The sequence below is a fragment of the Phyllobates terribilis genome, unplaced genomic scaffold (assembly GCF_046119375.1).
Source record: "Phyllobates terribilis strain yellow unplaced genomic scaffold, ASM4611937v1 Scaffold_231__1_contigs__length_3143052, whole genome shotgun sequence".
Taxonomy (NCBI): Eukaryota; Metazoa; Chordata; class Amphibia; order Anura; family Dendrobatidae; genus Phyllobates; species Phyllobates terribilis.
In genome coordinates this window covers 1,880,881-2,025,059 of record NW_027362991.1, presented here as the reverse complement: position 1 = coordinate 2,025,059, position 144,179 = coordinate 1,880,881, and the positions used below count along the sequence as shown (strand labels likewise).

Here is a 144,179-nt window from a genome sequence, read left to right as displayed (position 1 = left end):
TTGTGTTAGAGAAGTCTAAGCAGGACAATTGTATAGAAATAGTGTCAAATGGTGATACTGATTCTGACTGTAATGTGGAAATTGAGGAAGAAGTAAGACACGTGTCTGTAATTGAAGGTGACTTTGGGCCTGACGAAGAGACGGACATACAAAAAACTGACATGGGAGGAGACATGATTGACATACGAGAAACTGACATATTAGGTGATGTGGGCGGAGACATGAGTGACGTAGGAGGAGCTGATGTACAAGGGCGATTAAAAATAGCAGAAAAGTTAGTAGCTACAGAGGCCCAACTTCAAATTAAAGTGAGGAAAAATTTGCTAAAATTATACAAAATCATGCCAAAATATGATGTCAAAATCCATGTCTGTAGAAATTCAGAGACATTTGAGAGCTTTTCTGATAAGTTTGATTTATCCAATGAGGAGAGGAATCAATTATTTAAAATGTGGATTCCTGTCACATTTGTCAGACGTTTAATCTTAATGCCCTGTGAAAATGACTCTTTTAATGAATGGAAAAATGATTTGGACAGATTAAAATATTTGATTTATGATAGGGAGGGTGCAGGTGTGCTTGGGGAAAGAATGGCTACAGGTTTAAAGGAGTATATTTACACTCTAGGAGGTGGTGGTGTACACCATATGTTCTAAACCATATCAATGGTGCCCAACAAGAGAAAATAGGAATAAATTAATTAAAAATATATTCAGAAATAAAGTACAGGTTAAAAAGATGGTGATCCAAATCATAGGAAAAAAGAAAAATTATGAAACCATTGCTTCAAAGCTTTCACGTCAGCATTCTGGGGTAAAAGCTTTGAAAAGTCGCAAAATTTTGTCTCCACTCGGAGCTGCGTATAAACCTTGCAACTTCTTCTGGAGGCTTAAGCCTCTTCATGAATCAGGAGCGTCTGACTCCAGTACACCCCCACATCAAGACCGGCGTGAGAATTTTGACTTACTGGCTTTTTCCAGAAATTAGTGCATAGTGGATGTTGCAAAGTGAAAATTGCAAATATGCCATTTAAGTGCCCCATACATAGTGCCTGGCTTGTGCTTATAGAAACATCCGTCCATAAATGGTGTTGTTCAGGACCTAACAATTGAGTACTCATCTCAATATGAGATGGGTGAGAGTCCAACACTCCCACGTTCAGCCGAAAACTGCTCCAGCAGAGCTCTGAAATAAGCAATGTACGAACTGAATACAGCAGCCCTGAACATTGCATGGTGGCTTTTGCCGAATACTGCAGTACATTCACTTCAATGGGAAATAAAACGCAGTACTCGTCTGTGGCCACTAAGCAATGTGTGGGGCTACTGTGTTCTGATTGTACATCGCTTAGGTCCGAGCTATAACCTTGTTGTTTTTCCAATGAAAGAGCTGTGTGCGCGCACTGCACGCTGTGAGGATTCTCCGTTGATGGTGTCGGGAGTGGACAGTCATGTGACCGCAAGTATGCGAGAATTGCTAGACCTTCAGCCAAATTCCGACTAAATGTGCCCGGCCTCACTTAATACAAGTGGATTGAGCGAGAAAGCATGTATGCAAATCGCATACTTGCGGTCACATGACTGCTTGCTCCCAGTGCCAGAGAATATACTCACAGTGTGCACGATGTGAGGATTCAAAAGTCTGCAATCACATGTCGAATGCCTTAGCTTGACAACTTCTGTCCTTAGTAAAACCTTTCTGGTTATCACTTATGTTATTTTCTACTATATAGTCCTGTACATATTCCCTTCCAAGTCTCACAAACATTTTTCCCATAATGAACGTTAAGCATACAGGAAAAGACCTTGAACCCTTTTTGAGAATGGCAGCGAATAGAATATAATAGGACCTATAGAAGGTAGTTCGGTGTGCAATTCAGACTATTTACCACTTGTCCTTTTGGACACAAAGTACCTTACTTCCACCAACTGATAGTTGTATAAAATCTAAAACGTTTATTAAAGGGAATCAAAATTTATTTTTGTATTAATAAAATTATTGATTATATACCGTATTTTTCGGACTATAAGCCACACTTTTTCCTTCAAAATTTTGGAGGAAAGTGGGGGGTGCGTCTTATAGTGCAAATACTATATAAATGTATATACTGTATGGCTGTGCGTGGTGGTGGGTGTGGGGGAGCGGCAGCGGGGGATCAGCGTGGCACAGGAGGCAGCAGCCGCCTGCTGCAGCCTACGCTGGGCCCGCTACTAAAGGAAATGAATATTACCTGCTCCCCACGCCCATGGGCATCGAGAGCAATGAATATTCATTTTTCTTCATAGCCGGCACACTGTACCCGCAGCGCGGCTCCTGCTGTGCTCTGAACTACAATTTCCCCTTGTCAACACTCACACAGTGTTCTGTGGTGAGTGGTGACAGTGTAGTGCCGGCACGTACAGGTCGGATGTGTCTGGTGTGACAGACAGTCGTTCTGGATCCAACTGTAGTAGGTCATTGCGCTTGGCTCTGCAGGCACCTTCTTGATCTTTTCATCTCTGTAGTGTAGTGATATCCTTCTCTTTCTAGGACCTAGCAGTGACCTCCATCTTCTGCTGCTAATTGACACACCCTTGCTGGATGTTTAAATACCTTCATTCTCTCCAAAGAGTCACCAGTGATAGCTCTATTTTCCTTGGTCCAGGCTTGAAGTACTAGTAGTCGGCTAGTCCCTTCTTGGAGTTCCCTTAGAGGATAGTTGGCGTGATCTCTCTGGTGTCTTCTCAAGCTAAGTGTATTCCTTAGTCTGTTTACCTGTTTGTCTTTAGTTGCAGTGGGGGCTGACTAGTTAGTGCTCACCCAGCCCCCTTCCTATCTAGGGCCTATCACTAGGGGCAGTAAGGGATTAAGTGTCTTGCTTGTCGAAAGGTGCGGAACCTATCTAGTCAGGATGTTGTCAGTTCTGCCTAGAGGTCTCCACTCCCCTTTTCCCTAGTGTTTGGGCTTCCTCCTCCTCTTCCCGTTGTTGTGCACTTAGTCTTTCCCTCACCTTGCGTGACATTGGGCGCCTGGTATTGTATTACTACCAGGCTACTGAGCTGTTGTCACCGTTACAATAAGTTACCGTCGCAGGGCTGCTCTGAATGATGAGAGCTGTGCTGCAGCAGTAACTTCTTCCAGTGTTTTAAACAGCTCTGCAGCCTGGGATTATGAGTGCAATGTAAGGCTGCCGACTTGTTCTCACTGCCGCTGTCACCGCAGTGTACAGCGCACAGCAGTGTAATCATCACAGTGCTGTGCTCTGATCACTGACTCGGCTCTGTTCAATCAGTGTAAAGCCTCATGCAGATGTCTGTGTGTGCGGGTACGTCTGAATGAGGCTTTATTACTGCGACTGCAAAACATATCAGAAGTCCGTAGTGAAGCCTCATTCAGATGTCCCTAATGTGATACCAGGAGTGGGAAAGACTTAGTGCAACACAGAGGGAAGAGGGAAAGGGAGCCCAGACTCTAGGGAAAGGGGGAAGTGGAGACCTCCTAGTCTGGTGTAGCGTCACCCTGTCTCAACTACCGTCCCTATATTGCCTCTTCAGCAGTAGCCGTACACGTGCCTCGCCCTGTCTTTCCCTGGCATATGGCTAAGGCTAGGGATGGGAGGAGATGATGAGCACTAGTCGATCTCCACTAAACTCTATAGACATCAAGGGTAGACAAACAGGGGGAGAATGCTTAGCTTTATACATCTCCAGACAAATGTGAACTCGGCCTCAAGCTCCAGAGAGGATGAAGAACTGCTCTTGCTAAGCCTTCACAAGTAGAAATGAATATAGCCGGCACCTCCCTCTCAGACACACCAGGTATATATACACCCAGACCAGGGAGATAATTACCAGAGGGAGGTAGCCACTAGGTCCTAGAGACAGCCTCTCATCTAAGAAGATGTCTGTAATGCCAAACATAGAGATCTCCTGCAACCAACTGCAAGGCAACTGTCTGTCACCTCTGATACACCCGTGACACCTGCATTACAGGCATCTGAATGAGGCACTACACTAACTGAGCAGAGCCATGCATCTAATCCCATCATGTGTGACACGGTCTGCTGAGCTGTGCATTTTATCCCATCAAGTGTGATACGGTCTTCTGAGTCGTGCGTCTCATCCCATCCTCCGTTATACAGTCCGCAGATCTAATTCTTACGTGTGATACAGTCCACAGATCTAATTTCTGCGCGTGATACAGTCCGCTGAGCCATGTATCTAATTCCAGAGTGTGACGCTCGCAGCCCTGCCCTGGGAAGATGGGGTACTCGGAGCCGGGTCAGATGTTGAGGGGATGCAGCCGTGGCCTGGACCCGTCCCGTGCCCAGGGCCGTCACATTAAAAAGGATGTAAGGGCTTTCAGGGTTGAGTGGTGTTTATCGACTACGCCACCTGCGGTGTCTGATGATGCGCCACCAGCGCTGCTAGCAGTCCTCTGTGGCTGGATGTTACGGCAGCTTGAGGTGTTATAACTCCCCACAGGCGGAGCAGGGCCTCAGAGCAGATGTGACAGGAGGATGGGGAGAGTAGTCCTGGGTCACTCAGGTGCTGTGTGGTGCAGTGTGGAAATAAAGAGTCCGGAGGCCATAGGGATAGTCTTCCAGGTCTTTTACTCACAGTTCTCTTAAGCAGCGGCAAGGCTTCTCCCTGCTCCTCGCGGATCACTGCGGCCACCCGGGATGAGGGCTCAGCGCACCCAGGGTATTCAGGTACTTCAATCAGGACCCTCTGAGTGTTCCTAACAGTCCCTTTGAACCTCTCCTGTCAATGTGAGTGCAAAGGCTAGGTCTCCCTCTGGACTATGCACAAATATAGGGTAAGGCGGCAATTCCATTCCGCCCGTCACCCGACGGGATCCACTTTAGCCTACCGGGCTTCTCTGACAGAGACGTAAAGTGGCAAAGTCAGATATCGGGGGCCGGTACCCCTCTTGCAGCAGGAGTCCCTCTGGCTGGGCCAGAATGGAGAGTACAGGTGGCGTACGCCGCTCCGTCCGTGCTCCCTGGGATCCTTTTGCTGGTGGAGCTGTCACTATAGCTCCCGACCTTCTTAAGAAAGGGAACTTGACCTGGGTAGAGACTCTGTTAACTCGTCCCCGCTCCTCGTGTCGAGGTCAAAGCACGAGGACCGTGCATCTTCAGCACCCTGCAGGCTCCTACACAAGGCCACTGTCAGCTGTGAAGACCACAATCAAAGAACATTGTTCTAAGATGGCTGACTAATATATATGAAACTATGTGTGCAAACTAAAAGTGTGTTCTACACCCTCCACCCACTACATGGTTCCCCTATCTTTTGTTTCCCCCCACTCATGATCCTGCTGAGGCAGCACTATGGTGCATACTTGCCTCCCATAGGTCAGGAGTTTGTAGTGTTGAATGTAGATTCAGGGTCCTGACCAGTGCACCTTCCTTACCTGGGTGAGGAGACACTACACCTGCTGACAGGCTGCAGTATCCCCCCTTGTAGCGACCGAACCCTCAGGGGCGCCACAAGAGCGTGATACGGTTTGCAGACCTAATCCCAGAGCCTGATATGATCCATGGATTTAATCCCAGCACAGGATACAGCAAACAGCACCATCTAAAAGAATCTGTGCCACTGGACGTCCTCAGTAACACTGTCCACATCTCAGTATAACTTTGCAGTCACCAACAAAATGTCTCTGTACTGTGATCCGATTCCTAAACTCCATCCTCCCTTGTCCTTTTACAAATGCTCAGAAGGAAGGGGAGGAGAGGAGACATCACACACATGGCGCAGACCCCGCCCACATTCACAGCAGTTGTAATGTGAGCAACAGTACACTAGTTTTTCCTTGCAAATTTTAGCAGCTGCTCCCCCTAGTGTTTAAAACTAGAAAATCTCAAAACTGTTTAAGTTATTTTTCATATTTTATACCATTAAAAAAAGTAAAATATTTTTTAAATGAAAACATTAATAACGTACATTTTTTCAATTGTTTCCTTTTTTATGACACTTTCCCTTTAACCCCTTCGCGACCTTGGGATTTTCATTTTTTGCATTTTCGTTTTTTGCTCCCCTTGTTCCCAAAGCCATAGCGATTTTATTTTTTGTCAATATGGCCATGTGAGGGCTTATTTTTTGCGGGATGAGTTGTACTTTTCAACGCCATTACTAATTTTACCATATCATATACTGGAAAACGTGAAAAAAATTCCAAGTGCGGTGAAATTGCAAAAAAAATGCAATTCCAGAGTTCTTTTTTGATTTTTTTTCTTTCCACATTCACTGGATGCTAAAACTGACCTGCCATTATTATTCTCCAGGTCATTACGAGTTCGTAGACACCAAACATGTATAGGGTCTTTTTTACTTAAGTGGTGAAAAAAAAATCCAAACTTTGCTAAAAAAAAAAAAGTGACGCCATTTTCCGAGACCCATAGCGTCTCCATTTTTCGTGATCTGGGGCCAAGTGAGGGCTTATTTTTTGCGCGCCGGGCTGACATTTCTATTGATACCATTTTGGGATAAATCTGATGTTTTGATCGCCCGTTATTGCATTTTATTGCAGTGTTGCGGCGACCAAAAAAACGTAATTCTGGCATTTGGAATTTTTTTCTCGCTATGCTGTTTACCAATCGGATTAATTCATTTTTTATATTGATAGATCGGGCGATTCTGAACGCGGCGATACCAAATATGTGTATGTGGGGTTTATTTTTTATTATTTTATTTTGAATGGGGCAAAAGGGGGTGATTTAAACTTTTATATTATTTTAATATTTTTAAAAACATTTTTTTTTTACTTTTTGCATGCTTCAATAGACTCCATATGAGACTAGAAGCAGCAACTGTCCAATCGCCTCTGCTATATAGAGGTGATGAGCAGATCACCTCTATGTAGCAGAAATGCTCCAGTACTATGAGCGCTGACCACTAGGTGGCGCTCATAGTAATCTTTACATGACAACCACTGGAGTCTGCTGCAGACCCAGGGTTGTCATGACCACCCATCGGTGACCCGCGATGGGCGGGGTTAATGCCGCGCTTCCGGAGCGGCAATGTTAAATGCCACTGTCAGAGATTGACAGCGGCATTTAACATGTTAACAGCCGCGGGTGGATCGTGATTCCACCCGTGGCTGTTGCGGGCACATGTCAGCTGTAATAATCAGCTGACATGTGCCCGGTTCAGTGCGGGCTCAGCGCCGGAGCCCTCACTGGACCGGGGGTGATGGCCTTCGGAGTATTAATACGCCCCAGGCCAGTAAGGGGTTAAAGTGATAAATAAAACACCTAATACTATGGTAAATACACTTATAAAATAGCAAAACATACTGTATAAATTATTGAGGAACGCCAGGATCGACATAATTTTCTATCACCCTGACTAAGGACGCTGCCAGAAACGTGACCACGTTAGGCTTAGAGGGTTCCCCTCCATTTTTAAACTGTTCTAATAAGGCTGAGTTCACACGATGCGTTTTTTATGCGTTTCCGCGGCGTTTTTGCAGTTGCGTAAACGCCGCGGAAACGCATGAAAAACGCATGGTAGAAGGGCAGCAATGTTCCCCAATGGAAATCCGCATGTGCTGTGCCCATGATGCGGATTTTTCCGCAGCGTAAACGCTGCGGTCAAAAATCCGCAGCATGTCAATTAATTTTGCGGAAACGCTGCTCTTTTGCCGCCATTGACTTGCATTAGACCGCATGGAATCCGCATCACTGTATATGTTGATGCGCTTTTCATGCGGTCTAATGTGCGGATGGTACCCGGGTGTGGAGGAGAGGACTCTCATCCAGACCCAGGTACCATTAAAAAAAAAAGAATAAAATAAAAAATATATATATTCTCACCTTCTGACGGCCCGCGCTGCGTCCTGCCGGCTTCCCGCGCACTTCGGGGTTGAATGAAGGACCTTCGCTGACGTCAGAGTCATGTGACGGGTCACGTGACGCTGACGTCGGAAGGTCCTACAGTCTTCACTGCCGGCAGCCGGGACCGATGAAGCAGGACACCGGGGGCCATCAGAGGGTAAAGTATAGATTTATTTTTTATTTTTTGACATCACACACTATATAAATCCATGTCGGTTGCATGGATTTATATACTGTGAAGTTGACAAGCACTTTCCAAGTGATGCTAAAATCGCTTGGGAAGCGCTTGTCAACCCGCATGCAGAAATGAAAGTGAAGACCGCTTCATTTCCGCATGTCCCTGGCAGGAAAAACGCATGTACAATCCGCATGCGTTTTTTCCTGCCAGAGAGATGCAGAAACGCTCAGGAAAAAATCCTGAGCATTTCTGCATCGTGTGCACATACCCTAAAAGAAGATTTTATTCTACCAGAGTGGATCAGCTGGAATTACCCTTTTTTTTCATCTCTGCATAATTTTCTATCACGATTTGCACGATTCATCATTGTATTTCCTACAGATGATAAATTATTAATATAAATACTTAGTGAATATCACAAATAATGATAACCTACAAAGAATGGAATAACCACAAAAGCATAAATATAAATATATAATTTTATTGACTTTAGAAAAATTCATAAAATACTTTGGGGCAACGTGGAAATGAAATTCATTAAAAAAAAGCATCAGATAAGGGGTCAACATTCATGGCCAGTACAAAGTGTATGTGTAATAAAGGTTATACATTGAAAACCTAATGCCATACGAAACCTCTGCATAGAACAGGGATGTCAAACTCAGATACACAGAGGGCCAAAATTAAAAACTAGTATAATGGCCCCACATAGTGCTCCATACAGTATAATGGGCCCCACATAGTGCTCCATACAGAATAATGGGCTCCACATAGTCCTCCATACAGTATAATGGCCCCACATAGTGCTCCATACAGAATAATGGGCTCAACATAGTGCTCCATACAGTATAATGGGCCCCACATAGTCCTCCATACAGAAAAAAGGGCCCCACATAGTCCTCCATACAGAATAATGGGCCCCACATAGTCCTCCATACAGAATACTAGGCTGCACATAGTGCTCCATACAGAATAATGGGCCCCACCTAGTCCTCCATACAGAATAATGGGCTCCACATAGTCCTCCATAAAGTATAATGGGCATCACATAGTCCTCCATACAGAATAATGGGTCCCACATAGTCCTCCATACAGAATAATGGGCTGCACATAGTGCTCCATACAGAATAATGGGCCCACATAGTCCTCCATACAGAATAATGGGCTCCACATAGTCCTCCATACAGTATAATGGGCATCACATAGTCCTCCATACAGAATAATGGGCCCCACATAGTTCTCCATACATAATAATGGGCTGCACATAGTGCTCCATACAGAATAATGGCCCTACCTAGTCCTCCATACACTATAATAGCTCCACATAGTCCTCCATACAGAATAATGGGTCCCACAAAGTCCTCCATACGGTATAATGGCCCCACATAGTGCTCCATACAGTATAATGGACCCCACATAGTGCTCCATAGAGAATAATGGGCTCCACATAGTCCTCCATACAGAATAACGGGCCCCACATAGCCCTCCATACAGAATAATGAGCCCCACATAGTCCTCCATACAGAATAATGGGCTCCACATAGTCCTCCATACTGTATAATGGCCCCACATAGTGCTCCATACAGAATAATGGGCTCCACATAGTGCTCCATACAGTATAATGGGCCCCACATAGTCCTCCATACAGAATAATGGGCCCCACATAGTCCTCCATACAGAATAATGGGCCCCACAGAGTCCTCCATACAGAATAATGGGCCCCACATAGTACTCCATACAGAATAATGGGCTCCACATAGTCCTCCATACAGTATAATGGGCATCACATAGTCCTCCATACAGAATAATGAGCTCCACATAGTCCTCCATACAGAACAATGGGCTGCACATAGTGCTCCATACAGAATAATGGCCCCACATAGTCCGCCATACAGTATAATGGCCCCACATAGTCCTCTATACAGAATAATGGGTCCCACAAAGTCTTCCATACAGTATAATGGCCCCACATAGTGCTCTATACAGAATAATGGGCTCCACATAGTCCTCCATACAGTATAATGGCCCCACATAGTGCTCCATACAGTATAATGGGCCCCACATAGTGCTCCATACAGAATAATGGGCTCCACATAGTCCTCCATACAGTATAATGGCCCCACATAGTGCTCCATACAGAATAATGGGCTCCACATAGTGCTCCATACAGTATAATGGGCCCCACATAGTCCTCCATACAGAAAAAAGGGCCCCACATAGTCCTCCATACAGAATAATGGGCCCCACATAGTCCTCCATACAGAATACTGGGCTGCACATAGTGCTCCATACAGAATAATGGGCCCCACATAGTCCTCCATACAGAATAATGGGCTCCACATAGTCCTCCATAAAGTATAATGGGCATCACATAGTCCTCCATACAGAATAATGGGCCCCACATAGTCCTCCATACAGAATAATGGGCTGCACATAGTGCTCCATACAGAATAATGGGCCCACATAGTCCTCCATACAGAATAATGGGCTCCACATAGTCCTCCATACAGTATAATGGGCATCACATAGTCCTCCATACAGAATAATGGGCCCCACATAGTTCTCCATACATAATAATGGGCTGCACATAGTGCTCCATACAGAATAATGGCCCTACCTAGTCCTCCATACACTATAATGGCCCCACATAGTCCTCCATACAGAATAATGGGTCCCACAAAGTCCTCCATACGGTATAATGGCCCCACATAGTGCTCCATACAGTATAATGGACCCCAAATAGTGCTCCATAGAGAATAATGGGCTCCACATAGTCCTCCATACAGAATAACAGGCCCCACATAGCCCTCCATACAGAATAATGGGCCCCACATAGTCCTCCATACAGAATAATGGGCTGCACATAGTGCTCCATACAAAATAATGGGCCCCACATAGTCCTCCATACAGAATAATGGGCTTCACATAGTCCTCCATACAGAATAATGGGCCCCACATAGTCCTCCATACAGAATAATGGGCTGCACATAGTGCTCCATACAGAATAATGGCCCTACCTAGACCTCCATACACTATAATGGCCCCACATAGTTCTCCATACAGAATAATGGGTCCCACAAAGTCCTCCATACGGTATAATGGCCCTACATACTGCTCCATACAGTATAATGGGCCCCACATAGTGCTCCATACAGAATAATGGGCTCCACATAGTCCTCCATACAGTATAATGGGCCCCACATAGTCCGCCATACAGAATAATGGGCCCCACATTGTCCTCCATACAGAATAATGGGCCCCACATAGTCCTCCATACAGAATAACGCGCCCCACATAGTCCTCCATACAGAGTAACGGGCCCCACATAGTCCTCCATACAGAATAATGGGCCCCACATAGTCCTCCATACAGAATAATGGGCCCCACATAGTCCTCCATACAGAATAATGGGCCCCACATAGACCTCCATACAGTATAATTGGTCCCAAATAGTCCTCCATTCAGTATAATGGCCCCACATAGTGCTCCATACAGTATAATGGGTCCCACATAGTCCTCCATACAGTATAATGGGCCCCACGTCATCCTCCATACAGAATAATGGGCCCAACATAGTCCTCTATACAGTAAAATGGGCCCCACATCGTCCTCCATACAGTATAATGGGCCCCACATAGTCCTCCATACAGAATAACGGGCCCCACATAGTCCTCCATACAGAATAATGGGCCCCACATAGTCCTCCATACAGAATAATGGGCTGCACATAGTGCTCCATACAAAATAATGGGCCCCACGTAGTCCTCCATTTAGAATAATGGGCTTCACATAGTCCTCCATACAGTATAATGGGCATCACATAGTCCTCCATACAGAATAATGGGCCCCACATATTCCTCCATACATAATAATGGGCTGCACATAGTGCTCCATACAGAATAATGGCCCTACCTAGTCCTCCATACACTATAATGGCCCCACATAGTCCTCCATACAGAATAATGGGTCCCACAAAGTCCTCCATACGGTATAATGGCCCCACATAGTGCTCCATATAGTATAATGGACCCCACATAGTGCTCCATAGAGAATAATGGGCTCCACATAGTCCTCCATACAGAATAACGGGCCCCACATAGTCCTCCATACAGAATAATGGGCCCCACAGAGTCCTCCATATAGAATAATGGGCTGCACATAGTGCTCCATACAAAATAATGGGCCCCACATAGTCCTCCATACAGAATAATGGGCTTCACATAGTCCTCCATACAGTATAATGGGCATCACATAGACCTCCATACAGAATAATGGGCCCCACATAATCCTCCATACAGAATAATGAGCTGCACATAGTGTTCCATACAGAATAATGGCCCTACCTAGTCCCCCATACACTATAATGGCCCTACATAGTTCTCCATACAGAATAATGGGTCCCACAAAGTCCTCCATAAGGTATAATGGCCCCACATACTGCTCCATACAGTATAATGGGCCCCACATAGTGCTCCATACAGAATAATGGGCTCCACATAGTCCTCCATACAGTATAATGGGCCCCACATAGTCCTCCATACAGAATAATGGGCCCCACATAGTCCTCCATACAGAATAATGGGCCCCACATTGTCCTCCATACAGAATAATGGGCCCCACATAGTCCTCCATACAGAATAATGGGCCCCACATAGTCCTCCATACAGAGTAACGGGCCCCACATAGTCCTCCATACAGAATAATGGGCCCCACATAGACCTCCATACAGAATAATGGGCCCCACATAGTCCTCCATACAGAATAATGGGCCCCACATAGACCTCCATACAGTATAATTGGTCCCAAATAGTCATCCATTCAGTATAATGGCCCCACATAGTGCTCCATACAGTATAATGGGCCCCACATAGTCCTCCATACAGTATAATGGGCCCCACGTCATCCTCCATACAGAATAATGGGCCCAACATAGTCCTCCATACAGAATAATGGGCCGCACATTGTCCTCCATACAGAATAATGGGCCCCACATAGTCCTCCATACAGAATAATATGCCCCACATCGTCCTCCATACAGAATAATGGGCTCCACATAGTCCTCCATACAGTATAATGGGCATCACATAGTCCTCCATACAGAATAATGGGACCCACATAGTCCTCCATACAGAATAATGGGCCCCACATAGACCTCCATACAGTATAATTGGTCCCAAATAGTCCTCCATTCAGTATAATGGCCCCACATAGTGCTCCATACAGTATAATGGGCCCCACATAGTCCTCCATACAGTATAATGGGCCCCACGTCATCCTCCATACAGAATAATGGGCCCAACATAGTCCTCTATACAGTATAATGGGCCCCACATCGTCCTCCATACAGTATAATGGGCCCCACATAGTCCTCCATACAGAATAACGGGCCCCACATAGTCCTCCATACAGAATAATGGGCCCCACATACTCCTCCATACAGAATAATGGGCTGCACATAGTGCTCCATAAAAAATAATGGGCCCCACGTAGTCCTCCATACAGAATAATGGGCTTCACATAGTCCTCCATACAGTATAATGGGCATCACATAGTCCTCCATACAGAATAATGGGCCCCACATAGTCCTCCATACAGAATAATGGGCTGCACATAGTGTTCCATACAGAATAATGGCCCTACCTAGTCCTCCATACACTATAATGGCCCCACATAGCTCTCCATACAGAATAATGGGTCCCACAAAGTCCTCCATACGGTATAATGGCCCCACATACTGCTCCATACAGTATAATGGGCCCCACATAGTGCTCCATACAGAATAATGGGCTACACATAGTCCTCCATACAGTATAATGGGCCCCACATAGTCCTCCATACAGAATAATGGGCCCCACATAGTCCTCCATACAGAATAATGGGCCCCACATTGTCCTCCATACAGAATAATGGGCCCCACATAGTCCTCCATACAGAATAATGGGCCCCACATTGTCCTCCATACAGAATAATGGGCCCCACATAGTCCTCCATACAGAATAATGGGCCCCACATAGTCCTCCATACAGAGTAACGGGCCCCACATAGTCCTCCATACAGAATAATGGGCCCCACATAGACCTCCATACAGAATAATGGGCCCCACATAGTCCTCCATACAGAATAATGGGCCCCACATAGACCTCCATACAGTATAATTGGTCCCAAATAGTCCTCCATTCAGTATAATGGCCCCACATAGTGCTCCATACAGTATAATGGGCCCCACATAGTCCTCCATACAGTATAATGGGCCCCACGTCATCCTCCATACAGAATAATGGGCCCAACATAGTCCTCCATACAGAATAATGGGCCCCACATTGTCCTCCATACAGAATAATGGGCCCCACATAGTCCTCCATACAGAATAATATGCCCCACATCGTCCTCCATACAGAATAATGGGCTCCACATAGTCCTCCATACAGTATAATGGGCATCACATAGTCCTCCATACAGAATAATGGGACCCACATAGTCCTCCATACAGAATAATGGGCCCCACATAGACCTCCATACAGTATAATTGGTCCCAAATAGTCCTCCATTCAGTATAATGGCCCCCACATAGTGCTCCATACAGTATAATGGGCCCCACATAGTCCTCCATACAGTATAATGGGCCCCACGTCATCCTCCATACAGAATAATGGGCCCAACATAGTCCTCTATATAGTATAATGGGCCCCACATCGTCCTCCATACAGTATAATGGGCCCCACATAGTCCTCCATACAGAATAACGGGCCCCACATAGTCCTCCATACAGAATAATGGGCCCCACATACTCCTCCATACAGAATAATGGGCTGCACATAGTGCTCCATAAAAAATAATGGGCCCCACGTAGTCCTCCATACAGAATAATGGGCTTCACATAGTCCTCCATACAGTATAATGGGCATCACATAGTCCTTCATACAGAATAATGGGCCCCACATAGTCCTCCATACAGAATAATGGGCTGCACATAGTGTTCCATACAGAATGATGGCCCTACCTAGTCCTCCATACACTATAATGGCCCCATATAGCTCTCCATACAGAATAATGGGTCCCACAAAGTCCTCCATACGGTATAATGGCCCCACATACTGCTCCATACAGTATAATGGGCCCCACATAGTGCTCCATACAGAATAATGGGCTCCACATAGTCCTCCATACAGTATAATGGGCCCCACATAGTCCTCCATACAGAATAATGGGCCCCACATAGTCCTCCATACAGAATAATGGGCCCCACATTGTCCTCCATACAGAATAATGGGCCCCACATAGTCCTCCATACAGAATAACGGGCCCCACATAGTCCTCCATACAGAGTAACGGGCCCCACATAGTCCTCCATACAGAATAATGGGCCCCACATAGTCCTCCATACAGAATAATGGGCCCCACATAGTCCTCCATACAGAATAATGGGCCCCACATAGCCCTCCATACAGTATAATTGGTCCCAAATAGTCCTCCATTCAGTATAATGTCCCCACATAGTGCTCCATACAGTATAATGGGCCCCACATAGTCCTCCATACAGTATAATGGCCCCACATAGTCTTCCATACAGTATAATTACCCCACATAGTCCTCCATACAGTATAATGGCCCCACATAGTCTTCCATGCAGTATAATAGCCCCACATAGTCCTCCATACAGAATAATGGGCTCCACATAGTCTTCCATACAGTATAATGGCCCCACAAAACGCTCCATACAGAATGGGCCCCACATAGTCCTTCATACAATATAATGGCCCCACATAGTGCTCCATACAGAATAATGGGCTCCACATAGTCCTCCATGCAGTATAATGGCCCCACATAGTGCTCCATACAGAATAATGGGTCCCACAAAGTCCTCCATACGGTATAATGGCCCCACATAATGCTATATACAGAATAATGGGCTCCAAATAGTCCTCCATGCAGTATAATGGCCCCACATAGTGCTCCATACAGAATAATGGGTCCCACAAAGTCCTCCATACGGTATAATGGCCCCACATAATGCTCTATACAGAATAATGGGCTCCACATAGTCCTTCATACAGTATAATGGCCCCACATAGTGCTCCATAAAGAATAATGGGTCCCACATAGTCCTCCATATAGTATAATGGCCCCACATAGTGCTCCATACAGAATAATGGCTCCACATAGTGCTCCATACAGGATAATGGGCCCCACATAGTCCTCCGTACAGAATAATTGGCCCCATATAGTCCTCCATACAGAATAATGGGCCCCACATAGTCCTCCATACAGAATAATATGCCCCACATCGTCCTCCATACAGAATAATGGGCTCCACATAGTCCTCCATACAGTATAATGGGCATCACATAGTCCTCCATACAGAATAATGGGCCCCACATAGTCCTCCATACAGAATAATAGGCTCTACATAGTCCTCCATACAGTATAAAGGCCCCACATAGTCCTTCATACAGTATAATGGCCCCACATAGTGCTCCATACAGAATAATGGCCCCCACATAGTCCTCCATACAGAATAATAGGCTCCACATAGTGCTCCATACAGAATAATGGCCCCACATAGTCCTCGATACAGTATAATGGGCCCCACATAGTGCTCCATACAGAATAATGGGTCCCACATAGTCCTCCATACAGAATAATGGGCCCCACATAGTGCTCTATACAGAATAATGGGCCCCACATAGTCCTCCATACAGAATAATGGGCCCCACATAGTCCTCCATACATTAAATTTAGGAGAAAACATACGGAGCTTGGTTAACTAAAATCCAAATTTTATTCAAATCTATTAAAAAGGTATACAAAAATGCATAAGACATAGACCAAACAAACACTGGTACATAAAAATGTGTGTGCGAAGCTGCACGGAACCATACACTTGGACTAATACATCAAATCAGACCTAATGTCTGTATATAAGATACATAGATATTCACAGACGGTCATCAGTGAAACAAAAGGCAATGCTAATACGTGATAAGTCACTATATCAAGCAGTGTGTATTAAGTGCAAAAGGTGCAACCATAAGGGAGCACATTCATTAAACACACATATCATTGAGACAGAGATGCATAGAAAAGTCCTAGCTTACCCAATCAAATATATGATGGAAAGTGCAAGGGACTGCCACACATAGGGACCCCCAACCAAGACCCCTACGCGCGTTTCGCTGTTTGTTAGTATTGCTTCATCATGGGGGATAACACACAAAACCCAACCAGGACCTTTTATTTCCATGGTATCCTGTCACATGGTCTGAAAAGAGACAATAGTGAACAGTAAATCGCGCATGTGCATTAAGCATCATATCGGACAAGGACCTGAGTAATTGGTCACATTATGGCCATAATCCCACCCACGTGTTGCGCGTAACGGAAAATGCGCATTCGGAAACAAGGGGTCAGACAATCCACCAGCCACGTCACCGCTAATGCGCGTGCGCGGGAGCCAGGACGCCAAGCTATGGCAACCGCACACGAGCACAGCAGCACTGGACGCCCCAGGGATCCCGGACCACAGGAGCCGAACAGCGCATGCGCACCGCGCTCCCAAACACCAGATCAACATCCCAGACAGCAGGTACATAATAATACAATATAGATAAATGCATATTATCCCTCTTAAGATAAACAAAGAAAAGAAGAAACTTTACAACTATATATTAAATACAATGACAATACTGAATGATTTCATCTTGAGTTGTGTGCTTCACATAGGTAGTTTTTTCAGAGAAGAGGAATTCATATGTGCTGTCAAGAATGAAAGATCCATATCACAACGTGGCATAGAATAATGAATAGTCCAATTCCAATAGTCATGGGAACAGATCACTGGTGGGTGTGAAAAAAGGGAAAATAAATGAAGAAATAAAAAAAAAAAAAAAAAATTTGAAACACGAATAATAAAATCATAACATATTATACAAAAGGAGAAGAAGGGGAATACATATAAAGAGCCTAGTGTCAAAGAAAGGTCTACAGGAATGAAACGAAATTTACAGTCTCATTAAGACCATGCGGAGTAATGAATCCCAGCACCGTGATCCACCTCGCCTCTTTTTGTGCAAACATTTTCTTGAGGTTTCCACCCCTAATGCCTGCATGAACCACATCAATGCCTTTAATAGATAGTGATTTTGCAGAGCAATTATGAAATTGCCAAAAATAACGTGGTAATGTTTTTAAACTAGATATATCCAAAACAGTCCCAGCGGCTTCAATATCACAGACGTGCTCCCTGGTCCTGATCCGAAGTTCTCTTGACGTCAATCCAACATATACTTTTGGACATCCACATGTGGCATAATATACCACATGTGTCGTGCTACACGTAATATATTGTTGGATGTTAAAAGTTTGCGTACCATCAACAGAAGAGAACGTTGCAGATCAAGAGATGTTAGCACATGCGACACAATGGCCACACGGAAAAAAACGCCCACGAGGGGCCGTCGAGACCCAAAAAGTGCAGGGACAGGAGGAGCATAGTGGCTACGTGTCAAAAGATCTTTTACATTTTTACTACGTCTTGGGGTCATTGATGGCCTATCACCCAAACATTCAGCCAGGCATGGTTCAGTCTTAAGGATAGGCCAGTACTTCAACAAGGCCTGCCTCATGGTTTCCCATTCATGGTTGTATGTTGAAATTAATCTGATCATTTGGTCAGAAACACTTTCCTTAATCCTGGACTGAAGTAACTGACTACGGGGAGTTTGTTTAGCCCTTTTATAGCCTACCCTAATGCTTCTCCGACTATACCCCCTCTGAAAGAAGCGGTCCCTAAGATCATTTGCATGTGCCTGAAATCGCTTCTCAGTAGAGCATATCCGCCTCATCCTGAGAAATTGGCCAATCGGGACGGCCCGAACGGTGGACCGGTGATGGGCTGACGACGCATGAAGGAGGGAGTTGACAGTAGTAGTCTTCCTGTAGACGTCAGTCTGGAGAGCGACATCATCATCCACCTCCAGGCTGACATCAAGGAAATCAATACGGCGCCTGTCGCACCTGTAAGAAAGTTTAATGTTCATTGAATTCTGATTCAACTCCCCCATAAATGCGTCGAGCTCACCAGTCGTGCCCTGCCAAAAAAATAAAACATCATCTATATACCTCAACCAGCACTGCACATGGTCAGCGGCATGCGTGCCTCCATCGCCAAATATCCTCCTCTCCCATAACCCAATGAAGAGGTTGGCATAAGAAGGCGCACAGGCCGCACCCATGGCAGTGCCGCATTGCTGGAGGTAAAAGCAGTCCTTAAACACAAAAAAATTGTGCGTGAGCATGAACTGGAGGAGCTCCACCACTAAATCACATAAAGGGCCGTCCCGATCGGTCCCCCCCAGGAAGAAGCAGACCGCCTCCAACCCATCCCTGTGGTCAATACAGGTATATAACGACTCGACATCTGCCGTAACGATGATCCAATCAGAATCCACAAAGACCCCGTTTACCCTGTTCAGGACGTCAGTCGTGTCTTTTACATATGAAGGTAATGTTTAAGATACAATCACATAAACCATCGATTCCAAACACGATAGGACGTCCCGGAGGGGCAACGGGGTCCTTGTGGATTTTAGGCAGCAGGTGGAATGACGGTACCTTTGGGAAGGGTGTCAGAAGCCCATCAAAGACTTTTTTAGTAATAATACCATTGTCCAGTGCCCTAGACAATATATCAAGAAGAACACGAGAAAAAGATGGGAGGGGATTTTAGGGCAATTTTACGTATGTTTTTTTATCCCTTAGTTGACGGAAAGCTTCCCTCTCATATAACACATTTGGCCAAATCACCACATTCCCCCCCTTTATCTGCCGCCTTGATTACCACATCATCCAGGGCCTGAAGTTCAGTCAGGGCCTGCCTTTGGCGGTGTGTTAAATTATCATATCGTCTCTTGGTAGATATTTGTCTAAACTCCTCAGTCACCAACCTAGTAAAAATCTCTACAGGTTCACAAATAGACAAGGGGGGGAACTTAGTAGATCTGGGCAAAATACTGGTAGGGAACCTACCTTCCTGAACAGGCATCTGTTCCCTAAGAAGGTCCTCAAGAGCCCCGAGGGCTTCAAGTTCAGCTGGAGAGTCAAGGCCACAAATATTTGCTTGTCTATTATAATGTAGCCTCCTTAGGATCAATTTCCGTGAAAAAATATGTAAATCTTTCAATGCTGCAAAAAAATTAAAGGAATTAGTGGGTGCGAATGTCAGTCCTTTAGAAAGGACCTCATTCTGTGCTGCAGATAGTACATGATTGGAAAGATTAATTACCTGAAGCGCATTCTGATTGTTTTTCGTATTAGACGTATAGCGTGTTTTCGACTTTCCTTGATTCCTTGTGACTACCGTAGATGGCTCTGTCTCAACATTCCTGATCTTGGATGTGGCCCCCATACTACAATCCTCTACAGAGGAACTAGATCGTATCGATGCAGAGCGTGACCGTATACTCGAACCGGACCTCGAAGGGGCCCTAGAACGATTATGTGGGATTCGCCATTTATATATTATTTCCATCTGTAAGTCATTAATGTCTCTTTGGAATTTTTTACATTTTAATTCCCTCACATCCTTTTCCCATTTCAGGTAATCCTGATCTAGACCCTCATTAAATTTCTTTAATGCCTCCACTGAAAGTTCGTTCTTGATAGAGTTTTGTAAATCCTCCATCTCAGTCTCCATCTCAGTGAGTGATGAAGAATTCAATTCAGATAGCAACTTCATAAAACCGATGGAGCATGTGCTCGATAGTTCTTCCCATTTCTCCTTAAATTCTGAACTAGCAATGGGAAACGAGGGAAAAACTTGAATTCTGAGACCTCTTGGTATTAAACCTTTAGAAATATATTTCTCAAGAAAAGCCCTGTTCCACCATGTGCGCGTCCGTTTTTTGGTAAGTTCCTTATATCGAATTAGTTTCTCCTGTAAACCAAGACCATTGACACTAAGCTCTATGTTGTCACCATCTTTAAAAACATCATGTAGTTGAAGGGCCCACGCTTCATCGCGTGTCCTAAAGTCCATAATGACCCTGGGAAATACTGTGGATAATACAGAGAGACAGATTAATATATATAATCCCAGATACAGCATTATACATATAAATATTCGGGAGCAAGGCCGATTAGAATCGACTGTGCAACCCAATCGGACTCCATATATAGCATTCATTAAATTTAGGAGAAAACATATGGAGTTTGGTTAACTAAAATCCAAATTTTATTCAAATCTATTAAAAAGGTATACAAAAATGCATAGGACATAGACAAATAATGGGCCCCACATGGTCCTCCATACAGTATAATGGGCCCCACATGGTCCTTCATACAGAATAATTGGCTCCACATAGTGCTCTATACAGAATAATGGGCCCCACATTAAAAAAAACCTCTACCCTGGTTCCTCCCTGCCCCGGTCCCTGCAGCACCCAGCGGGTGCAAAATAGTGGCAACATCGCGCCCACTAGGCTGAGACGTCACACGCAGAGGGAGAATGATGGAGGAGGGAATGTCAGCTGACGGCCCCCTCTTCCATCATTTCTTCATCTGTATCGCCATCTACGATGCCGATACAGTTGAAGGTGTAAGTCCGGGGGGGAAGGAGTGCCAGCATCGTGGGCCAAATATAATCACCCACGGGCCAGAGTTTAACATGTGTGGCAAAGAAGGTATGTATAGCAAAGAGTAAAAAGTGCAAATGCAAAATGAGGTGAAGGTTAAAAAAAAACAACACACCATCTTATATTCGATAAATAATATCCTTAGCTTTTAGGAGTCCATATAAGTAGTGAGACTGTCCTAAAGACTCCAACACACATTTCACCTTGGCTTTCTCAAGTAGTGTATTTCCGACAGTTATTTGTCATAAATACCTCTAAATTAGTGACTTTTTGATTTGCAACAAATTAATCAAATGGTTTGCCTATTGTTTAAACTATGTTCCCATGATAAATAGTGTTGAGCGAGCACTAAAATGCTCGGGTGCTCGAAGCTCGGCCCGAGCTCGCCGTGATACTCGGGTGCTCGACCCGAGCAACGAGCCCAATGTTAGTCTATGGGAGACCCGAGCATTTTTGCGGCGGCAGTCTGTAGAAAGCCTAAAAAGTGCCCAAAACGATAGTGACAGTGCTCAAATGACATGGGGACAGCATGGGGATCGCCCCAGGAAGCATTTCTGACCCCCAGGTCACTGTTGTCAACAACGTGTTCAGAGGTATTAAGCCACTTTTACAGGCTCATAATAAAACGTTCAAAAACTAAAGTGAAACTTTTTTCCTGTGAAATATGTGAAGGAATTTCTTTTCCAGGGTAAAGACTTGTGTATAAGGCAAAATAAATAACCAAAAACAAAAATACTCCTCCACACCTTGGGCTATGTTCACAAGTAGCATTTCGTATGCATTTTTGCACTTTTGTATTGCTTTCAACTGTGACAAATGCATTCACCGGGAAATGTCATTTTAACATTTTACAACCTTATCTGGCCATGTGCTGTGTGACACATGCATACAGTGCTGAAAAGACAAGGGGACAGCATGGGGAAGACCCCTGGAAGCATCTCTGACTCCCAGGTCACTGCCTAAAAGTGTGCCCATCAGAAGTGATCCTTGCCGCATCAGAAGATGCAGACTTGCAACTATCCCCTTTCAAGTCCTTGTCCCAGGGCAGTGTTCAATTGTACCTCCCCCATTCCTTGCAATGCAAGCGCAAATATGCAGCCTGCCACCCACTCACCCCCAGGCTGCAATACCATACTGCTAGCTTGCACTTGAAATGGGGCCGTTTAGTTTTGAGGAGGAAGAAGCTGGCCACTAACTCATGGCTGCTTCGACAGTGAGGTATCCATACTCAGTCCCCAGTCGCCCGGCGGCCGGGTGTCCACGCTCGGTCCCCAGCCGCCAGGGGGCGGCCGGGTGTCCACACTCAGTCCCCAGCCGCCCCGCGGCCGGGTGTCCACACACGGTCCCCAGCCGCCTGGGGGCGGCCGGGTGTCCATAAACGGTCCCCAGCCCTCCCGATTTCTCCGCGGAACATCCACACAGACTTTTCTTAGACTGGTCTGCTTTAGGGCAGCATTGGACGAGCCCACCAGAGAACCCGACTCCTCCGGTGGGCCCTGGCTTCTCCATCAGGGGAGTTGTTTGTGCCAAGGTGAGGAGCATGATGATGATAGAAGTTAGCATATGCTTTGTTTTCTTGGAATGCAAGCGTAAGTGTGCAACCTGCCACCCACCCACCCCCAGGCTGCAATACCATACTGCTAGCTTGCTTGCACTTGAAATTGGGCCTTTTAGGCATGTGGAGGCAGACGCCGGCCACCATGTCATGGCTGCGTCGGCGGCCCTTTTATCCATACTCAGTCCCCAACCGCCCGGCGGCCTGGTGTCCACGCTCGGTCCCCAGCCGCCAGGGGGCGGCCGGGTGTCCACACTCGGTCCCCAGCCGCCCCGCAGCCGGGTGTCCACACACGGTCCCCAGCCGCCAGGGGGCGGCCGGGTGTCCACACTCGGTCCCCAGTCGCCCTGTGGCCGGGTGTCCACACACGGTCCCCAGCCGCCCCGATTTCTCCGCAGAACATCCCCACACACTTTTCTTAAACTGGCTTGCTTTTGGGCAGCATTGGAAGAGCCCACCAGAGAACCCGACTCCTCTGGTGGGCCCTGGCTTCTCCATCAGGGGAGTTGAGAGTGCCAAGGTGAGGAGCATGATGAGGATGATAGAAGTTAGCATCTGCTTTGTTTTCAAGGAAGGCAAGGTCATGTATGTAGTAGCGGCTAGGCCTGAGGTGGTCAGCATTTTGGCGCATATCCTACCTCCTCCGAGGATTGCTGGATGTTTTCCTGCTACTATCCAAGTTCTATGACTCCCCTTAAAACAAAGCTTCAGGTGATAAATGATGGATGTGTGACACCCAGCTGCGCTTGGTATCACAGATCCTGGAAGAGTGCATTGATGGATTCCTCCACAAGAGGCCCCCATAAACATTCACACATCTCCACCTTCCACCTCAGACCAGCAGAGGGAGCCCGTTAGGGATATAAGTAGGGAAGGTGGAGCCAGGCAGTTCAGTTCCTCTGGAGAGTTCAGCAAGTACAGACCTGAATACAGAGTCGAGCTCAGTCTAGTCAAGTCTGTTGAGAGAGTTCCTGCAGTGAGCGTGCCTGAGAGGAGTCAGCTGCAGTGGAGCACAGTCCAGACTCAATCATAGCTCAGAATAGTGAGCTTAAGGTGTGCCGGCGCCATAAGATCGGTGAAGCATGGCAAGCTGCCGTTAGTGAGTAGCCTAGTGAGGGCCCGAGTGTGGCCGAAGGCGAGTGGAAAGTTAGTAGCAGTGGGGGCAGAGGAGCTTACCCAGCTCACCCCGAAACATATACCGGACACGGGGTCCGAGCTTACCGGGATCTCTACGACCCAGTAAGGCATAACCGGAATCCCTGGAGAACTACAGGTCCCAGGTTCACCAGAGAGCTGATACGTAACAGAGCCAGGAGACACATAGGCCCCGTAAGCTGGGAGCGTGGACTCCAAGAAAAGGCCCTACCACAACGTCAGCCGGTGCAGGACAGAAACAGAGCTAGGCCTAGCTCCAGGCAGGTCAGAAACTTACTACGCAGAGGCAAGAAATAGGAGGCCCTACACCCGCTCATTGGGGAAGATCCTGATATGCACCCTTCACCCTACAGTGCTCCGGAATGTGCCTGAATTACCACCAGTAAAAGGTACTGAAGTGACTACTGTGTCCATCCCCGTTCTTGCTCTGACCCGGCTGGGTCTCACCTGTAATGCATCCCCCCTCTCCGTATGCTGCCCTGAGGCCTAGCTCTACCTGTGGGGAGCTATACCATCGAGCTGCCTTATCATCGGCCTCAGTGAACTGCGCAGCTCTGGTGATTCTCACCAGAAGCCACAGTTGGCGTCACGAACTTTCATAAACTTAACAAACCTATTATCCCAACATACAATCCCCTTTTAAAAGCTGACCCCAGGGTACGGGCCTGGGAGCCGACCACCGCGACATCCCTAAGGCCAGGCAAAAGGCCCGGGTACCGAGTCATCCTCATCCCCTGGGCTAGTCATCCTTTCCTGGCGTCACGAACAGGATCGCGTGCCCGCTGCAACGAGGGAGTGTTATGCCCGTTGCCACCGGGTACTGTGCGCCTTTATTCAGAACTGTGTGTTTCAACTGTGGTGAAGATTGCCGCCATTGTTGGGCCGCCGAGTGAGAAGAAGGGCGTAACCGCGGGAAACTGAGGGGCGTACCTGCAAAAGCACGCGAAGCCCGGACACGCCCCACGCTTTGACGTCAAACCAAGAAGCGCCAGGTCCTGGAAGGAGCGTCGCTGAACGCTCTGACGTAGGACGCAAGCGACGCAAGGTCCAGAAGACGACCGTCACCTGCGGAGCTGCGGCCTACCGGAAGAAAAGAAGGCCACGGTTCGCTAGGGGGGCGCCAGAATGTCCGACGAACAGCACAACGCCGGAATATCGGTTAACGGCCCTGATGTTCAACCCGCACCCGACGCCGAGCAGGCCGAAGCGGCCGCTCCACCAGCAGAGCCTGTAACCCCTGTCATTCCTATAACTTTACCGTACATTCCTGGAGCAAAGTGGCTCCCCCAGTACAACAGCAAACCAGATACCCTGTCTGGATTCAAAGGGAAGATATGCGGTATCTTGGACATGCACTCTATGACAGGCAAGCAGAGAGCCGCTGTTGTATTAGGACAACTGACTGGTGCTGCGGAACGGGAAGTGGAAACATGGTCGGCCGCAGACCAGGAGTCAGTGTTCGCAATCTTTCAAAAGCTACAAACTGTTTTTGAGGATCATACTGAGGCGGACTTCCGCATGAGGTTCTACAACTGTTCACAACAGCCGGAGGACAATGTTCGGGATTATGCCTGGCGTCTACAAGGGGCACTGCGGGCTCTGAAACAGGTTAGTCCGACCAGCATCGAAAATGAAAACAAAATGCTGAAGGAACAGTTTGTCCGGGGACTGAGGTCTCCAGAGGAGAGCAGGACTGTGCGTTGGTGGTCCTTAGATCATCCAGATGCTACCTTTGACAATCTTAAGGACATGGCTATAAAAGGACTGCAGCCCCTGGAAACAAATGCCATCCAATGTTACCAGGGTGGGGCTACCCCAGTGCCTGCTACACCCACCTTTTCTCCAGTGGCTGCTGAAGCCAAGGTTCCAGCAACGTCCCCTAGAGAGCAGGACAGTTTGCGCTCTGAAGTGCACCAGTTGAGCAAAACCCTGACCACTGTGCTGAGTGCTCTGAAGCTGCGGACGGAGCCCGAGGAAGGAGGGGAAATCCTGTTAGCCGATAGCCCTGAGGATGTCCCCTGGATGCGAAGGAGGAGGAGGACAACACCACCCCCTACAAGGATCAGTGACCAGCGCCGTTCACATAAGGACCTTACCTGCTACCGCAAGACCGGACATACCGCTCAGAATTGTCCTTTAAAAGAGAAAACCCTGGGGCCGAGGGCCGACACCCAGGAGTAAATTCCCCAGGCCCTTCAGACTGGTACAACAGGTTAGTCGGAGGAAGACCTTTCCTGTCCATTGTGCTGGACGGCATCCCGATGCACGCTCTGCTGGACACAGGATCTCAGGTAACCATAATGCCTGATGTCTGTAACGGGTCTGGGAGGTGGAACCTCTGAGCAACTATACAAAGGGGCAGTCCTTGTAAGGAAGCGGGTGGCTCCAAGGGAAGGCGGGCAGGTAGTCACGGCAAGTGACAGGGACAGTCTCTGGGTAGAAGGGCAGGAGGTCACGGCAAGTGACGGGGACAGTCTCTTGACAGGCGGATGGTCACGGCAAGTGACAGCAGGGTAAGAGTCTCTAGACGGGCAGGTGGTCACGGCAAGTGACAGCAGGGAAACAGTCTCTAGATAGGCTAGCAGGCAGGTAGCAGGTGAGCGCTCCCAGGTGAGCGGGCAAGAGTCTCTGGACAGGCAGGTGGTCACGGCAAGTGACGGCAGAGCCTCCAGGTAGGCTAGCAGGCAGGTAGCAGGTGAGCGCTCCCAGGTGAGCGGGCAAGAGTCTCTGGACAGGCAGGTGGTCACGGCAAGTGACGGCAGAGCCTCCAGGTAGGCTAGCAGGCAGGTAGCAAGTGAGTGCTCCCAGGTGAGCGGGCAAGAGTCTTTGGACAGGCAGGTGGTCACAGCAAGTGACGGCTAAGCCTCCAGGTAGGCTAGCAGGCAGGTAGCAGGTGAACGCTCCCAGGTGAGCGAGTAAGAGTCTCTGGACAGGCAGGCAGGTATCAGGCAGGTATCTGGCAGGTACTTCCTGGTCCGCAGGCGGACTGATCCATAGACAGACTGGCAGGTGCTGGTAGGCAGACTGTCGGACCACAGGATAGCAAGCAGGTAAGCAGATATCAGGCAGGTATCAGGCAGGTATCAAGCAGGACTCTGGCAGGTGACTGGCAGGTAACTGGTAACGGGACCTGAGGGCTGAAGCAGAGTTGAAAGGCTTTGCAACAACATTGCTCGGGCACCTCCATTTTGGAGGAGGTGCCTTATATATGGTGAGGTCCTCCGGCCATTGGCCGGGGACTCCTTAGGACGGCTCCTTTAAGAGAGGGGAAGCGCGCGTGCCCTAAGCACAGAGGCCGGGAAGCAGCGCACGCTGCCAGCAGAGCAGGAGGAAGACGCCGGGCACGGAGCGGAGAGGTGAGGGGAACGGCGTCCCTGCCTAGCAGGAGGCACGGACGCCGACGCTACAGTACCCCCCCCTTTAGGCCCCCCCTTTTTTAGGCCAGACAGAAATTTATCAAGGATGAGCGGGGCATGGATGTTCTCCCGGGGCTCCCATGTTCTCTCCTCAGGACCAAACCCCTTCCAATCCACTAGAAAAAAGGTCCTTCCTCTTACCCTTTTGGTGGCCAGAATGTTCTCTACCTCAAACTCGTTTTCAGCGGAAACCGGAGCAGGAGACGTACCTGTAGACTTGGAAAAAGAGTTAAGTATCACGGGTTTGAGTAGAGATACATGGAAGGAGTTAGGAATCCGCAAATTGGGCGGGAGTTTCAATTTATAGGCCACCGGGTTGATTTGTTTGATAACTTCCAGTGGGCCGATGAACCGAGGCCCTAACTTGTAGGAAGGAATCTTGAGCCGGACATATTTGGACGAGAGCCAGACCTTATCTCCAGGACGGAATTGTGGTGGATCCAGACGTCTCTTGTCAGCCTGTTTTTTCATCCGCTCGGATGACTGAAGAAGTGCGGATCTGGTACTTTCCCAAATGGAGGAAAATTCGTTAACGAGAGATTCCGCAGCCGGATTGTCCACCGAGGCGGAGACGGGAAACGGGATCCGAGGATGCTGACCGAAGACTACAAAAAACGGGGATTTGGAGGAAGATTCGCTCTCGTGATTATTGTAAGAAAATTCATCCCACGGTAAAAGATCCACCCAGTCGGAATGGTGAGCATTAACAAAGAGCCGGAGGTAACTGGTTAAAATTTGGTTGATCCGTTCTACTTGGCCATTGGACTGTGGGTGATAAGCAGAAGAAAAGTCCAAGGTGACCCCCAGCAGTTTACACATGGATCGCCAAAAACGAGAGGTGAACTGAACCCCTCGGTCAGATACGATGTGGAGAGGAAGACCATGAAGACGGAAGACATGATGGATAAAGTCTTTAGCTAACTCTGATGCAGACGGGAGACCCGGCAGGGGAATAAAGTGAGACATTTTGGAGAAGCGGTCAGCGACCACCCATATGACCGTAGAACCGGCAGAGACAGGGAGGTCCGTAATAAAGTCCATAGCTATATGCTGCCACGGGGCAGCAGGCACAGGAAGAGGAAGGAGACGGCCGGCTGGCAGATGTCTCGGAACCTTGTTGCGGGCACAGGACACACAGGCTGAAACAAAGTCTATTACGTCCTTGTGCAGGGTAGGCCACCAGTAATGCCGGGTAATAAGCTGGAGGGTCTTTTTCTGACCAGCGTGGCCAGCTAGCTTGGACGAGTGTCCCCAGTGTAGAACCTTCTCACGATCAGGAACAGTTACGAACGTCTTACCGGGTGGAAGACGATTTAGATTCACGGGGGCCATCTGCATTACTTTGGCAGGGTCGATGATGTGTTTAGGCTCCTCCTCAAGATCAGAGACCAAAAAGGATCGGGATAAGGCATCAGCTTTGATGTTTTTGTCAGCCGGGCGAAAATGAAGAATGAAATTAAAGCGGGCGAAGAACAAGGACCACCGGGCTTGGCGCGGGTTAAGTCTCTGGGCACTCTGGAGGTAAGTCAAGTTCTTGTGGTCCGTGTAAATTATTACCGGGTGAAGAGCCCCCTCGAGCAGGTAACGCCACTCCTCCAGTGCCAGCTTAATGGCCAACAATTCTCGGTCTCCTATAGAATAATTGCGCTCCGAAGAGGAGAAGAGTTTGGAGAAGAAGCCGCAAGTTACCATTCTTCCGGAAGACGACTTTTGGGTAAGTACTGCTCCGGCTCCGGAGGAGGAAACGTCAACTTCTAGAAAGAATTGTTTGTTGCCGTCCGGACGATGCAGCACAGGGGCGGAGGAAAAAGCTCGTTTTAAGGAAAGGAAGGCCTCCTCTGCTTCGGGCGGCCACTCTCTGGGATTAGCGCCCTTACGGGTGAGCGCTGAGATAGGGGCAGTCCGGGAAGAGAAGTGCGGAATGAAGAGGCGGTAGTAGTTGGCGAAGCCCAGGAACCGCTGAATAGCCTTCAACCCTTCTGGTCGGGGCCACTTCTCGATGGCAGACAGTTTCTCAGGGTCCATTTGTAGGCTGGTCTGAGAGATTATGTAGCCCAGAAACGGAAGCGAGGTCTGCTCAAAGAGGCACTTCTCATATTTAGCGTAGAGGTGGTTCTGCCTGAGCCTGAGCAGGACCTGACGAACGTCCCTCCGGTGAGTGAGATGATCCGGAGAGAAGACCAAGATGTCGTCCAGGTATACCACCACGCAGGAGTAGAGAAGGTCACGGAAGATGTCATTGACCAACTCTTGAAAGACGGCGGGAGCGTTACAGAGACCGAAGGGCATTACAAGATATTCATAGTGGCCATCCCGGGTGTTGAATGCCGTCTTCTATTCGTCCCCCTCACGGATACGGACCAGATTATATGCCCCACGGAGGTCCAGCTTGGTGAAGATTCTAGCCCCCCTCAGACGGTCAAATAATTCAGGAATGAGCGGAAGGGGGTATTTATTCTTCACTGTGATCTGATTAAGGCCTCTATAGTCTATACAGGGACGGAGTGAGCCGTCCTTCTTTTTGACGAAAAAGAAGCCTGCTCCCGCCGGGGAGGTAGATTTCCGGATAAATCCCCGGACCAGATTCTCCTCAATATATTCAGACATGGACCGGGTCTCAGCAGCGGACAAAGGGTAAATACGCCCACGGGGAGGAGTAGCGCCGGGCATCAGGTCAACTGGGCAGTCGTATGGTCTATGAGGGGGTAATGTCTCTGCCTCTCTTTTATTAAAGACGTCGGCAAAAGACCAATAGGGAGACGGTATGCCGGGTAGATTTGCTGGGGTAGGAGAAGGACGAGCAAGATGAACGGGAACTAAACAAGACTTATGGCAGTCCTGTCCCCAGCGAAGAACTTCTCCGGTCTGCCAATCAAGCACGGGTGCGTGTCTCTGGAGCCAAGGTAGGCCTAGCAAGAGGGCGTGAGAGAGTCCAGGCAGAACATGGAAGCACATGCTCTCAGAGTGCAGCATTCCCACCTGCAGAGTTATGGATTCGGTGATGAGTTGAATGGGAAGTGGTAAGAGGCCCCCATCCACGGCGGCGACAGATAAGGGTACAGCCAGAGGTTTGGTGGGAATGCGGTATTTCTCTACCAGGGACTGAGAAATGAGATTTCCGGCAGCTCCAGAGTCAAGTTGAGCCAGTTCAAAATAACGGTTCTCCCCGCAGATGATAGAGACCGACAGCATTAGAGATGGAGAGGGCTTATTTCTGTCTAGGGTGACCTCTCTGAGCGATCCTAGACACAGGCGTTTCCCGACCTCTCCGGGCAGGAACGGATCCCGTGCTCCTTACTGCCACAGTAGAAGCAGCTCCCCTCGGCACGACATAATTCATGACGGGTCTTGACCATCTTGGTCTGGTCGACCTGCATAGGCTCGGGTGAGTGCGCCGGAGGAGTAACGGAGGAAGTGACGGATCTCTGGAAGGTAGGGGCAAGGCGTGGAAACCTCCTCTCATGGGTGACCTCTTTGGTGCGCTCCTGGAACCGGATGTCAATTCGGGTGGCAAGTGTAATTAAGTCGTCGATGGTGGTAGGAATGTCCCGACCGGCGAGTTCATCTTTAATACGGCCGGACAGACCCTCCCAGAAGACGGACACCAGGGCGTCGTTATCCCAGGCAAGCTCCGAAGCAAGGGTACGGAACCGTATGGCATATTGGCCCACGGTGAGACTTCCTTGGCGGAGGCGTAGCAGAGATGAGGCGGATGAGGTCCTCCGTCCTGGTTCGTCGAAGACCTTCCGGAAAGCCGAGAGAAAGGCTGGCAGATTGGACACCAGGGGGTCTCCTCTCTCCCATAGAGGATTTAGCCAGGCCAGCGCCTCCCCCGTGAGATGGGACATGATGAATGCTACTTTGGCTCGGTCGGTGGAAAACTGGTGTGCCAACAGTTCGAAGTGCAGAGTGCACAGGTTAATGAAGCCCCGTGCCTGACCGGGATCTCCGCCAAAACCAGGCGGGGCGGTGAGGCGGGGACCGGGAAGAGATGCCATGGAATTGATGGGCAGCGGCGCTGCCGGGGTAGGAGTCGTGCGACTGGAAGCTGGTCCCGAAGATGTAGTCAGTGTGTCCAGACGGGAGTTAACACTACGCAGGTGGCTCAGGATGGACTCCTGTTGGGACCTCTGACGGGACAGTTCATGGCATAGGTCCGAGAGCGAGGGAGCTTGGGTGCCACCGGGTTCCATGGCCCGAGCAAACTGTAACGGGTCTGGGAGGTGGAACCTCTGAGCAACTATACAAAGGGGCAGTCCTTGTAAGGAAGCGGGTGGCTCCCAGGGAAGGCGGGCAGGTAGTCACGGCAAGTGACAGGGACAGTCTCTGGGTAGAAGGGCAGGAGGTCACGGCAAGTGACGGGGACAGTCTCTTGACAGGCGGATGGTCACGGCAAGTGACAGCAGGGTAAGAGTTTCTAGACGGGCAGGTGGTCACGGCAAGTGACAGCAGGGAAACAGTCTCTAGATAGGCTAGCAGGCAGGTAGCAGGTGAGCGCTCCCAGGTGAGCGGGCAAGAGTCTCTGGACAGGCAGGTGGTCACGGCAAGTGACGGCAGAGCCTCCAGGTAGGCTAGCAGGCAGGTAGCAGGTGAGCGCTCCCAGGTGAGCGGGCAAGAGTCTCTGGACAGGCAGGTGGTCACAGCAAGTGACGGCAGAGCCTCCAGGTAGGCTAGCAGGCAGGTAGCAGGTGAGCGCTCCCAGGTGAGCGGGCAAGAGTCTCTGGACAGGCAGGTGGTCACGGCAAGTGACGGCAGAGCCTCCAGGTAGGCTAGCAGGCAGGTAGCAGGTGAGCGCTCCCAGGTGAGCGGGCAAGAGTCTCTGGACAGGCAGGTGGTCACAGCAAGTGACGGCTAAGCCTCCAGGTAGGCTAGCAGGCAGGTAGCAGGTGAACGCTCCCAGGTGAGCGAGTAAGAGTCTCTGGACAGGCAGGCAGGTATCAGGCAGGTATCTGGCAGGTACTTCCTGGTCCGCAGGCGGACTGATCCATAGACAAACTGGCAGGTGCTGGTAGGCAGACTGTCGGACCACAGGATAGCAAGCAGGTAAGCAGATATCAGGCAGGTATCAGGCAGGTATCAAGCAGGACTCTGGCAGGTAACTGGCAGGTAACTGGTAACGGGACCTGAGGGCTGAAGCAGAGTTGAAAGGCTTTGCAACAACATTGCTCGGGCACCTCCATTTTGGAGGAGGTGCCTTATATATGGTGAGGTCCTCCGGCCATTGGCCGGGGACTCCTTAGGACGGCGCGCTCGGCTCCTTTAAGAGAGGGGAAGCGCGCGCGCCCTAAGCACAGAGGCCGGGAAGCAGCGCGCGCTGCCAGCAGAGCGGGAGGAAGACGCCGGGCACGGAGCGGAGAGGTGAGGGGAACGGCGTCCCTGCCTAGCAGGAGGCAGGGACGCCGACGCTACAATGTCCTCTACAAGAGGTTCTGGTCCATGGACGACCTAAGTCCGCCAGCTCCAAATCTTTCTGTTTATGCCTCAAATGGACTCCCCCTTAACCTAATCGGGGTTAAGAATGTGACTGTAAAAGTGGGGAGAGTGGAACTGAAAGACCAGGGGCTAATTGTAGTAGAGACTAATCCTGATGACACCAATCTGTATATGGTACTTGGCACTAACATTGTTGGTAACTGTTTGGGAGAAGTTGTGTTCTTGCTCCAACAGATAGCTGACACTGCCAGACCAAGACAGAGGAGGGCACTGCAGAAGGAGATCCGAGTCCTGATGTATCAACAGCAAGTAAGGTTAACAGACGGTGAAATCGGTAACGTGCGGGTGACGGACCCCATACCCATTGTCATCCCTCCAATGAGTGAAATGCTTATCTGGTGTAGAGCTGCTATAGGTCTTAGAGGACAGAGCTACCAGGTGGTAGTAGAACCCCTTTGCTCCGAGCACAGACCCACGCTCTTAACCGCCAGAGGAGTGGTAGATGTACGTAATGGGAGGGTGCCCGTCCGTCTTCTCAATTGTGGGGAAGATGAGGTCAGATTGCCACGTTATGCCACTGTTGCCAAATTGCATGCTGTAAATAACAACTGCATTCACAAGGCGGAGTCCTTAACCTCACCAAATGAAGTGGAGGATAATGACCCTGCAACCCAGGTGGAGGATTGGTGTCAACAGCTCCATGTTGGGACAGACACCACTCCTGCCCATCAAAAACAGGGTGTACACCGGGTGGTTCAAGAATACTCGCAGGTGTTCAGTAAACATCCACTTGACTTCGGGAGGATTAAGGGGGTTCAACACCATATCCCCACAGGTGACCATCCACACATCAAAGAACGATACAGGCCTATACCACCAGCACACTACCAGAAAGCTAAGGAAATGCTGCACGATATGAGAAAGGCGGGGGTGGTAAGGGATAGCTGTAGTCCCTGGGCAGCTCCCCTAGTGCTAGTTAGGAAAAAGGATGGGAGCATGAGAATGTGTGTAGACTACCGACAAGTAAATCGCATTACACATAAAGATGCATACCCTTTACCACACATAGAGGAGTCCCTAGCTGCCTTAAAGTCTGCAAATTATTTTCCACCCTTGACCTCACTAGTGGGTACTGGCAGGTAGCTGTGGCTGAGGAGGATCGGGAGAAGACGGCCTTCACTACCCCGATGGGACTCTGCGAGTTCAACAGTATGCCCTTTGGACTCTGCAATGCCCCTGGAACGTTCCAGAGATTGATGGAGTGCTGCCTGGGACACCGTAACTTCGAGACTGTGTTACTTTACCTGGATGACGTGATAGTGTACTCCAAAACGTATGAGGACCACTAGAAACACCTGGCAGAAGTATTTGAGTCACTGTCCCGGTACGGGATGAAGTTGATGCCCTCGAAGTGCTACCTACTCAAGAGAAAGGTACAGTACCTGGGGCACATTGTCAGTCCAGAAGGGGTAGCAGCAGACCCGGAGAAGGTCACTGCCATCCAGAAGTGGCCGGAGCCGAAGAACCTCAAGGAGGTGCGTCAGTTCTTGGGACTAGTAGGATACTACCGGAGGTTTGTAAAAGACTACACCAAGAAAGCAGCTCCTCTGCAAGACCTCATGGTAGGGCAGTCCCCCAAAGGCAGAAATCCCCCATTCCACTGGGGTAAGGAGCAAGCCGAGTCGTTTCAGGAGATGAAGGAGATCCTGACATGCGATGAGATCTTAGCCTACCCTGACTACAGCCAACCGTTCCTGCTGTATACAGATGCCAGCAACGAAGGATTGGGAGCTGTCTTAAGTCAGAAGCAGAATGGCCAAGAGAAAGTGATCGCATACGCAAGCAGGAAGCTCTGCCCGACCGAGAGGAACCCAGAGAACTATAGCAGCTTTAAGTTAGAGTTCCTGGCCTTGGTCTGGGCCATCACTGAAAGGTTCAAGCACTACCTGGCCTCCAGTAAGTTCACTGCCTTCACTGATAACAACCCCTTGACCCATCTTGAAACAGCTAAGCTGGGAGCACTGGAACAACGATGGATGGCTCGGCTGTCAAATTACCAATTCACAATTAAATATCGGGCGGGCCGCAAGAACTCCAACGCCGATGCCCTGTCCAGGATGCCGCACCAGTCAGACACAGAAGAAGAAGTGGATGACCTGGAAGAGATTGAGCTACCTGCCTTTCACCGGAATGGGATGATCCACGAGCAACGAGCCTCCAGGAGGCAGCGTGGAAAAACGTTAAACCCCCTGCCTCACCACGGCTGGAAAGAAACCCAGGACAGTGACCCGGTTGTCAGGCGCATCAAGGAGCTGATAACCCAAGAAGGTTCCTCCCTGGAAAAAGACAGCAAAGCAGCTGTGGAACGAGAGAAGCCGGCTGTTTATCTACCGCGAGAAGCTGTGCCGGAGGTACGTCAATCCAAAAACCCATGAGATGGTATGGCAGATAGCGGTCCCCAAGACAGACATCCAAATGGTGTTGGAGGCCTACCACGATCAGGCGGGGCACTTTGGCTGGAAAAAGCTAGAGACCCTGCTGAAGTGTCGATTCTACTGGGTAGGAATGCGCAGCTCCATTGAGCGGTGGTGCCGGGACTGTGGACCCTGTGGCCTAAGAGGAAAGGACTACAGTAGCCAGAAGGCACCCCGGCAACCCATCAAGATGACTCGACCCCTGGAGATCGTGGCCCTGGACCATGTCAAGCTGTCCCCCAGTAGGTCAGGGTACTCTTATGCTCTGACCATGGTGGATCACTACTCAATTTCCTGGTGGTCGCCCCCGTCAAAGACCTGACGGCAGAGACAGCAGCAAAGACATTCCAAGCATATTATTGTAAACCCCATGGTTATCCTGAGCAGGTGCTGACGGACCAAGGCCCGGCCTTTGAGGCTGAGTTGTTCAAGGAGTTCTGCCATCTATACGGGTGTAAGAAGATAAGAACTACACCTTACCACCCACAAACCAATGGTCTCTGTGAGAAGATGAATAACATCATCATCGACCTGCTTAAGACCATACCACTTGAGGAGAGAAATCAGTGGCCAGACCTACTACCTGACCTAGTAGATCTGTATAATCATATACCAGTAAGTTCCACCAATTGCACTCCGGCATATCTCATGCGGGCAAGGCCAGGAAAGCGGCCCATGGATCTGGAGCTTGGTGTTGTTGAGCCTGAAGCTGATATGACCACTGAGGACTGGGACACGACTAGACAAGAGCAGTACAGAAGAGTACAAGCCTGTGTTGAGGACAGTCTCACTCGGGTGAGAGAAAAGCAGGAGGCGCACTACAACAAAAACGTGCCCGCAGAACCCTTCACACCTGGTGAAGTAGTATTGAAAAGGAAGAGACGAAATCATAAACTTGATGACCAGTGGGAAAAAGAACCCTACACTGTGTTGAATTCAAGATCCGATAACAAGAAGACCTGTATAATCAGTCGAGATGGAGGAAGAATGTCTGCAAGTGTCCAGGGACCACCTAAAGTTGTGTCCAGACCTATTAAAACCCCAAGAAGAGGTGCCTCTCACCAAACCGGAGGAGCCTAAAGAAACAGTGATCCACAATGATTTAGGAGATTTCCCGGCAGATTGGCCTCAACTAGGAGGAGCAGTAGTCATCCCTATAATTATCTTCTACCCACAGCAAGAAGAACCTATAAGTGCTGCAGAAGAGCCTGCTCAAGCAGAATCCCCGGAAGAAGGATCCCCGGTTGGAAAAGAGCAAGAAGGCCCAGCCAATGGTATGCTTGCCAGTCCAGTAGAGAGGTCAATACAGTCAAGTAGCCCCTCCACACCTAGTACTGACACATTGGGAGGTAGTATACCTACTAGTACTTCACGCATCCCGGTACTACGCAGATCAACACGTAGCACGCGAGGTAAACCCCCTGTCAGATACACTCAGTAAAATAGTCAAATTTCTGAAAATGTAGATAGTTACCCCTTGGGTATTAAAATGTAAAGTACTGTATTAATTGTGTATTTTCATGCATATGTGTATTATTCTGTGCTTTGCTTTATTACTGAACAGTTCAAGTGACATGGACACTTTACCTTATTAATTCCTTTACTATTTGCCTAAGAACTGCGTGGCTGAGGACTATGTGCAGCCCAAAAACATATATTGTATATAATTGCGCTCCCTGGAGTGCCCCTTCTAGGTGAACTCAAAAGAAAAACCTGTCTGGAGTTGCTCTACTGGAGGTCCAACTCGGGATCTTCATGCCCTGCAGCCACCCCAGGGCCTACGTTGAGGGTGTGGGACAGGTCCCTCAAACCACCAAGTACTCTACCCTGTGAGATGGACATCCTGTCTGGGAACCTCATCACAAGAGACTTGAACTCTGAGGACGCTTTGTATTTGTTTATATCGTTATGCAACGTTTAAGCTTGGTGCCTCCCATAAAGGGAAGATTGTTAATGTTTCCTATTGTTGTTTTAAAATGTACTTCAGCCCGGGAGTGCTGAGCTTTGCTAGGGGGGAATGTGACGCCCAGCTGCGCTTGGTATCACAGATCCTGGAAGAGTGCATTGATGGATTCCTCCACAAGAGGCCCCCATAAACATTCACACATCTCCACTTTCCACCTCAGACCAGCAGAGGGAGCCCGTTAGGGATATAAGTAGGGAAGGTGGAGCCAGGCAGTTCAGTTCCTCTGGAGAGTTCAGGAAGTACAGACCTGAATACAGAGTCGATCTCAGTCTAGTCAAGTCTGTTGAGAGAGTTCCTGCAGTAAGCGTGCCTGAGAGGAGTCAGCTGCAGTGGAGCACAGTCCAGACTCAGTCATAGCTTAGAATAGTGAGCTTAAGGTGTGCCGGCGCCATAAGATCGGTGAAGCACGGCAAGCTGCCGTTAGTGTGAGTAGCCTAGTGAGGGTCCGAGCGTGGCCAAAGGCGAGTGGAAAGTTAGTAGCAGTGGGGGCAGAGGAGCTTACCCAGCTCACCCCGAAACATATACCGGACACCGGGTCCGAGCTTACCGGGATCTCTACGACCCAGTAAGGCATAACCGGAATCCCTGGAGAACTACAGGTCCCAGGTTCACCAGAGAGCTGATACGTAACAGAGCCAGAAGACACATAGGCCCCGTAAGCTGGGAGCGTGGACTCCAAGAAAAGGCCCTACCACAACGTCAGCCGGTGCAGGACAGAAACAGAGTTAGGCCTAGCTCCAGGCAGGTCAGAAACTTACTACGCAGAGTCAAGAAATAGGAGGCCCTACACCCGCTCATTGGGGAAGATCCTGATATTCACCCTTCATCCTACAGTGCTCCGGGATGTGCCTGAATTACCACCAGTAAAAGGTACTGAAGTGACTACTGTGTCCATCCCCGTTCTTGCTCTGACCCGGCAGGGGCTCACCTGTCCTGCATCCCCCCTCTCCGTACGCTGCCCTGAGGCCTTGCTCCACCTGTGGGGAGCTATACCATTGAGCTGCCTTATCATCGGCCTCAGTGGACTGCGCTGGGCTGGTGATTCTCACCAGAAGCCACAGGTGGCGTCACGAACTTTCATAAACTTAACAAACCAATTATCCCAACATACAATCCCCTTTTAAAAGCTGACCCCAGGGTACGGGCCCGGGAGCCGACCACCGCGACATCCCTAAGGCCAGGCAAAAGGCCCGGGTACCGAGTCATCCCCATCCCCTGGGCTAGTCAGATGAGGTAGTGGCAAAGGAGAAAGAGCAGGAGGAACAGGGACCATTCACATCAATATCAGGCCAGTCAACCACATATGTCTTGTAGGATATGTTTCTGTAACAAAAGGAGCGGTTCAGCTACACAGTTATAGGGCATACAGTGAGTGCAATGCCTACCAAAAATTTTTAGGCACTCCAATGCCCCTTGGAAATGACATGGAGGTCAGAGGGCCTTAACTAAACCTTTTTTTCCATTTATAGCAACTGGGTCTCCTGTGCGCTGTTGGCCTAAGCAGTGAATGGAAGGCTTTCCAAAAATTATGAGGAACTGCAATGCCCCTTGAAACAGACGTGGATTACAGCGTACTAAAAACCTTCTTCCCATTATTGGGTAGTGTGTCTCCCTTAGTTTTCACCTTTGCATTGAAAAGCAAAAGCTGACTAAAATTAGGAGGAAATGCAATGCCCGTTGGAAGAGTCGTGCAGATTAGAGGTAAGGTAATTAAAAACAACATTTCAATGCACCTTGGAAGAGACGCGGAGGTCACAGTAGCTTAACAAAACGGTTTTAATGCCCCTGGAAGAGTGGTGGAAGTTACAGTGGAATAAAAAGACAATATCAATGCCCCGTGGAATAGACGTTGAGGTCACAGTAGCTTAACAAGACGGTTTTAATGCCCCTCGGAAGAGTGGTGGAAGTTACAGTGGAATAAAAAGACAATATCAATGCCCCGTGGAATAGACGTTGAGGTCACAGTAGCTTAACAAGACGGTTTTAATGCCCCTTGGAAGAGTGGTGGAAGTTACAGTGGAATAAAAAGACAATATCAATGCCCCGTGGAATAGACGTTGAGGTCACAGTAGCTTAACAAGACGGTTTTAATGCCCCTCGGAAGAGACGTGGAGGTCACAGTAGCTTAACAAGACGTTTTTAATGCCCCTTACAAGAGCCATGCAGTACAGCATATTACAAACATAAGTCCCATTATTGGGGAGTGGGTCACCCATAGTATTTGCTTATGCCTTCCAAGCAAAAGCTTCCAAAAATTAGGACGGAGCAACTTGCAATGCCTCTTACAAGAGCCATGCAGTACAGCATATTACAAACATTAGTCCCATTATTGGGGAGTGGGTCTCCCATAATATTTGCTTATGCCTTCCAACCAAAAGCTTCCAAAAATTAGGACAGAGCAACTTGCAATGCCACTTACAAGAGCCATGCAGTACAGCATATTACAAGCATGAGTCCCATTATTGGGGAGTGGGTCTCCCATAGTAATTGCTTATGCCTTCCAAGCAAAAGCTTCCAAAAATTAGGACGGAGCAACTTGCAATGCCTCTTACAAGAGCCATGCAGTACAGCATATTACAAACATTAGTCCCATTATTGGGGAGTGGGTCTCCCATAGTATTTGCTTATGCCTTCCAAGAAAAAGCTTCCAAAAATTAGGACGGAGCAACTTGCAATGCCCCTTACAAGAGCCATGCAGTGCAGCATATTACAAACATTAGTCCCATTATTGTGGAGTGGGTCTCCCATAGTATTTGCTTATGCCTTCCAAGCAAAAGCTTCAAAAAATTAGGACGGAGCAACTTGCAATGCCTCTTACAAGAGCCAAGCAGTACAGTATATTACAAACATAAGTCCCATTATTGGGGAGTGGGTCTCCCATAGTATTTGCTTATGCCTTCCAAGCAAAAGCTTCCAAAAATTAGGATGGAGCAACTTGCAATGCCTCTTACAAGAGCCATGCAGTACAGCATATTACAAACATTAGTCCCATTATTGGGGAGTGGGTCTCCCATAATATTTGCTTATGCCTTCCAACCAAAAGCTTCCAAAAATTTTGAGGAAATGCAATGCCCGTTCGAAGAGTCGTGGAGGTCCCAGTAGCTTAACAAGACGCTTTTAATGCCCCTTACAAGAGACGTGGAGGTCAGAGTGGTATAACAAGATGCTTTTAATGCCCCTCAGAAGAGACGTGGAGGTCAGAGTGGTATAACAAGACGCTTTTAATGCCCCTCAGAAGAGATGTGGAGGTCAGAGTGGTATAACAAGACGCTTTTAAGGCCCCTTACAAGAGACGTGGAGGTCAGAGTGGTATAAGAAGATGCTTTTAATGCCCCTAACAAGAGACGTGGAGGTCATAGTGGTATAACAAGACGCTTTTAATGCCCCTTTACAAGAGACGTAGAGGTCAGAGTGGTATAACAAGACGCTTTTAATGCCCGTTAAAAGAGACGTGGAGGTCAGAGTGGTATAACAAGACGCTTTTAATGCCCCTCAGAAGAGACGTGGAGGTCAGAGTGGTATAACAAGAAGCTTTTAATGCCCTTACAAGAGACGTGGAGGTCAGAGTGGTATAACAAGACGCTTTTAATGCCCCTTACAAGAGACGTGGAGGACAGAGTGGTATAACAAGACGCTTTTAATGCCCCTTTACAAGAGACATGGAGGTCAGAGTGGTATAACAAGACGCTTTTAATGCCCCTTGCAAGAGACGTGGAGGTCAGAGTGGTATAACAAGACGCTTTTAATGCCCCTTACAAGAGACGTGGAGGTCAGAGTGGTATAACAAGACGCTTTTAATGCCCCTGTACAAGAGATGTAGAGATCAGAGTGGTATAACAAGACGCTTTTAATGCCCATTAAAAGAGACGTGGAGGTCAGAGTGGTATAACAAGACGCTTTTAATGCCCCTTACAAGAGACGTGGAGGTCAGAGTGTTATAACAAGACGCTTTTAATGCTCCTCAGAGGAGACGTGGAGGTCAGAGTGGTATAACAAGACGCTTTTAATGCCCCTCAGAAGAGACATGGAGGTCAGAGTGGTATAACAAGACGCTTTTAATGCCCCTTACAAGAGACGTGGAGGTCAGAGTGGTATAACAATATGCTTTTAATGCCCCTTACAAGAGACGTGGAGGTCAGAGTGGTATAACAATATGTTTTTAATGCCCCTTACAAGAGACGTGGAGGTCAGAGTGGTATAACAAGACGCTTTTAATGCCCCTTACAAGAGACGTGGAGGTCAGAGTGTTATAACAAGACGCTTTTAATGCCCCTTGGAAGAGAAGTGGAGGTCAGAGTGGTATAACCAGACGCTTTTAATGCCCCTTGGAAGAGCCATACAGTACAGCATCTTAAAAATATTATTCCCATTATTGGGGAGTGGGTCTCCCACAGTCTTTGCTTATGCCTTCCAAGCAAAAGCTGACAAAAATCAGGATGGAGGAACGTTCAATAATGGCAACACGGACCACGGTCACCCTGGTGCTATAGTGGTGGTGGAGGCTGAGGATAAGGAGAAGAGCATAAAACAGCCGAAATGAGGAAGCGTATACCCATGTGTTGGGTGTGAAGCGGTGCATGTGAACACACCTCCCGAAATAACACAGTGGATTTGACTTTAGGTTACTCTGCTGTCATTTGATGGTGATGAGAAGTCTGGCCCAATCCAGCCCTTGTTCATTTTGATAAGGGTCAGCTTGTCAGCATTGTCAATTGACAGGCGAGTGCGCTTATCAGTTATAATTCCCCCAGCGGCACTAAAAACACACTCCGATAACACGTTAGCGGCAGGGCAGGCCAGGACCTCCAAGGCATACAGAGCGAGTTCATTCCAAGTGTCCAGCTTGGATACCCAATAATTAAAAGGCACAGAGGAATCACGGAGGGCACTGGTAGGGTCGGCAAGGTACTCCCTCACCATCTTTTGAAACTTTCCACTCCTTGTGAGAGTACCCCGCGCCTCAGTGTCTGTTCGAAGGGAGGGTCTGAGAAAACTGTCCCAGAACATTGACAGTGTTCCCCTGCCTCTGCTGGATTGGAGTTGCGTCTCTCTCGCATGTACGCCTTGGTTGAGCAACAACGAACTGTGACCTCTGCCGCTAGCGTGTTCAGATGGGAATTTTTTTAACAGTTCTGCAGCAAGGGCCTTCTGGTACTGCCCCATTTTTGTAGACCTCTCCACCTCATGAATAAGAGAGTGAAAGTTCTCCTTGTAGCGGGGGTCTACGAGTGTCACCAGCCAGTAATGACTGTCACCCAACATTTTGACAACGCGAGGGTCACGGTTAAGGCAGCGTAACATAAAGTCAGCCAACCAAGATGACTACTGACCATGCTCTCCTCCTCCTCCTCTCCCCCCCCCCCCCGTCCTCAGGCCACCCACGCTGAACCGACGGTATGACAGTTGTACAGGTACTACCATCTACAGCGCATGATACCAGCTCCTGTTCTTCCTCCTCCTCCTCCTCCTCTTCCTCATTGTCCCCCAATGCACTCTGGGATGAGATAAGGCTGGGCGGTGTGTAATCGCCCGCTACGGCTTCTTGATCCATCTCATCATACTCTGTCTGCAATGCCTCCTCTTTAAATCTCTGCAGAGAGCGTTGCAAAAGACAGACAAGTGGGATGCTGACACTAATGATGGCGTCATCGCCACTCACCATCTTGGTGGCCTCCTCAAAGTTTGTCAGGATGGTACATATGTCAGACATCCAGGTCCACTCCTGAGGTCTTATGTGTGGAGTCTCACCTGAATATCGACGGCCTTGTTGCAGCTGGTACTCCACAACTGCTCTCTTTTGCTCACAAATCCTTAGCAACATGTGGAGGGTAGAGTTCCAACGTGTGGGAACATCACACACCAGTCGGTGTGCCAGAAGCTGCAAACGCTGCTGCAACACAGCAAGGGCGGCAGAAGCTGTAGCCGACTTGCGAAAATGAGCTGACAGGCGGCGTACTTTCACGAGCAGATCTGGCAACTCGGGGTACGATTTAAGAAACCGCTGAACCACGAGGTTAAGCACATGAGCCAGGCATGGTACGTGTGTGATCTCGCCTCGCCTCAGAGCCGCCACCAGGTTACGGCCATTGTCACACACGACCATGCCTGGATGGAGGCTCAGCGGTCTCAGCCACAGATCTGCCTGCTCTTTCACAGCTGTCCACAACTCACAAGCAGTGTGAGGTTTATCACCTAAGCTTATGAGTTTCAGCACAGCCTGTTGCCGCTTGGCGGAGGCAGTACTGCAGTGTTTCCAGCTTGTAACTGATGTGGTGATATCTAAGATGGAGGCTGAGCATGAGGAGGAGGAGGAGCATGATGCGCAGGAGCTGTACACTGTGGAGGCAACTCTGACTGACATAGGGCCTGCAATCCTCGGTGTGGGGAGGATGTGTTCCGTCCCAAGGTCCGACTGGGTCCCGGCTTCCACTATGTTTACCCAGTGTGCCGTCAGGAAGATGTACCGTCCCTGGCCACAAGCACTTGTCCACGTGTCCATTGTCAGGTGGACTCTCCCAGTAACTGCGTTGTTGAGGGCACGGCAGATGTTTTGGGACACGTGCTTGTGTAGTGCGGGGATGGCACATCGGGCAAAATAGTGTCGGCTGGGGACCGAGTACCGAGGGACGGCCACCGCCATAAGGTTGCGGAAGGATTCCGTCTCCACCAGCCTAAAAGGCAGCATTTCCAACGCAAGCAGTCGTGAAATGTGCGAATTTAGGACTGTGGTCTGTGGTGCGTTAGCTGCGAATTTCCGCTTTCGTTCAAAGGTCTGGGATATGGACAATTGAACGCTGCGATGGGACGTGGATGTGGACGTTGATGCTGTTTCTTGAGAAACTGCCATAACAAGTGAAGACTGAGAGGAGGGGGCATCTTTACATGCAGTATGGACAGGGGATTGCCTTGCACACACAAAAGGGGGTTCTATTGCACGCACAACAGCGGAATAAGCAGTGGTGACACCCGTTGACACTGGTCGTGGACCCTGGGGTTCGCCCCACAAAGTCGGGTGCTTTGCTGCCATGTGCCTGATCATGCTGGTGGTGGTCAGACTGGTAGTTTTGTCACCCCTGCTGATGCTGGCATGGCAGGTGGTACAAATGACCTTTTTGGGGTTATCAGCAGAGTCTTTAAAAAAATTCCAGACTCTGGAATGCCTACCGCTTGTACTGGCAACGTCCCTCGAGTTGGTGTTACGGGGAACGGTTTCCCGCCTTCTGTGTGCGGCCACCACACTGCTTCTTCCTGCCTGTTGGGGTACTCTGCCTCCCTCCCCCCTGTGTGCTGCTGGCCTCACTCTGCATGTCCTCCTGCCACGTTGGGTCAGTTACTAGATCATCCACCACCTCCTCCTCTTCCACTTGCGCACCACGATCCTCCTCCTCACTTCCTGGCAATTGTGTCTCGTCATCGTCCACCTCTTGTGACAAATTGCCAGCGTCTACTTCCTGTGGCCGTGGCTGTTCAAATATTTGAGCATCGCTACATGGGATCTCCTCTTCCACCACTTCAAGCGGAGCAGGCGAGGGGCACAAATATGGAAATGGACCAGTGAACAGCTCTTCAGAGTGTCCAAGTGTGGGATCAGTTGCTGTCTGACGACACTTGGCATGGTGGGAGGAAGGAGCATCAGGGTTAGGAGGAGTATGCGGTCGAGACTCACGGCTACTAACATTTGACCGTGTGGAAGACAGACCGGAGGTGGTGGTGCTCAGGTAACTGGAAGTATTATCTGCTATCCAATTAATAACCTGTTCATACTGATCAGATCGCAATACTGGTGTTGTTCTGTGCTTCCCTAGTAATTCGGTCAAGAAGTGGGAGCAAGAAGATGTGGCTGTTGGTTGTGGCACATTTTCACCTTGGCCACGGCCCCATCCTCTGCACGCACCATCACCAGAACGTCCACTTCCACGTCCCTTGCCACGCGCCTTGCCCATTGTAAAGGAAGTAAAATAGCTTACACTCGCACTATCAATGGAAAAAGGGTAATAAAAAGGAGATTAGAACAGTGGAAGAGGAAAACCACAGTTCTATTTCTCTGGCCTACACCCGACTCTTTTAAACAATCAGAACAATCAGGGAGAAACTATTACTGTTTTTCTTTACGGAAAAAATACCAAAACCTGAATAATAGAGATTTTTTACCGTGGAATTGCAAAACCACAGTTATTGTTTACTGCGGTATACCATAAAATTTTAAATATATAGATTTGCGGCTGAACAGTGAGCGACACACTCAAACTGTTTTTTTTAGATACAAAGGGCCCACAACTGGATACTACAGAAATTTGACCCGTGGAAATGCAAAACCACACAGGGATTTGTCGGGCCTACAACAGACTATTTTCAACAGATACATTTTTGTGTCAGAACAGTCAGGAGACACTACTGTTTTTCTTTAAGGCCAAAAAAGCGAAAAGCAGGATAATAGAGATTTTTAACCGTGGAACAGCAAAACTACAGTTATAATTTACTGGTGCATACCAGACTTTTTTAAATGTATATATTTGCGGCTGAACAGTGAGCAACACACTCAAACTGTTTTTTTCTCGATACAAAAGGCCCAAAAATGGATACTACAGAGATTTGACCCGTGGACATGCAAAACCACACTTCTGTTTCTGTGGCCTATACCAGACTCTTTTCAACAGATATATTTGTGTCTGAAAAATCAGAGACACGCTTTTTTTTTGGGGGGGGGCAAGCAATAGGTTAATAAGACGGGTATTTGTACAGTGTGAAGGAGGAAAAAAAAAAGAGGATTTAGATGAAAAAAAAAGGAAAGGATTTTTACTGGCCCCCGAGACCTGGATCTAAGTCCAGCAATTTCAGAAACAGGAGCACACAGGACTGTAATGCAGCGTTTGCTGGTATAACCACTGCGTCTCCTATACAGCCTGTCTGCCTGCCTGATATCTGGGATGGATATTAGTCCTGAGAAGGACTGTTTGTTTGATCTGGCAGCCTTTACAGACCCTACACTAACTATTTCGCAGGAAAAATCTCTCCCTAGCTCAGCAGCGCTGTCCCTACACTGTCTAATCCGGAGAGACTGTGTCCAAGATGGTGGCGTCCGGTTTTAAATACTCGAGGTGACGCTGTGCGGCCAGCCAATCACTGTAATGCCCACAAACAACATGGCTGCGGCATTACAGTGACTGGCTGGCAATCCCTGCATGTTCATTGGCTCTGTAAAGAGCGCCAAACATGCAGGGTGGAGACCCGAGCTCCCGCCCAAGTAACCCGGAAATGCTCGGTGCTCGCTGAACATCCCGAGTAGCGTGATGCTCGGGCGAGTACCGAGCAGTGTTGAGCATGCTCGCTCAACACTAATGATAAACTTTTGGTGAGTTTTTGAAGTTGCAGATTTTCTGCACCTATTAGTTCAATATTTGCAGAAAATTCTGCTGCAAATCCCGATGTGTTGGCAAGAACAACGCTGCAAAAAATAAGAACTTTTTGTGCTTTTGCTGCAGATTTTCCCCCACTCATTAGTATTGGTGAAATCTGCAGCAAATTTGAAAGAAAAAAATAAGCAAAATCTGCATGAGACCTCAGGAATCTCATTCACTTTGCTGGTACTAGAAAATCCTTCAGGTTTTCTGACAAAACTGTACAAAAAAAGTGATAAAAATGCAATGTGAGCACATAAGTAAATTAGGTTGTGTTTTTTCATTGCGTTTTTTAACACGATTTTGGTCCTGCGCTTCTTGTCTATTTTTGATATATCATGTTTTAAACAAAGCTGCTGGTTTTGATACTTCCTGATATTTGGCTTTGACAAAACTTTATTGATACAGTCATGTGAGGACTACATGCGTTTTTAACCTGCATATTTTCCACATCTAATGCAATTCTAGGGGGAATATCTGCACAGAAAGCTCAGCGCATCCACATGAGAAATTGACACTCTGCGGAATTGAAATGTGCACCGCAGGTCAGTTTACGCTGAGTAAAAAAAACACATAGGGTATGAGATTTCTATAAATCCCATCCACTTTGCTGGAACTGTAAGGCGCTGTGTTTTTGATGCAGCGTCAAAAACTCATCATCAGCGTGTCTGTAGTGTGACATGCACAAGTAGTGCTTTTGCAGAGTGTGACATGCAGAAGTAGTGCTGGTGCTTTAAAGCATCTAGCAACTACAGGGGTTAACACAGTCACAGGAGAAGGGGAGTGTTTTAGCAGAGCCCCAGGTGGATTGGGGGGGTTTGCTGTCTGTCTGGAGCCCAAGAGAAAGGTGGCGTGTGTGTTCAATATCTCACAGAAGCGCCCCTACAAGTGAAGAGGATTCAAGTCAGGAGTGAAGCTAAGCACAGGTCAGGTAGAGTTCCTGAACTAGCAGTGCAGAGTATTGTCAGGCATAAAGATAAGGACTGGAAGAAATGGTGTCAAGGGATCATCTCCCTCAGCAAACCCTCCCCCTCCTCCATTTCACTGTGCTGTAAAGAATGCTGTGTTCATTAATGTGCCTTTGCACTAGAACTGTGCTGTCCTGTACTACTGGGAAGACTGTGAACTGCTGTGCTGCTAAGGAAACTGTACTGTTTGTCACAGGAGCCTGTTGCTCATAAGACTTAACTTGCACTGCGGCTTCTTATTAAATGCTACTGTTCTACCGTTTATGAGGACTCTTGTCAAGTGTGTCTGGTCAGCAAGTGAAACAACCTACGTGTCTGTGCCTGAGAGAAGCTGAAGCACATGGTCTATGGTCGCCCTGAGTAACTGTTCCCCCAGGATTCCAAAGAATTCATGTAACCTGTCTCGCCCCTATCTGAACCTAGCGGCGTGCGTGTAACAGTAGTACAAACTGCTATAGGCCACGTTCACACGTTCAGTATTTGTGTTTCAATTTTTTTTATTTAAATTTTAAATATTTAGGGAAACAAACATTACATAAATAATATACACAAACATTTTACAAACAAAAATATGGGAAGGACAGTTGGGGAGGAAGTTGGAGGGAGGGAGGAAAGGAACAAATTTTTATTGGGAAAGAAATGAAATATAGGGATAGAAAATCCAAAACCAGGAATAGAACGATCAGAAGAAAAGTATAATAGGAACACGTCATTTTTCACCCACTCCTGGTTTTGGCTTACAAATACTGATGTAAAATGCTGACCAAATACAGAACGTGGCCTTAGGCTATATTCACACGTTGTGTTTTTGCAGGCAAAACCTGCTCTCTTGGCAGTAAAGAAGCAGCGTCAAAAAGCAGGTTTTGCTGCGTTTTTTTCCTGCGTCTTTGTCAGGGTACATTTGTCTCTTGTGCATGCTGATAAAAATTTAGTGCATAAAAAAAACATGATTCAACTTCCTCAAGCTTTTGCATCAAAACCTGCTAACTGCCTTTTTTGCTGCACTTTTGCACTATCCATTGCTTTCTATGCGTGAAAAACGCTGCAAAAAAGCTGAAAGAAGTGACATGCTGCATTTTGCAAAAACGTAGCAGTTTGACAAATAAGTCATGGAAAAAAACAATGTGTGTGCATGAGATTTCTGAAATCTCATTGACTTTGCTGGTACTATAAAAGTCAGCTTAAATTTTCATAAAAAAACTCAGCAAAAAACACAGCAAAAACGCAACGTGTGATCAAAACCTTCGAGCGGGGATGTCAAACACACAGTGGGCCAAAATTAAAAACTTGGACTAAGTCGTGGGCCAACCAGTATACAGTATAATGGGTCCAACATAGTCCTCCATACAGAATAATGGGCCCCACATAGTCCTCCATAAAGTATTATAGGCACCACATAGTCCTCCATACAGAATAATGGCCCCACATAGTCCTCCATACAGTATTATGGGCCCCACATAGTCCTCCACACATTATAATGGCCTCACATAGCCCCCCATACAGAATAATGGCCACACATAGGAGTAGTGGTTCTGGTGCCACGGGCCAAATAAAACCATACTGTGGGCCAGATTTGGCCCACGGGCCAGAGTTTGACATGTATGCCTCAGGCCATGGCCCCACTATCATTATTTGGTCAGTATTTGGTCAGGATTTTTACTCAGGAGTGGGTGATAAATGCAGAATTGGTGACTTGTTTCTATTACACCTTTTCTCAGATTGCTCCTCACCTGGTTTTGACTCCCACTCCTGAAAAAAAATACTGAATACTGATAGTGGGGCCCTGGCCTTTGAGTGACTGTTGTTGCCTGCAAAGAATAAAAGGACACCCACACCCACCACCAGCCTGTGTAAATGGAAAGATAATTAATCGCGTTTTAAAGAGGACTCGTTCATGATTATCTTTCATTGTAAATGCAGCTTTAGACTCTTCCAGTAAATATTTTTGAGTAAATATAAATCTAGTGTACTGGCTAGATAACCCCTTTAAGTTTGTCTGGCACTTTTCCACTGATGTTCTATCCGTAGTATAGGTCATCAATATCTGATCGGCCGAGGTCCGACACCCCCGCCGATCAGCTGTTAGGCTAAGTGCCCACGATGCAGAAATGCTGCAGATTTTCTCCGCATCTCCCTGGCAGGAAAAACGCATGCGGATTTTACATGCGTTTTTCCTGGCCGGTAGAAGCGTTTGTCAAGTGTTTTTGCATGCATTTCTGCATGCGGGCTGTCAAGCGCTTTTCCAATGATTTTAGCATCACTTGGAAAAGTGCTTGACAACTTGGTCACACTATATAAATCCATGCGACCGGCATGGATTTATATAGTGTGACCAAGTTAATAGTTAAAAAAAAGAATAAAAATGGTAAAAAATAAACATTTTACTCACCTTCTGATGGCCCCCGGTCTCCTGTAGGCTGCGTCCGGTCTCTTGTACGGCTCGCGGTGGTGTAAAAGGATCTTTCATGGCGTCATTTAGTCATGTGACTGGTCACGCAACCGCCGACGTCAGAAGACGCGTGCCCTGTCACTTAACTAAATGACGTCATGGAAGGTCCTTTTAGACCATCGTGAGCTACCAGGGAGCCAGGACGCATCGCTGAGGAGACCGGGGGCCATCGGAAGGGGAGTATAATGTATATTTTTGTTTTAAATTCTTTTTTTAGCGGCAAAAACGCTTGAAAAACGCATAGTGGGCATGCAGCCTTATTAGTGTTGGCGCGGACCGCCGTCTGGAAATACTCGCTGAGATGCTCTGTCTTCTGGTAATGGCCAAGACTGGGTACTACACATACGCCTCATACTCAAATAAATAGGAGGCGGATATGTAGTACCCTGCGGCGGCCACTATCAGAAGACTGAGCAGCTCCGCATTTGAGTACTTCTAGCCGGCGGCCGCCGCCAACACCAGTGACAGCTGATTGGCAGGGGTGCCGGACCCCGGCCGATCACACATTGATGACCTATCCCAAGGATAGGTTATTGATGAAAAGTAGCGAACAACCTCTTTAAAGATAATTATATAACTAATATAGTAGAATAAATGTCACATAAATATGTAAACTTAAGATAGTAAGCATATAGAGAATATGCCTTCCACTGTCATCGAACAAATTAATGTGGATATTTAATATGTTATTTGCTGAATACGTATAATTAACTACAAGCCATAGATTTAGTATCAGGACTCAGGAGTTATTTTAATATTCTTTCATTCATTTTGTATCATTATAGGCCACGCCCCCTTGGTAAAGACCCCAAAAAATATCTAAAAAAAATGCCCATATCTTGGTAAACTATATGGCGGATTTAAAAAAAAACACAACTGAAAATGCATTACTCAGGGAATAAAATAAGAGCATAAACTGTCCCCTTTCGACTTCATGCCAGGACCTCTTTAGGCTACGTACACATGATGACTATTTGATGTTGCAGATTTTCTGCATGTAAATGGCGTGTTTTTTTTGTCTTTTTGCTATGTCATGTTTTAAACAAAGCTACTTTGCTTTTGATACTTCCTGATATTTGGCTTTGACAAAAGTCTATTGACCGTCATATGTGGATTGTATGCAGCTTTTTTTTAAATTAATTTCCGCAGGGGAAATGCTCTTAAAACACGTGCGTTTTTTCTTTACCTGCAGATTTTCTGCATCTAAGGCTATGTTCACACTATTTTTTCAGCGTTTTTATGCAAATTTTCAGCTGTGTTTTACAGTACCAGTAAAGTCTATGAGAATTCAGAAATCAGTATTTTGTGGTTTGCATGTTTTTTTGGACAATAGAGCATGTCACTTCTTTCAGCGTTTTTTACCCATTGAAAGTAATGGGTGGTGAAAACCGCGTAGTGTGAACATAGCTATCAGGTTTTTAGTGAAAAAAAGCAAGTAGAGCAGTATGTGAAACTCATTTATTTTTGTGATTTTACCATCTTGTCTTGGTCACCTATGATGGCACTTTGGATTAGAACAGTTTAATTAAATTAGTGATGTGTAAAATGTAAACATTGGCTAAGTTAGGTGTGAGATTGAACAATACCTGTGGCCCACGGAGGTGTGAGATTGAACAATCTCTTAGCAACTCAATGGCAGACCATAGTGTTAAAGTAAATAGTGTCCTACAAACTCAATGCCCTGCCAGTGTCTTAAGTAAACTATTCCTGAACAATTCACCTCCCCCCACTGTTACATTTGTAACTCTGGTTAATATGGTTTCACATATGTCTTGCATTGGAGACCTGTGTTCATGCTTCTGTGCTGCAAGCAAAGCTGAACTTTGGGAGCCTGAAAAACGCACCAAAACCTGCGTTTTTGATGCAGCTTCTTTCCTGCCAAGAGATCAGATTTTGCTGCAGGAAAAAAAAAACGCTGAAAAAAAAACGCCTAGTGTGAACATAGCCTATTCGTAGCGCCACTCTGAAGAAAATTTCAACTGGAATTTGCTCCAAATATGACAGCAACTCAAAAGACTGCAAAACACCGCGCGGAAACGCTTCAAAAAACATCTTATGGGAAAAAAATACATATTTCTTGAAATGAAAAAAAACTCGTCAGATTTTTTCCGCCTCAGGACAGATTATTATTTTGATGCTTAGTGAGGCCGTTTTTTTTTTTTTGAAGAGGATGGATTTCTAAACCCACATAAAAAAAGAAACTGTGACCATAACCTAATCTACATTTCCATAATGATTTTTTTCCTGTCACCGAGTTTTTTCTCTTCTAATATTTACGCCCTATTATCGACAAACACAACTGGTGCTTAAATAAAAAACGTTCTCTGAGAGAAACCCCGAGGACGCCATTCCAGCTCGACCAACAGTCGCAGCCGCCGCAGTGATCACAAGAGCAGTCGAAAAATCCGCGAATTTATAGGCGCAGAGCTGTGTCGGTCGTGACGTCAGCGCCCCGCCTCCTTCCCGCTCATGCATAGGAATGAGGGCGTGTCCCGGGTCGCGGCCGTGGTGGTGACGTTGCGTGTGCGGTGTCGCTGACCCGTTTTTTGTCACGTTGTCTGATTCACACACAGCGTCAGAGCACAGACTCCGGACTCTGCCTCGTGATGTGACGCCCGTGCTGCTCGCAGCCATCTCCATGAGCAGTTCCTCTGCCGGAACAGGGTGAGTAGTGACTGAGCTGCTGTCACTTGCAGTGGGAGGCATAATGCTTTGCATGGGTGGGAGGACTTCCTGCATAGAACGGGTTTCTATGGAAGATCCTTCTTCACAGGTGTGAATTGTGACCAGGAAACCTTCCCACTATGTCTCCTTACATGGGACTGCAGACACCATACATTCAGCATATCTGTGCCATGTTAGCCAAAACTTCAGAAGTTTGGAAAACTTCCAACTTTCATGGCGTACCTCCTGCAAATCTGTGAGACCCCTATATACTTGGGGCATGTGGGGGGCTGTGACTGTAACGGTTTATCCAGTCTATACCCTGAATGTGCAGGTGGACGGGCTCTGTCATCAGATCGAGCGTTGCGACGTCACACAGAAGAAGCCAACTAAATTTGGCAACTCTTCTAGGAATCTGATAGATGCCCCCCTTTTTCTCGGAGCGTCTTCCAGGGGTTTGGCAGATGTGCCCTACTAAATCTCTGATGTTAAAAAATCTGTTTCACCATAGGGATGCTTTTAAAATATAAAAGGGGTTTTTCCACTTTTCTAAAAGTGAACCCCAAATGCTTAAAGGGGTTGTCCAGGACTATTTTATTTATTTTTTACTATGTGATTAAGAACTAACAGGCAGGTAGTTGCTAAGTATTGGTCTCAGCGGTCACAGGCCACTTCCGCCATCGATTCACCGACTTCTCTTTTACTCTGTTCTGTTGATGGGGTGTGATTGGCGACGTCATACTAATTGACAGCCGGCTCCCCGCTGCCTAACTGCGGGGAGCCAGTTGTCAATCAGTATGATATCAGCAGTGACAACTCATCGACATAGTGGGAGAAGAAGAGGTGCTCTGTTGACGTAGAGAAGATGAATTGCTGGCAGGAGTGATTGGTGACTGCCGGGCACAACAGACAGGTAGTTGCCTCTATTAGCATCTACCTACCCGTTGGCTTATAATAAAAAAAAATAGTCCTAGACAACCCCTTTAAGTAACTCACCTTCTTGGGGTTCAGTGCCGTCTCCCAGTTGTTCCTTGGGACTGTTTGGTTGCATCGGTGATGTCACATCCACAGCGCGTATGAAGCTAATTGCTGAGTTTGGCAGCTGAGCCAAGGTTGACGGTACGAACCTCTGAGCTCAGTGATTGGCTACAGCGGTGGTGCACACTTTGAATGTGACATCCTAACTGCAATCGAAACACTGAAACCCGAACAATGGCAGTGAGCCGTCACTGGACCCCGGGAAGGTAAACACTTGCTCTGTTTTTTAGTTAAGGCATTTTAGAGTATTTGGGGTCCACTTTCCTATGTGAAAACCACTGTGGTCTGCACCAGGAGCTGAAGCGATGACCTCTCATTCTTCCTTCACCTGACCAGGATTGATAGCAGTGTTCAGGAGTTTTGGAACAAAGCATCGACATGGACAAATTTGATGACATGCCCAGTTCCAGTTACCTGAACGCTGCAGCCAATCACAGGCATCAGCAGTCAGATGAGTGAAGCATGGGAATGTCACTGCTGGCAGTCCTAGCACAGACCACCGGCGCGGCCTCTGTTGGATCCACTTGGGTAGCACTATCAGCAGGTGAGTTTGGTTTCGTTTATTATTTTGTGCAGTTGCAAAGTTTTTTAACCGCCCCTTTACTACCTACGCTGCGGACTGGTCTTGGTCGCAGATTGCATTAGTTCTACATCACTTGAACTTACGCGCTAACTTTTGCCAGAGGAAAGCTCTTCAGGAAACGCTGATTTTTTTTTTGTGGCGTCTTTTTTTTTTTTCATAGTTTTCACCGGTGTTTATTTGTGGAATTTGGTATAAATTATTGAGCAGCTTCCAAGCAGAAGCCGCCCTGAAGAACAGTCACTTCTTTTAGCCACTTTGGCTCCCACTCCTGAGAAAAAATACTGACCAAATACTGATAGGTGGGCCGTGGCATTCAACTGGTTCTAGCAGATCTCAACTTTCTTCTCCTCCATAACATAAAAGTTGCATTTGTTACCTGTTGCAGACACATTAGTGATGTGAAAATGCAAAAGCTACTCCGTTGATGCATACAGCAAAAGATAATCCTCTGTGATATGCATCAATAGAGTGGCAAAAACTCGTTGGTTTCGACCACCTAAATAAAAAACTCTATGTGCACATTCCCTTATACCTTGTAACTTGTTTACCCTTTGATCTATTTCTTTGATGCTTTTTCACAGAGCTTTGATGTTCAGCACAGATTAGAGAGCCATTTTTAATACAAGAAGAAGTCTTTTTTTTTTTTTTTCATAGTTTTCACCGGTGTTTATTTGTGAAATTTGGTATAAATTATTGAGCAGCTTCCAAGCACAAGCTGCCCTTGAAGAATGGTCACTTCTTTTAGCCACTTTGCAGCTTTTGAAGCCTAAAGCTGTTCAAAAAAGCTCAAAAAGACTGAACATATTCACAGAAAATCCATTTAGCTTTTTTTTTTTTTTTTAAGCGCTATTGCAGGCTGAATCTGCACGAAAAAGACATTGTGTGCACAGGCCCCTTGGTACTCTGAGGAGTTTTCACTCCAAAAAGTGCCTGGAAAAAAATTGCTCTAAAACAAAAAAGCGTAAAAAAATGTTCTTATTAATTTTTATTGTAAAACCAGATTGATGGTCATATGTTCAGTCTTTGGAGTGTTTTATTTTCCCACTTTAGATATTGCAAATCACCTTGGTGGATGAAAAGAAAGTGCATGTCACTTCTTTGAAGCTACTCCTGATGCAAACTTGAACTGTCCAATCAAAAAGCTTAAAAAAAAAATGTCAGGAAAAGGGAATCTTTAAAACTGATCCAGGAAATGGTTAAGGAAATAACCACCCCCTCCAAGGGTATGCGCATACGACATCTTTTCAAGGTGGGTGAATTCGCCATGTTTTTCAAGAGGGAGACGCTGGCATTTTTTGGGGGGGCTGCTGGTGTTTTGTTTTTTTTTTACTTTTTATTTAGAGAGCGTTTTTTTTTTTTTTTTTTTAAATGCCATTTTTTGGACATTTTTTATAACTACATTCAGTAATGGTGAAACGCTGACAAAACACTCAAAAAGACGTCTGAGTGTATTCCGTGCGTCTATTGAGCTTTCCCAGTGATTTGCATTGTAAAATATAGAGCAGAAAATGCTTGAAGAATTGTCGGGTCACTTATTTTAACCGCTTGACATCTTTGGAGACTTGAAGCTGTTAAAAGACCCTTAAAAGACTAAACATATGCAAAGCAAGTAGTTTTTAGTTAGAAATGCGTATGTTCATTCTTTTGAGTATCTAGCTTGTGCTTTTTGACACGGACCCACCTGGAAGAGACTTTGTATGCACATATCCAAAATTTCTCCAAAGGAGCATTTTCCTGAAGGGTTTTCATGAACATCAGCATAGCCACAATGTGGTTACATCTTTAACTGGTTCTAGCAGAGTTCAATTTATTCCCCTCCTCCTCAACAGCAGTGCAAAGCTGTGTTTGTTGCCTGCTGCAGACACATCAGTGATGTAAAACTGCAAAAGCTACTCTGTTGATGCATATAGCAAAAAATAATCCTCTGTGATATGCATCAATAGAGTGGCAAAAACTCATTGGTTTTGACCACCTAAATAAAAAACTCTATATGCACATTCCCTTATATATTGTAACCTTTTTTCCCTTTGATCTATTTCTTTGGTGCGGTTTCACTGAGCGTTGACGTTCAGCACAGATTAGAGAGCCATTTTTGATACAGGAAGAAGTCGGCTAATCGGAGGATGGCATTCACTTTCTGCTAAATATTCTTACAGAACTGGTTTTGAAAATATCAAAGAAAAATTCACTACAAGTTTTTCCAGTTCCCCTACAAAGTCTGTGTTAGAATATCACACTAAGGGTGATGTTTTTTTTGTTTTGCTATATTTAATGTTGCTGTTACTTGCAACAAATGAATCTAAACTGTTTCAAGGAGGCTGATACATTTGTTGTAACTTTAAATACCTCTAGAAAAGTTTGTTCAGTTTTTACGCCAACTCCTTACCAGATTGAGATTGAACAAAAATGTGATATTTTTAGAGTTATGTTCATGATTAAACCATCCAGTTTTAAAAAGTGACATGCATGATGCAAATGGCTCTAAATTCTGGCACAAATGGTTAAAACATACGTCTTACAGCAGACAGGACTTTATTTTGGGAGAAAAATCTGCCGCAAAATGTCACAAATACATGGAGAAAAGGTTTAACTATATGGCTGTATATGTACGGAATAGTGGCGTACATATAAATCATGGATCCCCATAGCAGAAGTTCTAATTGCCCCCACCCAAAATTAAAAAAATAAATATTTGTCGAGCGTCACAGAAGAGCAGATCTCACAACTTTCCAGCCTTTACATAGTAATTTTCCTCCTGCTGAAGTCTTAGATCCCTCTTTCATTGTCCTAATAAAGTATTATGCAAACAAAAGTGCCCCCCAAACACAGTATGATACCCCTGTGGTGAATTCCTCCACATGCACAGTATAATGAGCATACTGTACCCACCTCAGCTCCCAAGGCAAAGTATGGTGATCACAACACAGTATGATCGCCCACTCAGATCTCCATGCAGTATAATGGGCCTACATAATGGCTCCACACTGTATAATGGCCCGCATTAGCGCTCCACACAGTATAATTTCTTGCATACAGCATAATGGCCCCACATAGCCTTCCACAAAAATGCACTCCCCATGGTCCTCCACACAATATAATGCACTCCCCATGGTCCTCCACACAGTATAATGCACTCCCCATGGTGCTCCACACAGTATAGTGCTCTCCCCATGGTCCTCCACACAGTATAGTGCTCTCCCCATGGTCCTCCACACAGTATAGTGCTCTCCCCATGGTCCTCCACACAGTATAGTGCTCTCCCCATGGTCCTCCACACAGTATAGTGCTCTCCCCATGGTCCTCCACACAGTATAGTGCTCTCCCCATGGTCCTCCACACAGTATAGTGCTCTCCCCATGGTCCTCCACACAGTATAGTGCTCTCCCCATGGTCCTCCACACAGTATAGTGCTCTCCCCATGGTCCTCCACACAGTATAGTGCTCTCCCCATGGTCCTCCACACAGTATAGTGCTCTCCCCATGGTCCTCCACACAGTATAGTGCTCTCCCCATGGTCCTCCACACAGTATAGTGCTCTCCCCATGGTCCTCCACACAGTATAGTGCACTCCCCATGGTCCTCCACACAGTAAAATACAGCCCCACATAGGGTAAAATGCAGCCCCAGTCCTCCAGTATTATTGTTACCACGTGCTCACTGATTTAAACAAAAAATAAATACAATACTCTCCTCTCCCCCGCTGCTCTGGTCTCTGCAGCGCATCTCCTCACCTCAGTAGTTCCACTGTCTGACACAGCGTGGAGCATGATGAAGTAACACCATCGCGCCCGCTGTGTCAGAGGCAGAGGGAGAATGATGGAAGAGAGAGTGTCACATCTTACTCCCTCCTCCATCATTGCTTTCAACTGTATCGACATCTGCCGATACAGTTGAATGCGGGGCGGCGCTGGCTGGCCGGAGGGTTTGTGGGGGGAAGGGGTGGGTAGGCGTTGCGGGTGCTGACACTGGCCCCATAGCAGTCGCGTGGCCTGCCGCCATTGGCGGTACGCCACTGGTACGGAATTACAACAGGGCTCCCATGAAGGTGCGTGAACTGCTCACTATACCTCCTACACAGGTTTTTCTCTTTTGGCATGATTTTTTGTACTCCCTGTGCATGGATGTATTCACCCCGTGAAGCTTTGCACTTACTCTAAAAATCCATACTTTAAAATTATTGTCTAGCTTGCACAAGACACCTATTCTTCTAATGATAATCTCCATGCTGCGCTTTGTATAATTAGTCCCAAATCCATTTAAAGGGAATCTGTCATCAGGTTTTTTCTATGTAATCTGAGAACAGCATGATGTAGGGGCTGAGACCCTGATTCCAGCGATGTGTCACTTGATGGGCTGCTTGCTGTCACAGATTTATCTGCTGCAGATCTAGCAGTTCTCTGAATGCAGAGCTCTGTATAACCCCGCCCACACCACTGATTGGCAGGTTCCTATGTACACTGTGAGCAAGCAGCCAATCAGTGGTTGGGGCAGGGTTACACAGATTAGCTGGACTATAAGGCACGAGACACCCTAGTCCTGCAGTAATAATCTCTTGATTGTATTGAAACTGCAGCAAGCTGCTGAGCAAGTGGCACATCACTAGAATCAGGGTCTCTGCCCCTACATCATGCTGCTCTCATATTAAATAGCAAAACGTTGGTGACCGCTTACCTTTGACTATAAATGCAAGTGCATCAGGCTGTGATTTAGTACACAAAGTATTACTAAAAATAATGTATTTCACGTGGTACGTATTTTATTGCAATGTGTTCTTAAGGTGGACAAATACCTAGACATTCATCCAGTCTGTGACCATTGGGCATCTACCTGTAGAGCGAACATGCCCGATAGTAGCCACAAAACCAATGTGTCCTTAGTCTCTATCCATCCGCATCTACATGCAGTGGTCCTAATAAAGCTTAAAGGGGTTGTCCCATCTTAAGATACAAGTTTGCAGTCACTCTATGCGACTGCAGACTTGTGAATCCTCACAGCATGTACAGTGCGCACTGTGAGGATTCTTCGGTGTCGCCACCAGGAGCAGGCGGTCATGTGACCGCAAGTATTTGATTTGCGTATTCCCGGCCACATTCCAACTAGACGTGCATGGTTTCGCTCAATGCAAGTGTATTGACTTAGGCCGGACACAGTCTAGTCGGAATGTGGTCAGGAGTATACAAATCACATACTTGTGGTCACATGACCACCAGAACCGGAGAATCCTTACAGCACGTAGGGCCGGACAGCACCTTTAATTTAAAGACACATATGCTTGCGACCAAGAAATGACTTCTATGAGCTCTCTTGGCCATTTTAGTAGAACAAAGGCACCAGAGTCCTGTTGGCTTGGGATTGTAGCTTCTGACTGGTCTTCAGGGTCGATTAGCAGATGTCATTACTCCCATAATTTAGCTGTAGGACATTTGTTAGAATCTTATACTACTGACAGGTTGCCCTTTTAAATGAGTGCAGAAAGCATAGCCAACAGACTGCAATCTCAATATCGCGGATGACTAATTATATCTTGTTGCAATAAATGAATCACCAAGCTCCAAAGTTTCATTTTCTTGGAGCATATTCAGAAGTACGATTTATGTTCTTGAATCTCTCCTCACCTTTTTAGCTAATTTTCAATTGCATGCAACTAATTTTACACTGGTGACTACCAGCCACCTCATTCTCTGCAAGCTTGATGTTTAAAGCGAACCTGTCAGCAGGATTTTGCTATAGTAAACTACAGGCAGTGTCATGTTGAGGCTGCTATACTGATTAATATGATGCCTGAGGTGCAGAAATCAGTCTTGTGGTTCTTGTGTAATCAGTGTTTGCAGTTTTGAGTTAATGAGATGCTCATGCTGCGGGGCGGGCCTGTAGGCAGGTCTTATCCTGGTGCTCTAGGCCAGATCAGCAAGAAGAGACCTGCCCACAGGCCGCCCCTTTCTCTCTGTTTGGCTGTCTGTATGATGAGGAACATGCTTGTGCTTCGGGCAACCTGTGGGCAGGTCTCTTCTTGCTGATCTGGCCTAGAGCACAAGATGAGACCTGCCTACAGGCCTGCCCCGGAGCACGAGCATCTCATTAACTAAAAACTGCAAAAAGTGATTAAACAAGAACCACAAGACGGATTTCTTCACCTCAGGTATCATATTAATTGTTGTAGAAGCCCCAACATGACACTGCCTCTAGTTTACTTAGCAAAATCCTGCTGACAGCTTTAAGCTTTATATTATGCATCAACAACAGGATATACAGTATAAATGGTGGATAAAAGACCTGCTGAATGTTACTGATCATAAATTGTGATAAAAGAAAGCCTGAGTATAAAGGCCATTATTGCCGGCGGCTCTCCTGACCTGAGCGTGATGGCTTCATGTATTTCTATGCAGCTGTCACGCACAGGTCGGGATAGCCGCCCGCCAGTCCGTGCATTGTGTTGCGATCCTCGTCCGAGTTTTATGGCCGTCTGGCTGTTCCCTAAGAATGAGACGTTCTAAAAAGCTCACTGAATCCTATTGTGTTCCTGTGGTAGGAGCCACCACTGTAACAAGGCAGTTCATGAAAATTCCCTCCTAAATATTCCACTCTCATCTATGGGTGGTATTATTGAACAGTGGTAACTCGTCCAAAAAGTAACAAAATGAGGCCACCATGTCGTTTTACAGTAGAAGAACTTAGCTCTCAAAAGGTTGCAGTGAATGATAACAAGTTTAATAGGCAATCCTTATGGTGTTAACGTTTCGGTCCTACATATGGGCCTTCACCAGAACTGATTGCAACTTGGAATATGAATGGCAGTCCGCCTATAGCAGTGCTATGAAACAGCACCTTCTTTATAGCGACGAGCGTCCATAACGTTCCATAGCGCTTCTCTACATGGACTACCATTCATATTCCAAGTGGCAATCAGTTCTGGTGAAGGCCCATATGTAGGACCGAAACGTTAACACCATAAGGATCGCCTATTAAGCTTGTTATCATTCACTGCAACCTTTTGAGTCCCAAGTTCTTCTACTATATTGACCAAGGGTTAGAACCTAACTTAGGCACCTCACCTCATCACCAGGAGTGCTGTATACGTATCTTTCACCATGTAGTTTTATGACACCTACAGTGGGTACTGAAAGTATTCAGACCCCTTTAAATTTTTCACTCTTTATTTCATTACAGTCATTTGGTAAATTATAAAAAGTTCATTCTTTTCTCATTAATGTACACTCTGCACCCCATCTTGACTGAAAAAAATAAGAGATGTAGAAATTTTTGCAAATTTATTAAAAAAAGAAAAACTGAAATTTCACATGGTCATAACGCTGTGTGCCCACGTAGCGTTTTTCAAGCGTTTATGCTGTGGAATTTCCGCAGCGGAAATGCTTGTAAAACGCTAGGTAATCCGCACCCCATGGTCCCCAAGGGGATTCCGCATGTTCTATGCACATGCTGCGGATTTTTCCGCAGCGTTTATGCTGCGTACAAAAATCCGCAGCATGTCATTTAATTTTGCAGAAGCGCAGCGGAACTCCCGCCATTGACTTGCATTGAGACGCACAGAAACCGCGACTGTACATTTTTACAAGCGGCTTCTATGCGTCTCTATGTGCGGATGGTACCCAGTTCTGGAGGAGAGGAGACTCTCATCCAGACCTGGGTACCATTCTACCTGTAAAAAAAGAATAAAATAACAAATAAAGTTTATACTCACCTGTCCGGCGTCTTCTCTCTGAATGCCAGCAGCGCTGAAGGACCTTCGGTGACGTCACAGTCATGTGACCGCAGGCCCTTCACCGCTCTGTCTCGCGATATGCCGGCAGCCGGGAACCAGCCAGGAAGCAGCGCTGCAGCCACGCCGGGGCCTCGGGGATGAGTATAGCTTTATTTGTTTTAATTTTTACGGTTCACACTGTATAAATCCATGCTGTTTGCATGGATTTATACAGTGTGACCTAGTTGTCAAGCACTTTCCAAGTGATGCTATCGCCTAGAAAGTGCTTGTCAATCTGCATGCGGAAACGCATGTGAACCCGCATGTGGATCCGCATGTATTCTGCAGGAAAACCGCATGCACAATCTGCATGCGTTTTTTTCTGCCAGGGAGATGCAGAAATGCTGCAGAAATTTTCTGCTTCATTTCTGCATCGTGGGCACATAGCCTTAATATTCAGACCCTTTGCTCAGACACTCATAATTAAGTCACATGCTGTCCATTTCCTTGTGATCCTCCTTGAGATGGTTCTACTCCTTCATTGGAGTCCAGCTGTGTTTAATTAAACTGATAAGACTTGATTTGGAAAGGCACACACCGTTCTATATAAGACCTCACAGCTCACAGTGCATGTCAGACCAAATGAGAATCATGAGCTCAAAAGGAACTGCCCAAGGAGCACAGAGACAGAATTGTGGCAAGGCACAGATCTGGCCAAGGTTACAAAAGAATTTCTGCATTACTCAAGGTTCCTAAGAGCACAGTGGCCTCCATAATCCTTAAATGTAAGAAGTTTGGGACCACCAGAAGTCTTCGTAGACCTGGCCATCCAGCCAAACTGAGCAATCGTGGGAGAAGAGTCTTGGTGAGAGAGGTAAAGAAGAACCCCAAGATCACTGTGGCTGAGCTCCAGAGACGCAGTAGGGAGATGGGAGAAAGTTCCACAAAGTCAACTATCACTGCAGCCCTCCACCAGTCAGGCCTTTATGGCAGAGTGGCCCGACAGAATCCTCTCCTCAGTGCAAGGCATATGAAAGCCCGCATAGAGTTTGCTCAAAAACACATGAAGGACTCCCAGACCATGAGAAATAAGATTCTCTGGTGTGATGAGATGAAAATAGAACTTTTTGGTGATAATTCTAAGCGGTATGTGTGGAGAACACCATGCACTGCTCATCACCTACCCAATACAATCCCAACAGTGAAACATGGTGGTGGCAGCATCATGCTATGGGGGTGTTTTTCAGCTGCAGGGACAGAAGGACTGGTTGCAATTGAAGGAAACATGAATAGGCCAGGTACAAAGATATCCTGGATGAAAACCTCTTCCACAGTTCTCTGAACCTCAGACTTGGCCGAAGGTTCATCTTCTAACAAGACAATGACCCTAAGCACACAGATAAAATAACAAAGGAGTGGCTTCAGAACAACTCTGTGACCAATCTTGACTGGCGCAGCCAGAGCCCTGACCTAAACCCAATTGAGCATCTCTGCAGAGACCTGATAATGGCTGTCCACCAACGTTCACCATCCAACCTGACAGAACTGGAGAGGATCTGCAAGGAAGAATTGCAGAGGATCCCCAAATCCCGGTGTGAAAAACTTGTTCCATCATTCCCAAGAAGACTTATGGATGTACTAGCTCAAAAGGGGCTTCTACTCAATACTGAGCAAAGGGTCTGAATACTTATGACCATGTGATATTTCAGTTTTTCTTTTTTAATAAATTTGCAAAAATTTCTACATTTTTGTTTTTTTTTCCAGTCAAGGGGTGCAGAGTGTACTTTAATGAGAAAAAAATGAACTTTTTAGAATTTACCAAATGGCTGCAATGAAACAAAGAGTGAAAAATTTAAAGGGGTCTGAATACTTTCCGTACCCACTGTAACAGTCATAAAACTACATTTTTGCACCATAAAGGTTTTTTCCTTCGTGGGCAAACATCCATGTAGATATGCTAATCTTTGCATGGGTTTTACAACCAGCGATCAGAATCGATCCTATACCAAGGCAACTGTTAAGTGTGCACAACCGGGCCACTAAAAAGACGTATATCGGAACATGTTACCTATGTTACTAAAGTTGGCAATAAGAACTCCTCCTGTGCATCGAAACGCTTTGCTCAAGAACATGAAGGACGCACAAATGTTTTTCATGTTTGCGCCATTGAGAAAGTCAATAGACCTCCTAGAGGAGGTGACTGGCAATGCCCATTACTTACCAGAGAAGCATTCTAGATTTTCAATTTGGAAACCATTACTTCGATGGGAATGAATTCATGTAGGGACATGATGTTCATTATTGACACTCAGGTATTTGGAACCTTAATTTTTACTTTATCTCCTTCTTGGTGGTTGTATTTTATATGTGTAGATATTTAAGTTTGTTTTTGAGGTGAACATTGTATACCATGATTAAGAGCAGGTAAGCAGCTCGAAACGTGTAGGTTCACTTCTATAGCTCATTCTGCCTCCTTGGTCTCCTCCATGATCATGCAGTGCTGTCTACTCCATCAGAAAGATCTTGGTACACTCGTAGATTTGAAATGGAAATTTTGAAGTGGATTTTTTTCTGTTGGAGCAGATATGTGACACTTGCACTAGAAATTTTGAGAGTGCCTGTTTTATAATGGATTTGAAGATGCAAATAGATTCCCACAAAATGGCTAAATATAATAATATAGTTTGCTAAAATGACAATGGTAAATACATACAATGCAAAAACATACATGATAATAAAAGATAATATAAACAGTTAATAAAACAATAATAATAAACATGAATTATACTCAATCTCCATATCTGCACCTCCCCCACCCAACCCCTCCTATACAACTGAGGCCCAGATTGATGAGAGCAGATGTCCTCCTGCATCTCGCAGTCTCAATTGGACTCAGCATTTCTTTGTCTTATGTTAACTTTTTATGCCAATTAACTTCCCACTAGTGTTGATCAAGCACTGAAATGCTCAAGTGCTCGGTACCCGAATTCAGCACCTTGGACATGCTTGACTCGAGTAGCGAGCTTAATAGAAGTGTTACATTCAACAGTGGCACACGTGAACTTGTGGACCCACTGTGCCATAGGGCTGGGCCTGCCTATGTAGGGACGTAGCTAAGCGGCTCCTTTGTGTTCACTGGAGCTCCTGATGGTGGAGACAGACTGAGATGCAACTAGTTGCCAGATACCACTCCTAGGCAGAACCCGGTACTGCAGCAGCATGTTTGTTACTATGCTAATTGCATATTGTATTAAGGCTAGCTAGATGTTTATTTACAAGAGCCTCCTGCTATACCAACTGTGTAAATTGATTAAAGGCTCAAACAATGAGACCTGAGCCCTGTGGAATAATACCCTCCCTAACCCTTGCCATGTGGATGTGTACTTGAAAGAACAAATGTGAACTATTTAAGGAACATATGCCTCTGTAGCTGCTGACCCCAGCGGTCAGGTTAGCCGACATTGATTAGGGCTATGTTTAAACACACTGGCCTAGGATATTGGACCGGGGAACAATGTTCAAACACTGGCCGTACTAGGACCAGGGGACTTCGAGAACAGGACTGGCCGCACCATGACCAGGGCACAGTGTTCAGACACTGGCCACACTGGGACCAGGGGACTTCGGGGACAGGACTGACTGCATCAGGACCAGGGGACAATGTTCAATCACTGGCCGCATTGGGACAAAGGTAGTTCGGGGACAGGACTGTCTGCACTAGGACCAGGGGATAATGTTCAGGCACTGGCCGCACCGGGACAAGGGGACAATGTTCAGGCACTGGCCACACACAGAACAGGGCTTCAGGTTCGGGACCTGGCCACACCGGAACCAGTGGACTTCGGGAACAGAACTGGCTTCACCAGGACCAGGGGACAAAGTTCAGGCGCTGGCCGCACTTGGACAAAAGGACTGGCCTCAACGGGGCCAGGGATTTGGGTTCTGGACGCTGGTCGCACCAGGACCTCCCCTGGTTCCCCTACTGAACAACTGAACTGGTAGAACACCACACTGCCTAATGCCTAAACTCGTTGCTTGGGGACTCCCTAAGGGGGAGGGAGTCTTGTATACAAGATTCCTCGCAGCTATTGGCTGAGAGCCATCTTGCAGGTGTACTAATTATACTAAATGCCTCTCAGCTACAGGCTGAGGGTATTTACTGTAAGCACGCTGCCCCTTTAAGAGCAGAGGAGCGCGTGAGCACCAGGTGCTGTCCGGAACTGTGGCATGCATAGCAGCAGAAGACAGTGAGCTCAGCAGGGACCACGCTGAAAGCCAGAGTGGTGAGTAAGCCGGTGTCCCTGCATGGAGGGAGAAGGGGACATCATGCAGGGGCGCCGGCCATTGCATTACAAGAAGTGAATATGAAACTCGAGCATTTTTTTGATGGACTCTCTCTCTCTCTCGAGTCCTACAGCTCACAAAGAGTCCGGCTGACAGAGGAGTCTTTGCACTCCCAGCAGGGGAATACCCCGCTTCAGTGCGGAGCGTGGCTCAATGATTCAAATGAGCGTCTTACGAGGACCGAACCACTTGACCACCACTCTATAATCGAGCACCCGGATGCTCGGTCGAGCAGTGCCGAGCATGTTTGCCCATCATTACTCCCCACCCAAAGTAAGATCAGCACAGGCATTTCTATACTCAAAACAAGTCTTTGTGTTGATCGTATGTCCTAAGGTAACGAGTGTAGTTAGGAATGTTCTAGTACATGTCGGTCATTGGTACCTCCCTTCCCAAGGGCTAAAACATAGCTGAAACAATCAATTTTAAAGTGATAGAATAAAGCCAAATTGTTAAATTCTATCTAAAAAAAATAAACATTTCTTCATAGGGAAAACACCTGTAAGGTGAGGTAAAAGGTTCCCCTCGCCCCCTGTACATCGCCCCTTACATTGACAAGTTGTAATAAGAACACAACATCTATAATGGCCCTTAGGTCCTTCCAGTAATTATATCCAGGAGAGGGTCCATGAGTAGTACACATCAAATAGGCAATAAAAAATGAGGGTAGGAATAGCTGCTTTATCTTCAGACATTCATGCTCAAAATAGAAATTAATATATAAATCATCTAGTGATTGAGAGGTCTACGCATTTTCAGGGTCTCACCGACCCCTTGTCCTGACAAAGGGGTCTGTGCGACCCTGAAACGCATAGACTATTCAATCTTTTATTTGTATTTTAAGCATGAATGTCTGAAAATAGCCCAGCTACTACTACCCTCATTTTTTTTTACTGCCTATTTGTTGTCAACCCTTGAATTAACCCCTTACAACACAGTACATCACATTGTCTTATAGTGTATCATTAGGATACACCAGGACAATTAAACCTTGGAGGTCTGACCCCTGGAAACTCCGTCTGGACAAGGGATGTCAAACTCAAACACACAGAGGGCCAAAATAAAAAAATTGGACAAAGTTGCAGGCCAACCAATATACCGTATAATGGGCCTCACATAGTCCTACATGCAGAATAATGGGCCCCACTTAGTCCTCCATGCAGAATAATGGGCCCCACATTGTCTTCCATACAGAATAATGGGCCCCACATAGTCCTCCATGCAGAATAATGGGCCCCACATAGTCCTCCATGCAGAATAATGGGCCCCACATAGTCCTCCATGCAGAATAATGGGCACCACATAGTCCTCCATGCAGAATAATGGGCCCTACATAGTCCTCCATGCAGAATAATGGGCACCACATAGTCCTCCATGCAGAATAATGGGCCCCTCATAGTCCTCCATGCAGAATAATGGGCCCCACATAGTCCTCCATGCAGAATAATGGGCCCCTCATAGTCCTCCATGCGGAATAATGGGCCCCTCATAGTCTTCCATGCGGAATATTGGGCCCCTCATAGTCCTCCATGCGGAATAATGGGCCCCACATAGAGGAGGTTGTTCTGGTGTCGTGAGCCAAATATAATCACACTGCTAGCCAGATTTGGCCAACGGGCCAGAGTTTGACATGTATGGTCTAGACTAAGTGGGCAACGTGAATGTATTCAAGTTATTTGGGAAAACAGTGAACTAGCACAGCCTTCTTCATACTGAAGACTTGATAGATCCTGGGAGTGAAATCTCCACCGCTCACTTGGTGATGGCATGTCCTTGCTATTAGAGATGAGCAGATCATTCGCGGGACTCCGGTCTAGCGTCCAGATCAGTGGTAACTGGCGACTAGACAGGGAGGCCTACGAATCTCTTCCCTTCCGGTGTTTCAGCACGGCTTTTGATTAGCCAGGGCTGGCGCAACGTCATCTGTCATGTCTCCCAGATGACGTCGCGCCAGCCCTGACAAATCAAATTCCACGCTGGAAAGTAGGAGATTCTCAATCCTCTCGTATAGATGCAATGCACCACTGACCTGGACACTGGACCGGAGTCCCGAGAATTGATCTGCTCATCTCTACTTGCTTTATGTTATCACTTGTTTGTGATAAGTTTGGAGAATCAGAAGTCGATTGTAACGATATGAAATCCTGTTATGTCTAAGATATTGTGCAAATTATCTCTTCAGAGAGGAAGAGGACTAGAACTCTGGTTGCCACCTACAGGAAGTAGCGATCCTAAAAGTCAATATCGACTCTCTAACGAGCCTTGTCACATGACTTAGGATAAAATCCAAAACCAGAATCTCAATTTGCAGACAGTGTTTCGAGCTGCACTGATGAGGGGCAGCAAAGTGTGAGATCTGGTTTGGCTGGGATCCAAGGGGTAACGTTTCTCCTTGCGGAGAGTGACATTTAAGCATGTCAAGGTGAGGAGACTGTTAAGCCTCAATCCTCCTCTTAAGATATTGAGCACAGCAATTCTCTTATATCAAATGATCTCCACATCTGTGGCTTACACCGCTCATATTCATTGTAGCCATTATAACAAGAAGGCCATTGTTCTCCCATAATTCTGACTATAAAGAACAATGTACAAAGAGTTCCTCTATGATCCGCAGAATCGGAGTGACACCCTTTTTGTTTGTGGCTTCTTGTTGAAAATTTTTTCCGATTTGTACATTTCAGGGTTTTTTCATAGCCTTTTTTTTTAATTCTGAGAATTTTGGCCAAAAAAAATTGCATTTCATTTGCAAGTGGTCAAAAAGGTCACGGTTAGACGTCTAGATGATACCATCGATGTGACACTGTGTTCATACAAGACGAATATTGGAATTATTACTTATTATTGGAAATTGTCCAGTTAGTAACACCATATTTATATTCTACTATTCTATCAGAATTGGTTCCTTCATAATCCAGTAATAGGGTTGAAGTCTGCTGGGAATTCAGATTTCCCTCTATTACCCTACAAGTTCCTTAAATGGTTGTCTCAGGAAGAAAACTCCTTTTTTTAACAAATTAGGTGTCTATTAGCTGTCATGAAAGAAGGAATCTGATCAAGTCACACATTTCTACTGCTATAAATGTTCCTTCACACATCTGTGCGGTTCTGTAAAATGTCAGATCGCAACGCACGGATTGGCTGCAGCTCTCCCGACCCGAGCGTGACCGCGTCCTATATTTCTATGAAGCCGTCACGCTCTGGTGAGCTGCTCAGTAGACCGGCTTGTGGGCTCCCGTGTCACAAATCATGGATGCATGTGATGGAGCATTGTCCTGCATGAAAATCATGTTTTTCTTGAACGATACCGACTTCTTCCTGTACCACTGCTTGAAGAAGTTGTCTTCCAGAAACTGTCAGTAGGTCTGGGAGTTGAGCTTCACTCCATCCTCAAAGCAAAAAGGTCCCACAAGTTCATCTTTGATGATACCAGCCCATACCAGTACCCCACCCCCACCTTGCTGGCTTCTGAGTCAGAGTGGAGCTCTCTGCCCTTTACTGATCCAGCCTCTGGCCCATCCATCCGGCCCATCAAGAGTCACTCTCATTTCATCAATCCATAAAACCTTTGAAAGATCAGTCTTAAGATACTTCTTGTCCCATTCTTGACGTTTTATCTTATGTTTCTTGTTCAGAGGTGGTGTTTTTTCAGCCTTCCTTACCTTGGCCATGTCCCTGAGTATCGCACACCTTGAGCTTTTTGATACTCCAGTAACGTTGCAGCTCTGAAATATGGCAAAACTGGTGGTGAATGGCATCTTGGCAGCTTCACACTTGATTTTCCTCAATTCATGGGCAGTTATTTTGCGCCTTTTTTGCGACCCTGTTGGCTATTTGCCATGAAATGCTTGATTGTTCGGTGATCACGCTTCAAAAGTTTGGAAATTTCACGACTGCTGCATCCCTCTGCAAGACATCTCACAATTTTGGACTTTTCAGAGCCCGTCAAATCTCTCTTCTGACCCATTTTGCCAAAGGAAAGGAAGTTGCCTAATAATTAAGCACACCTTATATAGGGTGTTGATGTCATTAGTCAACACCCCTCCTCATTACAGAGATGCACATCCCCAGATTTACTTAATTGGTAGTTGGCTCTCAAGCCTATGCAGCTTGGAGTAGGACAACATGTATAAAAAGTATCAAAGTGATCAAAATACTAATTTGCCTAATAATTCTGCACGCGGTGTAGTGTGATTTGATTTTCTTGGATGAGAAGAAGATGGAAAAAAATTCTCCTTCTCCATTCTGTCAGTCTGTGAAAATCGGACTGCACTCAGATGCCATCAGAGTGCAGTCCAATTTTTTTTCCCCACGGACTCATTGATCTGCTTGGCCGAGTGCGATCCAATTTACAGTTGCAAATCGGCCATGCTGTGATATTTTTACCTTGGACAGACTCGGTCCAATTACAAGGACAAAATCGGACATGTGCAGGGCCCCATAGATCAACATTGGTCTGGGTACAATGCAATGTTTTGCACAAGGCCCATAGAAGCCCATAGGAAGTACATATATTGACTACTGCCCACTTCTGACATTTTGGAAGATGGTGGGGTCAATTTAAAAGGGAATTTGCAATGGTGATGATTTTTTTTCAACGACTACTTAAACCTACTTATTTAAGACGGTGGTAAAACCCTTTAAAGTGCTCCAGAATCTAAACAAAGCAATAGCGATGGTTGGATAACTGTTTTTTTGTAGCTGACGTGCAGTAGCCTCAGTCGTGGTTGCATAAAGCTTCTTGCTGCTGCACATTGTAGAAGGCATTACTGTCTAGAGCAGGGGTCTCAAACTCGGCTGGGTATATGGGCCGCACACAGAAAAAAAAATTAATTTGGGGGGCCGCATTCTTTGCAGGACAAAGTGACATTTTTAGTGATACCATTTTTTTTCTATACACCTTTTGAACATTTTTTGTTTTATTTTTTATTTTATTTTTTATAGCTTGGGCCGTTATGGATGTGGCGATAAAAAGCGTGCACTTTTAGTTTATATATAAAGCAGCATTTTTAGTGGCAAAATATTTTTTCATGCTTTATTTTGAAGTTTTTCTGGCAAAAAACTTGTAGTAATGTGCCCCACCCTAATTTGCATCTTGTAATGTCCCCCATCTTGTCGTAATATTCCATACTGATCCCCATCTTGTTGTAATGTCTCCCATCCTGGTCCCCCTCTTGAAGTAATGTGCCCATCCTGGTCCCCATATTGTAGGAATGTTCCCATCCTGGTCCCCATGTTGGAGGAATGTCCCCATCCTGGTCACCATGTTGGAGGAGTGTCCCCATCCTGGTCACCATATTGTAAGAATGTCCCCATCCTGGTCGCCATATTGTAGGAATGTTCCCATCTTGGTCCCCATCTTGTAGTAATGTGCTCATCCTGGTCCCCATCTTGTAGGAAGGTCCCCATCCTGGTCCCCATATTGTAGGAATGTCCCCATCCTGGTCCCCATCTTGTAGGGTGGTCCCCATCCTGGTCCCCATATTGGAGGAAGGTCCCCATCCTGGTCCCCATATTGGAGGAAGGTCCCCATCCTAGTCTCCATCTTGTAGGAAGGTCCCCATCTTGTAGGAATGTCCCCATCCTGGTCCCCATATTGGAGGAATGTCCCCATCCTGGTCCCATATTGTAGGAAGGTCCCCATCCTGGTCCCCATGTTTGAGGAATGTCCCCATCCTCGTCCCCATCTTGTAGGAAGGTCCCCATCCTGGTCCCCATATTGGAGGAATGTCCCTATCCTGGTCCCCATCTTGTAGGAAGGTCCCCATCTTGTAGGAACGTCTCCATCCTGATCCCCATATTGGAGGAAGGTCCCCATATTGGAGGAATGTCCCCATCCTGGTCCCCATCTTGTAGTAAGGTCCCCATCCTGATCCCCATATTGGAGGAATGTCCCCATCCTGGTCCCCATGTTTGAGGAATATCCCCATCATGGTTCCCATATTGGAGGAATGTCCCCATCCTGGTCCCCATGTTTTAGGAATGTCCCCATCCTGGTCCCCATCTTGTCGGAAGGTCCTTATCCTGGTCGCCATATTGTAAGAATGTCCCTATCCTGGTCGCCATGTTGTAGTAATGTTCCCTTCTTGGTCCCCATCTTGTAGTAATGTGCTCATCCTTGTCCCCATCTTGTAGGAAGGTCACCATCCTGGTCCCCATATTGTAGGAATGTCTCCATCCTGGTCCCCATATTGTAGGAAGGTCCCCATCTTGTAGGAAGGTCCCCATCCCGGTCCCCATATTGTAGGAAGGTACCCATCCTGGTCCCCATATTGGAGGAAGGTCCCCATCCTGGTCCCCATATTGGAGGAAGGTCCCCATCCTGGTCCCCATATTGGAGGAAGGTCCCCATCCTGGTCCCCATATTGTAGGAAGGTCCCCATCCTGGTCCCCATATTGGAGGAAGGTCCCCATATTGGAGGAATGTCCCCATCCTGGTCCCATATTGTAGGAAGGTCCCCATCCTGGTCCCCATGGTTGAGGAATGTCCCCATCCTGGTCCCCATGTTGTAGGAAGGTCCCCATGTTGTAGGAAGGTCCCCATCCTGGTCCCCATGTTGTAGGAAGGTCCCCATCCTGGTCCCCATGTTGTAGGAAGGTCCCCATCCTGGTCCCCATATTGGAGGAATGTCCCCATCTTGTAGTAATGTGCTCATCCTTGTCCACATCTTGTAGGAAGGTCCCCATCCTTGTCCCCATATTGGAGGAATGTCCCCATCCTGGTCCCCATCTTGTAGGAAGGTCCCCATCTTGTAGGAAGGTCCCCATCCTGATCCCCATATTGGAGGAATGTCCCCATCCTGGTCCCCATGTTTGAGGAATGTCCCCATCATGGTCCCCATATTGGAGGAATGTCCCCATCCTGGTCCCCATGTTTGAGGAATGTCCCCATCCTGGTCCCCATCTTGTAGGAAGGTCCCTATCCTGGTCACCATATTGTAAGAATGTCCCCATCCTGGTCGCCATATTGTAGGAATGTTCCCATCTTGGTCCCCATCTTGTAGTAATGTGCTCATCCTTGTCCCCATCTTGTAGGAAGGTCCCCATCCTGATCCCCATATTGGAGGAATGTCCCCTTCCTGGTCCCCATGTTTGAGGAATGTCCCCATCATGGTCCCCATATTGGGGGAATGTCCCCATCCTGGTCACCATGTTTGAGGAATGTCCCCATCCTGGTCCCCATATTGGAGGAATGTCCCCATCCTGGTCCCATATTGTAGGAAGGTCCCCATCCTAGTCCCCATGTTTGAGGAATGTCCCCATCCTCGTCCCCATCTTGTAGGAAGGTTCCCATCCTGGTCCCCATATTGGAGGAATATCCCTATCCTGGTCCCCATCTTGTAGGAAGGTCCCCATCTTGATCCCCATATTGGAGGAATGTCCCCATCCTGGTCCCCATCTTGTAGGAAGGTCCCCATCTTGTAGGAAGGTCCCCATCCTGATCCCCATATTGGAGGAATGTCCCCATCCTGGTCCCCATGTTTGAGGAATATCCCCATCATGGTCCCCATATTGGAGGAATGTCCCCATCCTGGTCCCCATCTTGTCGGAAGATCCCTATCCTGGTCGCCATATTGTAAGAATGTCCCCATCCTGGTCGCCATATTGTAAGAATGTCCCCATCCTGGTCGCCATATTGTAGTAATGTTCCTTTCTTGGTCCCCATCTTGTAGTAATGTGCTCATCCTTGTCCCCATCCTGGTCCCCATATTGTAGGAATGTCCCCATCCTGGTCCCCATATTGTAGGAAGGTCCCCATCTTGTAGGAAGGGCCCCATCCCGGTCTCCATATTGTAGGAAGGTCCCCATCTTGTAAGAAGGTCCCCATCCTGGTCCCCATATTGGAGGAATGTCCCCATCCTGGTCCCCATATTTTAGAAAGGTCCCCATCCTGGTCCCCATATTGTAGAAAGGTCCCCATCCTGGTCCCCATATTGTAGGAAGGTCCCCATCCTGGTCCCCATATTGGAGGAAGGTCCCCATATTGGAGGAATGTCCCCATCCTGGTCCCATATTGTAGGAAGGTCCCCATATTGGAGGAATGTCCCCATCCTTGTCCCCATATTGGAGGAAGGTCCCCATATTGGAGGAATGTCCCCATCCTGGTCCCCATCTTGTAGGAAGGTCCCCATCTGAAGACTTAGGCAAGAAAGTGAAAGAATTGGGAGCGCAGGTGGTCTTCTCATCCATCCTCCCAGTGGATGGCCATGGAACAATGAGGTGGAATAAGATTCTACAGGTGAACAACTGGCTACGTCGATGGTGCCGTCAACAAGGATTTGGATTTCTGGATCACGGAATGAATTACCTATACGATGGACTACTTGCTAGAGATGGGGTGCACCTTGCGAAGACTGGAAAACATGTATTTGGAAGTCGCCTTGCTACACTCATCAGAAGAGCTTTAAACTAGAACAATGTGGGAAGGGAAGCAAAAGGCCAGAAAAAGCCATACAGCTGACAAATACTATTGAGATCTCTGCTACTGGAAGTGGAAAAGAAGAACAAAGACAAAACAATTTAAATAATAAAAATATGGGAGGAAGAGAAACCAATCACAAACTAAAATGTTTTTATACAAATGCACAAAGCATGGGCAACAAACAAGGAGAATTGGAACTACTAATGCAGGAAAAGGAATATGATGTCATTGGAATCACTGAAACTTGGTGGGACGATACACATGATTGGAATAAAAGGCTAAAAGGATACAACTTATTTGCAAGAAACAAACTTGATAAACAAGGAGGAGGTGTTGCATTGTATGTTAGAAAAGCCAATATCTGCACAGAGATTGAAGCTTCAGAGACTGGGAGTTCTGTGGAAACTGTTTGGGTAAGAATACAAGGAGAGAACAACGGAAAGGACACCATTGTAGGCATTTACTACAGGCCACCTGGGCAAGCTGAAGATATGGATGAACTCTTTATGTATCAAATGACCAAGTTCTCCAAAAAATATGACGTAGTGGTCATGGGAGATTTCAACTATCCAGACATTTGTTGGGAATCTCTCTCAAGTAAAACTAACAGGTCAAGCAAATTCTTATCCTCTCTTGCTGACAACTTTATCTTCCAAAAGGTAGGGGAGAAAACAAGGGGATCTGCTACTTTGGATCTAATCCTTATAAACAGGGAGGAAATGGTTGAGGAGGTAAAGGTGGCTGGGACCCTAGGAGGCAGCGATCATGCTATTCTAGAATTTTGGATAACTAGAGGAGGAAGACATGTGAAGACTAGTGTTGAGCGATACCTTCCGATATCAGGAAATATCGTATCGGATTGGATCGGGCCGATACCCAAAAAGTATCGGATATCGCCGATTCCGATACCGGAAACCAATGCAAGTCAATGGGACACAAATATCGGAATGAAAATAAACCCTTTCTTTCCTTGTAGGTTAATTCTACATGAAGGAAAACAACTAAGAATAATGTAGAATGACATGAAAAGCCGGCAATTCATCAGCGGCATACACCGGTACCCGACAATTTACAACAGAAAGAATAGAGCTTCACACATAGATTAGATAGATAGAAACATGTCAGTCACATATATATGAAGTACAGTGACAGTGTTGCTTACTGTACTTGTCATTTAGTGTAAAGGATTTATTAAAAAAAATATTAGTGTTTTCGTGCACCGTCTCTTTAAGAAAGCCGGCCGGCAATTCAGCATCTGTACCCGACAATTTATAACAGACAGAATAGAGCTTCACACATAGATTAGATAGATAGAAACATGTCAGTCACATATATATGAAGTACAGTGACAGTGTTGCTTACTGTACTTGTCATTTAGTGTAAAGGATTTATTTAAAAAAATATTAGTGTTTTCGTGCACCGTCTCTTTAAGAAAGCCGGCCGGCAATTCAGCATCTGTACCCGACAATTTAGAATAGAAAGAATAGAGAATCACACATAGATTAGATAGATAGAAACATGTCAGTCACATATATATGAAGTACAGTGACAGTGTTGCTTACTGTACTTGTCATTTAGTGTAAAGGATTTATTAAAAAAAATATTAGTGTTTTCGTGCACCGTCTCTTTAAGAAAGCCGGCCGGCAATTCAGCATCTGTACCCGACAATTTAGAATAGAAAGAATAGAGAATCACACATAGATTAGATAGATAGAAACATGTCAGTCACATATATATGAAGTACAGTGACAGTGTTGATTACTGTACTTGTCATTTAGTGTTAAAATAAAGGATTTATTTAAAAAAAAAATTGGCGTGGGGTTCCCCTTAAGTTTAGGCTCTAGCGGAGGTTAAGCAGACGGCTGGGGCAGATGTTTGAAGCCTGGGAAGGGGGTAATACCCACGGAGCTTCCCAGGCTACTAATATCAGCCCCCAGCTGAATACCTAGCCTTTACTAGCTATTAAAATGGGGGAACCCCCCCAAAAAAAATAACGTGGGGTCCCCCCTGATTTAATAGCTAGCAAAGGCTAGGCAGACAGCTGGGGGCTGATATTAATAGCCCAGGAAGGGTGCCATGAATATTGGCCCTCTCCCAGGCTAGAAACACCAGCCGTCAGCCGCCCCAGAAATGGCGCATCCATAGGATGCGCCAATTCTGGCACTTAGCCTCGCTCTTCCACGCTGCCCTGGTGCGGTGGCAGGGGGTAATAGGGTTGGGGTTGATGTCAGCTTATAATGCCAGCTGACATCAAGCCCAGGTTAGTAATGGAGAGGCTTCTATAAGACACCCCCATTACTAACCCCATAGTCAAAGTTAAAAGAAAACACAAACACCCAGAATAAAGTCCTTTAATTGAAATAAAGACACAATTCTTTATTGTTCTAAATTAAACCATACTTACCATCACGCCCATTCCAGCTGAAGCCAACGATCTCCTGCAATAAAAGTAAAATAATAAAGCAACATCATCCTTACCTTTCCATGGTTCCCACGACAGCTTCAGCTCTGCTACATCGAGATGACAGGCTGGACCGCAGCAGAACGCTGCCATCCAGCCTGTCATCCCGCAGACACTGAGAAGCGCAGGCATGCTTGCGCTCCTCAGTGTCTCTCTGTGACGTCATCCAGATGAGCCGAGTTCATGTCCAATGAACTCAGCTCACCTCATGCACGTCACTGACAGCGTGGGAAAATTCTCCTGCACTCAGCGCTTCAGCGTGAGAATTCTCCCACGCTGTCAGTGACATACATGAGGTGAGGTCATGTCCAATGAACTCAGCTCACCTCATGCACGTCACTGACAGCGTGGGAAAATTCTCACGCTGAAGTGCTGAGTGCAGGAGAATTTTCCCACGCTGTCAGTGACGTACATGAGGTGAGCTGAGTTCATTGGACATGACCTCGGCTCATCTGGATGCCGTCACAGCCAGACACTGAGGAGTGGAAGTATGCCTGCGCTTCTCAGTGTCTGCGGGATGACAGGATGGATGGCAGCGTTCTGCTGCGGTCCAGCCTGTCATCTCGATGTAGCAGAGCTGAAGCTGTCGTGGGAGCCATGGAAAGGTAAGGATGATGTTGCTTTATTATTTTACTTTTATTGCAGGAGATCGTTGGCTTCAGCTGCAATGGGCGTGATGGTAAGTATGGTTTAATTTAGAACAATAAAGAATTGTGTGTTTATTTCAATTAAAGGACTTTTTTCTGGGTGTTGTGTTTTTTTAAATACTTTACTAGAAATTCATGGTGGTCATGTCTAATATTGGCGTGACCCCATGAATTTCGGGCTTAGGGCCAGCTGATAATGCCAAGCTGGCCTTAACCCCTTTATTACCCAGTGAGCCACCGCACCAGGGCCCTGGATGAGTTGGGTACAGCGCCAGAAGATGGCGCTTCTATGAACGCGCCATTTTCTGGGGCGGCTGCGGACTGCAATTTGCAGCGGGGGTGGCCCAGAAAGCTTGGGTCTCCCTGCGCTGCGGATTCCAGCCCCCAGCTGCCTAGTTGTATCTGGCTGGGCACAAAAATAGGGCGAAGCCACACGCATTTTTTTTTTAAATTATTTCATGAAATTCATGGAATAATTAAGAAAAAAAGGGCTTCCCTATATTGTTGTGTCCAACCAGGTACAAATAGGCAGCTGGTGGTTGGGGGCAGCCCATTCCTGCCTGCTGTACCTGACTGGACACAAATATAGGGCGAAGCCCCACGTCAATTTTTTTTTAATTATTTCATGAAATAATTTTTTTAAAAAAGGGCTTCCCTATATTGTTGTGTCCGGCCAGGTACAAATAGGCAGCTGGTGGTTGGGGGCAGCCTGTTCCTGCCTGCTGTACCTGGCTGGACACAAATATAGTGCGAAGCCCCACGTCAATTTTTTTTAAAATAAATCCTTTATTTTAACACTAAATGACATTTGAGGAGTTAATAAAGATGCAGTCCCTAAATTATTATTTATTTTTTAATTAATTTTTCCCAAAACTTTTGACGTGAGCTTCGCCATATTTTTGTATGCCAGCCAGGTACAGCATCCAGCTTCTATGAACGCGCCATTTTCCGGGGTGGCTGCGGACTGCAATTTTCAGCGGGGGGGGGCAGAAAGCTTGGACCTCCCTGCGCTGCAGATTCCATCCCCCAGCTGCCTAGTTGTACCTGGCTGGACACAAAAATAGGGCGAAGCTCCACGTTTTTTTTTTTTAAATTCATGAAATTCATGGAATAATTAAGAAAAAAAGGGCTTCCCTATATTGTTGTGTCCGGCTAGGTACAAATAGGCAGCTGGTGGTTGGGGGCAGCCCGTTCCTGCCTGCTGTACCTGGCTGGACACAAATATAGTGCGAAGCCCCACGTCAATTTTTTTTTAAATCATTTCAGGAAATTCATGAAATAATTAAAAAAAATTGATGTGGGGCTTCGCCCTATATTTGTGTCCAGTCAGGTACAGCAGGCAGGAACGGGCTGCCCCCAACCACCAGCTGCCTATTTGTACCTAGCCGGACACAACAATATAGGGAAGCCCTTTTTTTCTTAATTATTCCATGAATTTCATGAATTTAAAAAAAAAAAACGTGGAGCTTCGCCCTATTTTTGTGTCCAGCCAGGTACAACTAGGCAGCTGGGGGCTGGAATCTGCAGCGCAGGGAGACCCAAGCTTTCTGGGCCCCACCCGCTGCAAATTGCAGTCCGCAGCCGCCCCGGAAAATGGCGCGTTCATAGAAGCGCCATCTTCTGGCGCTGTACCCAACTCATCCAGGGCCCTGGTGCGGTGGCTCACTGGGTAATAAAGGGGTTAAGGCCAGCTTGGCATTATCAGCTGGCCCTAAGCCCGAAATTCATGGGGTCACGCCAATATTAGACATGACCACCATGAATTTCTAGTAAAGTATTTAAAAAAAACACAAACACCCAGAAAAAAGTCCTTTAATTGAAATAAACACACAATTCTTTATTGTTCTAAATTAAACCATACTTACCATCACGCCCATTCCAGCTGAAGCCAACGATCTCCTGCAATAAAAGAAAAATAATAAACCAACATCATCCTTACCTTTCGATGGTTCCCAGGACAGCTCCAGCTCTGCTACATCGAGATGACAGGCTGGACCGCAGCAGAACGCTGCCATCCAGCCTGTCATCCCGCAGACACTGAGAAGCGCAGGCATACTTCCACTCTTCAGTGTCTGGCTGTGACGGCATCCAGATGAGCCGACAATGAACTCGGCTCACCTCATGCACGTCACTGACAGCGTGGGAGAATTCTCCTGCACTCAGCGCTTCAGCGTGAGAATTTTCCCACGCTGTCAGTGACGTGCATGAGGTGAGGTCATGTCCAATGAACTCGGCGCACCTCATGCACGTCACTGACAGCGTGGGAAAATTCTCACGCTGAAGCGCTGAGTGCAGGAGAATTTTCCCACGCTGTCAGTGACGTGCATGAGGTGAGCTGAGTTCATTGGACATGACCTCGGCTCATCTGGATGCCGTCACAGCGAGACACTGAGGAGCGCAAGCATGCCTGCGCTTCTCAGTGTCTGCGGGATGACAGGATGGATGGCAGCGTTCTGCTGCGGTCCAGCCTGTCATCTCGATGTAGCAGAGCTGAAGCTGTCCTGGGAACCATGGAAAGGTAAGGATGAGGTTGCTTTATTATTTTACTTTTATTGCAGGAGATCGTTGGCTTCAGCTGGAATGGGCGTGATGGTAAGTATGGTTTAATTTAGAACAATAAAGAATTGTGTCTTTATTTCAATTAAAGGACTTTTTTCTGGGTGTTTGTGTTTTTTTTAAATACTTTACTAGAAATTCATGGTGGTCATGTCTAATATTGGCGTGACCCCATGAATTTCGGGCTTAGGGCCAGCTGATAATGCCAATCTGGCCTTAACCCCTTTATTACCCAGTGAGCCACCGCACCAGGGCCCTGGATGAGTTGGGTACAGCGCCAGAAGATGGCGCTTCTATGAACGCGCCATTTTCCGGGGCGGCTGCGGACTGCAATTTGCAGCGGGTGGGGCCCAGAAAGCTTGGGCCTCCCTGCGCTGCGGATTCCAGCCCCCAGCTGCCTTGTTGTACCTGGCTGGACACAAAAATAGGGCGAAGCCCCACGTATTTTTTTTTTTAATTATTTCATGAAATTCATGGAATAATTAAGAAAAAAAGGGCTTCCCTATATTGTTGTGTCCGGCTAGGTACAAATAGGCAGCTGGTGGTTGGGGGCAGCCCGTTCCTGCCTGCTGTACCTGACTGGACACAAATATAGGGCGAAGCCCCACATAATTTTTTTTTTAATTATTTCATGAATTTCCTGAAATAATTAAAAAAAAATTGACGTGGGGCTTTGCACTATATTTGGGTCCAGCCAGGTACAGCAGGCAGGAACGGGCTGCCCCCAACCACCAGCTGCTTATTTGTACCTGGTTGGACACAACAATATAGGGAAGCCCTTTTTTTCTTAATTATTCCATGAATTTCATGAAATAATTAAAAAAAAAAAAACGTGGAGCTTCTCCCTATTTTTGTGTCCAGCCAGGTACAACTAGGCAGCTGGGGGATGGAATCTGCAGCGCAGGGAGGCCCAAGCTTTCTGCCCCCCGCTGAAAATTGCAGTCCGCAGCCGCCCCGGAAAATGGCGCGTTCATAGAAGCTGGATGCTGTACCTGGCTGGCATACAAAAATATGGCGAAGCCCACGTCAAAAGTTTTGGGAAAAATTAATTAAAAAATAAATAATAATTTAGGGACTGCATCTTTATTAACTCCTCAAATGTCATTTAGTGTTAAAATAATGGATTTATTTTAAAAAAAAATGGCGTGGGATCCCCCATAATTTTAGTCTCTAGCGGAGGTTAAGCAGACGGCTGGGGCAGATGTTTGAAGCCTGGGAAGGGGGTAAAACCCACGGAGCTTCCCAGGCTACTAATATCAGCCCCCAGCTGAATACCTAGCCTTTACTAGCTATTAAAATGGGGGACCCCCCCCAAAAAAATGACGTGGGGTCCCCCCTATTTTAATAGCTAGCAAAGGCTAGGCAGACAGCTGGGGGCTGATATTAATAGCCCAGGAAGGGTGCCATGAATATTGGCCCCCTCCCAGGCTAGAAACACCAGTCGTCAGCCGCCCCAGAAATGGCGCATCCATAGGATGCGCCAACTCTGGCACTTAGCCTCGCTCTTCCACGCTGCCCTGGTGCGGTGGCAGGGGGTAATAGTGGTGGGGTTCATGTCAGCGCCAGCTGCCATGAAGCCCAGGTTAGTAATGATGGGCGTCTATAAGACACCCCCATTACTAACCTACAAAGTGTTAAAAAGAAAAAACACACTACACCCAGAAAAAAATAATTTATTTGAAATAAAACACACAATTTTATTTAATTCTTAGTTTACTAAAAATAATAGTTACCTGTCCACGTTCCTGCGCTGATCTCCCATGCACAGCTGTCACATCTGGAGATGGTGACAGCTGTGCATGGCTGCTGTCAGCTCACGCTGCCGGGAACACGTCCGCTCCCGGCAGCGGGAGCCACTGACTGAGGTCACCGGAGTGCATTCAGGCAGCGCAGCTCCGGAGACCTCCTTTACGGCACTGCTGTACCGTGGGAATTTCTCACGATACAGCAGGGCCGTGAAGGAGCTAACCGGAGCAGCGCTGCCTGAACTCCGGTGAACCCTTACGGCCCCGTCATTCTAGCGGCGGCAGCGGTTCAGAGCGGTCACATTCTATGTGGCTGCTCTGAACTGGAGATCTTCGTGGGACACTCGTGGACTGCTACGGAGGGGTAAGGATAAGGTTGTGGTTTATTATTTTATATTTTATTACAGGAGATCGATGGCTTCGGGGAATTAGGTGTCTTGGTGAGTATAGGTGTAGTTTTTTATTTTTTACTTTATTTTAGGTGGCGATCGGCGGGGACAGGTAATGTATGAACTAATTTCTTTTAGGTAACCACTGGCCACCAATGACATGTATTTAACATTTATTGGGGACACAGTAGGGCAATTTAAATAGCAGGATCAGTCTGATGGGAACTACTGCTCCCATCGAGCTGATCCTGCTGGCAGGAGTGGACGGGGGACAGACATAGGCCGATGGGAGTAGTAGTGTCACATCGGCCTATGTCTGCCTGCACGCACACACCCGCACACACACCGCACACACCCGCACACATCGCACAGACACCGCACACACCCCGCACACATCGCACAGACACCGCGCACACCCGCACAAACATCGCGCACACACCCCGCACACACACTAATCATGACCGGTCTGATCGTCTGGGAGGTGAGGCTGACCTGTGCGGCCGTGGGAAAGTTCATGTGAGTTCATGCAGTCAAGCATGAACTCACATGAACCCACTGAGGGCAACGCGGCGACTTCAAATGAACAGCTGATCGGCATCAGCTGATACCTCAGCTGTTCATTTGAAATAACCGGCGGGAAAGCGCAGCACAGAACGGGAAAGCCGGCGGTGAAGTCTTTTCACTGCCGGCTTCCCCGCCCGGGTCCTTCGCTCCCCGCTCCTTGGAGCTGCGCTCCCTGCCCGGTCCTAACTTACGATCGGGATGGGAGGTGGCGAGGGGAGCGGAGGATCGGGGTGGGAGGCTGCGGGGAAGCAGTATGGGGCTGTGTGATTGTTTAAAAGCCGGCGGGCGGTATAAAGAATAAACAATCAGGAGAATTCTCCCCCGCTGGGATGGCATTCTGATGACAGGCTGGATCGCAGCAGAGCGCTGCCACCCAGCTTGTCATCCTTCAGAGACACTGCAGAGCGCAGGCATTATGGGAACTTCCGATTCCGGTATCCGATATTGTAAAAGTATCGGAATTAAGTATCGGAATTCCGATACCGCGAATATCGGCCGATACCCGATATTACAGTATCGGAATGCTCAACACTAGTGAAGACTCAAACTTCAAGGTTAGATTTTAGAAAGGCAGATTTTAAGAGACTCAGAAAGAGAATAGGAGGGATCCAATGGCTGGATGTCCTTAAGGACAAAAATGTCCAGGAAGGATGGGAAATTTTTAAAAATGAGATTCTCAAAGCACAATCGTTAACAATCCCGAAAAGTAGGAAGAATGGGAAGCATTTAAGGAAACCAGGATGGATGAACACAGAACTTAAACACATGCTAAAAAGAAAGAAAGAAATGTTTATTAAATGGAAAGAGGGAGGCATATCTAAAGAAGATTATAATGCAGTCTGCAGATCCTGCAGGGCACGTATCAGGTTAGCTAAAGCTGACAATGAATTAAGGCTTGCAAGAGATGTCAAAAGCAATAAAAAAGGATTTTGGGGGTATGTCAAAAGTAAAAGAAAAGTCAAAGATGCTATAGGATTTTTACAGGATGAAAATGGAGAAATGGTAAGAGAGGATGTTGAGAAGGCCGAACTTTTTAATTCCTATTTTGCATCGGTTTTCTCTCAGAAAGAAAATGTAACATCAACTGATCTTCACTGTCCTTTTAAAGGAATAGAGGAATCCAAGTTATCTGTAAACAGAAAGATTGTGAGGGAATATTTAGCTAACATAAATGAGTTCAAGTCTCCAGGTCCAGATGAATTACTGTTAGAACCTTGCTCTTAGGTTTTTTCCTTTGCTGGTCACATGACCTTGTTGGCCTATTTAATCCTGCTCCGCCCTTCTGGCTTTGCTGGACTTCATTGTATAACTACTTTCTAGCTAGCCTGTGCTCTGTATCTAACTCTGTTAGTTTGCTTGGTCTACGGACCTCTATGTTCTATATATTTTGTTTGTTCGTCTGTCTGCTACTATTTCTGTTAGGAGGTGTCCCATTTTCCTCCCAGTCCTTAGTACTTGTAGGGATTCCTTCCCCACATCTATAGGTCTCCGTACAGACTAGCTTAGGACTTTAGCAGGTCTGATCGCAGGATCAGGTTCCCTGTTACATCGTAGGGATTCAGCTGAGTTCTATCGTAGGGACAGATCTCCTCTCTTTCCTTAGCTCTGGTAGCAGAACATAACAGTAAGTCCAGCCTGCAAATTCTCTAAGGAAAGATTTTTCTGTTCCATCATGGTGTCGGTTCAGGATTTGGCTCATCGCCTGCAGGGACTCTCTCTGGAGGTGGCCGAGCTCCGTCAGCACGTGAGTAACTGTCCTGGAGCACATTTCTTGGAGCCTAAGGTATGTTTGCCGGATTTATTTTTTGGTGAACACCGAGAATTTTTTTCATTTAAAAATGCTTGCTTATTGTATTTTCGTTTGAGACCCAAGTCCTCTGGGGATGAATCCCAGCGCATAGGGTTCATAATGTCACTTTTGCGCAAAGAGCCTCAGGAGTGGGCCTTTTCTTTGCAACCTAGTGATACATGCTTCAGATCAGTGGATAGTTTTTTTTCTGCTTTGGGACTATTATATGATGATCCTGACCGTGTCGCATCAGCTGAGACTGAGTTGAGACGTTTGAAACAGGGATCAGGTAATGTGGAAAAATATTGTACTCATTTCCATCGATGGTCTACTCAAACAGGGTGGAACGATTCTGCTCTGAAAAGTCTATTTTTTGCTGGGCTCAATGAAAGGGTTAAAGACCTGCTAATTGCTTATCCTACACCTGAAGATTTGCAACAGGCTATGCAATTAGCTATACGGGTGGATAGGAGACTGCGTGCAAGGGTTAATGAGAGCAAATCCTCTGCTATGTCAGTTTCTGGTTATGAGAATGTGTGTACTAACAGTGGTGAACCGATGGAGATTGGATCGGTGGCACCTCGCTCTCAAGAAAAAGACCGTAGATTTTCTGAAGGCTTGTGTTTCTATTGCGGAAAATCTGGTCATTTGATTAAAGGCTGTGAGCTTCGTATGAAGAAAGAAAAAAAAATGGTCAGTCATGCCCGTATTGCCTGTTTAAATTCCAAGGGTGTATTTTTAGCTGCTTCCACGATTGCTCAGGAAAAATTAATGGAATTTCGGGTGTTTGTTGATTGTGGGTCTACTCTGAATGTAATTGATGGGGGATTCTTGGAAAGACTCAATTTAAAACCCGAACCTTTATCATCCCCCATTGCTGTGGTTTCTGTGGATGGTTCCCCTTTGAAGAATATTACTCTCAAGGTCTGTGAATTTCCTCTCACTATTAATGGTGTTCACCATGAGAAATTGGATTTGGTAGTTTTGAATAACTTGCCTTCTCCAGTAATATTGGGATTGCCCTGGTTAAAATTTCACAATCCTGTACTGGATTGGTCTACCAGTGAAATTAAATCCTGGAGCCATAAATGTTATGACAAGTGTTGTAACGGGCGTATTGCAGCTTTGGATAGGGGAGAATTGCCTGTTCCTATTCAGGATTTTTGGAGAGTTTTTTCTGAGAAGGAATCGCAGGTTTTGCCTCCCCATAGAGACTATGATTGTTCTATTGAATTTGTCCCTGGAGCGACTCTTCCTAAAAGTCGTTTATTTAACCTTACTATTCCTGAGAGGAAGGCTTTGGAGGAATACATACAGACAAGTTTGGCCGCCGGTCACATTAGGCCCTCTAAGTCTCCTGTGGCGGTTGGATTTTTTTTTGTAAAAAAAAAAGGACGGCGGTTTACGTCCTTGTCTGGATTTTCGTGAGATTAACAAAATTACTGTACGCAATCCTTACCCACTGCCATTGATTCCTGATCTGTTTAACCAGTTAATGGGGGCCAAGTGGTTCTCTAAAATTGACCTTAAGGGGGCATGCAATCTGTTGCGCATGAAGGAGGGTGACGAATGGAAGACTGCTTTTAACACTCCTGTGGGTCATTTTGAGAACCTGGTTATGCCTTTTGGTCTTACTAATGCTCCTGCATTTTTTCAGAATCTTATTAATGACATCCTTAGACCTTTGATCGGCAAAAATGTGGTTGTGTATTTGGATGACATTTTGATTTATTCGCCGGATCTGGAGTCTCATTGGCGGAGCGTACGTGAGGTATTACAGTTATTAATGGACAATTCGCTTTTTGCTAAGCTGGAGAAATGTGAGTTCGCTGTACAGAGAATTAGTTTTTTGGGTTACATTATCTCCAGCGAAGGTTTTGAGATGGACCCGGTTAAAGTTCAAGCTGTACAGGAATGGCCTAGGCCTATTGGTTTGAAATCGATACAGAGGTTTTTGGGTTTCGCCAATTATTACAGAAAATTCATAAAAAATTTTTCTAGTATTGTCAAACCTCTGACCGATCTCACCAGGAAAGGTGCTGATGCGGTTCAGTGGTCTTCTGAGGCCATTGAAGCTTTTGTGTATCTCAAGGAGAGGTTCACCTCTGCTCCCATCCTTATGCAGCCTGATGTGACTAAGCCGTTTTTGGTTGAGGTTGATGCTTCCTCTGTGGGGGTTGGCGCAGTATTGTCTCAGGATAACGGGGATGGATTACATCCCTGTGCCTTTTTTTCAAAAAAATTTTCGGAGACTGAACTGAATTACGATATTGGTAATCGGGAATTATTGGCTATTAAACTCGCATTTGAACACTGGCGCCACTTCTTGGAAGGTGCGGAATTTCCCGTTCAGGTTCTTACAGATAATAAAAATCTGATATATCTTGATGCTGCCAAGCGCCTGAATGCCCGTCAGGCTAGGTGGGCACTGTTTTTCTCGCGGTTTAATTTCTCCGTTACTTACATCCCTGGTACTAAGAATGTTAAGGCGGATGCCTTGTCTCGCAGTTTTTCTCCCATAGTCGGTGCTGAGAAAGAGGAGAACATTTTACAAGAAGGTGTTGTGATAGCTGCTTTGGACTCCGTTTTGGAAGATGAGATTCTTAAAGCACAGGAGAATGCCCCATCTAACACTCCTCATGGGAGGTTGTTTGTGCCTGGGACCTTTAGGAGAGATTTGTTTGTTGAGTGTCACGAATCTCGGTTGGCAGGTCATCCCGGAATCTCTGAGACCAAGAGACTGGTGGGTCGCAGTTTTTGGTGGCCTGGATGGCAGAAGGAAGTCATTAAGTGGGTGCGTCAATGTACTATATGTGCTAGATCTAAGTCCTCACATACTCCTGCTGCGGGGTTGCTTTGTCCTTTGGAGGTTCCCAGTGCTCCTTGAACACATTTGGCTATGGACTTTATAACTGACCTTCCCCCCTCTGAGGGTTTTACTGTCATCTGGGTGGTCGTGGACCGTTTTAGCAAGATGTGTCACTTGGTTCCCTTCGTCAAACTGCCCTGCGCTAAAACTCTCGCTAAGGCCTTTGTCAAGGAAATTGTCAGACTTCATGGCGTTCCTACTGACATTGTTTTTGATAGGGGTCCTCAGTTCGTGGCTCGTTTTTGGCGTGCCTTTTGTGACAGGTTGAGAGTTCATTTGTCGTTCTCGTCCGGATATCATCCTGAATCTAATGGCCAGACAGAAAGGAAAAACCAGGATGTTGAGCAGTTCTTGCGTTGTTTTGTGGCAGACAATCAAGAGGGGTGGTCTGAGTTTCTGCCACTTGCTGAATTTGCTCTGAACAATCATACATCTTCTTCTGCTGGTTGTTCGCCTTTTTTTTTGTTGTTCTGGGAGACATCCGTCGTTTGGGTCGTTCTCCAAGTTGGGATCTGCCGTGCCTGAGGAGGAGAATTTTTCCGGTGATTTGGAGAGAGTTTGGACGGATGTGCGTGGTAATCTTCAGGAGGCCAACAGAAAATCTAAAGACTACTTTGATAGGAAACGACAGGAGGTTTTGTTCGCTGTTGGTGACATGGTTTGGTTGTCCTCTAGGAATCTGCGGTTGAGGATTCCTTCTAAGAAATTGGGTCCCAAGTTTGTAGGGCCCTTTAAGGTGCTTCAGGTTGTCAACCAATCTGCTGTTAGGTTGGAGGTTCCTACCTCCTGGAGAATTAATCCGGTATTTCATGTCTCTCTGTTAAAAAAAGCTGTTGTGTCGGATGGTGACGCCTCTGCCTCTGTTCCTCCGGTGGTGGAGGACGGGGAATATGAAATTTCTCGCATCCTTAACTCTAGACGATATAGAGGTTGTTTGCAGTATCTTGTGGCCTGGAAAGGTTTCGGACCCGAGGATAACTCTTGGGTGAGGTCAGATGATGTTTCCGCGTCCAGACTTATCAGAGCGTTTCAGAGGAGATTTCCTGATAAGCCTGGTCCTAGGGGATCCGGAGGATCCTCTTAGAAGGGGGGGTACTGTTAGAACCTTGCTCTTAGGTTTTTTCCTTTGCTGGTCACATGACCTTGTTGGCCTATTTAATCCTGCTCCGCCCTTCTGGCTTTGCTGGACTTCATTGTATAACTACTTTCTAGCTAGCCTGTGCTCTGTATCTAACTCTGTTAGTTTGCTTGGTCTACGGACCTCTATGTTCTATATATTTTGTTTGTTCGTCTGTCTGCTACTATTTCTGTTAGGAGGTGTCCCATTTTCCTCCCAGTCCTTAGTACTTGTAGGGATTCCTTCCCCACATCTATAGGTCTCCGTACAGACTAGCTTAGGACTTTAGCAGGTCTGATCGCAGGATCAGGTTCCCTGTTACATCGTAGGGATTCAGCTGAGTTCTATCGTAGGGACAGATCTCCTCTCTTTCCTTAGCTCTGGTAGCAGAACATAACAATTACACCCCAGAGTACTGAAGGAGATCGTAGAAGAAATTTTAGAACCACTCTCCATAATCTTTGAAAATTCTTGGAGAACAGGAGAAGTCCCAGAAGACTGGAGAAGAGCAAATGTTGTTCCTATCTTCAAAAAGGGGAAGAAGGTGGACCCAGGGAACTATAGGCCGGTGAGTCTGACTTCTATACCAGGAAAGATCTTTGAAAAAATTATTAAACAACATGTATGTAAGTACATGGATAAGAATGAAGTGATTAACCAGAGTCAGCATGGGTTTGTAACTAACAAGTCATGTCAGACTAACTTAATTTCCTTCTGTGACAGAATCACTGACTGGGTGGATCAGGGAAATGCTGTAGATATAGTATATCTTGACTTCAGCAAAGCATTTGACAAAGTATCTCACACCATCCTTATTGAAAAAATGACCAAGTATGCAATGGACCAGGCAACTGTTAGGTGGATTCATAACTGGCTTAGTGATCGGACTCAAAGGGTGGTTGTAAATGGCTTCACATCCAGCTGGATGAATGTCTCAAGTGGGGTACCACAGGGCTCCGTCCTGGGACCTGTATTGTTCAACATCTTTATCAATGATTTAGATGAAGGAATTGAGGGTAAACTGATTAAATTTGCTGATGACACAAAGCTAGGAGGGATAGCTAATACTAGAGAAGAGAGAGAGAGGATTCAAAAAGACCTAAATAAACTGGAGCAGTGGGCAGCAACCAACAGAATGGTTTTTAACAGGGAAAAATGCAAAGTACTACATCTGGGCAATAAAAATGAAAAAAGCATATACAGAATGGGAGGAATAGAGCTAAGCAACAGTACATGTGAAAAAGACTTAGGTATACTAATAGATCATAGACTGAACATGAGTCAACAGTGTGATGCAGCAGCAAAAAAGGCAAATACAATTCTGGGATGTATTAACAGAAGCATACAGTCTAGATCACGCGAAGTCATTATCGGTCTTTACTCCTCTTTGGTCAGACCTCATCTGGAATACTGTGTACAGTTTTGGGCACCACATTTTAAAAAAGACATAGACAAACTGGAGCAAGTTCAGAGAAGAGCGACCAGAATGGTGACTGGTCTGCAAACCATGTCCTATGAGGAACGGTTGCAGGATTTGGGAATGTTTAGCTTGCAAAAAAGAAGACTGAGAGGAGACTTAATAGCTGTCTACAAATATGTCAAGGGCTGTCACATTGTAGAAGGATCATCTTTATTCTCATTTGCACAAGGAAAGACTAGAAGCAATGGGATGAAACTAAATGGGAGGAGACACAGATTAGATATTAGAAAAAACTTTTTGACAGTTAGGGTGATTAATGAGTGGAACAGGCTGCCACGAGAGGTGGTGAGTTCCCCTTCAATGGACGTCTTCAAACAGAGGCTGGACAGACATCTGTCTGAGATGATTTAGTGAATCCTGCTTTGAGCAGGGGGTTGGACCAGATGACCCAGGAGGTCCCTTCCAACTCTACCATTCTATGATTCTATGATCTTGTAGGAAGGTCCCCATCCTGATGCCCATATTGGAGGAATGTCCCCATCCTGATCCCCATGTTTGAGGAATGTTCCCATCATGGTCCCCATCCTGGTCCCCATGTTTGTGGAATGTTCCCATCCTGGTCCCCATGTTTGAGGAATGTCCCCATCCTGGTCCCCATGTTTGAGGAATGTCCCCATCCTGGTCCCCATATTGGAGGAATGTCCCCATCCTGGTCCCCATGTTTGAGGGATGTCCCCATCCTGGTCCCCATCTTGTAGGAAGGTCCCTATCCTGGTCGCCATATTGTAAGATTGTCTCCATCCTGGTCGCCATATTGTAAGAATGTCTCCATCCTGGTCGCCATATTGTAGGAATGTCCCCATCCTGGTCGCCATATTGTAGTAATGTGCTCATCCTTGTCCCCATCTTGTAGGAAGGTCCCCATCCTGATCCCCATATTGGAGGAATGTCCCCATCCTGGTCCCCATGTTTGAGGAATGTCCCCATCATAGTCCCTATATGGGAGGAATGTCCCCATCCTGGTCCCCATGTTTGAGGAATGTCCCCATCCTGGTCCCCATGTTTGAGGAATGTCCCCATCCTGGTCCCCATGTTTGAGGAATGTCCCCATCCTGGTTCCCATGTTTGAGGAATGTCCCCATCCTGGTTCCCATGTTTGAGGAATGTCCCCATCCTGGTTCCCATGTTTGAGGAATGTCCCCATCCTGGTCCCCATATTGGAGGAATGTCCCCATCCTGGTCCCCATGTTTGACGAATGTCCCCATCCTGGTCCCCATATTGGAGGAATGTCCCCATCCTGGTCCCCATGTTTGTGGAATGTTCCCATCATGGTCCCCATATTGGAGTAATGTCCCCATCCTGGTCCCCATGTTTGTGGAATGTTCCCATCATGGTCCCCATGTTTGAGGAATGTCCCCATCCTGGTCCCCATGTTTGAGGAATGTCCCCATCCTGGTCCCCATGTTTGAGGAATGTCCCCATCCTGGTCCCCATATTGGAGGAATGTCCCCATCCTGGTCCCCATGTTTGAGGGATGTCCCCATCCTGGTCCCCCATCTTGTAGGAAGGTCCCTATCCTGGTCGCCATATTGTAAGATTGTCTCCATCCTGGTCGCCATATTGTAAGAATGTCTCCATCCTGGTCGCCATATTGTAGTAATGTGCTCATCCTTGTCCCCATCTTGTAGGAAGGTCCCCATCCTTGTCCCCATCTTGTAGGAAGGTCCCCATCCTGGTCCCCATGTTTGAGGAATGTCCCCATCCTGGTCCCCATGTTTGAGGAATGTCCCCATCATAGTCCCCATATGGGAGGAATGTCCCCATCCTGGTCCCCATGTTTGAGGAATGTCCCCATCCTGGTCCCCATGTTTGAGGAATGTCCCCATCTTGGTCGCCATATTGTAGTAATGTGCTCATCCTTGTCCCCATCTTGGAGGAAGGTCCCCATCCTGATCCCCATGTTTGAGGAATGTCCCCATCCTGGTCCCCATGTTTGAGGAATGTCCCCATCCTGGTCCCCATGTTTGAGGAATGTCCCCGTCTTGGTCCTCATCTTGTCGTAATGCGCCCCGTTTTGGTCCTCATCTTGTTGTAATGCCCCGTCCAGGTCCTCATCTTGTCGTAATGCCCCCCGTCCAGGTCCCCATATTGTGGATATGTTCCCTGTGCCGTTCTTCACATACATATCAGAGAAAAAAAAAGATTCTTCTCACCTGTCCTCGGTTCCCTCGGCGTCCTTTCTGCACCTGCGGCCCGCTGGCACCATAGACCCCTTGACGATCGCGTCCCGGTCCAGGAGCTGCCGACATCAGCGCTTTAGTTCAGTGCATTGCTGCGCAGAGACCGTCTCTCTGCACAGCCTTACCAATGCCAGCCGCCGGCCTATCATCTGCGCATGTCAGTGACGTCATACTCCGCTGCGCTGGGACACAGATGTCTGCTGCTGGCCTCTGATAGGCCGGTGACTGGCATTGGTATTGCAGAGAGCCGGTCTCTGCACGGCAATGCACTGAACTAAAGCGCTGATGTCCGCTGCTCCTGCACCGGGCCGCGATCGGGGTCTATGGTGCCTGCGGGCCGCGTGTTTGAGGCCCCTGGTCTAGAGGGAATAATATCATAATAATTTTATTTATATAGCGCCAACATATTCTGCAGCACTTTACAATTAATCTGTCCAATTAATATGAGTAAGGGCAGGACGCAGAAGACCTTATTTTCAGCCCGAGTGTGATCCGACAAAACGATGGATCCCACCTCAGAACAATATTATTCGGTGGAGCCGTGCACATGTCTGATTTTTTTCCTCGGACTGAGAAAAAATCTCAGCATGCTAAATTTGCGTCCGTAAATCGGAATTGCACTCAGCCATGCAAGTAAAAAAAATCGCATTGCACTCGGATGACATCTGAGTGCAGTCCGATTTCCACACACTGACTGAATGGAGGAGATGGAGAATTATTTTTTTCCCATCTTCTCCACATCTGAAAAAATTGGATCAAACTCTGATAAGTGTTTGATCAGAGTGTGATCGGCCAATTCTCTCAGAGAGAGAAAATACGGTGGTCTGACCGCAGCCTTGGTGGCATACAGGTCCTGGTGTCTCCTCCATGACACTGCTTACTCCACCAGAATAATCTTAGATCGCATCGGCCCCCAATAACTGGAAAGCTGGGTATAAGCCTCATAATTTTTTGCTTCTGGAGAAGAATAGAGAAGCCCAAAGTAAATGTGAAGAATGTGTACTGTCCATGCAGATGTCCGCCCAAGACCCCAGCGCTGCAGACAATCCTCTCTGCCCCCTGCTATTAGGACTAGTGCTTGCTCATATTTGATGAACCTTCTCCGTTTTGTTTTTTTTTTGCTTTGTGGAACTGAAGTTGCTGCTTATTTGCCTTGTAGGTAGAATGGGTTTGTCAGGGTGTGATCATGTACAAAGTAAACAGAGACATGGCAAAGTAGTGAGAAGTGAAGACCTGGCACTCGCTGCTCACCGGAGCAGATTTCTAGTTGCAGCTCAAAGAACTTTGATTGAGAAAATCTGCTACATCTGAATGTGGCCCCATTGGGTTTAAAATGGGTTTTCTCAAGATCATTCTTCACGAGAACATCACTTCTTCCTGCTTGACGGGTGGTGTTCTCTTAAATACCCGTTCGGTCCGGCGCCATGTTTGAGCCGCCATGTGCGTTCTCCAATGCTGTAAGCAGAGATGGATATCCTCTGCAGCATTAGAGGTGTGCAGGGGGGGCTGAAGCTGGCCAAATCCAGAGATCCGGGCAGTTTTTGGAAGCTTATTGCATAGAGCTTGCAAGTGCAGCGCTCCTTGCCGAGGAGACCGGCCACCTCTTATAACCTGCAGAGATGACCTGTAACCTAGGCCATGAGTGTTTTTTTTTCTCTATGATTCTATTGGTGGTCAACGTATAGGATCCAAGCAGAAAAAATTCAGGAGCTGCCACTTTATCTACTACACGGTGAGGCTTTCCTACGCATATACTTTTTTTTTTAGGCAATAAGTGGTAAACTCTAGAATTAAGCAATTGAGAACATGTAAATTGCTAGTTTTTACAAGTACTTTGCAATATTAACCATTTATCATGGTGAGACACCCCTTTAAAGAGAATCTGTCAGCAGGTTTTTGCTATGTAATCTGAGGGCAGCATTATATAGGGACAGAGACCCTGATTCCAGCGATGTATCACTTACTGGGCTGCTTGATGTCATTTTGATAAAATCACTGATTTATCTTCTGCAGATCTACTAGTTCTCTGAATGCTGTGCCCTGTATAACCCCGCCCACACCACTGATTGGCAGCTTTCTGTGTACACTGTGAGCACACAGCCAATCAGTGGTGGGGGCGGGGTTATAGAGAGGTCACGAATATGGAGGACCCCATGGCAGCAGGTTTACTTAGTCCCCTACTGATGATCACCTGCTGAGAAAAATGTTATCAAAACTTCAACAAGCAGCCCAGTATGTGACACACCGCTGGAATCAGGGTCTGTGTCTCTACATTATGCTGCTGTCAGATTAGGTGGCAAAAATCTGGTGACAGATTCACTTTAAGTGCAACTGCTGTAATTTGTAAAGGACTTTTCAGGATTTTTTTTTTTTTTTTTTTACATTTGGCAAAACGGTAGAAGATTGAGCCTACTGGTATTACGCTGCACCTAATGCAAACCCTAGTGGTTTTCAATGTTTGCGGACAATGGCAAATATATAAACGTGCTATGTGATATTTAAAGATGCAAAGTAGCCCAGATATACCACTAGAGGGCGCACAAAGATCAGTCTAGTGCTACATTTCTAGTATATATATTCGCAATGTCTATAGGTTACCAGTGACTGAGATCAGAGGTAAAAACCTGAATTTGTGCTCTCAGCCCATCCTATAACTGCACAGTGTATGTGGTCGTTTGTGTTACGATACAATCATTGCTATCGGAGACGATGTAACACTCTGCATTCACTATAGACCATTGGCAGTGGAAATCGTGCCACCAATGGCTCTATCCCAGCCATAATCAAGGTCCAGACAAAAATATCTTCAGTGTTCATTTATATTATTATTTCAACACATATATTACATCTTCAGTGCCAACGCAATATACAATAATCCACCAGCAGATTCACCATGGTGGGATCAATCCTAGGTCGAGGTTTCCATATAGATCCTGTTGAATAAGGTAATGGAGAGACACTAGAGATGGAAAAGCAGTGTCCGCTCCAATAGCTTTTTTTTTTTTTTCAAGCTATGCTATGCTTCGATCTATACTGTAAGGACTTGTTCACACGTTGCATTTTTTTCTGTTTTTTTTTTCAAAACATAGCATTTTACAGTACCAGCAAAGTTAATAATATTTCCGAAATCTCCTGCACATGCTAGGTATTTTTTTCCTTGCAGATTTGAACCATCGAAGCGTTTGTTTTGCAGCATAAAGTAAAAAACGCTCATATTTTACTCAGCGTTTTTCTTGCCAACACAGCGGGAAAATCTGCTGCAGACACTAATCATGAACACATGTCATAAAGGGAATCTGTCTCCAGGTTTTTTTGCCACCTAATCTGAGAACAGCATGATGTAGAGACAAAGACCCCGATTCCAGTGATATATCACTTACTGGGCTGCTCGCTGTTACTGTTTTATCAGCAGGAATTATCACTTGAGGACTAGTAACCTGCAGCCATGCAGCCAGCCATATTCATGAGCTCTGTATAACCCTGCCCACACCACTGATTTGGCAGCTTTCTGCCTATACACAGTGAACACAGGAAGCTGCGAATCAGTGGTGTGGGCGGGGTTATACAGAGCTCCGCATTCATAGCTCAGCATTCAGAGAACCGCTAGATCTGCCGCAGAAAAAACAGATATAGTAAAATTAAAAAAAGTTTAAATGAACATCTTTGGTATCACCACATGTACTAATAACAATATGGTTATTCCTTAAAGAAGCACTCCTCCTCCTCCTCCAATCCAAGTTTAATATATTGCAGTCATCATATTATATAGCACCGTGTACTTACAATTGCTCATTTTGCCTTTCTACCCAGATAATTCTTCTCTTTTCTCTGCTTTATGTAGAAACAAGAAGTCTTTTTTCCATGCATGAGTCATCCCCCTCTTAATCTCCTGACCCAGCTGCTCCCCCCCCTCTGCCAGCGACTTTTGCAGTGATGACTCACGTAGGGAAAATTGACCTCCTGTCCCTACATAGAGATTAGAAGGATTCAGCTGGTCAGTTTTTCATAGATAATGTCATAGACCTAATGGAAAAGAGAAGAATTAGCTGGGTAGAAAGGCAAAATGAGCAATTGTAAGTACACAGTGCTGTATTATATGATGACTGCAATATATTAAGAGGATAAAAAGTCTGATCTATCAAAATATACAATTAATTAACCAAATCAGTAAACCTAGTAATTTTGTGAAGGTTTCCTTAGGTTTTAATTGTCAAGGGCGGTAACGATAAGCCTGATAAGTTGGTTATAGAGTGACATTTTTCTACAGCGACATGTTCTCTGCAGACAGCTGTCCCACAGGAGACGGTTGTGAAAATATGTGTGACCTTCATTGTGTTTTTATTCAGATGAATTTAGACCATCCCAAGGTCTCCTCCACTTCTCACTTGGCCAGATCCTAATCGTCATGTTGTGATGTTCTAATGCTAATTTGACGGTGCCCAGTGATCCTGCACCAAAGTTATCAATCCCGGAGTCACCTACATTTACTTCCTGACATCAAAGCCTCATACAGACGTCCATTTTTCACATTCATGTTCTATCCGTGTGTTTCCCAGATACAACGTATATCCATCATATAGCATGTGCCACGTGTCCATTTTTTTTTTACCAATTTTCTGTCTTATAAAAAGGACATATGTTAGTTATTGAACAGTTGATCCAGCAGGCACATATATGTCAGCGCGGGCTCACCCAAACAGATTACAGTCCTTTCTTCCTGAGCAAACTTTATACAAAGAAGTGGTACGGTCCTTCCAGTCTCTGTATCCCCTTCAGCCTTTCAACGCCAAACAGAAGTGTTCAACTCTGGGCACAGTTCACACTGAACAGGCTGCTTCCACACGTTCCCTACAACTCCACCACACAGGCTGTTCAGCTTTCCTAGCTGACCCAAGCAGTCTCCATTCAGAGAGAGACTCTGTCTTGTCTCTTTCCCACTTACAGCTCACATTTTGGCTGGCCACTCATCAGAAGCACACTCCACGCTGTTCAACCCCCAGTAGACTGACACAAGGTGAACCCATTTCCTGGTTCTTAGTCAAAGCTAGCCATGTGCATCTAATCAAGACCTGCAGTGCTACGATTTAACCCAGTCTTACCTGGTTTTAAACGGCATGTCCATCCCAGGTGAAATTTTTCAGCCATTGCTGCAACTTGCCCAATCCTAACGTTGCATAATGTACAACACCAGTAAGATTCGGCTCCGCCTGTTGGTTCCAGTGGTCAACACGTGAACACAAGTATTTGATGTGCCGACTAGAGTCTCAGCCGCATTAGAAAATAATGAGACGCTTCTGAGACGCTCATCGGCACATTACTGAAGCATGCAAATTGCTGGAATCCTAACTGCTGATGCATTACACGCTTTTGGAATTCAGAAAGCTTGTTTGCTTGATAAAGATTTCACCAGGGATGGACAACCCCTTTAAATGATCAGATAGGCTTGCAAAAAAAATTTTTTTGAACACTAGAAAAGCAGATGCCGCACTGATGGTATAAACAGAAACAAGACCAATAATGGATGAACATCAGATCTAGTGCACTAGAAAATGGTCTATTGTTTTCTTATATGCAAAACAACAATGCGACGTCTGAATGAGGCCTAATAGTGTGGTATGATCAGTGCTGGTCTCAATATATATAATTGCTTCATTGTGTCGTTGTAGGTTCATTATGCTGCTCTGAAACGGACGCTTGCCGTGGATGACCGTCTACAGATTCCCACCATGATGTGGAAGACTGTCGTACTGGTGTGGTCAGTGAGCCTGTGCCTATCTGATAGCAGGGTTGTATCGGCAGAGAATGCGGCGGTGCGTCTGCCGGAGGTGTCTGAGATCAGCAATGAGGTGGAGTGTAGACAAATCTGCAGGGAGAGCCTGTCCCCGGGTAAGTGATCATGATGTCCCGATTCTCGATTATTGCAGCACATTTGCACTGGATGTCTTTTCTCTGTGCCGGTGTTTGTGAGATAGAAATGAATTTCTGAACATTAAATGAGTGATTTGTTTCGCCCAGACATAAATGACACTTCTTAGTTCTCATTCACACTTAATTTTTTTTTTCACATACGAGAATAACGGACCAAGTTTCGTCATCGCGTTTCATACTAGTTTCATCAGAGTTCGGTCCACGTGTCATCAGTTTTTCTCGTACATGAAAAAAAACAGTTTTTCCACTTTCTCCGTTCTAACAGACCTAGAAAATCGGACTGCACTCTGATGTCATGCGAGTGCTCTCGGATTTTTTTTTTTAACGGACCCATAAACTTTCACTGTCGGTTTTGATGCAACACTCAGACCAAAATCAGACATGAATGGGCACAATGTCACAATACCTGTAACCTGGACAACTTCAGCTTTTTCAGTTGGACCATCCTCTTTAACATGCTGTTTTTACAGTTGTTTTGTCTTATTTTGTATATGTGTTTTTTTAATACACGACTGTGATCATTATTTTCTTTTAGTAAGGTTGTCAGTAATTTCAGTTTTCCGACATGCCTCAGTGGACTTGACTTTTCTTTTAAAAGGAATGTCACCAAGTTTTTGCTGCCTCGTCTGAGAGCAGCATGATACAGGGGCATAGATCTTGATTCTGGTGACGTATCGCTTACTCTACTATGTGCTGTAGTTTTTATTAAAAACTGATTTATCTGCTGCAGATCTCGCAGTTCTCTGAATTCTGCACTCTCTATAACCCCGCCCACACCACTGATTGGCTGCTTTTTGTGTACGCTCTGCATAAACAGAAAGCAACCAATCAGTGGTGGGGGGCGTGGCTGGACTACCTGGCAGCAGGCCAAATAGTCTTCTATTGATAATCTCCTGCTGATAAAACAATGATTTCATAAAAACTACACTAAGGAGCCCAGTAAGTGATATATCGCTGGAATCGGGGTCTCTGCCCTTACATTATTCTGCTTTCAGATTAGGTGGCAAAAACCTGGTGACAGATGCATGGTAAGATTTTTATTAAAATGCTATTTATTTTTCAGTGCTTTACTATGTTCTTCCGCGCTAAAAGAACCACACTGTATAAAATGACAAAGAGAAATAAGGTATAAGGACACACTAAAAAATAAAATTCAGCTCCGCGGTACCTTTCCCTCTTGTTTTATTGTTTACTTTTAACAGACTGGTAGGTTTGCCAGCAGCTTTGAGTCTGACAGCCGTTAGTGGGTACTGGTGTTTTTACTTCTTTATTGTTCTCATTACTATGTTTTATTTTGGTATACAGTGCTAAATGTTGCACCTCACATACTTGTGTACAAATTGCATTTGCGTGGCATTGCGTCATTACATGTATAGCCTGCGCTGTATGTGGATATTTCTAATCTGTATCTGTCAGATATATTTACTTTTACTAAATGCCCAATTCCCAGTCTCACTCTGATTGTACACCAAGGACATTTTAGTAAAACGCGATGTGAATGTGTTTGGGGCTGAAGAAGTCGGCATCTGGCATATCTAATGATGATGGATTATATGGCGCTGCTTTATGAAGACATTTTACCTGTTTATACCGCAGCGCCCTGTGAGATGTTTTTACAGCTTGTATTATATCGTTTGCAGCAGTCTACACTAATTACATTGGCTCAAGATGTCGAAATGCCATCGACATCAATTCTGACTTCTTTTTTTTTGTAATTATTGAAAAAATGGGCCGGCACGCCCAGTAAGTGCACATTCACACAGACAAAACCTAGGATAAATACTCTGCAGTAAGTAAGTAATTAGTAGTAATACATGTAAATAACAGAGGGGACTTAGTTGACACTGTTTTGTTAAAAAGAAAAGCATAAAAGCCATCCCACCACGACAAGGTGACCCAATCAGGATGGTCCCTCAGTCTATTAGGTCACCTTGGCCGAGTGCGATCCGAATATCGAATTAAACTCGGCCATGCTGCCATTTGTTTCCCTGGACCAATCTCTGTTCAAGGAAAAAATATGACAAGTGCACGGCCCCTTAGAATAACACTCGTCCAGGTTTGATCCGATGTTTTGTCGGACCGAAAATACACTGTAGCCTTTTCAAACTATGAGATCAGTCAACTGCTTATTTAAACTGAGGATTTGGGTCCCTTTAAATTGGAAAATTTGTTTAATTTATAACATTTATGTCTGTCATTTTTTTCCCCAGATAATATTAACTGCAGCAAATCTTTGCTACTCAACAAGTGGTGTGCAGCGTTGCTTTGTAACCGATTATGCCGCACACCTGAAGATAAAGTGATCACAGATCCACCTTTAGGTAAGTTTGGGGCACTCTACACTTAATAATACATATGTTAACCTTCACAATCCAGCTAATGTCGGCCGAACCCGCAAATATCAACAGGTTCGGATGACAGTCTGTTTGTAAGGTCCCTGGACAATTTATTGTTTGGGGAAATATCAATCTGGCAAATCTGATTTCGGACTGGCGATTGTAGTGGCTCCCAAAGATATGTCTGGCGATGGGACTCTCAAAGAGAACACAGGGGGCTTTCAGGAAGAGCCAGCTGAGCGTGCTACCGGCTGAACGACCCATTGTTTGGCCTACAGCCATCTGATATGTATGATCGGATTAAAGGGAATCTGACAGCAGGATTTACCCCTATTAATTAATTACACCGCTGCAATAGTCATTAAACACTTCTTTCAAGCAACCCCAATGTTAAGGGAAAGTTTCTAGAAAGTAATATAAAAAGTTTGTAGATACAGCTCACCCCATTCAATATATGTATGTATGTATGTATGTTTGTTCAGTCTGGTTTCCCGAGCAATCCACTCCAATATGCACGAATAAAGCTTGTGAGATTGTCAAGCAGCTTCGTTCAAAGTTGTAACAAGAGGTTTTTCAATCCAGCAAGGCGAATTAAAAGCAAAAAATAATTTATTATGCCTTCTTTAAAATAGTAGCATGGGTATAAAAAATATATATATATCTGACGCGTTTCGAGTCTATCTGACTTTTATCTACAATTAAGACTCGGCTAGGCTCGAAACGCATCAGTTTATTATGACTTCATTAAAATAGTAAAAAATATAACTGACGCGTTTCGAGTCTAGCTGACTCTTAATCGTAGATAAGAGTCATCTGGACTCGAAATGCGTCAGATATATATATATATATATATATATATATATATATATATATATATATATATATATATATATATATATATATATATATATATATATATATAATTTTTTTTTTTTTTTTTTTTATGCCCATGCTACTATTTTAATGAAGTCATAATAAAGTATTTTTGCTTTTAATTCATTTTGCTGGCTTGGAAAAAACTCTTTTCACAACTTTGAAAGGAAGTTTCTAGCGTAATCGTAAAATCAGCATTTTAATCTTTTGTTCCTGCATATGATACTTAGGTTGACTAGTCGTAGTGGCGTATACTTGGTGCTGAGCAGTCCAGCCCAGTCAGCCGATATCACGCCCATAGAGGCGCAGCTATAGTCTCTGTAGCGCCCCTTTTCTTTCCTCCCAGCATACTATATCACACAAATCCCCGGTGGCCACTGTGATTTTGGGTATGCACAGTGATCTGCCTATGTGCCACTGCCATGACGTCACACTGTACACCCGAAGTCTGACCGGCCGAGCGCTTCCCCCTGCAACCCGTTATAGTGTTGGCCCGGGAGGTAGTGGCTCGTACAGTTAAGAACGAACAAATACAGCTATACTCACCCTCCGTAGGTCAAGTGCTGCCTCTCCACTGCTGCTGCTGCATTTACTGACAGACTGCAGTGGTGCTGTCTCAACTAGAGCGCAAGTTACCACTACAGCCAATCACTGGGCTCTGTAACTTGTTCCATCTACATTGGCATTACCGCTGAGCCCAGTCATTGAATGCGCTAGTCATGTGAAAATGTAGTCATCATGTCACCGCGGCAGAGGAGAAGCAGCGCTGATCCTGGAGAGGAAGCGTGTAGCTCTTGCATTTATTTTCTACCGCTGAAAACCTATGGATAAATAAAAATTAATTAATACTGGACATCCCCGTTAAATCTCAGAAGTTAGGATGTGTTCAATTGTGTCAGTGCCAACATCTTCCCGTTCTGACCTGGTTCCTAGGCTAGGATAATATTTGACTTATTATTTTGTTGCTGAATTTTAAAGCAGATTGGTAATTTTATTCATTTTTTTAACCATCGAACAGATCTAAATTTTTTAAAGAAAAGAAGAAAAAGAAATACAGAAAAAAAAATTAAAGACAAGAAAAAACATGTTGCAAAAAGGACTGTGGCAAATAAAGTGACCCCAACTCCTTCTGTACCCGCAATAACCTTCGTAGGACCTACACCAACAATAAAAATGAATAAAAAACAAATGAAAACCCAAGATGCAACAATTAAACCAACAACAGCCACCACTAAATCTGTGCCTCCTACTACCAAACAACCAGAAATACCAGATGCCAACACAGTAAAAGCAATAACTACTTTAAAAACATCTACAACGGCAGCACTCATGACAAAAACTACTACTGAGCCCACAACTAGTACAAAACAAACTACTACAAGCACCGAGGAAATAAAAAAATCTAATCCAACAACCTCTAGTACAGCAGAAATCACGACAACTGCTGAATCCACAACTAGTACAACGATAAAAAGTTTTCCAAAAAAAATTGAAATAGTAACTACCAGCACAGAAGCAACTACAAAATCTATTCTCACTGAGGAGCCTGAAAACACAACAGCAAAGGCAACAACAAAATCTATTCTCACTGAGGGGCTTAAAAACACAACAGCAAAGGCAACAACAAAGCAAAATATTTTAATAACTGAGAAAGAAAACCCTAAAGAAAAAATCCCTGATACAGTTACAGTCATGATTCCAACGGTTATCGAGAAAACTGAGCCAATAGTTTTGACGAAAATATTACCCATGACAACTCCACTATCGGCTATAGAGGATATTATCACTACGAGTCGATACGAAACAACAGCCAAACCTGAAACCACCGCTACAACAGTGACTACAAAGCAAATCATCAATACTCCAACAGTGACTACAAAACAAATCATCAATACTCCAACAGCGGCTACAACGCAAGTCATCACTTCAAAGGAAAACGAAAAATTAAGCACCACGATACAACCAAATACGACAGCGCCGAAAACGACAAACCCCGTACCTACAAAGTTGCCGGAGACCTCTTTACCTACTGTAACCAATTCTACGACCATGCCAGGAACTCTATCACCCAGCAGTAACCCAACCACAAGCAAAACTTCTACGCCAGTCTCTCACGTCTTGCCGCCTACCGTGTCTTCTTCTACGGATGGAAACCAACAGAAAGATGATGCCAGTATCGTTATTATTGCCGGGGATTTAACGAAACGCGTCCAGAATACCAGCTTTCTGCTGGCCGTACTGCTCTTAGGAAACTTGTTCTTTTTAGCTGTAATAGTCCTCTTTATACTTCAGGCTTACGAGAGCTACAAGAAAAAAGACTATACTCAAGTAGATTATTTAATTAATGGGATGTACGCCGATTCTGAAATGTAAACAAATTGTGTCAAATCGGACTCTATTAAGGATGGTAACTTTTTTGCTTTTTTTTTTTTTTTTATTCTCTTTTACCACCATCGGTGCATTTGTGATGACTTCTTGTGCATTAAGTAACTGAAGTATTTTGCTGCCAATTACGCACTCCGGATAAGTGCAATCTAAGCAGAAGTAAAGGTCTAATTTCATATGAGGATAACGGCGGAGACTTAAACAAACATTTACCTTTTACTCCTGTCCTTCAGGTTAATAATAATAATCTTGTTCTTTTGCACATTTTTCTAAATGTATTTTATAGAGAATTAACACGAAAACACCTTCAAGGGCAATAATAATAATAATATGCTATGCATTGCCGAACTCATTACCATCATTAAACAGCACAAGACATCTCTGCTTCAGCCAATTAAAGCTGAAAATGTCCATTATTGATTTGAGACGTCTTCTCCATCTGTAAGAACTCACAATATTTCCGTGTGTATTTTCTTAATTTTCATTTTTTTCTGAACTGTGCAGCAATTTCTCATTTTTTTCACTGCTGCTTTTGCGTTCTAATCTGACGCCTATGTAAGTCTTGTTTTGGAAGCATATGGATGATTTCACTCTATATGATACTTTGACTAATACCGCATAAAAAATTGCACCAGAATGTGAAGCTGAATTCACGTGCCATTTTTGTGTGGTTGTTTTTGATGCAGTTTTTTTTTCTTTTAAGCCAAAGCCTTTAGATAGAAGGAAAAGTCTGAAACTTGCAATATTGAAAACTGTGCTTTTTTTTTTTTTTGTATTTTCCAATGGGAAAGCTGAAAAACAAAAGCGCAACATAAGGGCTTACGCATATAGATGATGGAAAAATAGGTGGTGCAGGAATGTGCTCACCTGGCAGGGTTGTGGGACCACAGCTCCATAAAATGCTTGAAACAACGGCTGCTGCTGATCTAAGAGTTTATTCTAGGAAGGGAGATAAACAGAAGATGGACCCTTTTTGCACTGCCAAAGACACAAATAATGGTTTCCACAGATGGCGATGAAAGAATCCAGGAGGCGACGTGTAGAGAATTGCGGTTTTATTGTCAACGCGTTTCAAAGTTCACAGACTTTTTCATCAGGACAAACCACATGTGGACCAATCACATCGCCTGATGGATTCTTTCCTCACCATCTGTGGAAAGTTCACAGACTTCTTCATCGGGATCAGCCACATGTGGACCAACCACATTGCCTCCTGAATTATTTCATCGCCATCTGTGGAAAATTCACATACTTCTTCATCAGGGCCAACCACATTTGGACCAACCACATGTGAACCAACCACATCACCTCTTGGATTCTTTCATCACCATCTGTGGAAAGTTCACAGACTTCCTCATCAGGACCAACCTGATGTGGACCAACCACTTCGCCTCGTGGATTGTTTCATTATTATCCGTGGAAAATTCACAGACTTATTCATCAGGACCAACCACATTGCCTCCTGAATTCTTTCATCGCCATCTGTGGAAAATTCACAAACTTCTTCATCAGGGCCAACCACATTTGGACCAACCACATGTGAACCAACCACATCGCCTCTTGGATTCTTTCATCACCATCTGTGGAAAGTTCACAGACTTCTTCATCAGGACCAACCAGATGTGGACCAACCACATCGCCTCCTGGATTCTTTCATTATTATCCGTGGAAAATTCACAGACTTATTCATCAGGACCAACCACATTGCCTCCTGAATTCTTTCATCGCCATCTGTGGAAAATTCACAAACTTCTTCATCAGGGCCAACCACATTTGGACCAACCACATGTGAACCAACCACATCGCCTCTTGGATTCTTTCATCACCATCTGTGGAAAGTTCACAGACTTCTTCATCAGGACCAACCAGATGTGGACCAACCACATCGCCTCCTGGATTCTTTCATTATTATCCGTGGAAAATTCACAGACTTATTCATCAGGACTAACCACATTGCCTCCAGGATTCTTTAATCACCACCCATTATTGGTGTTTTCGGCAGCGCGTAAAAAGGTCCACCTTCCGTTTATCTCTCTTTTTTTTATTTGGTACTTCTGGAGCTATTTTTATGCAATGAACAGCACTGTGAATTGTGCAATTGAAAATACCAGCGCCAATTATACTGAACCAGTAAGACTACAAGAGTAGTGTAGCATCGGAGTTTGCAACTTTGGTACTATTACCGTGAAACGGCACATGTAGGGTTAAGTTTACTAAACGTCAATTATTATAAACTCCTTGCTTGCATTTTTTTTGCTGCTTAAAAAACCAAAATAAAATTATTGACGGTTTGTATTTTTTAATTTTAGTATTTCTTTTATTGACTTGAATGATTTAAAGAAAGAGAAACACATTTTTTTTGTTTAGGCTACGTTCCCACGTTGAGCATTTTGGTGAGTTTTTGATGTTGCGGATTTTCTGGACCTATTATCTGAATTAGGTGACGTGTTTTTTTTTCAATACATTTTTTAATTAGGTTTTTTTTTTTTACATGCGTCTTTATCTCGTCTTTGACGCTGTGCCTTTTGTCTTTGTTTTTGATATTTCCTGGTATTTTGGCTTTGACTAAAATTTCTTGGCACAATCCTGTGTGGATTCCGTGCGAAAGTGTCAAAAACTCACCGTGGGAACTTCACCTAACTTTCACAAAAAAAAACATACTGCAAAAATTCTACTTATGAAACTCTATTGTAGCTTGATTTGAAGTAAAATCCCATTCTGTTTTGTATTTTCTGATAAAACATTAGATATATTAAAAAGAGATGATTTTTTTATTTTGTATGAAATGTGTTCAAAAAAGTTATTTTCCTGGTAAAATATTTGCCAACTTTAAAAACTATAAAGACCATTAAAATAAAGACTTGTTCTGATTTTACTAAAAACTCTTCAACCTCCCAGCTTTCTGCCGTCTGTTTGATTCTAATGTCTAAATTGTGCCATTACAAGCCATATGTATTATTTTTCTATGTTCTAAAGAAATAAACAAAATAAATTAATAAAATTAGACAAAATATTCTGACGATTGTTATTTCACTGTCCAGTTCTGTTCTTGCAATATCCTTCACAGGGTTTGAGGACAGACTACTGTCTGAAGAATAAGGGTATGTTCAAACTTGGTGTTTTTGCCACATTTTTCCAGTTTTGCCACAGAAAAAAATTGCAGTGTTTTCATCCACGTTTTTCCTGTTGTTTTTTTTTTGCTGCAGAAAAAAATGCCACGTGTGAAAATACCCTTATAGAGGCGCTGTGTTTTTGCAGTAAGGGAACTGGTTATTTTCCCCAGAAATAGCATCATTCCTATTCAGCCACATTTCCTCTATTTTCTTACCTAGACAGGGTTCAGAGTAAAGTAAACTACACATCTGAACAGAACAGTAATATTTTGGATGCAGATTGTCTTCAGATTTGGATTTGAAAGCAGAATTTGCAGCCAAACTTCACGTTAAAATCCGACATGTTTGAGCATACCCTTACAGACAATACGGATATACTAGGGAAATGCTTCTTGATTTTTCCAAAAATTTGAATACAAATATGTGAAATAAAATAAAATTACGTTGGTATCTCTAAGTGAGAATCTGTTCTCAGGTTTCTGCTATGTAATCTGATGTAGGGGCTGAGACCCGGATTCCAGTGGTGTGTCACTTACTAGGCTGTGTGTTTGTTGTTTCAATAAAATAAGTATTTTATCAGCAGGAGATTATCACTACAGGACTAAGTGTCTCATGCCTCCTAGTCAACTGCTTTGTGTAGTCCCGTCCCCTCCACTGATTGGCAGCTCTTTATCTATGCACAGTGTACACAGAAATCTTCCAATCAGTGGTGTGGGCGGGATTATACAGAGCTCAGCATTCCAATCAGTGGTGTGGGCGGGGTTGTACAGAGCTCAGCATTCCAATCAGTGGTGTGGGCGGAGTTATACAGAGCTCAGCATTCCAATCAGTGGTGTGGGCGGAGTTATACAGAGCTCAGTATTCCAATTAGTGGTGTGGGCAGGGTTATACAGAGCTCAGCATTCCAATCAGTGGTATGGGCGGGGCTACACAGAGCTCAGCATTCCGATCAGTGGTGTGGGCGGGGTTATACAGAGCTCAGCATTCCGATCAGTGGTATGGGCGGGGTTATACAGAGCTCAGCATTCCGATCAGTGGTGTGGGCGGGGTTATACAGAGCTCAGCATTCCGAACAGTGGTGTGGGCGGGGTTATACAGAGCTCAGCATTCCGATCAGTGGTGTGGGCAGGGTTATACAGAGCTCAGCATTCCGATCAGTGGTATGGGCGGGGTTATACAGAGCTCAGCATTCCGATCAGTGGTATGGGCGGGGTTATACAGAGCTCAGCATTCCGATCAGTGGTGTGGGCGGGGTTATACAGAGCTCAGCATTCCGATCAGTGGTGTGGGCGGGGTTATACAGAGCTCAGCATTCCGATCAGTGGTGTGGGCAGGGTTATACAGAGCTCAGCATTCCGATCAGTGGTGTGGGCGGGGTTATACACAGCTCAGCATTCAGAGAACTTGTAGAGAAAAAAACATTGATTGTATCACAACTGCTGCACCCAGTTAAGTGATACATCTCTGCAATCAGGGTTTCTGTCCCTACCTAATTCTGTCTGATGGGGTAGCAAAAAGCTGCTGACAGATTACCTATCAGACTGGAAAAGCCCTTTAAACTACTCCCCATCAAGCATGCACTAAAGTGATGGGATTGACAGAGTTCTGAGCCTATTACAGTTGCGGGAAATGGAGGTCATATAGGTAAAACCCAAACTTTTCAACATGTAAATATAAAAAGTACATAATACCATATCAGGAACAAAAGTTTGGAAACAGACTGGACATTTTCTAATTAGGATTCATGCTGTAATATAAGTTATGTCCTTGTAGTAGCCTGCGGCTCCATGGAACGTTCTCAGCAGTGCCTTCCAGCCCCTGGCTACTTCCAGTTATAATAAAGACTTTTTTGCAGCCAGTTCTCATTTATTTGTATGAGTCGGCACATCCTTTCCAGACTCCCTCTGGCGGATCTTGTTCTCCAAAATCCATTTTCCTTTATAAAAAGAAGCCCTGTTATAAAACATCCAGCTGAGCTGCCCCTAGGTTTTTTTGACAACAATGCATGAAAGTAACCACTAACCCAAACTATCCTAAATGTTTGAGTTTCCTATGGATTCTCGTCAATGATTCTTATTTAAACAATAGGAAGTTTAATGTTAACTTGTATATTATTTTAATACCATGCAGGAATTTTATAACAGTTTTGCTCCAATTTTTGAATTTGCACATTTTTGAGCACCCCGAATTTGCACTAACTTTTGTAACTTTCTTCTCTTCCTGGCACTTTGCAAAAGTGAGGAAATGTGGGTGGTATTGTGCAGGAAAGGGGCATGGTGAAACATTTTCTGGTAGATTTTAGCAAAGTTAAAAAAAAAATGGTGCAAATTTAAGCCTGTTCATAATTTTCTGTCTTCTTTACAGCCTCTTAATAAATTTGCAATTTATTACAATGGAATTTTAAGTGTGACCAATCTGCCATATTAGTTTTTGGGCTTCAGCCTGCACCAAGCAGAGCAGGAGCCACTCTATGTAGTGGTACTCCACACTTTGTATTGGTCCTCCACGCTTTGTAGTGGTACTCCACTCTATGTGATTGTTCTATGTACCTCTGTGCAGACTTGGGAGTACTAGCAGTGAGCTAGTTTGGTCTTTGTGCCCTTGGAGGACAGTTGGCGTTATCTCTCTGGTGTCTGCTCAAGCTAAGGATATCCCCTTTGTTTTTTTACCTTGTTGTCTTTAGTTTGTAGTGGGGCCTGACTAGTGCTCACCCCGTCCCCTCCCTATCTTTCCTGCTCAGCGATAGGTGCAGAACCTATATAGTGAGGGTAGGGTAAGCAGGGTGTTATTAGATCTGCCTAGGGGTCTCCACTCCCCCTTTCCCTAGTTGTTGGGCTTCCTCACCCCTCTTCCCGTCGTTGTACACTTATTCCTTCCCTCGCCTTACGTGACTATTCTTCAGGCATTTTCTGCTGTGCAGACACATTATACTTTATAAGAAAAGCCAATGGGAAGGCTGAAAAGAAGTGTATTTTTGAGCGTTTTGCCAGTTTTTGCTTCAAAAACTGCTAACCGTTTCTTCATCATTGATTCATGTAAAAAAAAAGTCCAGAAAACACTAGTAAAAAAGACACGCAGAAAACACTGGAAAACTACTACTAAAAAAAAAAAAAGCACTGGGGATCAGAAACAGAAAAACTCTCAGGAAACAAAGAAAAAAAAACACTAGGAAAGACTGTTCAGGATGAAAAACTGGTGTTTCCTGAAGCGTCTTCTTGTTGAAAAATTCAGCGGGTTCACCACCCTGAAAAAGATGACCTGTGCACATAACCTTAGAGGGGTTTCTTCTCTATGACATCCTATTAGGCTATGGTCACACAAGCGTATTTTCTCTCATCCGAGAGAAACAGGTCGATTATTCTAATCACACTCTGATCAGAGTGTAATCCGATTCTCTCGGATGAGAAGATGGAGAAAAAAAATCCTCCATCTTCTCCATTGTGTCAGTCAATGGAAATGGGACTGCACTTAGAAGTCATCCGAGTGCAGTCCGATGTTTTCCACGTACTCATTGATTTGCATGGCTGAGTGTGATCCACATATCGGATCAAACTCAGGCATAGAGCGGCGTTTTTTTTTTCTTGAACCGGCTGAATCCAAGGAACAAATTGTGCATGTGCACGACCCCGTAGACTAACATTGGTCCAGGTGCGATCCGATGTTTTGTCGGATTGCGCTCGGACTGATAATACAGTCGACTGCATGAGCACTTAGGAAATATGGGAAGGGGTTGTCCCCTAATCCTTTTTTAATATCTCAACTGAGCCTTGTTTCAGAGGCCATTACCAGGCTTAGTTTTTATGACACTTAAAGAAGTTGTCCACTACTTTTTCGTTAATGCCCTATGCGTAGGATGGAGCATCAATGTCTGATCGGCTGGGGTCCCGCACCCGGCACCCCCACTGATCAGTTATCGGTGCCAGCAGCAGCACCCGGCCGGAAGTGCTTACCTGTGGAGCTTGGCCGTCTAGCTGTAGTGGCTGCCGCAGGGTACTACACATCCGCCTCCCATTGACTTGAATAGGAGGCGAATGTCTAGTACCCCGCGGCGGCAACTACAGCTAGACAGCCAAGCTCCACAGGTAAGCACTTCCGGCCGGGAGCCACCGCCGGCACTGATAACAGCTGATTGGCAGGGGTGCCTGGCCGATCAGACATTTATACCCCATCCTACGGATAGGGCATCAAAAAAATAGTAGTGGACAACTTCTTTAAGGCCATGGCCCTGTGACGCCTCTACTTCGGAAAAGCCCTTTCGTTTACCCTGGGTGTTGAGGGACTCGGTGTCGGGTCCTGTGATGGAGAGATGGGATGCAGCCGTGGCCCGTACCCAACCCGTGCTCAGGGCCGTCACATGAAAAGGAAGATGTTGTGGGCTCATCCGGGTTGAGTGGCTTATTTAACGACTACGCCACCTGTGGTGCCTGGTGAAAGGCCACCAGCGTCGCTTCAGTCCGCCGAGACAGGCACGATGGAAGAAGGTGGGGGGTAGCAGTAGCACGGGGAGTACGGGCACCGCGTCGCGTGGTATGGCGCATAATGAACAGTCCGGAGGCCATAGGGGTGAACTTCCAATGCTTTACTCACTTAGCGATGACAGCGGGAAAGCGACTCCCTGCTCCTCGCGGAGTCCTGCGGCCACCAGGGACGGGGGTCCGACTACCTCCGAGAAAGTCCAGTGTTCGGTAGCGACCCTCCACCAGAGTGTTCCTGCACTACAGACTTCACCCTTTTCCGTCTGTGTGTGTGTAGATATGCCGGGTCTCCCTCTGAGCTCCTCTCAGAACTAGGGCATGGGTGGCAATTCCTCTCCATCCGATGCCCAGTGGGATCCTCAGGGGCTAACCGGGCTTTCCCGTTCAGGACATGGAGTACAAGGTCGGGTGTCAGGGGCCGATACCCCTCTTGCAGCCGGAATCCCTCTGAATAGATCAGGTAGGCGAGGACAGGTGGCGTACTCCGCTCCGTCTGCATCCTCCCCGGGATCCATTTTCTGGGGAGCCAAACTCTAAAGCTCCCGGGCCTTCTTGAGCAAGGGGACTTGACTGGGATAGAGACACTGTTAACTCATACCCGCTCCTCGTGTCAAGGTCAGAGCACGAGGACCGTGCATCTTCAGTACACTGCAGGCTCCTCCTGTCAGCTGTAAAGACCACAATCAAAGAACCTTGTGCTTAAGATGGCTGGCTATTATATATTAAATTATGTGTGTAAACTAAAACTGTGTTCTACCCTTCACCCACTACATGGTTCCCCTAATTTTTGGTTCCCCTCACTTGTGATCCTGCTGAAGCAGCACTATGGTGCATACTTGCCTCCCATAGGTCAGGAGTTTGTAGTGTTGAATGTAGATTCAGGGTCCTGACCAGTGCACCTTCCTTACCTGGGTGAGGAGACACTACACCTGCTGACAGGCTGCAGTATCCCCCCTTGTGGCGACCGAACCCTCAGGGGCGCCACAGCCCCACTATCATTATTTGGTCAGTATTCGGTCAGTATTTTTTCTCTGGAGTGGGAGCCAAAACCAGGTGAGGAACAATCAGAGAAAAGGTATAATAGAAACAAGTCACCAATTCTGCATTTATCACCCACTCCTGGTTATGGCTCCCACTCCTGAGAAAAAATACTGACCAAATACTGATAGTGGGGCCGTGGCCTAAGAATCAAAAACGTATTGTGCAGGTTGAGATTAGACATTGGACAGACACTGTAGGTAAATTAGAATTTTTTTTTTTTTTTTGGGGGGGGGGGGGGTTCTGACATTTTTCAAAAATACTCATCAAAACATAAGCTTGATGATAAAAAGTAACCATTTGGACAATGATGTATACAATTTTATCATAAAATCTAAAAAAATAAATACACTACACTGCTCAAAAAAATAAAGGGAACACTCAAATAACACATCCTAGATCTGAATGAATGAAATATTCTCATTGAATACTTTGTTCTGTACAAAGTTGAATGTGCTGACAACAAAATCACACAAAAATCATCAATGGAAATCAAATGTATTAACCAATGGAGGCCTGGATTTGGAGTCACCCCCAAAATTAAAGTGGAAAAACACACTACAGGCTGATCCAACTTTGATGTAATGTCCTTAAAACAAGTCAAAATGAGTCTCAGTATTGTGTGTGGCCTTCACGTGCCTGTATGACCTCCCTACAATGCCTGGGCAAAGAAATGCCACTCCACATCATTACTGACCCACTGCCAAACCGGTCATGCTGAAGGATGTTGCAGGCAGCAGATCGCTCTCCACGGCGTCTCCAGACTCTGTCACGTCTGTCACATGTGCTCAGTGTGAACCTGCTTTCATCTGTGAAAAGCACAGGGCGCCAGTGGCGACTCTGCCAATCCTGGTGTTCTGTGGCAAATGCCAAGCGTCCTGCACGGTGTTGGGCTGTGAGCACAACCCCCATCTGTGGACGTCGGGCGCTCATACCAGCCTCATGGAGTCAGTTTCTAACCGTTTGTGCAGACACATGCACATTTGTGGCCCGCTGGAGGTCATTTTGCAGGGCTCTGGCAGTGCTCCTCCTGTTCCTCCTTGCAGAAAGGCAGAGGTAGCGGTCCTGCTGCTGGGTTGTTGCCCTCCTACGGCCCCCTCCACGTCTCCTGGTGTACTGGCCTGTCTCCTGGTAGCGCCTCCAGCCTCTGGACACTACTCTGACAGACACAGCAAACCTTCTTGCCACAGCTCGCATTGATGTGCCATCCTGGATGAGCTGCACTACCTGAGCAACTTCTGTGGGTTGTAGAGTCCTTCTCATGCCACCACGAGTGTGAAAGCACAACCAACATTCAAAAGTGACCAAAACATCAGCCAGAAAGCATTGGTACTGAGATGTGGTCTGTGGTCCCCACCTGCAGAACCACTCCTTTATTGAGTATGTCTTGATAATTGCCAATAATTTCCATCTATTGTCTATTCCATTTGCACAACAGCATGTGAAATTGATTGTCAATCAGTGTTGCTTCCTAAGTGGACAGTTTGATTTCACAGAAGTGTGATTTACTTGGAGTTATATTCTGTTGTTTAAGTGTTCCCTTAATTTTTTTGAGCAGTGTAAATAAAAATAAGTAGAGAATGAGGGCTTACTTTTGGATCTACAAATTAGGCCCTGCTGCAAATCCCTCTACTGTGCCTAAGGCTGCGTGCCCACGATGAGGATTTAATGCGTTTCCGCGGCAAAAACGCATTAAAAACGCATGTTAAATTGTCTGCTGTGTTTCCCAATGATAATCCGCATGTGCTGTCACATGCTGCGGAAATTTCCACTGCAGATTATCATTGCATAAAAATCCGCAGCACTAGCATTAATTTTGTGGAATTGCAGCGAAATCGCCGCCATTAACTTGCATTGAATCGCATAACATCCACATGCATACAAGTATGCATGCAGATGTTATGCAATTCAATGTGAGGATGGTACCCGGGTCTGGAGAAGAAGAGACTCTCCTCCAGACCCGGGTACCATAATACCTGTAGTTAAAAAAGAAGTAAAATAAAAAAAAAAAAAAAACATATACTTACCTTCTGATCGCCCCGTCTGCTCCCGGTGGTGCTGCTGGCTCTTCAGCTGCTCGCGATGGTGTAAAAGGACCTTCCATGACGTCATTTAGTCATGTGACAGGTCACCTGTGGTTCCCGGTAATGGGTACCGGCGCTGCTGCAGACCTCTGGAGCAGGTGTTAGGGCAGCTGGGTTGGTGCGGCTCTCCACAGGCAGAGCACAGCTCCAGGGCAGTGTAGGTGCAATGGTGATGCTGGGCGTTGTAGTGCAGGAGCGATAGCGTGGTAGAAATAACTGACCGAAACAGTGGGGTGCAGTCATCCAAGTTTACTCACAGTTCTTTAGGTTCCTCAGGTGCACTATACAGGTGTCAGCCTCCCACGTCGCGCTGCGTTTACCAGCCTCCGGTTTTCCAGCCGAGACTTGAAGTAACACGGCTGGTCCAGGGACCCGTTCCCTTCCTGCGGCCTGATCCCTCTGACACTTGGCTGATTCGGGCGTACGGGTGCCGACCTGCACTCACCGTATCCCCTGGGATCCCTTCAGTTACTGGAGCCTTCCTCCTGCTCCCACTCCTCTCTCCTTCTTGTGCATGACAGGCCGAGCCTGCCTCCCGAGCAGAGCTCACGCAGAGCCCCTGCTCCTCTCACTTCTCCTCCTCTGACTTACTACTGACTGAATCCCCCCTACACATGATGGCTTCCCTTTATATATCCCTCCTATTCAAGTGCTCCCCTGGTCTGCGTCCTCCACCCACACCCACTACTGGTTCCCCCTCACTTTTGGTTCCCCCCACTCCAGCCAGGGACGGGGCAGCAAAAGAAATGCATAATGCCCTTCCAGCCGGCCTGGAGTAGTGTAGTGTTGAATGCGGGTGTTGGGGTCCCGGGCAGTACTCCATCCTTACCTGAGAGAAGGAGATGCCACACCTCTGGGTGAGGTGCAGTACCTCTGTGGCGACTGAACCCTCAGGGGCGCCACATAACCATGCCAAAGGAGTTGAAAAGAAAAGTCTTGAGTGAGGAACAGAAGGGCTCAATTCTGGCTTTACTAGCAGAGGGATACAGTGAGCGTCATGTTGCCTCCATCCTTAAAATTTCGAAGACGGCAGTACATTACAACAAGGTCAAGCAGCAGACATTGTGGACAACAAAGCTACAGACCGGCAGAGGGCGAAAGCGACTCTCCACTGACCGGGATGACCGTCATCTTATTCGAATGTCACTCAGCAACCGCAGGATGGCATCAAGTGACCTACAAAAGGAATGGCAAATGGCAGCTGGGGTGAAGTGCATTGCAAGAACAGTTGGTAACAGGCTCCTAGAGGCCTCAAGCCATGTAAAGCTAGAAAAAAGCCTTTCATCAACGAGAAGCAAAGTAGAGCCAGGCTGAAGCTTGCCAAAGACCATAAGGATTGGACCATAGAGGACTGGAGTAAGGTAATCTTCTCTGATGAGTCTAATTTTCAGCTTTGCCCAACACCTGGTCGTCTAATGGTTAGACGGAGACCTGGAGAGGCATATAAGCCACAGTGTCTTGCACCCACTGTGAAATTTGGTGGAGGATCGGTGATGATCTGGGGATGCTTCAGCAAGGCTGGGATTGGGTAGGTTAATCTTAGCGAAGGACGTATGAATCAAGCCGCATACAAGGTTATCCTTGAAAAACACTTGCTTCCTTCTGCTCAGGCAGAACTCGGAGGACTGTTTTTTCCAGCAGGACAATGCCCCATGCCACACAGCTAGGTCAATCAATGTGTGGATGAAGGAGCACCACACCAAGACCCTGTCATGGCCAGCCCAATCTCCAGACCTGAACCCCATTGAAAACCTCTGGAATGTAATCAAGAGGAAGATGGATAGTCACAAGCCATCAAACAAAGAAGAACTGCTTACAATTTTTTGCCAGGAGTGGCATAAGGTCACCCAAAAGCAGTGTGAAAGACTGGTGGAAAGCAGCCAAGACGCATGAAAGCTGGGATTAAGAATCATGGTTATTCCACCAAATATTGATTTCTGAACTCTTCCTGAGTTAAAACATGAGTATAGTTTCTAAATGAATAAGAACTTATTTTCTTTGCATTATTTGAGGTCTGATGTTTCTTTTTTATTATTTTGACGATTTCTCATTTGCTGCAAATAAATACAAAATTAGCTTTGAATTTCGGACACATGTTGTCAGTAGTTTATAGAGTAAAACAACCATGTACATTTTACTCAAAAATATACCTATAAAGAGAAAAATCTGAGAAAATGAAAATTTTGCAGTGGTCTCTTAATTTTTGCCAGAGCTGTATATCAGAATAAACGGAGCACTGGGGACCTGGGATCAAATCCCACCAAGGACAACATCTGCAAGGAATTTGTATGTTCTCTCCGTGTTTGCGTGGGTTTCCTCCGGGTTCTCCAGTTTCCTTCCACACTCCCAAGACATACGGATAGGTAATCTAGGTTGTGAGCCCCAATGGGGACAGTATTGAAGATGTTGTGGAATATGGTGGCACTATATAAGCAAAGCATAATAAATAAAACCTGCATAACTACGGTGGGTACATGGGTTCCAGTTGCACCCTGGTACCGGAGGCTAAGGGAGCACAAAAGCTCAAACTCGCCAATGTAAGTCCATGGTCCCATGTTAAAAAAACATTAAAAAAAAAAGATAGTAGATGGATGTCATCTATGTAACTATTTTGCTGTTTAATGGGTAGGAGAAACTAAGAATTTTTTTTGAATTTCATTCAAGAGAAATGGATGCAACAAGAATTGTAAAAATTGACAGATGGCCCAAAAATTGATCCAGTGCCCTGAAAAAAAACTGCGACCAATGATAAAGGTATCATAATAGATATTTCCTGTAGCTGCAAGAATACATGATTCCCCTAGGTGGCGCTATAAATCCTGTGTTGATGTTTCTCTGTGTCATTTGGTTAATTGATCGCGTGATTGCAAGTTTTCTCATAGAGGCACAAGAATTGTAAAGTCACAAAAATGCAACAAAACCACTGTGGATTTAGGTGTCCATGGGGGTAAAACACAGCATAGCAGCAGATTAAAAAAAAACACCTTAGTCAGAGCGTGCTACGTTTTTATAGAATAGACTGGCTGCAAACTTTTTTGGCAAAAAAATGCATTTTCTGCTTTTTAAAATGTTTCTTTTTAATACTGTACAAAAAATGCAAAAAAGGGGAATAAACTGTAATGGTCTACGGGTGAAAAGTGCAATAAAGGTGGCTAAAACACTGCGATATACCTATACCATACTACAAAGTAAAAATCAAAAAAATACACAATCACAAAATACTGAAAAAATAATGCAGGATAAGTCTAAAGTTTGATTTTCTATTGAAAAGCATTTGACTCCAGTGTTGTGTGGGCCCCAAAAAGGCAGGAACAAAGCAAACAGAAACACCACCAAAATGTGATAGAAACTTCTAAAGCACAGTACACAGGTGCCTTTTTTCACTTTACTTGGGTCTCTTGTGATTGTTTCTTTTTTTTAAAGCACTATGCTTTACAACTGGCATTTTTTTCCTAACTTTTTGTAGCATTTTCCTAATAATACACAATATTTTTAATTGACTAAGCATATTTTATTGTGACTTGCATTCTTGACATTGCAACATAAGCAACTTAAAAAAGTGCATCAATAAATGAATACTAAGACATATTATTTAGCAAAAATTCCACACAAAAAAAAATTGTGTGAAAAATTGAGGCTTTTATGCATTACTTTTACAGAAAAAGTACAGTATGTGTGAAGATTAACTTTGGGAAAATTCAAACACATTCTCTGCTGCAGATGTAGCAGTTCTCTGAATGCTGAGTTCTGTATAACCCCGCTTACACACTGATTGGCTGCTTCCTGTGTACGCTGTGCATAAGCGGAAAGCTGCTAATCAGTGGTGAGAGCGTGATTGGACTAGGAGGCACATGACACCTAGTCCTGTTGTGATAATCTCCTGCTGATAAAACACTGATTTTATTGAAACTGCAACAAGCAGACTAGAAAGTGACACATCACTGGAATCAGAGTCTTTGACCCTACATCATGCTGCTCTCAGATTACATAGCAAAGGCCTGCTGACAGATTCCCTTTAAACAGTACAACTGCCCCAGCACTGCAGTAAAATGCCACAACATCAGGTGTGTGATTAGTTTTCATAAATACATTATTATATTACCAAGCACACCTCCAGACTATTTGTAGGAAGTTTGATGCTGGCAGCATGGGATAACTTAGTCTTCACAGTCATCTGACATATCCTATAGTTATAATTTGATTATGATGTGTTCATTATAACCCCTGCATGGTGTTGGTAAAGCTTTCAAGGTTCTTTTCTTTATGAAGTTAGTTGATAGAATATCAAGTGGTCAAAGCTCTCACTAAGTCAAAGAACAGCGACTAAAATATGTTTGAATAATTTACAATTGTTTGAAAATATGCAAAAGAGTAAAAAAATTAAGAAATATTATTATGAATTGGGATTTTAAAAACTTTTGACTCGCTGTGTGGCTATTTCAAATGGTAAAGCTGACATATTTTTGGGGACCCCAAGTACAACTCTTACCTCTTTCAAAGGGATGCACATGACAGTCAGCGACAGGACGAAAGGCATAACATACATATGTATGAGATATTGGCACAGGGATAATAATGTAAGAATGTGCCAATGTATCCTGTATTAAGAAAGTAATTTTGGCTATTGATTTCTCATATTCATTTATTGTTAAAGGGTATCTTTCATTAGGATCACCCCCCCTAAGTTGTCTACATGAGCATGTAGATCATAGGAAGCCGAATAAAATGATACCTTGATATCTGCAAAGAAATCCATGGTTTTCTTAATATGTAAATGAGCTGTTAAGATCTATGGGTCGGACATAGATCTCCCTGAGAATCTGCCTCCAGAGATTATTTGAAATTAAAGTTAAAGGGGGTGTTACCAGTGTGAGACATGTAATGACTGACAGTTTGATCTACATGCCCATGTAGATGGCTTAGGAGGGTAGATCCTACTGACAGATACCCTTTAAAAAAGCAATACATGCAACAAAATGCCCAGAATACATTTTTAAAATTGTACAACGGGTCCATCAGAATTAGAAAATGATGCATTTAAAGAGAATCTATCGATAGCATCAACCCTCCTAAGCCGTCTATATAAACATGTAGGTCATAGGAAGCTGATTAAAATGATACCTTGATATCTGCAATCAGATGTCTTATTCCTGAGCAATCCACGTTTTTCTTAATATGTAAATGAGCTGTTAAGATCTATGAGCCGGACACAGATCTTAACTGCTCATTTACATATTAAGAAAAACATGGATTTCTCTGGAATAAGACATCGGATTGCAAATATCAAAGTGTCATTTTTTTCGGCTTCCTGTGACCTACACGCCTATATAGACGGCTTAGGAGGGTCGATATTACTGACAGATTCCCTTTAAGTCTTGTCTGCGCCTCAAATGGCTTCATAATGTAACATCCATTTGTATTTTTCAGATCCATTGCCATTTATTATACATGTTGCGCTGTGACACTATGACAGTTCCACACAATCAACTATTTCACGCGCACTAAACTTAATTTACTTTGATGGAAAGAAAGCAGATTGCATGCGTGAAATCTTCCATGGGAATGTTAAACAATGTTCATTAATTTTATGTTCATTAAGAGTTTCCAACTGTCTCTGTTCTTCCCAGAAGCGATATTGGACTGTGTTGAAGCAGCTGCCGACTCTCGCTGTGATCTCTTTTTTTCATGTTTGCAAAGGGTGTTCAGAGAATTCTTGATTCCTGGAGGAAGATACACAAAGGATGATGCAAACAGCCTATAAACCCAGTGACAATTACTTAAGCAAATTAACTATTTTGCTGCCAGTTTGCTCTTATAAAAACAATTAATTTAATTATTTGGAGACTGTTGGACCTGAGAATAATCCGGCATGCTCGTCTTCTAAATCAAGAAGTCAAATTCTAACCAAAAACTGAAAATTCAGATTTTTATTTATTTATTTTTTTTTTTTAGAACTTATTTATCAATTGTGCTGTACGAATAACTCTATAAGGGTAGGTTCACACAAGCATATTTTCGGTCCATGAAAAAAAAAAAAAAAACAGACAACACCAAGACCAATATTATTCAATTGGGCTGTTCAGATTAACGTTATTTTTCACTGCCCATATCTGCAAGTGAAAAAAAATTGCAGCATGCACTAGTTTCTTCCATATGTCGGATGAGACTCGACCATTCAAGTCTATGAGTGCACAGGAAAAAAAAATGATCCCATACAGAAAATCTGTATAAAGCCACGTTCACACATTCAGTACTTGGTCAGTATTTTACATCAGTATTTGTAAGCCAAAATCAGGAGTGGAACAATCAGAGGAAAAGTATAATAGAAACACGTCACCACTTCTGTATTTTTCACTCACTCCTGATTTCGACTTACAAATACTGATGTAAAATAATGACGAAATACTGAACGTGTGAACGTGGCTTTAGAATAAGGCTTCATTCGCACGTCAGTTTTTTTCTCACAAGAAAAACTGACCAAGATTCATCAGTAATTTTGGTCAGAGTTTCTCCTCAGTTTTAGCAGAGAGTCTTTCTCGTACGTGAAAAGAAACAAAGTTTCTCCAGCTTCTTCTATCTAAAAGTTCATGAAAATCGGACCGCACTTGGATGTCATCCATGTGCTGCCCGAACTTTTTTCAAGGACACATAGACTTGCATTGTTTGTTTTGATCCGTCATTTGTCTCCATAATTTTGTGCAGACCACTCGGTCCAAGGAAAAAATTCATGGACATATGAATGGCCCCATTCACTATTATAGATACGAGTGCTATCTGGGAAAAACACTGATAACACTAGTACGCAAAAAAACGGATGAGTGAATGAGGCTTAAAGAGTTTTTTCCCACAAAGAAAGTATTTTTTAATTAATAGATCTTGGAATAATAATAAGTTTCACAATTGAATGTAGTTAAAAAAAATGTTCCTGTGCTGAGATAATCTTATAAATGTGCCCCTGCTGTGTACTGTGTAATGGCTGTGTCTGACCGTGCAGGAACATGGTCTGATCATACCACATCTCCTGGGCAGGGGAGGATGCAAAATAGTATACAGACATTACCTCATGGGATCACAGCTGATTCTTTTTGTGAGGTAAAACATTTCCCTGTCTGTTTTTAATCAATGTTTTACCTAAAAGAAAGAATTATTTGTGACCCCGTGTTGTCCTGGCTATATACTCTTTTGCTTCTCCCCCTGCCCAGGAGATGTGGTATGATCAGACCATGTTCCGTACATGGTAAGGCACAGCCATTACACAGTACACAGCAGGGGCACATTTATAAGATTATCTCAGCACAGGAACATTTTATTTAAACACATCCAATTGTGGAACTTATTATCATTGAAAGATCTATTGATTAAAATTAACTTTGTACATGGGAAAACCTCTTTAACCCCTTTCTGACATGATACGTACTAATACGTATCTGCGCCCTGGGCCTTATGGACCAGGTACGTATTAGTACGCATCGGCAGTTCCGCCCGCACACAGGTTGTGCAGGCAGAATTGCCGCCGGGTGTCATCTGATTGTCACAGCTGACACCTGCACCGCTTCCAGCACATTAATCCCCAAAATGCTGCGATCGAATTCGATCGCAGCATTCCAGTGGCAAGAGGAGGTAACCGCCATTACTTACCTCCTCACCGGCGTCCCGCGCTGTCTGTGGCCGGGTCCCGTGGTTGTCATGGTGACCGGGATTTCATCATGACATCCGGGTCACCAGACAGCAGGAAGATACTTTGGTCATGCGCAGTGCACGATCACAGTATCTTCTGCCTGTGCAGTCCTGACAGCCTGTATAGCACAGGGATGGTGCTCCATCCCTATGCTATAATAAAGTTATAGCTCTCAGAATAAAGAGATGCAAAAAATATTATTTTTTTCTTTAAAATTGTTTTTATTGTGTAAAAGCGCCAAAACATAAAAGAACGATATAAATGTGGCACCGCTGTAAACGTACTGACCCGAATAATAAAGCTGCCTTATCAATTTTATCACACACGGAACAGCATTAAAAAAAAAAACCTATTCCTGAATTGTTGGTTTTTGTTTATTCTGCCTCCCAAACATCGGAATAGAAAACGATAAAAAAATGTCATCAGCCTGAAAATGGGACCATTAAAAACGCCAACTCGTCCTGAAAAAAACAAGCTGTCACATGACTTTGTCAGCCGAAATGTGGAAAAATTATAGCTTTCAAACTATGGCAATGCAAAAACTAGTCTTTGCAAAAGAAAAAAAGCATCTTTTAGTGTGTGACAGCTGTCAAACATAAAAATCTGCTATAAATCTGGCATCCCTGTAATTGCAATGAGCCGAAGAATAAAGTCGTCTAATCACTTATATGGCACGAGGAAAGGCGTAAAAATTAAACTCTAGGGTCAGGGTTGTGCTAAGGTCAGGGTTGTGCTAGGGTTAGGGTTGTGCTAGAGTTAGGGTTGTGCTAGGCTTAGGTTAGGGTTTTGCTAGGGTTAGGGTTGTGCTAGGGTTAGGGTTAGGATTGTGCTAGGGTTAGGATTGTGCTAGGGTTAGGGCAGGGTTGTGTTGGGATTTTTTCAAAAGTAAAGAAAAAAATGACGATATGGTGTCTAGTGTTGAGCGTAAGTGCTCGCTACTTGAGTTTGCATCGGGTGCTTGGGTATGCACCATGTATCTCGAGTGCTCGAGTAACATGCTCGAGTCTCTGCCCTATATGCTTTGCAGCCAAAAAAACCTCGCGGGGATTGCCTGCCATGCACGAGCGTTTCCCCTCATGTTTTTTTTTCGGTGTCTAACAACCGTGAAACATGCTAGTGGGGACTCGAGCATGTCACTCGAGCACCCGTGATACATGGTGCATACCTGAGTACCCAATGCAAACTCAAGTAGCGAGCACTTGCGCTCAAGACTAATGACAACTTATTCAATATGATGACCTAATGTTATCAAATTCTGTCATACCTCTGGGTTTAAAATGTACACTATACCCCTTGATAAAATCCTTGAGGGGTCTAGTTTCCAATATGGGGTCACTTGTGAGGGTTTTCCACTATTTAAGCGCATCAGGGGCTCTCCAAACGCGACATGGCGTCAGCTCTCGATTCCAGCCAATTTTGCGTTCAAAAAGTCACACAGTTCTCCTTCCCTTCTGAACCCTGCCGTGTGCCCAAGTGTATTTTACCCACATATGGGAAATTGCACAAAAGTTTTTGGGGTCCATTTTCTCCTCTTACCATTGTGAAAATAAAAAAATTGGGGCTTAAACATCATTTTTGTGGAAAAAGTTTGATTTTTTTTATTTTTATGGCTCCATGTTATAAACTTCTGTAAAGCACCTGGTGGTTCAGGGTGCTCACCACACATCTAGATAAGTTCCCTGAGGGGTCTAGTTTCCAAAATGGTGTCACTTGTGGGGGGTTTCCACTGTTTAGGCACATCAGGGGCTCTCCAAACGCAACATGGTATCCGCTAATTATTCAAGCTAATTTTACATTCAAAAAGTCAAATGGCGCTCCTTCCCTTCTGAACCCCGCCGTGCGCTCAAACAGTGGTTTGCCCCCACATCTGCATGCTCAGGAGAAATTGCACAACAAATTTTGGGGTCTATTTTTTCCCGTTACCCTTGCAAAAATAAAAAAATTGGGGACTAAAGTAACATTTTTCTGAAAAAAGTTAAATGTTAATTTTTTTCTTCCACTTTCCAAAAATTCCTGTGAAGCACCTGAAGGGTTAATAAACTTCTTGAATGTGGTTTTGAGCACCTTGAGGGGTGCAGTTTTTAGAATTGTGTCACTTTTGGGCATTTTCTGTCATAAAGGCCCCTCAAAGTCACTTCAAATGTGATGTGGTCCCTAAAAAAAATGATTTTGTAAATTTTGTTGTAAAAATTAGAAATTGCTGGTCAACTTTTAACCCTTATAGCTCCCTAATAAAAAAAAAAATTGGTTCCAAAATTATGCTGATGTAAAGTAGACATGTGGAAAATGTTATTTATTAACTATTTTGTATGACATATCTCTCTCATTTAAGGGCATAAAAATTCAAATTTTGAAAATTGCAAAATTTTCACAATTTTTGCCAAATTTCCATTTTTTTCACAAATAAACGCAAGTGATATCGAAGAACTTTTACTACTATCATGAAGTACAATTTATCATGAAAAAACATTCTCAGAATCAGTGGGATCCGTTGAAGCCTTCCAGAGTAATTACCTCATAAAGTGACAGTGGTCAGAATTGTAAAAATTGGCCTGGTCATTAACGTGCAAACCACCCTCGGAGGTAAAGGGGTTAATGAAGCTTTTTTGGCCTTAAAGAGGTCACTTACGCCTCATGTTCTTTCAAGTGTTTTATGTTGAAGATATTGTCCTCCAGAAGTAATGCTTCTAGGAAAGATTACCTCCATCATATGTGTTACGCTCGCGCCCGGACTGACTGGTGTGAGCGTGATTATTGATCCCACTGGACCATGAACCGAGGAGTGCCTGGAGGGGCGTAACTAAGTATCAACCCAATCTGACCAAGGTCGCACGGCAGCTCAGTCGACTCCGTGAACCGGGGAGGAACCGAGCAGAGGGACCAGGTGCTACTCCAGGTCAGACCCCGGTCACAGCTGTTGACCCACACCGGGGAATGCAGGAACAGGCAGGTTAGCTGGTATGCAGACAGATGGGTACTGGCAGGCATGGCTGGTATGACGGCAGGTGGGTACTAGCAGGCACGGCTGGTATGAAGGCAGGTGGGTACTGGCAGGCACGGCTGGTATGCAGACAGGCGGGTGCTGACAGGCACGGCTGGAATGCAGACAGGCAGATACTGACAGGTATGAACGCAGGCTGGATAGGGACCAGTATAGACTGGGATACAGGAACAGAGCCGCAGGTGCGGTGGACTAGCAGAGTAAAACCGCAGGAGCGGTGAACAAGCAGAGCGGAGCAAAACCGCAGGTGTAGTGAACAAGCAGAGCGGAGCAAAACCGCAAGCGCGGTGAACAAGCAGAGTGGAGCAAAACCGCAGGTGTGGTGAACAAGCAGAGCGGAGCAAAACCGCAGGTGCGGTGAACAAGCAGAGTGGAGCAAAACCACAGGTGCAGTGAACAAGCAGAGCGGAGCAAAACCGCAGGTGCGGTGAACAAGCAGAGCGAAGCAAAACCACAGAAACCGCAGGAGTGGTGAACAAGCAGAGCGGAGCAAAACCGCAGGTGCGGTGAACAAGCAGAGCGGAGCAAAACCGCAGGTGCGGTGAACAAGCAGAGCGGAGCAAAACCGCAGGTGCGGTGAACAAGCAGAGCGAAGCAAAACCACAGAAACCGCAGGAGCGGTGAACAAGCAGAGCGGAGCAAAACCGCAGGTGCGGTGAACAAGCAGAGCGGAGCCAAACCGCAGGTGCGGTGAACAAGCAGAGTGGAGCAAAACCGCAGAAACCGCAGGAGCGGTGAACAAGCAGAGTGGAGCAAAACCGCAGGTGCGGTGAACAAGCGGAGCAGAGCAGAACCGCCGGAGCGGTGAGCAAGCAGAGCAGAACAGGACCGCTGGAGCGGTGAACAAGCAGAGCAGAACCGAGCAGAAGGTGAAGGCAGACAGGACAGGGCTCTGTTCACATGGAACAGACTGGAAAATACAGGAAGCTAGCTAGAACACAGGGGGTAAATACGGAGGCAGGAAAACAGAACGAGCAGAACCAGATACACACAAGGTACTTACAATGAAGTAGCGAGTGGACACAAAACTCACAAACAGAAGTACAGAGACAAAGAGTTGGAGTTTAGGTGCAGGTTCAGACACTGCAGGAAAAGGGAAGGTTCCGACATAGAGACAAACAAGTAACGGGCCAGGACACTGTTCAGACAGGAACTGAACCGGGAACAAGATACAGGAACGAGCCTGGGAACTCAGCCCCCAGGGTGGTGGAAACAGACTAGAGGTCAGAGATATAGGTAGCGGCCCTGGGTACTCAGCCCCCAGGGTGGCGGAAACAGACTAGAAGTCAGAGATACAGGTAGCGGCCCTGGGTACTCAGTCCCCAGGGTGGCGGAAACAGACTAGAGTCAGGACAGAACCTGGCAACTCACAGTTGCACAGAACACACTGTAAGAAAGTGTTGCTCAGGCACCTCCTACTGAGTGGAGGGGGTTTAAGTATCCAGTGACTCACAGCAATAGGCTGGGGACGCATTAGGACTGTGCACACAGTAGCTATAAGAAACAGGCAGAAACCGCACCGACGCCCTAAGCAATCAGACAAGAGACATGGACACAGCAGGTACTGGAGCAAAGTGTGCAGCCTGGACTGACAGGTAAGATTGCGGTCTTGCAGGGTGGGAGGTGGTGCACCATGCAAGCACGCCGCCAGGGATGTTACAATATGGCATCTGATGGAGCATATGAGGGTATAGTAAGGACCCCATGCACTGCTATTATTGCCCAGTTATGGCTCCTTACAACACAGAGCCATACTATAGCCATGTGCATCAGGCATTAATTAAACAATAGTCTTTCGGAGATATTTTGCTGTCCTGAAGTTTGTCATGGCCATGTAAAAGAAGCATTTACTTGGAAAATTTCCAATTGCTATCTGTAAGTGACCAAAGATATGAGAGCTTGCTGAACAATTTTGCTTTAAGAATGACACTATAATAATAAGTTCTACTTGTGCCAATGATTAATATGGCTGCGAATGTTTGGTCCAAATTATGTCACACTGGACATACCTTAGTGATTTTTGCTATCCGAGGCTGCCCTACATATTAGAATTTTGGGCCCAAAAATAAAATTGTGTTCTAATCCACAATTTGCAGCATCTATCTATCTAGGGAATCTGTCAGTAGGATCTTCCTAAGCCATCTATATGGGCACGTAGGTCATAGAAAGCTGAATAAAATGATACCTTTATATCTGCGATCCAATATCTTATTCCAGAAAAATCCACATTTTTCTTAATATGTAAATGAGCTGTTAAGGTCTATGGGCCGGACATAGAGCTCCCTGGGAGTCTGCCTCCAGAGCAAAGATGAAAGAGGGTGTTAGAAAAGTGTAGATCAAACTGTCGATCATTACATGTCTCACACTGGTAGCGCCCCTTTAATTTCAAATAAGCTCTAGAGGCAGATTCTCAGATCCATGTCCCGCCCATAGATCTTAACAGCTCATTTACATATTAAAAACAAGTGTGAATTTCTCTGGAATAAGATATCGGATTGCAGATATGAAGGTATCATTTTATTCAGCTTCCTATGACCTACACGCTCGTATAGACGGCTTAGGAGGATGGATACTACTGACAGATTCCCTTTAAATGTACCATTTTCTAATTCTGATAGACGCGTCATACAATTTTAAAAATGGTACGATTTTCATTAAAAAAAATAGCAAAAATCACTTGACAAAGGCATCTACATTTCCATATAGGGTTTCAAACATTCCAAACAAAAGTAAAAAGCAGATAAGCATAAATGATATCATAAATCGTGAAGCAATCGTGCAGACACTGTCATCTTCGGTGCAGCTGTGTTTTGTTGCCAAGCTGCAGTCTAAATAGACAGATAGACTACATAGCAACATAATTAAAGCAAACAAATACAACATCGATACCGCTATAATAATTACACTGTCAATCAGAAAACCATAGGCAAAGTCAAAAAGGACCATTGTGCAGGAAAAAAAATGCAGAAAGAGGAAAGTTGAGATTGTTGCGGAATAATATTCGAAATTAACATAATCGTCTGATTGTTGGAAACTTTCTTTGTGTAGATAAGGTCCAGTGGGCTGGATATCCTTATGGAAACATCCAAAGATAATTAAGCAATTTTTGTAGATATCCTAACGCCCAAGGCAAGTATCAAGGTGTGGATAAAAGTCACTTCTTAGGCCTCATTCTGACGTCCAATTTTCAAATGCGAAATTTTCATGTTTAGATCTCGTACCTAGTATTGCCTATAGCAAGAAAAAAATTATATTTCTGTATTCCCACAATTAGGCTCAGTTCACACAAGTGTATAAAACAAAAAAATCTTAATTTTTCATCCAGAAAATAAGTATATGCAATCCATATGGCATCTAGATGCTTTCTTATACATCAGCAGTTATTGAAATTTACAAGCATGAATTCTGTCTCCTTGGTAAATAATGGGAATGTATCTGTAACAGTCGGATATTATTCGATTGATCTGTTTGGGATCCAATTTTTTTTTGCACCCATAAACTTGACTGGGCAAATTTCATCCGAAATCCGGAAAAAGACTAATATATGCTGCAATTTTTTTCACGTGGAAATTTGGTCAATGTGAATAAAATGGTCAACTGTACAGTCCTAATGAATAACATTGCGGTCTGAGTACGATCAGTTTTCCACGACTTTTATTTTATTATTATTACATTAACAATGGTCCATTTTTCACGCACGTGAGAATAGCAGATGTCTGAATGAGGCCTAAATGTGTATGCTGTGTCCCGGGAAAGGTTAGGTCTGGTAAAAAAAAAGTTAGAGTCCCAACAAAGAAAGGTCATGGGGGGTTGGAACACACAAGCTGACAAATTTCTGCTCTAAGCGCCTCAATTTTATAGGTATTTAATATATATATATATATATATATATATATATATATATATATACAGTACAGACCAAAAGTTTGGACACACCTTCTCATTTAAGGATTTTTCTGTATTTTCATGACTATGAAAATTGTACATTCACACTGAAGGCATCAAAACTATGAATTAACACATGTGGAATTATATACTTAACAAAAAAGTGTGAAACAACTGAAAATATATCTTATATTCTAGGTTCTTCAAAGTAGCCACCTTTTGCTTTGATGACTGCTTTGCACACTCTTGGCATTCTCTTGATGAGCTTCAAGAGGAAGTCACCGGAAATGGTTTTCACTTCACAGGTGTGCCCTGTCAGGTTTAATAAGTGGGATTTCTTGCCTTATAAATGGGGTTGGGACCATCAGTTGTGTTGTGCAGAAGTCTGGTGGATACACAGCTGATAGTCCTACTGAATAGACTGCTAGAATTTGTATTATGGCAAGAAAAAAGCAGCTAAGTAAAGAAAAACGAGTGGCCAACATTACTTTAAGAAATGAAGGTCAGTCAGTCCAAAAAATTGGGAAAACTTTGAAAGTGTCCCTAAGTGCAGTTGCAAAAACCATCAAGCGCTACAAAGAAACTGGCTCACATGAGAACCGCCCCAGGAAAGGAAGACCAAGAGTCACCTCTGCTTCTGAGGATAAGTTTATCCGAGTCACCAGCCTCAGAAATCGCAGGTTAACAGCAGCTCAGATTAGAGACCAGGTCAATGCCACACAGAGTTCTAGCAGCAGACACATCTCTACAACAACTGTTAAGAGGAGACTTTGTGCAGCAGGCCTCCATGGTAAAATAGCTGCTAGGAAACCACTGCTAAGGACAGGCATGAAGCAGAAGAGACTTGTTTGGGCTAAAGAACACAAGGAATGGACATTAGACCAGTGGAAATCTGTGCTTTGGTCTGATGAGTCCAAATTTGAGATCTTTGGTTCCAACCACCGTGTCTTTGTGCGGCGCAGAAAAGGTGAACGGATGGACTCTACATGCCTGGTTCCCACCGTGAAGCATGGAGGAGGAGGTGTGATGGTGTGGGGGGGCTTTGCTGGTGACACTGTTGGGGATTTATTCAAAATTGAAGGCATACTGAACCAGCATGGCTACCACAGCATCTTGCAGCAGCATGCTATTCCATCCAGTTTGCTTTTAGTTGGTTCATCATTTATTTTTCAACAGGACAATGATCCCAAACACACCTCCAGGCTGTATAAGGGCTATTTGACCAAGAAGGAGAGTGATGGGGTGCTACGCCAGATGACCTGGCCTCCACAGTCACCAGACCTGAACCCAATCGAGATGGTTTGGGGTGAGCTGGACCGAAAAGTGAAGGCAAAAGGGCCAACAAGTGCTAAGCATCTCTGGGAACTCCTTCAAGATTGTTGGAAGACCATTTCCGGTGACTACCTCTTGAAGCTCATCAAGAGAATGCCAAGACTGTGCAAAGCAGTCATCAAAACAAAAGGTGGCTACTTTGAAGAACCTAGAATATAAGACATATTTTCAGTTGTTTCACACTTTTTTGTTAAGTATATAATTCCACATGTGTTAATTCATAGTTTTGATGCCTTCAGTGTGAATGTACAATTTTCAAAGTCATGAAAATACAGAAAAATCTTTAAATGAGAAAGTGTGTCCAAACTTTTGGTCTGTACTGTATATACACTGCTCAAAAAAATAAAGGGAACACTCAAATAACACATACTAGATCTGAATGAATGAAATATTCTCATTGAATACTTTGCTCTGTACAAAGTTGAATGTGCTGACAACAAAATCACACAAAAATCATCAATGGAAATCAAATTTATTAACCAATGAAGGCCTGGATTTGGAGTCACCCCCAAAATTAAAGTGGAAAAACACACTACAGGCTGATCCAACTTTTATGTAATGTCCTCAAAACAAGTCAAAATGAGGCTCAGTATTGTGTGTGGCCTCCACGTGCCTGTATGACCTCCCTACAACGCCTGGGCATGCTCCTGATGAGGTTGCGGATGGTCTCCTGTTGGATCTCCTCCCAGACCTGGACTAAAGCATCTGCCAATTCCTGGACAGTCTGTGGTGCAACGTGACGTTGGTGGATGGAGCGAGACATGATGTCCCAGATGTGCTCAATCTGATTCAGGTCTGGGGAACGGGTGTGCCAGTCCATAGCTTCAATGCCTTCATCTTGCAGGAACTGCTGACACACTCCAGCCACATGAGGTCTGGCATTGTCCTGCATTAGGAGGAACCCAGGGCCAACCACACCAGCATATGGTCTCACAAAGGGTCTGAGGCTCTCATCTCGGTACCTAATGGCAGTCAGGCTACCTCTGGCGAGCACATGGAGGGCTCTGCGGCCCTCCAAAGAATTGCCACCCCACACCAATACTGACCCACTGCCAAACCGGTCATGCCAAAGGATGTTGCAGGCAGTAGATCACTCTCCACGGCGTCTCCAGACTCTGTCACATGTGCTCAGTGTGAACCTTTCATCTGTGAAGAGCACAAGGCACCAGTGGCGACTTTGCCAATCCTGGTGTTCTGTGGCAAATGCCAAGCGTCCTGCACGGTGTTGGGCTGTGAGCACAACCCTCATCTGTGGACATTGGGCCCTCATACCACCCTCACGGAGTCGGTTTCTAACCGTTTGTGCAGACGCATGCACATTTGTGGCCTGCTGGAGGTCATTTTGCAGGGCTCTGGCAGTGCTCCTCCTGTTCCTCCTTGCACAAAGGCGGAGGTAGCGGTCCTGCTGCTGGGTTGTTGCCCTCCTACGGCCCCCTCCCACGTCTCCTGGTGTACTGGCCTGTCTCCTGGTAGCGCCTCCAGCCTCTGGACACTACGCTGACAGACATAGCAAACCTTCTTGCCACAGCTCGCATTGATGTGCCATCCTGGATGAGCTGCACTACCTGAGCAACTTCTGTGGGTTGTAGAGTCCGTCTCATGCTGCCATGAGTGTGAAAGCACAACCAACATTCAAAAGTGACCAAAACATCAGCCAGAAAGCATTGGTACTGAGATGTGGTCTGTGGTCCCCACCTGCAGAACCACTCCTTTATTGAGGGTGTCTTGATAATTGCCAATAATTTCTATCTTTTGTCGTCCATTTGCACAACAGCATGTGAAATTGATTGTCAATCAGTGTTGCTTCCTAAGTGGACAGTTTGATTTCACAGAAGTTTGATTTACTTGGAGTTATATTCTGCTGTTTAAGTGTTCCCTTTATTTTTTTTGAGAAGTGTATATATAATATATATATATATATATATATAAACAAAAAGTACACATCTTTGGTATCGCCACATCCGAAACGACCTGACCTATAAACCTGTCCCACTGGTTAACCCTTTCAGTGAGCACCGTAAAAATCAATAAGAAAAAACAAGGCAAAAAACTATGCTTTATCATGATACCGATAAGACCAATGTAAATAAATATGGTATCTCTGAAAACATCATCTTGTCCCGCAAAAAACAAGCCACTATACGGCTCCATCAGTGGAAAAATAAAAAAGTTATAGCTCTCAGAATAAAGTGATGCAAAAATAATTGATTTTTCTATAAAATGGTTTTTATTGTGTAAAAGCGCCAAAACATAAAAAAACTATATAAATGTGATATTGCTGTAATCGTACTGACCTGAAGAATAACGCTGCCTTATCAATTTTACCACACGTGGAGTGGCATAAAGAAAAAAAACAATTCCTGAATTGTTTGTTTTTGTTTATTCTGCCTCCCAAAAATCGGAATATAAAGCGATCAAAAAATGTCATGTGCCCGAAAATGGTACCAATAAAAACGTCAACTTGTCCTGCAAAAAAAAACAAAACAAGCCCTTACATGACTGTCAGCTGAAATATGGAAAAATTATAGCTCTCAAAATATGACGATGTTTTTTTGCAATAAAAAGCGTCTTTTAGTGTGTGACAGCGGCCAAAATAAAAAAACGATATAAATCAAGTATCGCTGTAATTACACCGACCCGAAGAATAAAGTCGTCTAATCACTTATACCGCACGAGGAACGGCGTAAAAAATAAATGAAACCAATTCATCACCTGCTGTTGATTTATTCATTCTGCCTCCCAAAGATCACATTAAGGCTCAGCGCACATTTATCCTGCGCTCTACGCTGGGCGCTTACACTGGGGTTTCTGTGTAAATCTCTGAAATACATGATTCAAACAGAACCCCCGGCAGAAGATTCCCTATAATGAGGCAGACAGGGGTGGATTAAGAGTAGCCAGGGCCCCGGGCAGTTTAGAAGGTGTGGACCCACCCCTTCCCAGGTACCCGATGTATCACATGACATGTCACATGATCCTCATTGATTGATCACGTGATAGGTCATGTGAGTAACACACAGATGTTCTGATCACATCTATAGACGGAAAATGACAGAATTTTTTTCCATTATGTACAACCCTATACATAACATAGCGCTATATATGCCAAAAGGGAGAACCAGGTGGCAAAGACAGCGTCATCACCTGGTTCTCCCTTTTGGCATCCTCGTTGTGGGATACTCCTGTCTCAGGATTCAATCCCACCTCACCAGGTCGGCCGCAGTCTTTTGCAAATTCATCCATACTATAAGGCTATGTGCCCACGTTGCAGAAATGAAGCAGAAAATTTCATTTCTGCAAGTCCTCTCCCAGAAAAACGCATGTGGAATTGCCTTGCGTTCTTTATTGCATTGCAATAAGGCAATTCCGCTTGCGGAAACGCAAAATTAATGAACATGCTGCGGATTTTTCCGCGCATCGAAAACGCTGCAGAAAAATCCGCAGCATGAGCATAGAACTTGCGGAATCCCCTTGGGGACCATGGGGGGCGGATTACCTAGCGTTTCCCAAGCGTTTACGCTGCGGAAATTCCGCAGCATATACGCTTGAAAAACGCTACGTGGGCACGCAGCCTAAGCGGAAGTTGTGCCTCTGCTTGCACAACCGCATCAGGAGAGCAATTTCCTATAGATACTCACCCTTTTAATTGATCAAATCTTACTACGCTTTGATAGCGCCAAGTATTTTCTCCTTTAGGAAATCTATTATCATAGCACTATATATAGTAGAGCAGGGTGGGAGATTCATTTTCCCGAGGGACCACATGAGAGACCATGACTGTTGTGGGGACAGAGCCAGTAGGCTGAAATTAATTCTGCGCAATATTAATGTAGCGCCGGCGTCCCTGCCCTCTGCTAGGCAGGGACGCTGTTCCCCTCACCTCCCTGCTCCTTGCCCGGCGTCCTCCTCCCGCTCTGCTGGCAGCGCGCGCTCCTTCCCGGCCACTGTGCTTAGGGCGCGCGCGCGTGCTCTCCCTCCCTCTTAAAGGGGCCGCGCGCGCCGTCCTAAGGAGTCCCCGGCCAATGGCCGGAGGACTTCACCATATATAAGGCACCTCCTCCAAAATGGAGGTGTCCGAGCAATGTTGTTGCACTGTTTACTACTCTGCTTCAGCCCTCAGGTCCCGTTGCCACTTACCTGCCAGTTGCCTGTCCAGTGACTCCTGCTCGCTCACCTGGGAGCGCTCATCTGCTGCCTGTCTGCTAGCCTACCTGGAGGCTCTGCCGTCACGTGCTGTGACCACCCGCCTGTCCAGAGTCTTCTGCCCGCTCACCTGGGAGCGCTCATCTGCCGCCTGTCTGTTGGTCTTCCTGGAGGCTCCGCCGTCACATGCCGTGACCATCTGCCCGTTCATCCAGAGACTGCCCCGGTCACTTGCCGTGACCATCTGCCCGTTCATCCAGAGACTGCCCCGGTCACTTGCCGTGACCATCTGCCCGTTCATTCAGAGACTGCCCCGGTCACTTGCCGTGACCATCAGCCCGTTCATCCAGAGACTGCCCCGGTCACTTGCCGTGACCTCCAGCCCGTTCACTCAGAGACTGTCCCGGTCACCTGCTGTGACCTCCTGCCCGTCTTCCCTGGTCGCCACCCGCTCCCTTACAAGGACTGCCCCCTTGTATAGTAGCTCAGAGGTTCCGCCTCCCAGACCCGTTACAGTTTGCTCGGACCATGGAACCCGGTGGCACCCGAGCTCCCTCGCTCTCGGACCTGTGTCATGAACTGTCCCGTCAAAGGTCCCAACAGGAGTCCATCCTGGGTCACCTGCGGAATGTCAATACTCGCCTGGACACTCTGACTGCTCCACCAGCAACCTCCGCCAGTGCCATGTCTCGCAATCCGGCAGCTCCGCTGCCCACTAATACCATGGTATCCTACCCCGGACCCCGGCTTTCTGCACCTCCTCGCTTCGGAGGCGACTCCGCCCAGGCTCGGGGCTTCATAAATCAGTGCACCCTGCACTTTGAACTATTGTCCCACCAGTTTAACTCCGACCGGGCCAAAATTGCATTCATCATGTCCCATCTCACCGGGGAGGCCCTGGCCTGGCTAAATCCTCTGAACTTGCCGGTCGGGACATTCCTACCACTCTCGATGACCTAATAACTCTTGCCACCCGGATTGACCTACGGTTCCAGGAGCGTGCCAAAGAGGTCACCCGTGAGAGGAGGTTACCATGTCTAGCTCCTACTTTTCAGAGACCCGTCACTCCCTCCGTCTCTACCCAGGTACACTCTCCTGAGTCTATGCAGGTCGACCAGACCAAGATGGTCAAAACCCGTCAGGACTTACGCCGTGCCGAGGGGAGCTGCTTCTACTGTGGCAGTAAGGAGCACCGGATCCGTGCCTGCCCGGAGAGGTCGGGAAACGCCTGTGTCTAGGTTCGCTCAGAGAGGTCAACCTAGACAAGAATAAATCCTCTCCATCTCTGCTGCTGTCAGTCTCAATCGTCTGCGGTGAGAACCGTTATTTCGAACTAGCCCAACTTGACTCTGGAGCAGCCGGGAATCTTATTTCACAGTCCCTGGTAGAGAAATACCGCATCCCCACCAAACCTCTGGCTGTACCCTTGTCTGTTGCTGCCGTGGATGGGGGCCTCTTACCACGCCCCATCCAACTCATCACCGAATCCATTACTCTGCAGGTGGGAATGCTGCATTCTGAGAGTATCTCCTTTCATGTTCTGCCTGGACTCTCTCACGCCCTCTTGCTAGGCCTACCTTGGCTCCAGAGACATGCACCCGTGCTTGACTGGCAGACCGGAGAAGTCCTTCGCTGGGGACAGGACTGCCATAAGACCTGTCTGGTTCCCGTCCATCCCGTCCGTCCTTCTCCTACCCTAGCTAATCTACCTGGACTTCCGATTCCTTATTGGTCTTATGCTGATGTCTTTAATAAAAAGGAAGCAGAGACACTACCTCCTCATAGACCATACGACTGCCCTATCGACCTGTTACCTGGTACTACTCCTCCCCGTGGGCGTATTTATCCTTTATCCGCTGCTGAGACCCGGTCGATGTCCGAATATATTGAGGAGAATCTGGCCAGGGGATTCATCCGGAAATCTACCTCCCCGGCGGGAGCAGGCTTCTTTTTCGTTAAAAAGAAGGACGGCTCTCTCCGTCCCTGTATAGACTATAGAGGCCTTAACCAGATCACGGTGAAGAATAAGTACCCCCTTCCGCTCATTCCGGAGTTATTTGATCGTCTGAGGGGGGCTAGAATCTTCACCAAACTGGACCTCCGTGGGGCGTACAACCTGGTTCGTATCCGTCAGGGGGATGAATGGAAGACGGCATTCAACACCCGGGACGGCCACTATGAATATCTGGTAATGCCCTTTGGTCTCTGTAACGCTCCTGCCGTCTTTCAAGAGTTGGTCAATGACATCTTCCGGGACCTTCTCTACTCCTGCGTAGTGGTGTACCTGGACGACATCTTGGTCTTCTCTCCGGATCTCCAAACTCACCGGAGGGACGTTCGTCAGGTCCTGCTCAGGCTCAGGCAGAATCACCTCTTCGCTAAATACGAGAAGTGCCTCTTTGAGCAGACCTCGCTTCCGTTTTTGGGCTACATTATTTCTCAGACCGGCCTACGAATGGATCCAGAGAAACTGTCTGCCATCGAGAAATGACCTCGACCGGAGGGGTTGAAGGCCATTCAGCGATTCCTGGGCTTCGCCAACTACTACCGCCTCTTCATACCACACTTCTCTTCCCGGACTGCCCCAATTTCCGCGCTCACCCGTAAGGGTACTAATCCCAAAGAGTGGCCGCCCGAAGCAGAGGAGGCCTTTCTTTCCCTAAAACAGGCCTTCTCTTCCGCCCCGGTGCTGCATCGCCCGGACGGCAACAAGCAGTTCTTCCTGGAAGTTGACGCCTCCTCCTCTGGAGCCGGAGCGGTACTTACTCAAAAATCATCTTCCGGGAGAATGGTAACTTGTGGCTTCTTCTCCAAACTCTTCTCCTCTTCTGAGCGCAACTATTCCATAGGAGACCGAGAGTTATTGGCCATCAAACTGGCATTGGAGGAGTGGCGTTACCTACTCGAGGGGGCTCTTCACCCGGTAATAATTTACACTGACCACAAGAACTTGGCTTACCTCCAGCATGCCCAGAGACTTAACCCGCGCCAAGCCCGGTGGTCCTTGTTTTTTGCTCGCTTTGATTTTGTTCTTCATTTTCGCCCGGCTGACAAAAACGTCAAAGCAGATGCCTTGTCCCGATCCTTTCTGGTGTCCGATCTCGAGGAAGAACCTAAACATATCATCGATCCCGCCAGAGTAATGCAGGTGGCTCCCGTGAGCCTAAATCGTCTCCCTCCCGGTAAGACGTTCGTATCAGTACCTGATCGGGAGAAGATCCTACACTGGGGTCACTCGTCTAAACTAGCTGGCCACGCCGGTCAGAAAAAGACCCTCCAGCTTATTGCCCGGCACTACTGGTGGCCTACCCTGCACAAGGACGTAATAGACTTTGTTTCTGCCTGTGTGTCCTGCGCCCGCAACAAAGTCCCGAGACACCTGCCAGCCGGTCGCCTTCTTCCGCTTCCTGTGCCTGCTGCCCCCTGGCAGCATATTGCTATGGACTTCATAACTGATCTCCCCGTCTCTGCCGGTTGTACGGTCATTTGGGTGGTCGCTGACCGCTTTTCCAAGATGGCTCACTTTATTCCCCTGCCTGGTCTCCCGTCTGCACCCGAGCTGGCTAAAGACTTTATCCGCCACATCTTCCGTCTTCATGGCCTGCCCCTCCACATCGTGTCGGATCGTGGGGTACAGTTCACCTCACGTTTCTGGAGAGCCACTTGTAAACCGCTAGACGTCACCCTGGACTTCTCTTCTGCTTACCACCCACAGTCCAATGGTCAAGTGGAGCGGATCAATCAGAACCTGACCAGTTACCTCCGGCACTTCGTTAATGCCCATCATTCTGACTGGGTGGATCTCCTACCATGGGCCGAGTTCTCCTATAACAATCACGAGAGCGAATCTTCCTCCAAATCCCCGTTTTTTGTAGTCTTCGGTCAGCATCCTCGGATTCCTTTTCCTGTCTCCACCTCTGTGGACAACCCGGCTGCGGAATCTCTCGTTAGCAAATTTTCCTCCATTTGGGAGAGTACCCGATCCGCACTCCTCCAGTCGTCCGAACGGATGAAAAGACACGCTGACAAAAAACGCCTGGATCCTCCACAATTTCGTCCTGGAGATAAAGTCTGGCTCTCGTCTAAATATGTCCGACTCAAGATACCTTCTTACAAGTTAGGGCCTCGGTTCATCGGTCCTCTGGAGGTCATCAGTCAGATCAACCCGGTGGCCTATAAATTAAAACTCCCGGCCAACTTACGGATCCCTAACTCCTTCCATGTATCTCTCCTCAAACCTGTGGTACTTAACTCTTTTTCCAAGTCTACAGGTACGCCTCCTGCTCCGGTTTCTGCTGAGGACGAGTTTGAGGTAGAGAACATTCTTGCCACCAAAAGGGTAAGAGGAAAGACCTTTTTTCTAGTAGATTGGAGGGGGTTTGGTCCTGGGGAGAGAACGTGGGAGCCCCGGGAGAACATCCATGCCCCTCTTATCCTAGCTAAATTTCTGTCTGGCCTAAAAAAGGGGGGGCCTAAAGGGGGGGGTACTGTAGCGCCGGCGTCCCTGCCCTCTGCTAGGCAGGGACGCTGTTCCCCTCACCTCCCTGCTCCTTGCCCGGCGTCCTCCTCCCGCTCTGCTGGCAGCGCGCGCTCCTTCCCGGCCACTGTGCTTAGGGCGCGCGCGCGCGCTCTCCCTCCCTCTTAAAGGGGCCGCGCGCGCCGTCCTAAGGAGTCCCCGGCCAATGGCCGGAGGACTTCACCATATATAAGGCACCTCCTCCAAAATGGAGGTGTCCGAGCAATGTTGTTGCACTGTTTACTACTCTGCTTCAGCCCTCAGGTCCCGTTGCCACTTACCTGCCAGTTGCCTGTCCAGTGACTCCTGCTCGCTCACCTGGGAGCGCTCATCTGCTGCCTGTCTGCTAGCCTACCTGGAGGCTCTGCCGTCACGTGCTGTGACCACCCGCCTGTCCAGAGTCTTCTGCCCGCTCACCTGGGAGCGCTCATCTGCCGCCTGTCTGTTGGTCTTCCTGGAGGCTCCGCCGTCACATGCCGTGACCATCTGCCCGTTCATCCAGAGACTGCCCCGGTCACTTGCCGTGACCATCTGCCCGTTCATCCAGAGACTGCCCCGGTCACTTGCCGTGACCATCTGCCCGTTCATTCAGAGACTGCCCCGGTCACTTGCCGTGACCATCAGCCCGTTCATCCAGAGACCGCCCCGGTCACTTGCCGTGACCTCCAGCCCGTTCACTCAGAGACTGTCCCGGTCACCTGCTGTGACCTCCTGCCCGTCTTCCCTGGTCGCCACCCGCTCCCTTACAAGGACTGCCCCCTTGTATAGTAGCTCAGAGGTTCCGCCTCCCAGACCCGTTACAATTAATATGAACAAAATAATTTTAAAAAATTATATTAATTGTATGACTTAATATTGAGCAGAATTAAGTATGCTGACATCCCCCTATATACAGTATGAGCCCTCACATAACTCCCTATGCACAGTATAATCCCCACATAGCCTCCTATATGCAGTATGAACCCCACATATCTCCCTATGCACAGTATAAGCCTTCATAGCCTCCTATATACAGTAAGAGCCCCCAAATAGCCTCCTATATACATTATGACCCCCACATAGCTCCATATATACAGTATGAGCCCCTAACTAGCCTCCTATATACAGTATGAGCCCCTAAATAGCCTACTAGATACAGTATGAGCCCCACATAGCTCCCTATATACAGTATGAGCCCCACATAGCTCCCTATATACAGTATGAGCCCCTAAATAGCCTATATACAGTATGAGCCCCTAAATAGCCTCCTAGATACAGTATGAGCCCCACATAGCTCCCTAGATACAGTATGAGCCCCACATAGCCTCCTATATACAGTATAAGCCCACACTGCCACCTACATACATTATGAGCCCCCACATAGCCTCCTATATACACACACACACACACAGTATGAGCCCGCACATAGCTCCCTATATACTGTATGAGCCCCACATATCTCCCTATGCACTGTTTAAGCCTTCATAGCCTCCTATATACAGTAAGAGCCCCCAAATGGCCTCAAATATACAGTATGAGACCCTAGATAGCCTCCTAGATACAGTATGAGCCCCACATAGCTCCCTAGATACAGTATGAGCCCCTGCATAGCCTTCTATATACAGTATGAGCCCCCACATAGCCACCTGTGGCGCCCCTGTGGGTTCAGTCGCCACAGAGGTACTGCACCTCACCCAGAGGTGTGGCATCTCATTCTCTCAGGTAAGGATGGGGTGCTGCCTGGGACCCTAACACCTGCACCCAACACTACACTACTCCAGACCGGCTGGAAGGGCATTATGCGCTGCTTTCTGCTGCCCCGTCCCTGGCTGGAGTGGAGGGGAACCAAAGTGAGGGGGAACCATGCAGTGGGTGTGGGTGGAGAACGCAGACCAGGGTAGTACTAAAAGAAGATAAATATATATATGGAAGCCATCTTTTGGGTAGTTGAAGGGAGAGAGTCGGACGGAGAGGGAGTGAGAGGACATAGGGAGCGGAGGCTCTTCAGGAGCTCCACTCGGGAGGCAGGCTTGGCCTGTCATGCCCAAGATAGAGAGAGGAGTGGGAGCAGGAGAAAGGCTCCAGGAACTAAAAGGATCCCAGGGGGTACGGTGAGTGCAGGACGGCACCCGTACGCCTGAATCTGCCAGGCAGTAGAGGGATCAGGCCGCAAGAAGGGAACTGGTCCATGGACTAGCCAAATTACTTCAGGTCTCAGCTAGAAAACTGAAGGCTTCTGCACTTTCAAGGTGCAGTTGCCACATCCGCACCTAAGCCGCTGGAAAGGGCACCAAGCAAGGTCCGAGAACTCCAGGTTGCCCAGAGGGATCCAAAGGTACCTGATCGGGACTTTGTGTGGCGAGGCGCAGGGCAGGAGGGAGAGACCCAGCGCGGGAAGTCGGCTAAGAAAGGAACATACAGAGAGCGGTCCCATTAAGTGCTCTTGAGATACTTGAGGGAGTGCTGAACCCCTGCCTGGAGAACACAGCGTGACGTGGGAGGCTGTCACCTGTACAGTGCAACCTGAGGAATCTAATAACTGTGAGTAAACTCGGACGACTGCACCCCACTGTCTCTGTCAGTCATTGCTGCTGCGTTATCGCTCCTGCACTACAACGCCCAGCATCACCATCTGCACCTGCACTGCCCTGGAGCTGAGCTCTGTCTGTGGAGAGCCGCACCAACCCAGCTGCCCTAACATCTTCCCCAGATGTTTGCAGCAGCGCTGGTACTCATTACCAGGAACCACAGGTGGCGTCACGAGACAAAACTATTATTCATCCCATCAAGCAACAACCCCCTTTTAAGAGTGACCCCAGAGTACAGGCCCGGGAGCTGACCGCCGTGACATCCCAAGAAGGTAAAGGCCCGGGTACCGAGTCCCCCATATTCCCCTGGGCGAGTCACACCTACATACAGTATGAGCCCCCACATAGCCTCCTATATTCACGCACATATCTCCCTTCTCTGATCGACTGTCGGTTCCACAGCCAGCTCAGAGAATGGTTGAATCCCACTCTGGGGGCAGCAACATGCAGCTGCCAGGGAGACACCTCTGACCACAGCATGAGGTGGCCCGAAGGCACCCCCTGACGGCTGTACCCAGGTCACCTGCCCCTCCTCTTCCCCTAGGTATGGCCCTGTATAGTCTATATGAGAATACATGACTGGTATCTATAATATAATCAGAGATGTGTCCGTCTGTCTGAAGCCTCTATAGACTGTACATGCAATGCGCCTGCGCAGTCTGGCCAGAGACAGAAGAACACATCAGCCGTTACAGGTGAGAGGCAGGAGGACGAGGATAAAGGATTGTGATGCGGTATGCGTAAGAGCTGACCACATACCGCTATCTCCGGCGCCATTAGGACACATACCTCGATCTCTGGTGCCATTTTGTGCAAATTTGTCTTCAACAAAATGGCGCCGGAGATCGTGCTATGCTCAGGCGCAAACTCTGGCGCCACACTCCTCCAGCCTCGCCAGAAGAACAGCAGAACAGGCAGAATGGGGGAACATATACCAGGATGGGGGAGCATATACCAGGATGGGGGAGCATTCGGTTTCAGTCATGGGGTCTGACCGGGTGCCAGTTCAGGCATTGCTTTGGGAATACAGAGCAACTGCTGTAACCCCAGCCCTGACTGACAGCTGGCCTCAATATAGAGCCAGTGTCAGTCAGTGCCGGGGGCTCGGTTACAGCGAACGCCCTGTATAATCAGAGTGGTGACCGAACCGACAGTGCCCCCATGACTGAAAACGAATGCTGGCGAGGAGAATAAAGTTAATTTTCTCCCCTCTGCATTCAGCTACTGGGCAGCATAATAACTGTAGCGCCGGCGTCCCTGCCCTCTGCTAGGCAGGGACGCTGTTCCCCTCACCTCCCTGCTCCGTGCCGGCGTCCTCCTCCCGCTCTGCTGGCAGCGCGCGCTCCTTCCCGGCCACTGTGCTTAGGGCGCGCGCGCGCGCTCTCCCTCCCTCTTAAAGGGGCCGCGCGCGCCGTCCTAAGGAGTCCCCGGCCTATGGCCGGAGGACTTCACCATATATAAGGCACCTCCTCCAAAATGGAGGTGCCCGAGCAATGTTGTTGCACTGTTTACTACTCTGCTTCAGCCCTCAGGTCCCGTTGCCAGTTACCTGCCAGTTACCTGCCAGTTACCTGCCAGATTCCTGCCTGATTATCTGCTACCTGCCTGCTAGTCTGAGGTCCGACAGTCTGCCTTACTACTCCTGTCAGTCTGTCTAAGGACCAGTCTGCCCGCTCACCTGGGAGCGCACATCAGCCACCTGCCTGCTTGCCCGAGGTCCGACGGTCTGCCTTCCAACTCCTGTCAGTCTGTCTATGGACCAGCTTGCCCGCTCACCTGGGAGCGCTCATCTGCTGCCTGTCTGCTAGCCTACCTGGAGGCTCTGCCGTCACGTGCTG

At 46.1% G+C, this 144,179-nt stretch overlaps 1 protein-coding gene across 1 annotated transcript; it reads left to right on the top strand.

Annotated features, from left to right (window-relative positions):
* The first annotated feature begins 52,907 nt into the window (after window positions 1-52,907).
* Window positions 52,908-107,522, top strand: LOC141215223 (uncharacterized). The gene is made up of 4 exons (XM_073665546.1): window positions 52,908-53,106; window positions 98,654-98,873; window positions 101,126-101,236; window positions 103,143-107,522. The coding sequence occupies exons 2-4, from the start codon at window positions 98,714-98,716 to the stop codon at window positions 104,495-104,497; spliced, it is 1,626 nt and encodes a 541-aa protein (XP_073521647.1). The 5' UTR covers window positions 52,908-53,106; window positions 98,654-98,713; the 3' UTR covers window positions 104,498-107,522.
* Window positions 107,523-144,179: the final 36,657 nt, after the last annotated feature.

Coding starts and splice junctions, on each gene's coding strand:
- LOC141215223 (XM_073665546.1), top strand. CDS start 98,714: ATGATGTGGAAGACTGTCGTACTGGTGTGGTCAGTGAGCCTGTGCCTA. Junction 98,874..101,125: donor CAGGGAGAGCCTGTCCCCGG/GTAAGTGATCAT, acceptor TTTTTTCCCCAG/ATAATATTAACTGCAGCAAA. Junction 101,237..103,142: donor GATCACAGATCCACCTTTAG/GTAAGTTTGGGG, acceptor ACCATCGAACAG/ATCTAAATTTTTTAAAGAAA.